The sequence below is a fragment of the Amblyomma mixtum genome, chromosome 1, assembly GCF_055824585.1.
Source record: "Amblyomma mixtum isolate Tamu chromosome 1, ASM5582458v1, whole genome shotgun sequence".
Classification (NCBI taxonomy): Eukaryota; Metazoa; Arthropoda; class Arachnida; order Ixodida; family Ixodidae; genus Amblyomma; species Amblyomma mixtum.
In genome coordinates this window covers 193,451,853-193,572,022 of record NC_143012.1, presented here as the reverse complement: position 1 = coordinate 193,572,022, position 120,170 = coordinate 193,451,853, and the positions used below count along the sequence as shown (strand labels likewise).

Below are 120,170 nucleotides of genomic sequence, written 5' to 3'. Positions count from 1 at the left end.
GGGTGCCGGGACAGACCGGCATTACGGGAAATCAGGAGGCGGATAGGATGGCTCGAGTGTACGCAATAAACCGAGCATCCAACATTCCCGACCCCGCTGAGGAACTGGAGCCGGTAGCCCAAAGCTACACAGGCATTCTCAACTATTACAGAGTGATCAGACGAAAATACCCGCCCCCACACAAACAACTCAATAGAGAAGACGCCGTAGCATGGCGACAGTTACAAACGGGAACATTTCCGTGCCTAAACATCCTAAGTAAAATCTACCCCACCCAGTATAAGAGCGAGTGTCCGTGGTGTGGAGACAAACCAACATTATACCATACCACATGGGCATGCGAGAAAATAGACAAGCTATCCAGAATTGAAAACCCGAGTGCGGAACAGTGGCAGAGGATGCTATCCGGCGACATCCTGAAAGTCCGACAAGGACTAGTAAGGCGTGCACGCAGGGCAGCTACCCTCAGCGGGGCCCTGGACTAGGGGAACCGACCATGATGATAAGATGGAAGAGCGCAACTCCTCGTAGTCGGAGACTTCAACGCACCCCAATGTGAATATGGTAAGTTAAATCCACCAAGAAAGGCACGAAGGTATGGGAAACTTCACGCGATCTCGGCCTCACTTTACTTAATGATCCCCACTCCTGTACGCGGCTAGGCAACAGCGTCAGCAGGGATAGCACACCCGACCTGACCTTCACCAAGAATATAACTGAAGCCAAATGGCATAACACCAGAAATACGGCATCATAACAATCTCGTTTCATACGTCCGCACTCAAGTCAATTCCAACAAGCACTACGCTCACGGATTGGGATAAGTTTAGAAAACTTAGAGATACTGCTCCCACCAACATCGAAAACAGAGATAATTGGGTAGAGCAGCTGGAAAATGGCGTGCGCAAGACGACCAAGGAGGTGGAAGCGGCGGAAGATCAGCCGTCGGCTGACTCCTAGCTTCTACATCTCTGGGAAGCGCACAAAAGCATCTTCAATAGATGGCAAAAACAAAAACACAACAGGGCACTTAAGCTAAAGGCACCCAAACTACAGAGGCAGATCGAAGCCCATACATCCGACTTATCTAGGCAACAATGCGGCCAGATATGCGACAGTCTAAATGGTCAGTTAGGTAACAAAATGGCCTGGCTCCTCTTAAGGCACCTCTTAGATCGCACTAAAACAAAATCTACTACCAGATCTCACATGAGCGAAATCATACACGGATTCCCCGGAACAGATGCGGAGCTCCTAGACGAACTTCGAAAGAGATACCTGAATACGTCTAAAAGCGACGCCTTTAACCGCTACACGGGTGCTCCCAACGAAGAGCTGGACAGAGACATAACGGACGCGGAGACAGGGGATGTAATCGGTCACCTTCGCACAACATCAGCCTCGGGACCAGACTGAGTCACGAATAAGATGCTACGAAATCGAGATCATAAATCTCTCTCGTCAGTTACCGATTTAATGAATAGATATTGGCGCAAAGCAGAACTTCCTCAGTCGTGAAAACACGCGATAGTAACGTTTATTCCTAAACCCAACAAAAAGCTCAGCATTGACATACTCACACCCATATCCCTTACCTTGTGCTTAGCCAAACTCATGGAGCATGTGATCTTGAGCCGATTGCAAGGCTATGCTGAGGATAATGACTTATTACCCAGTACTATGGTAGTTTTCAGGAGCCACCTATCAACCCAAGACGTCATGCTCCAGTTGTATAACGACGTCATAGATCCCCCGGATAAAACCGGCACCAAAGCCGTTCTTGGACTTGACTTAGAAAAGGCCTTCGACTACGTGTCGCAATGGAGCAATTCTAAGAGGCCTCTTGAGCATAAATGTAGGTGCCAGAACCTACAAGTATGTCAGTTCTTTGCTGTCGGGAAGAACGGCAGAACTCTTAATCGGGGGAATTAGGCCGGATAGGCTAGAACTGGGAGATTGAAGCACGCCGCAAGGCCCCGTTCTCTCGCCCTTTCTCTTCAACCTATCCCTCATATCGCTGCCTAGCAAGCTAAACGCCATAGAGGACTTACGTCATACACTCTATGCGGACGACGTTACCCTATGGGTGGCGAATGGCTCCGATGCTCACATAGAAGAAGCTGTTCAGAAAGGAGTAAAAGTAGTCCAGGAGCATACCAGTAGCATAGGACTAAAATGTTCTCAACCCAAGTCTGAACTTTTTCTAATCAGACATAAGAAACAGAGAGAAAACACCATAGAGGTGAACCTTCAAGGTTTCCCGATAAAGGAGGTCGAAACCATTCGAGTACTAGGTCTGTTGATTCAAAGTAATCGTAAGAGCAACATTACAATCACCCGTCTGGAAACAACGGTAAACCAGATAGTCAGGCTCATTCGAAGAATTACTGCTAAAAAGAGAGGTATGAAGTAGGCCGACATCTGTCGCCTTATACATGCATTCATCATTAGCAGATTCGCCTACTCTCTACCATACCTCAAACTTTAAGGTGGCCATCGACAGATTAAACAGGTTACTCAGACAGGAATATAAAGCTGGTCTAGGGCTTCCTAGAAACACACCCACGGACAGATTTTTATCCTTGGGTATACACAACACTGTACAAGAACTCATCACTGCACACAAGGCGATGCACATCCAAAGACTGGCCAACACTACAGCGGGAAAGGAGACTCTAGATCGAATAGGCGTAAACGCTGAACCCATGTCTAACCGACCGGGCCCTCTACTACGAGGAGTGTGCGACGAACTAGTCATCAAACCGCTCCCCAAAAATATGCTACCGGGCTTCCACGATGGAGACGACGAGCCGAGCGCGGGCTCTGCACAGAAAGTACCTGAATCATTTTGGAGCAGTATACACCGATGCAGCCGATTATACTTTCAGCCAAGGGGCCCTTCGCTATCTGCGCATCCAAATTCATAGCTGGAAGAAGCGAGTGCATCTCTGCGGCCTCGGTCACGGTCTACTACAACATCAAGCAGAAGAAGCGGCCAAAGCCTTGGCCATAGCAAATAGTGACGCTGACATCATTCTCAGCAATTCCAAGACTATTCTACCGCGCAACTTCTCGCGCGGTAGAATATCCCTAGCTGCTAGAAACATCCTCAGAAATATTACACTGTAACGAGAAATAGAACTGGTATGGGCTCCTGCCCATTCAGGGAAACCAGGGAACGAAGCAGCCCACCAACACGCTCGAGGTTTTGTCGGCCGAGCGGTGGGCTCTCGTCCAGGGGGATCCGAGATGGAGGCAGTGATTTCGTACCACGACATTACCCAATTCTACAAGCTCTCTAAAAGAATCCTCCCCCGCACAAATCACTCTCCAAACATCAAGAGGTGGCTTGGAGAAGACTTCCAACCCATTCTTACCCGAACCCGTACATTTACGCCCACATCTACCCCGATATTATAGACCCCACCTGCAAACATTGCGGTAGCACTGCCACCCTCGATCATATGCTCCGGAAGCTCGTATAGAAGCTCCCTCACCAGACGCCTGGGATGAAGTGCTGAGCAGTTCGGAACCCGCCGTTCACGCAGGAGCCATCGAGCGCGCCGAAGAGGTCGCCGCCAGCTATCAGCTAACGGCCACCTGGCCCTTCTGCTAAGCATCCAGGAACCCTTCTTTTACGACAATAAAGTTTTCTCTCTGTCACTCCATCTGAAGCCGCAAAAAAATATTGTAAAACAGAGCAAATAAAAGTTTTCCACCACCACCAACGCATCGCGCCGAACGGGTGGTGGCGTTCCGTGGACTCCCTGGCAGCGCTACAGCACGGTGTCGCATTCCACTCCTAAAGGCCAAGATTAATTAATGCACCAACAGAATGAAGTGACAATCGCGTTGCAGAATGCAGCACACAGGCTTTTTTAGGCTTTCACCACTTTATCTGCTAGAGCTCGTCGTAATTTTTTTGTTATGTCGACAGCGCTCTTCTCTTTCATAAGGGGGAATAATGCCACCTAGTATTGCCAGGTGGCGCATAGCTGACGACGAAGTAGGGCTCGCGCCGTCAGGCAAAAAGTCTTTCTAGGAGGTATTGCGTCCATCATCATCATCAGACCATCGCTCGTTGCGGATACTTAGAAGCAAACTTAGAAGTGCTATAGTGCCTAGAATATACTGGCACTATAGTATATTCTATATATACTATATTCAGTATATAGTATATTCTAGGCACTATAGAAGTGCCACGACAGTCCTGCAGCGGGGTTGCCCGTGCCTGGACTCGACAAGGACCAGAGCTCCCTGCGAAAGATAGAAAGGACCTGACCTAGCGGCACAACCAGGTATGTACCTTTGTCGTTTATGCGGCTGGCTTTGAACAGTAATTATTGCGATGTTTAGTCTTAGGTCAAGAAAGAGCCGCTGTACGTTTTATATGTTAAGCTTTGCACATACATGCTGAAGTGACCACCGCGGTACTCCAGAATGGGCAACTGCTCGGCCTCAGTCTGCTAGCCAATGTACTGACAAGAGGACTGTATTTTTCTAGGTAAAGCGTTCATCAGTGGGAGGGGATCATTTGTTTTTAAGCATGAAATGCTGTTAGCTCCCGTTGTCAGCAGTGTGGTGACGTCACGCTGAGACCCAGAGGCAACATCCGGGCACTGAATTCCATTCATCCGGGCATTGAAACGAGAGCATCCGGGCACCGTACGAGGTTTAATGAGATTTAACGAGACTCTCTAAGCCCTCCTATAGGACCGGCATAAAAGCGGCGATAGCTTCGCGCCGAACGGGTGGTAGCGTTCCTCCCTTCCTGTACGGTTCGGTTCGGGTGTCCACCGAGATAACAGAGAATTACTCTGTAATTTCCTTTCCTCGATAGGCGTCGCGTTCGAAGGGCAAGGAATCGCACCGAACGGCTGGTGGCGTTCCGTGGACCGCCTGGCAACGCTACAACACGCTGTCACGTTCACTCCTAAAGGCGAAGCTTAAGCGTTGTTAATTAGTAACAGTATTTAGTCATTAATCAGTATTTAGCCACTAATTAGTAATATGTCATAACATCGTCATCAATTATGTGTGACGTAAACCAGTGGAGACGCTTCTGCATCGTCCTGCATTTCATGCTTACTCTACTTTCATTTAATTTCATTTCATTTATTTACCTTAAAGGCCCCTTTCGGGGTATTACATAAGGGGTGGGTTAATCAAAAATTGGTACATTTTTTCACGATGACATATGAAGTTCAATGTTGGCGTTGAAGAGTGACGGGCAGGTGATAGCAGCAGCGGAGTGGGAGAGGCCGTTCCAGTCTGACGCGGCTCGTGCAAAGAAGGAGGTGGAAAAGGTTACGGTACGGGCACGTGGACGAGTAACTTGAAGGGGGTGACCAGTGCGATGTGATATGCGCGGCGGAGGTGCGCAGATGTATGGTTCATGGCCGAGTGAGCTGTAATAAAATTTATGAAAAAGAGATAGGGTTGCGACGCGACGACGGCAAGAAAGACTTCGTAAGTTGGACAGTGATTTCAGGGATGACACACTGACTTCGTATGAATATTGGGAGTGAATGAAACGGGCGGCGCGATTTTGCACGGCTTCAAGTGCATCGATTAGATATGCTTGATGGGGGCTCCAAATGGGGGATGCGTATTCTAGTTTTGGTCTTACCAATGATGTGTAAGCGACTAATTTTACCTCTTTTGTTGCGTGACGTAAATGGCGCTTCAGATATCCAAGGGTTCTGTTTGCAGATGAAATAACATTAGTAACATGTTCCCGCCAAGTTAGATCGTGACACACAGTGATACCTAAGTATTTATATGAATGAATGTGCTCTATTGGATTGTTAGAAATTCTATAGGAAAAGGACAACGGATTAAGCCTGCGGTGAAACGAAATAAGCTTGCATTTGTTAGGGTTAAGTGTTGCGGGTTGCGGGAGAGGAGATTTCAATGTGGTGCGGAAAACGCTTTCGCCTCTACGCACTTTAGACAGTTCGAATGCTCTGCATATACATTCTTGTCAGGCCTGCGTCTCGTCGTATCCGCGTTCGCTTCGTGTTATGCCTGTAAACATTTCATGCTTACTCTACTCTTGGCTGCGCTAGAGGCGGAGTTTTTTTCACTCTGAGGAGGAAGCCCCGGTGAAGTGGAGGGGGGTGTGAAGTGTGGTGGAATGGACAGCGTGAATTTGAATTTTTTTTTGTCTAGGCATGGTGTTTTCTAGAGAGGATTACACAGAATAATCTGCGCAGCTGTAATTAAACATCACCCTAGCCAGCAGAACGGTGTCCGCGTTCTTGATGATCAAGAGGCACGGACGGTGTTTTGCAGGATGCTAGGCACAAGTTTATTTATTTATTTATTTATTTATTATCAATACCTCAAATGCCCCAGGAATGGGGTATTACATGAGGGATGGGCTGAATGTGTCACTAATGGAAGATTGGATGGCATCCTTTAAGTGCAGTGGATCGGAGTGGTGCACGGAGTCGAATGGCAGGCCGTTCCAGTCTCGAGCAGTTTGCACGAAGAATGAGCGAAGATGAGCTGTAGTCTGTGCTGGGGGAGGCTAGACTGTTTTGGGATGGTTGGTACGGCTTGATAAGCGATGAGCTGGCAGGATAGCTGAAACATCAAGTTGGCTGTGATAAAATTTATGAAAGAGGCAGAGCCGAAAGATGCAACGTCTGGACTCGAGATTAGTAAGATTAGCCTCAGATTTAAGTGCAGTGACGCTGGTGTGATACGAGTAGTCCGAAAAAATAAATCTAGCTGCGCGATTCTGAACTGATTCGAGGGTGTTTGAAAGGTTAGATTGATGAGGGTCCCAGACTGAGCATGCGTACTCTAACTTCGGCCGGACAAATGTGAGGTATGTTAATGTTTTAATTGAAGCAGAAGCGAGTCGCAAGTTCCTACGGAGGAAGCCAAGAGTGCGATTGGCTTCGTTTGTTATGTTTGTTATGCGCGCTGACCAATTAAGTTTGTTAGAAAATGTGATGCCGAGATATTTATACGATTGAACAGATGCTATTTCAGATGCACTTATTTCATACTTGAACGGTTGATAGTTTTGGCGCCGATGGAAAGAAAGCAATGACGTTTCATTAGTGTTTAAGGACATTAACCAAGTGTTGCACCAGGCTTCAACACGTTTAAGGTCGTCTTGAAGTAAGCGAGAGTCAGAGGTGTTATGGATGGGGCGGTAGATTACACAGTCGTCTGCAAATAGGCGGATATGAGAAGTGATATTATTAGGCAGATCGTTAATATAGATTAGAAAAAGCAAAGGCCCAAGCACAGTGCCTTGGGGGACACCGGAAAGGACCGGGGAGCAAGTTGACGAAAGTTTATTAGCATACACAAATTGTTTCCGGTTAGTGAGAAAATTGCGTATCCAATCTAATACAAGAGGGTTAATGTGTAAGCTTGAAAGTTTAAGTAGAAGTCTTTGATGGGGAACCTTATCGAATGCCTTTTCAAAATCCAAAAAGAGAGCGTCCACCGGAATGTTTAAATCGAGATTAGAGCTTATGTCGTTAATGAATAAAGCTAGTTGAGTATCACATGATAGCCCTTTGCGAAACCCATGCTGATTAGGATGAAAAAAAGTGACAGATATCAGGAATTTTACTATGTGAGAGTAAAGCACATGCTCCATTAGTTTCGAACAAACGCTAGTTAGTGAAATGGGACAATAACTAGAACATAAAGATGGAGGACCTTTTTTCGGGACTGGAACAACCTTGCCTACTTTCCAGTCTTCCGGCACCACTCCTGATGACAATGATTGCTGGAAAATATGGCATAAAATCACACTGACAGTGTTTTTCGTATGTTTTAGTACCTTGGTGTTAATGCCATCGACACCTGCAGAAGATGAAAGCCTTAATGAGTCAATGATTTTCACAATACCGGGAGGATTAAAAGTGATCTCAGGCATAACAGTGTGATCGTAATGGGGAAAATCTGGTAAATTGTTAGCAGGTTCTTGCGTGAAAACAGAAGTGAATGCACGGTTTAGTTCTTCGGCTGTTTGACTTGCAGGAATCGGGCGATTGCAGTGATCGTGTAATTGTAATGGTTGCGAGCGTTTAGGGTTTATAGTACTCCAAAATTTTTTAGGGTCATTTTTTAACATGGTTGGCAAAACTGATGAATAGAAAATACGCTTTGTTTTGTTAGCAAGTGACTCAAACTCCTTTTCCGCAGTGTAATACTTTTTCCATGAGCATTCGTTGTTAATTCGTTTAGCAGAGCGAAAGAGTCTTTTCTTTTTGTTGTTGAGACGTTTCAGCGTGCGGTTGAACCATGGCGATGATTGTTTATCGGTTACAGTGATAGTGGGTATGTACGTCTTTATCAGCTCATGCATTTTATCCTTGAAAAGTAACCAGTTAGTCTCAGCGGAACGTTTAGAAAAGTCCTCAAGAAGCCAGACGGAAAATTCCTCAAGTGCAGTATTGATTGCGGAATAGTTTCCTTTGTCATATAATGTTATTGTTTTCATTATTGTTGGTGTACCCGGTAGATGGCAATGAAACGAACCGTGCACGATGGAATGGTCACTAAGACCTGGTAAATATGTGAGCGAAGAGAGCTTATCGGAGTCAGAGGTAAGGATCAGATCGAGTGTATTAGACGAATTGCTGCTATGACGTGTTGGTTGGGCGACTACTTGCGTTAGTCCAAAGGTTAGACACGTGTTTACGAAGTCACTTTCAATGTTATTCTTTGATAGTGTTTTGGCGAGATTAGACCAGGTAATAGCAGGAAAGTTAAAGTCTCCGAACAGCAGAATAGGTGACTGACGATGCATTGCAGTTACGCATTGAAGAACTGTGTGGAATTCGGCGACGAAAGAAGCGTTGGCGTCGGGGGGGCGATAACAGGCGCCGATTATTATAGGCGGGTAAGAGGCATTGGAAATAACAAATATAATTTCTAGGGGCGATGATATTTTTAATTCGATGCATTGGAGATTTCGGTGGGCTGCTATCAGTACGCCACCCCCACGCTTGTCGATTCGATCCCGCCGGAAAATATTTAAGTCGGAAGAAAGCGAGAGAATTTCAGAGTCGGTGATTGATGATGTGAGCCATGTCTCGGTAAGAACAACAAGGTTAGACTCTGTTGTGTGAATTATATTCCTGAGAGGATCAAGTTTAGGCAAAAGGCTTCTGATATTAGTATATATAAAGGATAAGTAAGAACGGCTAGGTTTCAGACAAGTGTTTCCTACGTGTGTAAAGGGTGGGGGACAACCATCTGATTACTGCGGTCAAAAGTGTAAGTTTTCTTTCCGATGGTTAGTTTGTCATGTCTGAGTTTGAATTTAGTTTCTTCCTGTGCCTTCGCGAATTCCACAAGGCGCTTTCTGGCGGCAAGAGTACTTGGGCAGTAGTCTTCAGAAATACTGTAACTTGTGCCTTTGAGTTTTTTGGCACATGAAATAACCTTTTCTTTAACCTTAAAATGCGCAAATTTAACAATTATTGGTCGGTTTCGGTCCGCCCCAAACTTTCCCAGCCTGTGAGCTCTTTCGATATCTAGGGGAGCAAGAGTGGTGTCTAACTGCTCGCTGCAGTGTTGGATAATAAGGGCCTCTGACTGCGCCCACGTTTCCCGTTCATCATCTTTATGGCCAAAAAAAACCAGGTTTGATCTGCGCGACCTGTCGTCCGAATCATCAAGTCTGCTTTTAATAGCAGCAATCTGCTCAGAGTTCTGTTCGGAGAGCGCCTGTACTTCGTTCACTTGTTTCTTTACAGCTGTTATTGATGAACAGTCGGCTTCAATTTTTGCCAGTCGGTTTTTAATTTCTTCAAATGCTTTGTCACTTTGGGAAAGTTTGACGCGGATAGCCTTCATTTCTGTGAGAAGTGAGGCTTGGCCGGCTCGGATTTCGTCCAGTGCTTCGAAAATGCCATTTTCACCGGAACGAAAGTTTGGGTAGAATAAAATTTCAGGGATAAAGCGTCTGACCAGCGGAGCTGGGCGAAGTCCGCATACAAACAGAAAGGGGGGAAGAGGTGTTAGGAGAGGGGGCCCTTCGTGTTTTGGGCCCCTATAAGCTATGGCGTCTATATAGCTTAGGATGAAATTAATATAAAATAGCAGCGGGGGGGGGGGGGGGCAGTATCAAAGAAACTGTAAACTCCCCAGCAGTATAGGTAATTGACCCAATATATGCCGAAGGTCGGTCGTACAAAGGGCCAGAGTAAAGAAATTCATTTGAAATATTGGGCTGATTACCTGTGCTTATCATTACAAGTTTGTGTGACTGTTGAAGAAATCCATGGAAGACTGGTCTTGGTGAAGTATCTTTAAGTCAGCTTTTGTGAGGATTATCGGAGCGTTTTTTTTTGCACGGGTATGCTCAGGTGGATGACAGAAAAAAACTACCATAAACACCCTCGCAGCAATGTGGATCGCTGCATAATCCCCAGTGCCACGTCGTGTGCCTACGTCAGCGTGGAAAGTAAAAAAGTTCAAAGTGGAACTTTGTTGACCTAAAGTGCGGTGAGGCGAAAACCTTAAGCGCGTTATTGCTGCTTGTGTCAGTGATGTGTTGTTAATATGTTAAGCTTCGCCTCTAACAGTGAAACGCGACAGCGTCTAGCAACGCTGCCAGGGAGCGCCATCGCCCGTTCGGTTCTGCGCCTTGCTCGTCGGTAGATTGGTTTTTGAGAAAAGGAAATGTATCTGTCTCGCATACCTCGGGGAACACCTGAACCTGGCCGTAACGGGAAGGGAGGAAGATGGCAGTGAACAGAGACACCGTATTCACTGGAGGCGCCTTTGTTCATTGTGGACCATCGAGCGGGCATTGCGGAGTGGTTAGCATTCTCGTCTCGCACTCCGGAGACCGGTGCTCGATTCCCGCACTCGACCAATTTCCTACTCGGTTTTATTTATTTATCCGGTATGACTAGAAAGTTTAATGAGATTAATTGGGTAGTTAAGCAATTAACTAAACTCATACCCAGTTGCAGAATCACTTTACGATCCCTTTAATTGGTTGCATGGTTCCAGCCAAAGTACAATTGGCCTCTTTGAAATGCACGCACTGTGACGGCACGACCGTTTCGACCAATTGATAAGCGTGACATTTCTTTCGACAACTCCTGTTTACAACGATGAAGCATTAAAGGCTTTCGCCTTAATATGTATGACAATTCTAGGGGAACAGCTTTCTTCTTTGAGGCCAGGACAGGAATTTTGATATTCAACATATTCACTCAGCTGCCACGAGGAGAACACGTTATGAGGAGCGTGTGGAGAGGAGGAGTAAACGTCTGAGCAGTGACTCTTCTATGCAAAGGGCTTCAACCTGCAGTTAAAAGCAGCGGGGCTGGTTTATTGACAGCATTGGAGTTTAAAGACCTGGAAAGCATGTCATGACAAAATGGCTTGACATCCTGCACACACCGGATCTGACAGTCGTTTCTTAATGTAGTGCTCTGCTGTCTTCTTCAAGGTATTCTGTTCGATGGAGTGGCCTACGCAAGACTTGCGCAGCTGCCCTCCACTTCGGCAGCTCAAGTGCGCTTTTCGCGACGAGCCAGAGTCCGCGAGTGCCCCCTCGCACGCCCAGGGCCTCATCAAGAGGGCGCTGCAAGGTGAGAGAGCGTTCGGCCGCGTTCACCCAGCCTGGAGTGAAGTTCACCTCCCGTGAGCCCACGTGAAGGGCACCGTTTTGAATATTTATATCTGGTCGCATAGCGTTAGAAAGTTGGTTTTAGGAGAGTGCAGCGAGTAGCAAACGCTACCGCCTAGTTTACTTAAGTCCAACGCACTATAATCCGATCTGAAAACAACTTATCTCATAGAGTTGGAGGCCGGTTTCCAGGGAACGGTGCAATATTAGGGAGCTCGGCAAAGGTAGGTGGGGATCAGAGACCACGATATTTGTTTGCATGGACTGCTATAACTTCCGTATTAGAAAACCAGAGGGAGATGCCTTTGTTGTGCTTAATGCATGCCATGTCTTAGCGACCGGGCCTAAAACGTGGCTGCTACAGCGCTTGTGATTTCGGTGCGAGAGCAGCTTATGTCAGCGACAACGAGTGGACCAACGAGTGTTGCAGGTTTATTTGCTTTGTTCCTTACACGTTTATTTGCACGCAGGTCTGAACGCCCTTACCACCCAGCAGCCGACGAAGCTGCTGGAGGTTCTATGCCAAAGAGCCACACAGGGCCCTCAGAATAACAAGCCAGCTTTTCAAAGGTGCACCTACCTAATCGCGGTAAGCCGGCTCTTCCCTCCTGTTGATTGTTCGTGCCGTGTGACCAATGCAGTCCGTATTCTGGTCGACTTTCTTGCGCTATCCTTACAGCAGCACATAACAAGGTATAATGCCGGTGAGAGTACGCCAGATTACGCGGTACCTATGTGATGGTCTCTACCCATTACGTTTGTACTTGGTGTCTTTGCCGTCCGTAGCAGAATTCATATTTTGACTAATGCTTTGCTCTGGTTATTTGTCTTGCTTATTATTCAGAGTGGGCTTAATCTATAATCAACTGCACCAAACAAAAGCACGCTTTATCGATCGCCAGTAAAGATGTTTGCTGGTTGCTGGCCGTAATAAACCTAGGACTGCTGAGTCAGATTTCTTCTATTGAATTCATGGCATGAGTTCATTTCAATATGAGCTGCTTGAAACTGGCTTTCGGGTGTCCGTGCCTCTATCATTGTTAGTTATGGGCAATTTCAGCCGGACCGCGTTGGCAGTGTAATACAAATGTGTTCTAATCGTACTCAAGCAATGAAGCTGATTGCTTTTTTACGCATCATTCTGGCACCCGCAGAAAGAAAGCGGCGAGAAGTTTCTGGACATGCTTCTGGGCACCTGCGCCGAGTGGTTCGACAAGCGGGACCAGCTGCTTCAGCCGCCGAACGGGCCCGAGCGGGTGCCGCGCAGCTGAACGGCTTTCGTGTCCTTCTTGGCTAAGCTCCTGCTGGGACTGCGGCGTCGCAGCGGAGAAGGAGACATGGCGAGCAGCAGGCTGTTTCCGGGCCCAGCTGCTGTGCGACTGCTGCCACGACATTCTGCAGTCCCCTTCGCTGAACAACGCACAAGAGGTAAAGCTCTATAAGTATGTATTTATACGGTTCCTCAGAGCCATTATTAACTACCTGTGTCCTCAATCATAAATTATCAATGCGCCGCGTAGGAATCAAACGAGTCCTAAAGGTGTCTAAAAATGTGACAAACTAGAATTGTGATCGGTTGGTTGGTTGGTTTTATGGGGTTTAACGTCCCAAAGCGACTAAGGCTATGAGAGACGCCGTACTGGAGGGCTCCGGAAATTTCGACCACCTGGGGTTCTTTAACGTGCACTGACATCGCACAGTGGACGGGCCTCTAGAACTTCTCCTCCAAAGAAACTCAACCGCCGCGGCTGGGCTCGAACCCGAACTTTCGGGTCAGCAGCCGAGCACCATAACCACTGAGCCACCGCGGCGGCTAGAATTGTGAGGAACCCAGTGCTCTGCTCTCAAAGAATTTGGAGGGATCGCATAAAGTTATTTGGTCCAATCACGCAAATAGGTGCACAGAAATTAACATGACGGTCAGCAGTGATTTTAGGCGGCACTGCGAGCGCTCAGAACGCGGTCCGGTCCGCACTCCTCAGAGAGTTCTTCAAAAGAAAGCGCACGAATGGCATACAGAGCAGAAGCAACACAGGGAAATCCATGGAACGCGCCTGCGTCCCATCTGCCACACGTGTGGCTTTGTTGAAGAAGTAATGCCCTAAATAGACCACCAGATAATACATTAATACGTTAGGGTTGGTAGCACATTCAAGTGCCTAATCTTGAAGAAGCCAGCGCCAGAAATGCACCTCTCGCCTTTGGATCTTTAATGTAAACCTCGGATGCTCTGCACAAGTAGGTAACCTTAATCATTACTGCGAAAGCTAATCAAGACGAATGTATCTATTTGATTCAAGATGGTGCCCTCAGCGCCATAATGAATGGTGCTTTGGTGAACGCAACGCGGCTCGCTCGCATCTTCTGATGGGAAAATCGTGCTCTCAGTAAGCTCTTATTCGTCAGTAAGCCCCACTTCGTCAGTATTGATGCCTATTGTTCCAATTACCTTCCGGTCACTTCTGGCGTGCCGCAAGGAAGTGTGCTTGGACCATTACTGTTTTTGGTCTACATCAATGACATTGTGGATATAAATAGTGAACCAGTGCAATTAGGCTTTTTGCCGATGATTGTGTTTTATTTCATGAAGTCAGATCCTACGAAGACCAAGTCATTCTTAATTCTAACCTTCACAACATTCACTCATGGTGCAGTCGATGGGAGATGGAGCTTAACAATGAAAAAAGTCTTTATGAAAGTGACCAATAAACAATGTAGCCTATCATTCCCGTATGCCCTTCCAAATAATTCGCTTGAAGAAGTTAACGAGTGCAAATACCTAGGTGTTACTGTGAGCAATAAACTTAGCTGGAACATATATATAACCAACATATGTGCGTCATCCTAGTGCAAAGCTTCTAGCCTACACATCCATCATCAGACCGAAACGTGAGTACGCATGCACCGTCTGGGACCCTTACACAATACATAACATTGAGGCACTGGAAATGATCCAGCGAAATAGTGTTGGATTCATCTTTAATAAATATCGTCCTAATGACTCTCCAACCACTCTTACAGCACAAAACAACATACCGGCTTTGCAAACACGAAGAAAAATTCAACGATTCAAATTTCTTTTTCTACTCAAACATAACAAACTCTCCATGAGACCAGATCTATTTTTTAAACCGATCACAACGTGACTAATACGACATCGTCACACGGAATCACTAACACTTTACAGCGCTAGAATCAATGCTTTTAAATACTAATTTTTTCCTCACAATAAATCGAATGAATGAACTCCCGTCTGATTTTGCAAACAGCATCGATGCCGTTAACAAAATTACTTATTGATCATTGCTGAGTTGTTTTTTCCTTGTTCTTTACTATGTTCTATTACTCTTATGTTAGTTTTGTGCTTGTAATCTGCCGCGCCTCTTTATTTTTTGTGCTTTTGCCCCTCCTGCTTGGACCCATTTCAGGGTCTGCAGTATTCTGTAAATAAATAAAATAAATAAATTAACGTACTCGAGAAATTGTATAATATAGTAAAGTATCAACGACAAGATAGACAGTACATTTAAGGGTCATTACTATTGTTCATCTATAAGGAACTCTGCGACGAGGTTCCCCTGTGGGTATAAATTCAAAACTTTGCTGTCCGCTTTCTGCAAAAAACCACAAGCCTCTGTTAGTCACTGTGCTATATTTGCTGGCTTTTGTTGTTACCCTAAGTGATTCCGCCCTGCTAAGCTGGTCTTAGCAGTGAGGGCGCTAAGCGTCATGCGATATCGTCCTCAATGTTGCCCTCCCGCGCTTACCACTAACCACAGCTGTTTTTTTTTCTCACAGATTGCGTGTTCGCGGTCGGTTCTGAGGAGCACCGGCAAGGTGATCGAGCATAACGCTCCCCACCTGATGCAGACCTTGGTGCAGCGGATGCGATAGGCATTCCTTCAGCCCGGCCTGTCGGCCACCACGCGCAGGGATTTGCTCGAACTCATGGAGCTGCGCGGCTCCGGATCGGTGTTCAACCTTGAAAAGAAGGAGTACTACGAGAAGACACCAATTTATGTTGAAGCTTATATGGCAAAATTATTGATTAGCTTGCAAGCCTGCTTAATTCGGCAGCATTCAGCAGTCAATGATGGCGCGTTATTTCTTGCTGCGCTATTATTTTTCATAGTAAAAAGCTCGTGACAGCTCTGGAAATCTTTTTCTTTTGTTGTGTTAGCAGTGTCTTGAGCCAATTGTGATTTCGTCGCCAATAAACGAAGGTACGTTTCGATAGGACATACGATGCTGTGTTGTCTCCATTTCTGTGGAAGCATCTGCGGCGCACAACTTCTATGCCTTAGCGTTGCACATCGTGTTGAATAGAGATATAGAAAGCCATGCAAACGCTAGTGGCCCTCTTTTCGTGCGAGATCTACCGCTGGTTCATTCAGTGACACATTTTGCTGTGATCACTGCGGTTTATAACCTCGATACCAGCGCCACATTGAAGTGAAGGTGATTGTATGCGGCGCTGAAACGAAATTGGTATGGCTGATTAATAGAAACATCCCCATAGAGCGAAAATGAACAAAAGCTGTGCGCGGGACTGTTCTCTTCTCGGGCTCGGTTTTGACATCCTGATTCGTTTAGAATTCAACTCTACCTTCTCCTGCCTTTTTGAGCTTTTTTTTTAAGTACAGATGGTTTTTTGGGACTTGATCACTGATGTTCATCAGTTCTGGGTCTAAGTGTTGTGTTTTATCGGAAGCGCTTGAATCAATAAAAATATTTCAGTAAAAAAATACGTAACAATTAGTGAAGAAACAAACATGCGGTGGTGGTGACAGATCTCAACTAAGGAAAGTTGAGCCAAAGGTCATGATGCACTGTAAAATTGAACTTTCCTCCCATACCGACGACCCGCTCCCCCCTGGAGACAAATTTAGCTGGCCAAGCCGTGTTTGCACACTGCTGCACTTATGCGGGGCTCCGGAGAGGAATTACGGGTCACGTTATCAAGTCGCAGTGAAGAAACAAATGCAGCCTGTGCATTTAACGAACAGCTCAGGTTTACGGCTCGACGGACGGCGAAGGTATTGAACAATAAAACGTTTTCCAAGGGAAACCTTTCCATGACAAACTGTCGGGCTGCGACCAAATAGGATGCATTATTGAGATCTTTCGAGCACTGAGCGGACGGAAATTTTCGTCCGGCTCCTCGGACATTGGGCAGAGTGTGTGTGCTGCTCCAAAGGACGAAACAGGACAGGGCTACTGAAGAGCGTCAGATGTCGAGGGACATAAGGCAATACCGCATCCGCCTCTCTGAATTACGGCCACGTGCTCCGATATGACAAATTAGCACGCAAGCTTTCTGAGTTGCTTGGAGCGCTGCGCACTTTCTATAGTTTCTAAATCTCTGCCTCCTTTTTCTGTTTACCCTTCGTTCTGCATGCTGCAGACAGGCATTTGAAATATCCCATCTTCGATACTATAGTTCAATTCATTTTCTCTATCTGTGTACGGTATCCCTGGCAAAAATGAAAGTATGAGAGTATCAGTATCGAAAAAAAATCGGCAGAGGTTTGGGTCCTGTTCAACCGGGTTAATTGCGTTAGCAATGGTGCGCGAGTTTTTCCGGCGATTCCTCGGCGCGTTGCCTTCGCCTGCTAGCATTGCGGCATTCTTGAGCCGTCAGGTGTTGAGGTTCACTGGTGACCGATGACGTGGAAGCACTCTGCGAGGTAGAGCATTGTCGCCGAGCTGCATCCTTAGTTAGCACGATGCTTTGCAAGATAAGGATCCATAGCGCACAATATTAAAGGGACATAACACAAGCGCTAAACATACACTGAACGATCTTTATTATGCGCGGACAACCTTATAAAGGTCACGTATTGACAGGTACAGATGACTAACAATGATTATCTAGTCAAGTTCATGACGTGCAAGGAATGAGAAAAAACACAATGGAAGCCACCAAGCAGTGAGCACGTTTCACACTATCGCCCGCTGCCTTGCATCCAAGAAAGCTAAGTATTTTTTTGATAATCACAACGAAGGATCCCTAACGCAATTTTCCAATTCCTCTTTTTCCATCGCCGCTGCTTCAATTATCTCCCTCGTTTTTTGATCACTATTTTTTCCAACTACTGAACACTCATCGAACTTAGGCGCGCAGTTGTGACCACGGCAGTGACGAGCCGAATTACCTGGCCTATCACCTCTAACGTTTCTGTAGTGCTCGCTGAGTCGCTTATTCAGGCACCGGCCTGTCTGTCCAATATAGAGCATGTCACATGAAAGTGGCAACCTGTAAACAACGTTATCGGTGCAATTTACAAAGCGGTTCAGGCGCCGTACAGAGCAGACGTTCCTCTCCTGCTCATCGGGACATGTGTCCTTACACAGGCGGGAAGGAAGGAAGGGAAAACTTTATTTACACTAATGGTTTTTCCTGCGGTTTGGGGGGCATCTTCAGAGACGTCTTGGTTCTACCCCCAGGAGCCTTCTCTGTCGAAGTCGTCCGCCTCTAATCAGTGGTCGGTTGCCCTCAGTCCAGGGCTCCGCTGGCCGCTGCCGCCCGTTGAGCTCGCTGTACCAGACCTTGTTGGTCTTCGCAGCGGTCCCTGGACAGCAGAGTCTCCCACTGCTCCGCACTCGGGTTTTGTATTTTGGGGACCACGTCTATGTTTTGGCAGGCCCATGTGATGTGGTATAGTGTAGGTTTTTCGTCGCACCAGGGACATTTGTTCGCCTATATCGTAGGGTGCATTTTGTTTAGTATATGTAGGTTTGGGAAAGAGCCTGTTTGTAATTGTCTCCAAGTGACAGCTTCCACAACTTTTCTTGGGCTGACATGCAAACTCTAACTCCAATTTTCTATCCAATCTTTTTGACGCCGTGGGATAGCCTATGAATATACGGCATTACTTCAATTTTGTTGGGACCTTCCTTTTTATCTGTCGACCTTGTGCTTTTTCTTTGTCTGTGCAGGCTTTCTGCTACTGCTACTACGAGGTACCTCGGGTAACGCGCTTCCCGAAGGCGATCAATCAGATTACTGAAACTTGTTGTCATGAGGCATGTGCGTGACTTATTTACTGCATTAGACATGCATGTTTTTACTACTACTCTTTTAACCAACTTCGTATGTGCCGAGGCTCTCTTACCGTTTGCCTCGGCACATACGAAGTTGGTTAAAAGAGGAGTTGTAAAAACATGCCTGTGGAGAAGTTGGAATGGAATGGAAAATGCGAATGGAGAAGTTGGAGAGGGGCTGCAGGGTCGCTAGTGTTCAATGGGCCACTGCGCAAGTAATGGGAACAATGGGCCGTTTCCTGCTCAGGCTATAATCGGGAGCATAAAGGGTGCAATCCCACAAAGAAGCGACTTTAATCCGGGAAAAAAGAGCGGCGGGTAGCCCTGGTCCCAAGCACGACCGGTCCAGAAGAGTAAGTCTACTGTTTTGCCCATCGGATGTGGAAATGGCAGTTTTCAACAAGTGCATCTCGAGTAAAACGCGACTGCGTTGTCAAAAAGGCAAATTAGCATCGTGAGAAAACACCGGGGACAAGCTATCGCTGTCTTAACGCAGCAGGACCTGACATTTCAGGTCCTGCTGCTCTGGCTGCCTGCTGCTTTTCGCCCCTTTCCTCAAGCTCCGTCATCCGCTCGTGGCGTGAATTGCGCGGTCGGTGACCGTGTGCTCTGCGCCGTAGTGGACGACATTCCAAATTTAGCCCGGATACCGCTACTCCCCTGGCAACCCAGCCCCTCATCGACGTCATGGATCACCGGACCCGCCTGCACAGTATATATACCGCCATCTGCCGCGCACCACCTGGGGCACGACACCGCACGTGGCACCATGCTCAACCCGCTACTGACATTTCAGGTCCTGCTGCTCTGGCTGCCTGCTGCTTTTCGCCCCTTTCCTCAAGCTCCGTCATGCGCTCGTGGCGTGAATTGCGCGGTCGGTGACCGTGTGCTCTGCGCCGTAGTGGACGACATTCCAAATTTAGCCCGGATACCGCTACTCCCCTGGCAACCCAGCCCCTCATCGACGTCATGGATCACCGGACCCGCCTGCACAGTATATATACCGCCATCTGCCGCGCACCACCTGGGGCACGACACCGCACGTGGCACCATGCTCAACCCGCTACTGACATTTCAGGTTGGTTATATGAACAACTGCAGTGAATGTAAGACTAGCAACCGCTGCCTTGTAGCGGTGTCTTGCCCCTATGTGATGAAGTGGCGTAGCGCTTTGCGAATGTGTTGCGACTGTATAGCATCCCACCTGTTATCCCAGCTAATGTTATATCTATCAGGTGATGTTGAGCTGAACCCAGGCCCTCCAACTGCACTCGACAACTCGTCTCTTTTAGACACCCTCAAACGCCTCGAGAACGCGCATATTGCCATGTCTACTGAACTAAAAGAACTTAAGGCTACTCAAGATAACCATGGAAAGCTTTTATCCGAGCTAAACAACCGCATTTCTCTGTTGGAATTCGCTCACAAAAAAGAATCAGACGTGGTGAAAATCGAAGAAACTAACGAAATAAAACGGGAGCTTGCAGCCCTTCATGCTGCCAATATTGATGCAAACAATCGTATGAGAAGAAACAACTTACTTTTCTTTGGCCTTAAAGACGTCGAAAAGGAACCTTGGGAAGAATCTGAGAAAAAAGTTCGAGACCTGTGCTCTACTGAGCTCGGTGTAGAACTAGAAGCAGATTCTATAGAACGTGCGCATCGACTAGGAGCATTCTGCACCGATAAACAACGGCCAATCATCATTAAGCTAACTCAGTTTAAGACAAAGGAAAGCATTCTGGCGTGTGGTCCCAAACTGAAAGACACGGTATACGCAATCAGAGAAGATTTCGCTTCGGAAACCCGTCTTGCTCGTTCTAAACTTCTGAAATTTATCCGGCCTCAAAAATGTGCATTCAAACTGCGACTTGATAAAATGTACGTTGGGAAAAAATGCTATGTTTACAACTCTGCCACTGACACGGTGATTGAATGTACCGCTCGTGTTCCCAACACCGATGGTAGCGAATGACGCGCAGCAAATCATGCTCCCAACAAGCGTCCTTCATCATACCTCGACATCCAAATCGCCTTCACCAACATAAGAAGCCTTATTCCAAAGCGTGACCAACTTCTTAGCTTCATTGATGACATTGATGCCCACATTATCATTCTAACTGAAACTTGGTTGACTGCAGAAGTCCTCGATAATGAATTGCTTCCCACTAATCTGAAATTCACCATCTATCGCCGAGATCGCGGCGGCCGTAGAGGGGGTGGCGTTCTAATAGCTGTAAGAAACACATTGTCATCATCCTTAGTGTGCCACGACGACGTACTCGAACTATCATGGATTTGCGTTCACACCTCAAATGGGAAAGCTGTATTTGGTATTTGTTATAGACCACCCGATTATGGTCCATCCTTCAGCAACTTACTCCGTCATAGTCTAACATATATTAGGGACAACTTCCCCCACTCACCTATTTTTCTATTTGGCGATTTCAACTTCCCCAATATTAACTGGCCACTACTTAGCACACCTGGTAATTCACAATCCAGTGAGCCCAAACTATTCCTTGATCTAACTCTTGATTTCAATCTGCATCAATCCATATCACTTCCGACGAGAGGGAATAACACTCTTGATCTATTGCTCACGAGCAGTCCTGATGACATTAAAAGCGTAACGATTCACCCCGGAATCAGCGACCACGCTCTTCTTCACATTTCCATATCACTACTGCTAAAAGTTAGGTCCGCAACTGAGAAGATAATCTTCGACTACAAAAGAGGCAACTTTGATGCAATCAACGTTGAACTTGCACGGTTTCACGAGTGCTTTCGTGAGTCATATGCGTCACGAACGATCAACCATAACTGGGAACTATACAAAACAACAATGATAAACCTAAGAAACAAATACATACCAAAAATAAATATTACATCCGATCATAGCAATGAGTGGTTTACTGTGACTTTGAAACGCCTCCTGAACAGAAAGAAACGCCTCTACCGGTCAGCAAAGTCGTCTAACTGCGCTGCAAGGTGGAACCAATACTATCAGTGCGCAAAAACCTATATCGAAAGCCTGTGTGCGGCAAAACACAAATTCTTTTCAGTTGACCTTCTCAAAATCCTACAGTCCAACCCCAACAAATTTTGGCGTATTCTCTCCCCTAGGTCTCGGCCGAACCAAATAGAACTCATGGGAACTGATGGTGACCCAGTGGACCTAGATCAGTGCGCTACCGTACTGAACCAATATTTCACATCGGTTTTCACTCCCACACACAACTCTACCACCTCACTTCCACCAGAAACTTCACCGGTTACGATGCGTAAGATACTGATTAATCCCGACGGTATCAGCAACCTCATTGATTCTCTTAAACTGTCTTCCTCGGCTGGGTGTGACCACATCAACAGTAAGTTATTAAAAAACACATCATCAACCTCGTCCCAGATATTAGAATTAATCTTCACCCAGTCTTTGCAATCGGAGGAAGTCCCGGATGATTGGAAAGTTGCCCAAATCATTCCAGTCTTTAAAGCAGGTGACCGCAAATCAGCCTCTAACTACCGTCCTATATCATTAACCAGTATCCCATCCAAACTTCTCGAGCACATTATATCCACGAACCTAATGGCACATCTAGAATCTAACGACTTCTTTTATCCTCACCAGCACGGTTTTAGGAAACACCTTTCATGCGAAACACAGCTTGCCGAGTTCATACATGACTTACTCGAATCTATGGACAATAACCTTCAAGTAGATGCCATATTCCTCGATTACTCTAAAGCATTCGATCGCGTCCCCCATAACCACTTACTTCAAAAGCTTTCATTGCTAGGAATTCCCGCCAACCTAATCCACTGGATCGAAAATTTTCTTTCAGGACGCAAGCAGTTCACTTCCGCAAACGATAGCCACTCACCCTTCACCAGCGTAACATCAGGGGTCCCTCAAGGCGCTGGACTGTCACCGCTTCTATTCCTCATTTACATTAATGATCTCCCTTGTAACATAAACTCTAATTTACGGCTTTTTGCAGATGATTGCGTCATATACAGAGTTATTGAGGCGGCCAATGATTCATCTTTACTTCAAACCGATCTTAACACACTCGCGTCATGGTGTAATACGTCCCTCCTGTCGTTAAACATTAGCAAGTGCAAATCTATGTCTTTCACGAGAAAACGCACTATGAATCCGCATCAGTACAGCATTGGTTCACTTCTTGTCGACCCCACATTATCATACAAATATCTTGGCCTCCACCTAACACCATCACTATCATGGGTAACCCACATTCAAAACATTTGCGCAGAAGCCTCACGCACACTCGGCTACTTACGACGTAACTTGAAGGACGCATCCCCTGAAATAAAGAAACTAGCATACATGACATTCATTCGCCCGAAATTAGAATATGCGTCATCCATTTGGCATCCATCGCAAGCTTATCTCGCCGCCGACCTCGAAGCCGTACAGAACCGCGCCATCCGCTTTATAACATCTTCCTATTCAAGAAAAACCAGCATCACTGCACTGAAACAGTCCGTCTCCATTCCATCGCTCGTGTCACGCCGCATCATATCTCGCCTCTGTCTTCTGCATCATTTCTATTATCATCCGCGCTCACGCCACGCAAAACTAGAACCCCCCCATAGGACGTCTAGCCGCTTGAACCACAATCATAGCATCGCTCGCATCAACTGTCGCACGTTAGCAGTCAGTTCTTCTTTTTTCCCGCACGCAATAGCTCTATGGAATGCCCTGCCAAACACCATTGTATCATGCACTAATCGCAAATCATACCGTGAAATACTAAACGACCATTTTTCGTGAGTGCAATCTTTTCAATTATATGTTGTGCTTGAGACAGACAAGTGTCCTTGATTTTTTTCATTCCTTAGCCTTTGTTTACTCATGTGTTAAATTTTTTTTTTACTTGTTACATATTGTATAACCTTTTCGACGCCCCTTACCTGTTGTACATCTCTATTCCTTTTCAATGTTATTTTTTTTTCTTTCTTTGTAGTGTTCTTGTCTTGTTCGTACAAATCTTGAGTTTGCTCCCCCCTTATGTAATGCCCTCGGGCCTTTAAGGGAAAAATAAATGAAATGAAAAAAATCCCACTTTCAGGGACATTGATACCAGCGTGCTGTTGTTAAATTTTGAAAGCCTGCGAGAATACTGCTGACAATGGCCTTCCGCGTTCAGGAATTGCGGGATGTTACGCAATTACCGCGCTGTAGAGAGAGTAGGAGAAGTTTCGTTGTTATAATGTCTCTAAAGTGTTTTTTTTTTGCGTCTAGGGGTTTCTTTTTTGCCGCTCTATTGAGACAGAAGGGAGGCATGAACCCTTTGTGCATAAAAGCTGCGAACAGTTTGCTCGTCAATGCGATGGAAGCCATAACGCAGGATTGGCCCAACGTAGCCTTCGCTATGATAGGCTTGAAGTTTTTATGAAGGATACAACTACATCAAAGATCGAAAGCCGTATTTTGCAACGACGACCTCATGTCCTGTACGATATGGTCTATAGAGTTACGTCATCACGCAGGAAATGTTAGGTCGGCCATATTAGCCAATGTATCTATATTCTCCTCATGAAGCCTGACTCTTGCCGCGGCTATATCAGGCCCTGGACACTTAGTGGCACATTGCAAATGTTGTGAACGAAATAACAAAGTCCATACCCATTGTTTGAGCAGACGTGTAATATTTGTAAATTTGGAGCGAGAGATACTGGAAGCATTTCTTAAGCACGTGGAAGGGCATTCGCGCGTAAGTAAACCAGATATTTATCTTCCGTCCAAGGCACTGAAGTTCTTGTATCCGGAGGCGCCATCGCTCTAGCACGTTGACCACTGACACTTTTTGGCACCCGATCGTTCCCTATAAATACGTGGATTTTCTAAGAACAAAATCAGTTGACAACTAGCGCTTGTGTTGTCTTGTGTCCAGAAATATCAAGCGTCCCTTAATCCCCCGTTTCACTTTCTTTTGTGGGACCCCAGGCAATGTCATTTTTGGTTTGCGCATTGGACATGTCCGGTAATTTTGTGGTATTAGGATGTCGAGCTAACCCCGAAGTTGAAAAAATCTTTCCTTGGATATCCTGCAATATAGTACAGAATCCTAAGCACATAGTATTTGATTAAAAAAAGCAGTTCTTCCTAGTGTTAAACTGTTGCGAAATAGCAGCGTGTGGGAGTAACTGCATACATTTAAGTTGAGGTGTATATTTCACGAACACGTACACTGTCAAAAGCATATAAGTGTGGCGCGTGCACGTCCTGATCAAGAGTGGGGGGATTTATTACGAAGTTCTGTTTTGATACTGGCATATGTGATTTCACCCCATTTTGTAGTGTGGAATATTATAAACAATTTCTAATTTGCACCGCGGCTCCATGGTACTTTTTGTTTTAGTGCACCTGGAGTAGCCAGTGGTTATTGAGAAGAATTCTGGTACATTTTATAAGACATTCTTAAAAAACATATGAATAAGTGCTAAATATAAATTAATTTAGCAAGAAATCAAAAGCTCGAACGTTTCAATGAATAAAAAATGTGCCTCTTCCGCACCACAAACAGAAATTAAATGAAAGAGTCGATCAATAAGATTACAGAAATGCACGAAAAACACGATTACATTTCTTGTTGAGGCATCCATTTGCTTGCTGGGGTGGTGCCTGAAAATATACGAGGAAAAAGACTTCAGACAGCTATGTTCGTGAATTTTGGTCCCAGAAGACTGTTCAAAGAAAAACTCTACGAAGAGAAAGGATAAAACGCGCAAAAAAAACCTCGAAGCGAAGCTAAAGCAGCTGAAAGCCATTTTTTTTCTTATGGGGAATTGGGGCGGGGTGGGGAGGGTATCCAACCGCCATCTGCATTTGATCTTGGTCCCTTTGGAACCCGATGGTGGCAGTTGGCATGCTTTGACAGAGATGAAGTGAAATATCTAGAGCCGACGAGATTAGAGGTCAGGGCTCCAGCCAGGAAGAGACAGGCAGCAGAAGCAGGAAATGAGGAAAGAGGTAGAGAGTGTGAAGGTGCTTATCCCTGGTGCTCTTCCCTCTAACCCTCTGTTGGTAAGCGTGACGTCACTGCTTATTCTCCAGGAAGCATCCTATCGTGACCTTCCGACATGACATCATATGTAAACCATTGGTATGAAATCTCACTGGATTACCAAGCCCCTTTGTGAAAAACCGTGACATCAGGAGAATCCGTGGATAACACTGGCTGGAGAGTCTCGACTCTAAGGATTTGGCATCTGTGATTCGTGGATGGCTGTGCTACTTCAGATCTAAACGCCTCAGTACGGGCTAGTGTTCTTTGTGATCGCACTGGCTGCAGGTCGGCGTTCCCTGGATAGAACGCACTAGCATCGTGTACCTGAACGCAGACCTAAATACTTGGCTCCTCCGTTCTGCTCGGCACAGCTTTGGTGGCTGCTTACTCGAGGCATCTGTGCCGCTCGCAGTCGCAGTCGCGTTTCACTCTTATAGAGGCGAAGCTCAACATCTTAACACACAAGTGACACGAGCAGCAACACAGCCTCACCGAACTTTAGGTCAACTAAGTGCCCCCCTTAATTTTTTGTATTAAAACTGTGACCTAACCGTTCGTCGAACGCCGTTGCGGGGGACGCCATGCGATTTCTAATTTCATCTAAGGCACTTAATCAGGTTAGAGGGTAGCTCAATACAAGTACTCGAAGCGAGTACCCGACTGTTTCACTCGGATCTTTGTGGATTGAGCATTTATGAAACCATCGTTCGAAGCCACGCCTGCCATTTCTGTGTGCAACGTGCGTTGAGGTCGAACGCTCATGATGACAAACCAAAGGCCCAACCACAAAGCAGTGTTGGCTGTGTTAGACGGGTCAGCGTCTCGTCTGCCAGCGTCTTCGCTCGGAGCGCATAGCAGAATACGATCAAAAAATGACGGCATATGATGTGGGGTTTCCACACAGGCCTGGCGAGAGATCGTGGATAAAGCCCCTCAATTATCTCCTGTCTATAGCTAATCGTCCTATTAAGCGGCGAAGGAACTTACTGCGGGGCAAGGACGACAATAGCAACGTTAGAGAAGGGGCAACTGCTACCTTCGCATAAACTGGCCGCCGCTTTTATGGCGAAATTCTTTAACGAGCAGATAGAAAGGAGGCTAGGCCGATCAGAGAACACAGTCTATACGGACGCCTCCATGTACGTACATGCAGGGAAGCGCTTAGCCGCTACGGTGGTAGTTAATAGCACAGGAGACATGGCCACATGCGCCTCAGTGGAGGTCATGGGCATAACGGAGGCCGAGGAAATTGCCGTCGCGCTGGCGGTAGCAGAAGGCTATAGGAAAGGCCGATCCCTAAACATCTTAACAGACTCGAAAGACACGTGTAAAAACTATACGAAGGGCAGAATTAGCGGCATGGCCCTCAGGATAATCAGTGGGGCAGCAGCCTCTGCTGAGAAGACACCCATACAACACATAATCTGGGTCCCAGGCCACGCAGGCGTAGCGGGGAACGAAAGAGCAGACAGCCTAGCTCGAGGGCTTACATACCGAGCAGGCATGTCAGATGTTCTGGAGCTTCAGCTACTAGCATGCGAGGGGGGATGCACAGAGACATTACAACTATACAGGGGGACTAGATTCAAGTACCCACCACCACACAAAGCCCTCACGAGGGAGGAAGCAGTCGGCTGACGTAGGCTACAAACAAACTCCTTCCCCAACTTGTACATCTATATCAAGATGTCACCAACACAATACAGAGCAAACTGCCCCTGGTGCGGCGACACACCCACACTATACCACATCACATGGGAGTGCGAACGAAATAAAGCATTCCACCAACACGAATTCCCGAGTCCGGAGCAATGGGAGAGCCGGCTCACCAGCAGCGAGCTCGCGGCCCAAAGGGCCTTAGTGCGGCACGCTACTGATGCAGCGCGACTCAGTGGAGCCCTGGACTAGGGGCCCAACCTTGTTGAAGAGAAGCCTCAAGTCGCCGGCGCCACGAAAGACGACGGAGGCTTCGAATCCGCGAATCTCTTAAAAGATCTCAATAAACGTTTTCCACTACTACTACTACTTGATGGCTCATACTGTCCTGAACAAGACGTGTTAGCAAATTTGTCCGCGTTTCAGACTGGTCGAAATGGTCGTGACGTCACTGCGCACGAATTTTTGACGGGTGTCCACCGAAATATGTCAGACAGTTACTGCGCAATTCTCTTTCCTCAAATACAATTTTCGACTGGTGTCCTCCGAGGTACGTGAGACAGTTACTGCGTATTTTCCTTTCCTCAAATACAATTTTCGTTTTCTTCATTACGCACCCTCTTTCTCTTTCTTTGTTCACTCCACTTCCTTCGAGTACAGTGCGGTTCAGGTGTCCACCGAGATGACAGAGAATTACAGCGCCATTTTCTTTCCTCGAAAATTCACGGGGGCACTTTGTTGGCCTAAAGTGCGGTGAGGCGAAAGCCTTAAGTGCGATGTCGCTGCTTGCGTGGCTAATTCGTTGTTAAGATGTTAGGCTTCGCCTCTAAAAGTGAAACGTGACAGCGTCTTGCAACGCTGCCAGAGTCCATAGAACGCTATCGCCCGTTCAGTTGTACGCCTTGCTCATTTGTAAATTGGTTTGTGAGGAAAGGAAATGTATCTGTCTCGCATACCTCGGGGGACACCTGAAACTCGCCGTAACGGGAAGGGAGGAAGATGGGAGAGAACTAGGACACCGGATTCACTAGGCGCGCCTTTGTTCATTCCAAACCATCGAATGAAGGCAGAAAAAAAGAGCTAGCATGGCGGAGTGGTTAGCATGCTCGTCTCGCACCCCGGAGACCGGGGTTCGACTCCCGAAATCGACCAATTTCCTACACGGTTTTATTTATTTATCTGGCCTGACTAGAAGGGTTAATTAGGCTAATTGGGTAATTAAGCAATTAACTAAACTCAATTCCACTTACTTGGAGCATCATTTTACGATCCCTTTAATTGGTTGCATGGTTACTAGCCAAAGTACAATTGGCCTCGTTTGAAATTCGCGCACTTTGACGTCACGACCGTTTCGACCAATTGAAAAGCGTTACATTTCTGTCGACAACAACTGCGCACAACGATAAGGCAATAAAGGCTTCCGCCTTAAAAAGCGTTGCGTTCAAAGGGCAACCAAACAAACGGTAGTTTGGGTGCCGGGACATACCGACATTACGGGAAATCAGGAGGCGGATAGGATAGCTCGAGTGTACGCAATAAACCGAGCATCCAACATTCCCGACCCCGCTGAGGAACTGGAGCCGGTAGCCCAAAGCTACACAGACATTCTGAACTATTACAGAGGGATCAGACGAAAATACCCGCCCCCACACAAACAACTCAATAGAGAAGACGCCGTAGCATGGCGACAGTTACAAACGGGAACATTCCCGTGCCTAAACATCCTAAGTAAAATCTACCCCACCCAGTATAAGAGCGAGTGTCCGTGGTGTGGAGACAAACCAACATTATACCATACCACATGGGCATGCGAGAAAATAGACAAGCTATCCATAATTGAAAACCCGAGTGCGGAACAGTGGCAGAGGATGCTATCCGGCGACATCCTGAAAGTCCGACAAGGACTAGTAAGGCGTGCACGCAGGGCAGCTACCCTCAGCGGGGCCTTGGACTAGGGGAACCGACCATGATGATAAGATGGAAGAGCGCAACTCCTCGTAGTCGGAGACTTCAACGCACCCCAATCTGAATATGGATACGTTAAATCCAGCAAGAAAGGCACGAAGCTATGGGAAACTTCACGCGATCTCGGCCTCACTTTACTTAATGATCCCCACTCCTGTACGCGGCTAGGCAACAGCGTCAGCAGGGATAGCACACCCGACCTGACCTTCACCAAGAATATAACTGAAGCCAAATGGCATAACACCAGAAATACGGCATCATAACAATCTCGTTTCATACGTCCGCACTCAAGTCAATTCCAACAAGCACTACGCTCACGGATTGGGATAAGTTTAGAAAACTTAGAGATACTGCTCCCACCAACATCGAAAACTGAGATAATTGGGTAGAGCAGCTGGAAAATGACGTGCGCAAGACGACCAAGGAGGTGGAAGCGGCGGAAGATCAGCCGTCGGCTGACTCCTAGCTTCTACATCTCTGGGAAGCGCACAAAATCATCTTCAATAGATGGCAAAAACAAAAACACAACAGGGCACTTAAGCTAAAGGCACCCAAACTACAGAGGCAGATCGAAGCCCATACATCCGACTTATCTAGGCAACAATGGGGCCAGATATGCGACAGTCTAAATGGTCAGTTAGGTAACAAAATGGCCTGGCTCCTCTTAAGGCACCTCTTTGATCGGACTAAAACAAAATCTACTACCAGATCTCACATGAGCGAAATCATACACGGATTCCCCGGAACAGATGCGGAGCTCCTAGACGAACTTCGAAAGAGATACCTGAATACGTCTAAAAGCGACGCCTTTAACCGCTACACGGGTGCTCCCAACGAAGAGCTGGACAGAGACATAACGGACGCGGAGACATGGGCTGTAATCGGTCACCTTCGCACAACATCAGCTTCGGGACCAGACTGAGTCACGAATAAGATGCTACGAAATCGAGATCGTAAATCTCTCTCGGCAGTTAGCGATTTAATGAATGGATATTGGCGCAAAGCAGAACTTCCTCAGTCGTGAAAAAACGCGATAGTAGCGTTTTTTCCTAAACCCAACAAAAAGCTCAGCATTGACAACCTAACACCCATATCCCTTACCTCGTGCTTAGCCAAACTCATGGAGCATGTGATCTTGAGGCGATTGGAAGGCTATGCTGAGGATAATGACTTATTACCCAGTACTATGGTAGTTTTCAGGAGCCACCTATCAACCCAAGACGTCATGCTCCAGTTGTAGCAAAATGGTGGTTTGAGCTAGTTGGTACATCCTTAAAATTTCACCAGCGCTGCGACTAGGAACAAGAAACAGAGAAGGAAGACAAGGACAGGCGCTACTAACAACTGAAAGTTTATTTGAAAAAACACAGAATATATGCACACATCTGACAACCCAAAGCGCCTGCGCTTCCCGCAAAAAGCACGCAAAAGAAAGTTAAAATCTAGATACAAAATTTCACATTCATGTAAGATTACAGATGGTGTGCTAACGCACGTGTCGCTGTTCTTGTGAATGTGATAGGCTTCACACAACTCCCTAGTCAGCTGATCTGGATGTCTGAATTTAATCTTTGCCCTGTTAAGCAGTGGAAAGCATGCTTTTTTATTAGACACACCGGGTTTGTTCAGATGACAATCTCTGTAATGAAGGGACAGATTTGATGAAGGAGCACCATTCAAAGAGGTTTTATGCTGACGTAAGCGTGTATTTATGCATTTCCCGGTTTGCCCAATGTAATTCTTGCCGCATTTAAAAGGTATGTCATATACCACTCCCTCTGCACATGGCACAAAGGGTGATTCATGATCCACCTGGCATGCATTATTTCTTTTGCCTCTTTATTTGCTTATGTTTCCTTGCTCTTTTGTCAACAATAGCACAAACCTTGCCTAGGTTATTAGGGACCGAAAAGAGCACTTTAACCCCATATCTAGTGCCAACCTGCTTAAGCCTATGGGATAACTGATGAATGTAGGGTATTACCGCATACTTCGTTCTATCATTACCGGAATTTTCCTGTGCTTCATGTCTACCAAACGACTTCATCTTCTTCAGGATCTTGTTGCTAGCAAGCGCTATCACATCTTTGGGGAAGCCCGCTGACCTTAGCCTTTGAACCTGCGTATCGAAACTGCTGCCTAAAGTATGAATACATGATTTAGTAAGTGCAGATCCTAAACAAGACACTGCTATGCCGCATTTAACTATTTTCGAATGCCCAGACTGATAATTTAGCAAAGGCTTTTCCGACCGCTGTAGGAAGGACCAACAAACATGATTCACCTTTTTCTCCAATCTAATATCCAAGAATTGCAGCTGATTTTCTTCCGGTAATTCAAAAGTAAATTTCAGACCAAACCCGTAGTTTTCAAAAGTCCTTAAAATGTCATCTACCTGTGCTTTGAAGTCATGGGATTCAACAAAAACAAGATAATCGTCTACATACCGGAAGATTTGTTTTACACGGTTGCCTAAGTTAACTTTAATGCTCCTATCCGCATAGGAAAGAAAGATATTACTAAGTACTGGAGCCACTTTTCAGCCGATGCACACCCCTGTTTTCTGAACATATAGCCTGCCTTCCCATTCAACAAATGTGGATTTAAGATAAAATGACACAAGCTCCAAAAACGAGCCCACAGAAACACCACACTTTGAAATGAATGCTTCTTCATCGTCATAGATCCCCCGGATAAAACCGGCACCAAAGCCGTTCTTGGACTTGACTTAGAAAAGGCCTTCGACTACGTGTCGCAATGGAGCAATTCTAAGAGGCCTCTTGAGCATAAATGTAGGTGCCAGAACCTACAAGTATGTCCGTTCTTTGCTGTCGGGAAGAACGGCAGAACTCTTAATCGGGGGAATTAGGCCGGATAGGCTAGAACTGGGAGATTGAGGCACGCCGCAAGGCCCCGTTCTCTCACCCTTTCTCTTCAACCTATCCCTCATATCGCTGCCTAGCAAGCTAAACGCCATAGAGGATTTACGTCATACACTCTATGCGGACGACGTTACCCTATGGGTGGCGAATGGCTCCGATGCTCACATAGAAGAAGCTGTTCAGAAAGGAGTACAAGTAGTCCAGGAGCATGCCAGTAGCATAGGACTAAAATGTTCTCAACCCAAGTCTGAACTCCTTCTAATCAGACATAAGAAACAGAGAGAAAACACCATAGAGGTGAACCTTCAAGGTTTCCCGATAAAGGAGGTCGAAACCATTCGAGTACTAGGTCTGTTGATTCAAAGTAATCGTAAGAGCAACATTACAATCACCCGTCTGGAAACAACGGTAAACCAGATAGTCAGGCTCATTCGAAGAATTACTACTAAAAAGAGAGGTATGAAGTAGGCCCACAGCTGTCGCCTTATACATGCATTCATCATTAGCAGATTCGCCTACTCTCTACCATACCTCAAACTTTAAGGTGGCCATCGACAGATTAAACAGGTTACTCAGAAAGGCATATAAAGCTGGTCTAGGGCTTCCTAGAAACACACCCACGGACAGATTTTTATCCTTGGGTATACACAACACTGTACAAGAACTCATCACTGCACACAAGGCGATGCACATCCAAAGACTGGCCAACACTACAGCGGGAAAGGAGACTCTAGATCGAATAGGCGTAAACGCTGAACCCATGTCTAACCGACCGGGCCCTCTACTACGAGGAGTGTGCGACGAACTAGTCATCAAATCGCTCCCCAAAAATATGCTACCGGGCTTCCACGATGGAGACGACGAGCCGAGCGCGGGCTCTGCACAGAAAGTACCTGAATCATTTTGGAGCAGTATACACCGATGCAGCCGATTATACTTTCAGCCAAGGGGCCCTTCGCTATCTGCGCATCCAAAGTCATAGCTGGAAGAAGCGAGTGCATCTCTGCGGCCTCGGTCACGGTCTAGTACGCGGATCAAGCAGAAGAAGCGGCCATAGCCTTGGCCATAGCAAATACTGACGCTGACATCATTCTCTGTAATTCCAAGACTGCCATACGCAACTTCTCGCGCGGTAGAATATCCCTAGCTGCTAGAAACATCCTCAGAAATATTACACTGTAACGAGAAATAGAACTGGTATGGGCTCCTGCCCATTCAGGGAACCCAGGGAACAAAGCAGCCCACCAACACGCTCGAGGTTTTGTCGACCGAGCGGTGGGCTCTCGTCCAGGGGGATCCGAGATGGAGGCACTGATTTCGTACCACGACATTACCCAATTCTACAAACTCTCTAGAAGAATCCTCCCCCGCACAAATCACTCTCCAAACATCAAGAGGTGGCTTGGAGAAGACTTCCAACCCATTCTTACCCGAACCCGTACATTTACGCCCACATCTACCCCGATATTATAGACCCCACCTGCAAACATTGCGGTAGCACTGCCACCCTCGATCATATGCTCCGGAAGCTCTTATAGAAGCTCCCTCACCAGACGCCTGGGATGAAGTGCTGCGCAGTTCGGACCCCGCCGTTCAGGCAGGAGCCATCGAGCGCGCCGAAGAGGTCGCCGCCAGCTATCAGCTAACGGCCACCTGGCCCTTCTGCTAAGCATCCAGGAACCCTTCTTTTACGACAATAAAGTTTTCTTTCTCTCACTCCATCTGAAGCCGCAAAAACATATTGTAAAACAGAGCAAATAAACGTTTTCCACCACCCCCATCGCATCGCGCCGAACGGGTGGGGGCGTTCCATGGACTCCCTGGCAGCGCTACAACACGTTTTCGCGTTCCACTCCTAAAGGCCAAGATTAATTAATGCACCAACAGAATGAAGTGACAATCGCGTTGCAGAATGCAGCACACAGGCTTTTTTCGGCTTTCACCACTTTATCTGCTCAAGTTCGTCGTAATTTTTTTGTTATGTCACAGCGCTCTTCTCTTTCATAAGGGGGAATAATGCCACCTAGTATTGCCAGGTGGCGCATAGCTGACGACGAAGTAGGGCTCGCGCCGTCAGGAAAGAAGTCTTTCTAGGAGGTATTGCGTCCATCATCATCATCAGACCGTCGCTCGTTGCGGATACTTAGAAGCAAACTTAGAAGTGCCACGACAGTCCTGCAGCGGGGTTGCCCGTGCCTGGACTCGACAAGGACCAGAGCTCTCTGCGAAAGATAGAAAGGACCTGACCTAGCGGCAGAACCAGGTATGTACCTTTGTCGTTTATGCGGCTGGCTTTCAACAGTAATTATTGCGATGTTTAGTCTTAGGTCAAGAAAGAGCCGCTGTACGTTTTATATGTTAAGCTTTGCACATACATGCTGAAGTGACCACCGCGGTACTCCACAATGGGCAACTGCTCGGCCTCAGTCTGCTGGCCAATGTACTGACAAGAGGACTGTATTTTTCTAGGTAAAGCGTTCATCAGTGGGAGGGGATCATTTGTTTTTAAGCATGAAATGCTGTTAGCTCCCATTGTCGGCAGTGTGGTGACGTCACGCTGAGACCCAGAGGCAACATCCGGGCACTGAATTCCATTCATCCGGGCATTGAAACGAGAGCATCGGGGCACCGTACGAGGTTTAATGAGATTTAACGAGACTCTCTAAGCACTCCTACAGGACCGGCATAAAAGCGGCGATAGCTTCGCGCCGAACGGGTGGTAGCGTTCCTCCCTTCCTGTACGGTTCGGTTCGGGTGTCCACCGAGATAACAGAGAATTACTGCGTAATTTCCTTTCCTCGATAGGCGTCGCGTTCGAAGGGCAAGGAATCGCACCGAACGGCTGGTGGCGTTCCGTGGACCGTCTGGCAACGCTACAACACGCTGTCACGTTCACTCCTAAAGGCGGAGCTTAAGCGTTGTTAATTAGTAACAATATTTAGTCATTAATCAGTATTTAGCCACTAATTAGTAATATATCATAACTTCGTCATCATTTATGTGTGACGTAAACCAGTGGAGACGCTTCTGCATCGTCCTGCATTTCATGCTTACTCTACTCTGGGTAGCGGGAGAGGAGATTTCAATGTGGTGCGGAAAACGCTTTCGCCTCTACGCACTTTAGACAGTTCGAATGCGCTGCATATACATTCTTGTCAGGCCTGCGTCTCGTCGTGTCCGCGTTCGCTTCGTGTTATGCCTGTAAACATTTCATGCTTACTCTACTCTTGGCTACGCGAGAGGAGGAGTTTTTTTCACTCTGAGGAGGAAGCCCCGGTGAAGTGGAGGGGGGTGTGAAGTGTGGTGGGATGGACAGCGTGAATTTGAATTTTTTTTGTCTAGGCATGGTGTTTTCTAGAGAGGATTACACAGAATAATCTGCGCAGCTGTAATTAAACATCACCCTAGCCAGCAGAACGGTGTCCGCGTTCTTGATGATCAAGAGGCACGGACGGTGTTTTGCAGGATGCTAGGCACAAGTTTGGGTAGAATAAAATTTCAGGGATAAAGCGTCTGACCAGCGGAGCTGGGCGAAGTCCGCATACAAACAGAAAGGGGTGAAGAGGTGTTAGGAGAGGGGGCCCTTCGTGTTTTGGGCCCCTATAAGCTATGACGTCTATATAGCTTAGGAGGAAATTAATATAAAATAGCAGCGGGGGGGGGGGGGGGGTGCAGTATCAAAGAAACGGTAAACTCCCCAGCAGAATAGGTAATTGACCCAATATATGCCGAAGGTCGGTCGTACAAAGGGCCAGAGTAAAGAAATTCATTTGAAATATTGGGCTGATTACCTGTGCTTATCATTACAAGTTTGTGTGACTGTTGAAGAAATCCATGGAAGACTGGTCTTGGTGAAGTATCTTTAAGTCAGCTTTAGTGAGGATTATCGGAGCGTTTTTTTTTGCACGGGTATGCTCAGGTGGATGACAGAAAAACACTACCATAAACACCGTCGCAGCAATGTGGATCGTTGCATAATCCCCAGTGCCACGTCGTGTGCCTACGTCAACGTGGAAAGTAAAAAAAGTTCAGAGGGGCACTTTGTTGACCTAAAGTGCGGTGAGGCGAAAGCGTTAAGCGCGTTATTGCTGCTTGTGTCAGTGATGTGTTGTTAATATGTTAAGCTGCACCTCTAACAGTGAAACGCGACAGCGTCTTGCAACGCTGCCAGGGAGCGCCATCGCCCGTTCGGTTCTGCGCATTGCTCGTCGGTAAATTGGTTTTTGAGAAAAGGAAATGTATCTGTCTTGCATACCTCGGGGAACACCTGAACCTGGCCGTAACGGGAAGGGAGGAAGATGGCAGTGAACAGAGACACCGTATTCACTGTTCGATTCCCGCACTCGACCAATTTCCTACTCGGTTTTATTTATTTATTTGGTATGACTAGAAAGTTTAATGAGATTAATTGGGTAATTAAGCAATTAACTAAACTCATACCCAGTTGCAGAATCACTTTAAGATCCCTTTAATTGGTTGCATGGTTCTAGCCAAAACACAATTGGCCTCTGAAATGCACGCACTGTGACGGCACGACCGTTTCGACCAATTGATAAGCGTGACATTTCTTTCGACAACTCCTGTTTACAACGATGAAGCTTTAAAGGCTTTCGCCTTAATATGTATGACAATTGTAGGGGAACAACATTCTTCTTCGAGGCCAGTACAGGAATTTTCATATTCAACATATTCACTCAGCTGCCACGAGGAGGACACGTTATGAGGAGCGTGTGGAGAGGAGGAGTAAACGTCTGAGCAGTAACTCTTCTATGCAAAGGGCATCAACCTACAGTTAAAAGCAGCGGGGCTGGTTTATTGACAGCATTAGAGTTTAAAGACCTGGAAGGCATGACATGACAAAATGGCTTGACATCCTGCACACACCGGATCTGACAGTCGTTTCTTAATGTAGTGCTCTGCTGTCTTCTTCAAGGTAGTCTGTTCGATGGCGTGGCCTACGAAAGACTTGCGCAGCTGCCCTCCACTTCGGCAGCTCAAGTGCGCCTTTCGCGACGAGCCAGAGTCCGCGAGTGCCCCCTCGCACGCCCAGGGCCTCATCAAGAGGGCGCTGCAAGGTGAGAGAGCGTTCGGCCGCGTTCACCCAGCCTGGAGTGGAGTTCACCTCCCGTGAGCCCACATGAATGGCACCGTTTTGAATATTTATATCTGGTCGCATAGCGTTAAAAAGTTGGTTTTAGGAGAGTGCAGCGAGTAGCAAACGCTACCGCCTATTTTACTTAAGTCCAAGGCACTATAATCCTATCTGTGCGATGTCAGTGCACGTTAAAGAACCCCAGGTGGTCGAAATTTCCGGAGCCCTCCACTACGGCGTCTCTCATAGCCTTAGTCGCTTTGGGACGTTAAACCCCATAAACCAAACCAAACCAACCTTTCTGAAAACAACTTATCTCATAGAGTTGGAGGCCGGTTTCCAGGGAACGGTGCAATATTAGGGAGCTCGGCAAAGGTAGGTGGGGATCAGAGACCACGATATTTGTTTGCATGGACTGCTATAACTTCCGTATTAGAAAACCAGAGGGAGATGCCTTTGTTGTGCTTAATGCATGCCATGTCTTAGAGACCGGGCCTAAAACGTGGCTGCTACAGCGCTTGTGATTTCGGTGCGAGAGCAGCTTATGTCGGCGAGAGCGAGTGGGCAAACGAGTGTATCGGCTTTATTCCGCTTGGTTCCTTACACGTTTATTTGCACGCAGGTCTGAACGCCCTTACCACCCAGAAGTTGACGGAGCTGGTTGAGGCACTATGCCAAAGAGCCACACAGGGCCCTCAGAATGACAAGCCAGCTTTTCAACTCTGCACCTTCCTAATCGCGGTAAGCCGGCTTTTCCCTCCGGTTCATTGTTCGTGCTGCGTGACCAATGCAGTCCGCATTCTGGTCTACTATCGTGCGCTATCCTTACAGCAGCACATAGCAAGGTATAATGATGTTGAGAATACGTCAGATTACGCGGTGCCTATGTGATGGTCTCTACCCATTACGTTTGTACTTGGTGTCTTTGCCGTCCGTAGCAGAATTCATATTTTGACTAATGCTTTGCTCTCGTTATTTGTCTTGCTTATTATTTAGGGTGGGCTTAATCTATAAACAACTGCACCAAACAAAAGCACGCTTTATCGATCGCCAGTAAAGATGTTTGCTGGTTGCTGGCCGTAATAAACCTAGGACTCCTGAGTCAGATTTCTTCAATTGAATTCATGGCATGAGTTCATTTCAATATGAGCTGCTTGAAACTGGCTTTCGGGTGTCCGTGCCTCTATCATTGTTAGTTATGGGCAATTTCAGCCGGACCGGGTTGGCAGTGTAATACAAATGTGTTCTAATCGTACTCAAGCAATGAAGCTGATTGCTTTTTTACGCATCATTCTGGCACCCGCAGAAAGAAAGCGGCGAGAAGTTTCTGGAGATGCTTCTGGGCACCTGCGCCGATTGATTCGACAAGCGGCACCAGCTGCTTCGGCCGCTGAACGGGCCCGAGCGGGTGCCGCGCAGCTGGACGGCTTTCGTGTCCTGCTTGGCGAAGCTCCTGCTGGGACTGCGGCGTCGCAGCGGAGAAGGAGACATGGCGAGCAGCAGGCTGTTTCCGGGCCCAGCTGCTGTGCGACTGCTGCCACGACATTCTGCAGTCCCCTTCGCTGAATAACGCACAAGAGGTAAAGCTCTATAAGTATATATTTATACGGTTCCTCAGAGCCATTATTAACTACCTGTGTCCTCAATCATAAATTATCAATGCGCCGCGTAGGAATCAAACGAGTCCAAAAGGTGTCTAAAAATATGACAAACTAGAATTGTGATCGGTTGGTTGGTTGGTTTTATGGGGTTTAACGTCTCAAAGCGACTAAGGCTATGAGAGACGCCGTACTGGAGGGCTCCGGAAATTTCGACCACCTGGGGTTCTTTAACGTGCACTGACATCGCACAGTGGACGGGCCTCTAGAACGTCTCCTCCAAAGAAACTCAACCGCCGTGGCTGGGCTCAAACCCGAGACTTTCGGGTCAGCAGCTGAGCACCATACCCACTGAGCCACCTCGGCGGCTAGAATTGTGAGGAACCCAATGCTCTGCTCTCAAAGAATTTGGAGGGATCGCATAAAGTTATTTGGTCCAATCACGGAAATAGGTGCACAGAAATTAACATGACGGTCAGCAGTGATTTTAGGCGGCACTGCGAGCGCTCAGAACGCGGCCCGGTCCGCACTCCTCAGAGAGTTCTTCAAAAGAAAGCGCACGAATGGCATACAGAGCAGAAGCAACACAGGGAAATCCATGGAACGCGCCTGCCTCCTATGTGCCACACGTGTGGCTTCGTTGAAGAAGTAATGCCCTAAATAGACCACCAGAGAATACCTTAATACGTTACGGTTCGTAACACATTCAAGTGCCTACTCTTGAAGAAGCCAGCGCCAGAAATGAACCTTTCGCCTTTGGATCTTTAATGTAAACCTCGGATGCTCTGCACAAGTAGGTAACCTTAATCATTACTGCGAAAGCTAATCAAGACGAATGTATCTATTTGATTCAAGATGGTGCCCTCAGCGCCATAATGAATGGTGCATTGGTGAACGCAACGCGGCTCGCTCGCATCTTCTGATGGGAAAATCGTGCTCTCAGTAAGCTCTTATTCGTCAGTAAGCCCCAGTTCGTCAGTATTGATGCCCATTGTTCCAATTACCTTCCGGTCACTTCTGGCGTGCCGCAAGGAAGTGTGCTTAGACCATTACGGTTTTTGGTCTACATCAATGACATTGTGGATGTAAATAGTGAACCAGTGCAAATCAGGCTTTTTGCCGATGATTGTGTTTTATTTCATGAAGTCAGATCCTACGAAGACCAAGTCATTCTTAATTCTAACCTTCACAACATTCACTCATGGTGCAGTCGATGGGAGATGGAGCTTAACAATGAAAAAAGTCTTTATGAAAGTGACCAATAAACAATGTAGCCTATCATTCCCGTATGCCCTTCCAAATAATTCGCTTGAAGAAGTTAACGAATGCAAATACCTAGGTGTTACTGTGACCAATAAACTTAGCTGGAACAAACATATAACCAACATATGTGCGTCATCCTAGTGCAAAGCTTCTAGCCTACACATCCATCATCAGACCGAAACGTGAGTACGCATGCACCGTATGGGACCCTTACACAATCCATAACATTGAGGCACTGGAAATGATCCAGCGAAATAGTGTTGGATTCATCTGTAATAAATATCGTTCTAATGACTCTCCAACCACTCTTACAGCACAAAACAACATACCGGCTTTGCAAACACGGAAGAAAAAATTAGGAGTCACTTTGGCGACTAAAGTGGTGCAAGGCGAAAGCCTTAGTACAGCATTCTGTCACGAATGTGGTTGTGAATGATGATTCAAGTGCTGCCAGCGAATGACGCGTCCATTGGCTGTCTGCGTGTGTTACTGATGTCTGGTTAACATGTTAAGCTTCGCCTGTAAGAGTGGAACGCGACAGCGTCTTGCAACGCTGCCAGGGAGTCCACAGAACGCCATCGCCAATTCGGCTGTACGCCTTGCTGGACGGTAAATTTATTTTTTGAGGAAAGGAAATGTATATCTCTCGCATATCTGGGTGGACACCTGCACCTCGCCGTAAGGGAAAGGGGGAAGATGGGAGTGAACGAAGACGCCGTATTAGCTAGACGCGCCTTTGTTCATTCCAAACCATTCATCTGGCATTACGGAGTGGCTAGCGTGCTCGTATCGCACTCCGGAGACCCTGGTTCGATTCCCCATCTCGACCAATTTCGTTCTCGGTTTTATTGATTTATGCGGTCTAACTAGAAAGGTTAATTAGGCTATTTCATATTTATATTATTGAATTTCTATCCATCGTGTTCTGTCATTCACCTGTCAATTGTTGGAACTGTCTAGGATGTTCGACACAACGTATATGAAACGAGCAACGTCGAACTGAGTGGGGAAGTGCGTGGTGGTGGAGCGAACGCGGTTTCGTACTTATCTGTTTTTTTTTCAGCAGCGTCTTCTTCCGCGGACGCTGTTGTCGCTGCGGCGCGCGTCTTTCTTTTCTTTTGCTCTTTCTTCTGACCTATTCATTCTCCTATATCTTAATTAGGCTAATTGATTAATTAAGCAATTAACTAAACTCAGTCCAACTTATTTGGAGCATCACTATACGATCCCTTTGATTGGTTGCATGGTTACTAGCCAAAGTACAATTGTCCCCATTTGAAATTCGCGCACTGTGACGTCACGAGCATTTCGACCAATTGAAAAGCGTGACATTTTCTGTCGACAACTCCTGCTTACAACGATGAGGCATTAAAGGCTTCCGCCTTAAAATTCAACGATTCAAATTTCTTTTTCTACTCAAACATAACAAACTCTCCATGAGACCAGATTTATTTTTTAAACCAATCACAACGTGACTAATACGACATCGTCACACGGAATCACTGACACTTTACAGCGCTAGAATCAGTGCTTTTAAATACTAATTTTTTCCTCACAATAAATCGAATGAATGAACTCCCGTCTGAGGTTGTAAACAGCATCGATGCCATTAACAAAATTACTTATTGATCATTGCTGAGTTGTTTTTTCCTTGTTCTTTACTATGTTCTATTACTCTTATGTTAGTTTTGTGCTTGTAATCTGCCGCGCCTCTTTATTTTTTGTGCTTTTGCCCCTCCTGCTTGGACCCATTTCAGGGTCTGCAGTATTCTGTAAATAAATAAAATAAATAAATTAACGTACTCGAGAAATTGTATAATATAGTAAAGTATCAACGACAAGATAGACAGTACATTTAAGGGTCATTACTATTGTTCATCTATAAGGAACTCAGCGACGAGGTTCCCCTGTGGGTACAAATTGAAAACTTTGCTGGCCGCTTTCTGCAAAAAACCACAAGCCCCTGTCACTGTGCTCTATTTGCTGGCTTTTGTTGTTACCCTAAGTGATTCCGCCCTGCTAAGCTGGTCTTAGCAGTGAGGGCGCTTAGCGTCATGCGATATCGTCCTAAATGTTGCCCTCCCGCGCTTACCACTAACCACCGCTGTTTTTTTTTCTCACAGATTGCGTGTTCGCGGTCGGTTCTGAGGAGCACCGGCAAGGTGATCGAGCATAACGCTCCCCACCTGATGCAGACCTTGGTGCGGCGGATGCGATAGGCATTCCTTCAGCCCGGCCTGTCGGCCACCACGCGCAGGGATTTGCTCGAACTCATGGAGCTGCGCGGCTCCGGATCGGTGTTCAACCTTGAAAAGAAGGAGTACTACGAGAAGACACCAATTTATGTTGAAGCTTATATGGCAAAATTGTTGATTTGCTTGCAAGCCTGTTTAATTCGGCAGCAATCAGCAGTCAAGGATGGCGCTTTATTTCTTGCTGCGCTATTATTTTTAATAGTAAAAAGCTCGCGACAGCTCTGGAAATCTTTTTCTCTTGTTGTGTTAGCAGTGTCTTGAGCCAATTGTGATTTTATCGTCAATAAACGAATGTACGTTTCGATAGGACATACGCTGCTGTGTTGTCTTCATTTTTGTAGAAGCATCTGCGGTGCACAACTTCTATGCCTTAGCGTTGCACTTCGAGATGAATAGAGCTATACAAAGCCATGCAAACGCTTGTGGCCCTCTTTTCGTGCGAGATCTACCGCTGGTTCATTCAGTGACACATTTTGCTGTGATCACTGGGGTTTAAATCCTCGATACCAGCGCCATCATGAAGTGAAGGTGATTGTATGCGACGCTGAAACGAAATTGGTATGGCTGATTAATAGAAACATCCCCATAGAGCGAAAATGAAGAAAAGCTGTGCGCGGGACTGTTCTTTTCTCGGGCTCGGTTTTCACATCCTGATTTGTTAGGATTCAACTCTACCTTCTCCTGCCTTTTTGAGCTTTTTTTAAGTACACATGGTTTTTTGGGACTTGATCACTGATGTTCATCAGTTCTGGGTCTAAGTGTTGTGTTTTATCGGAAGCGCTTGAATCAAAAATATTTCAGTAAAAAAAACGTAACAATTAGTGAAGAAACAAACATGCGGCGGTCGTGACAGATCTCAACTAAGGAAAGTTGAGCCTAAGGTCATGACGCACTGTAAAGTTGAACTTTCCTCCCATACTGACGACCCGCTCCCCCCTGGAGACAAATTTAGCGGGCCGTGCAGTGTTTACACACAGCTGCACTTATACGCGGCTCCGCAGAGGAATTATGGGTCACGTTATCAAGTCGCAGTGAAGAAACGAATGCAGCCGGTGCATTTAACGAACAGCTCAGGTTTACGACTCGACGGACGGCGAAGGTATTGAACAATAAAACGTTTTCCAAGGGAAACCTTTCCATGACAAACTGTCGGGCTGCGACCAAATAGGATGCATTATTGAGATCTTTTGAGCACTGAGCGGGCAGAAATTTTAGACCGGCTCCTCGGACATTGGGCAGAGTGTGTCTGGTGCTCGAAAGGACGAAACAGGACTGGGCTACTGAAGAATTTAAGATATCGAGGGACATAAAGCAATACCGCATCCCCCTCTCTGAATTACGACCGCGTGCTGCGATATGACAAATTAGTACGCAAGCTTTATGAGTAGCTTGAAGCGCTGCGCACTTTCTATAGTTTCTAAATCTTTGCCTCCTTTTTCTGTTTACCCTTGTTGTGCATGCTGCAGACAGGCTTTTGAAGTATCCCATCTTCAATACTATAGTTCAATACATTTTCTCTATCTGTATATGGTATCCCTTGGCAAAAATGGAAGTATGAGAGTATCAGTATCGAAAAACCAATCGGCAGTGGTTTGGGTCTGATTCAAGCGGGTTAATTGCGTTAGCAGTGGTGTGCGCGTATTTGCGGCGATTCCTCGGCGCGTTGCCTTCGCCTGCTAGCATTGCGGCATTCCTGAGCCGTCAGGTGTTAAGGTTCACCGGTGACCGATATTGTGGAACCACTCTGGGAGGTAGACCATTGTCGCCTAGCTGCATCCTTAGCACGATGATTAGCAAGATCAGGATCTATAGCGCACAAAATTGAAGGGACACAACACAAGCGCTAAACTTACACTGAACGATCTTTATTTTTCGCGGACAACCTTATAAAGGTCACGTAAGGAACAGGTACAGATGACTAACAATGAATATGTTGTCAAGTTCAGGACGTGCAAGGAATGAGAAAAAACAGAATGCAAGCCACCAAGCAGTGAGCACGTTTCACACTATCGCCCGCTGCCTTGCGTCCAAGAAAGCTAAGTACTTTTTTGATAATGACAACGAAGGATCCTTAACGCAATTTTCCAATCCCTCTTTTTCCATTGCGTTATCGGTGCATTGCGTTATCGGTGCAAACAGCGTTATCGGTGCAATTTACAAAGCGGTTCTGGAGCCGTACAGAGCAGACGTTCCTCTCCTGCTCATCGGGACATGTGTCCTTACACATGCGGGACAACTTTTCTGGGGCTGACATGCAAACTCTAACTCCAATTTTCTCTCCAATCTTTCTGAGGCCGTGGGAGAGCCAGTCAATATACGGTATTACTTCAATTTTGTTGAGACCTTCCTTTTTATCTGTCAACCTTGTGCTTTTTCTTTGTCTGTGCATGCTTTCGGTTACTGCTACTAGGAGGTACCTCGGGTAACGCGCTTCCTGAAGGCGATCAATCTGATTACTGAAACTTGTTGTCATGAGGCATGTGATTAGACAGACATGTTTTTACTACCACTCTTTTAACGAGCTACGTATGTGCCGAGGCTCTCTTGCCGTTTACCTCGGCACATACGAAGTTGGTCAAAAGAGGAGTAGTAAAAACATGCCTGTGGAGAAGATGGAATGGAATAGAGAATGCGAGTGGAGAAGATGGAATGGAATAGAGAATGCGAGTGGAGAAGTTGGAGAGGGGCTGCAGGGTCGCTAGTGTTCAATCAGGCCACTACCCAAGGAATGGGAACAAAGGGCCGTCTCCTGCTCAGGCTATAATCGGGAGCATAAAGGGTGCAATCCCATAAAGAATGGACTTTAATCCGGGGATGAAAAGCGGCGGGTAGCCCTGGTCCCAAGCGCGACCGCTACGGAAGAGTAAGCGTACGGGTTTGCCCATCGCATGTGGAAATGGCAGTTTTCAACAAGTGCATCTCGAGTAAAACGCAGAATGCCTTGTCAAAAAGGCAAATTAGCATCGTGAGAAAACACCGGCGACGAGCTATCGCTGTCCTAACGTGTATCCCACTTTCAGAGACATTGATACCAGCGTGCTGTTTTTAAATTTTGAAAACCTGCGACAATACTGCTGACAATGGCCTTCCGCGTTCAGGAATCGCGGGATGTTACGCAATTACTGCGCTGTAGAGATAGTAGGAGAAGTTTCGTTGTTATAATGTCTCTAAAGTGGTTTTTTTTGCGTTTAGGGGTTTCTTTTTTGCCACTCTATTGAGACAAAAGGGAGGCATGAACCCTTTGTGCATAAAAGCAGGGAACAGTTTGTTCTTCAATGCGAAGGAGGCCAAAACGCAGGATTTGCCGCAACGTAGCCTTCGCTATGATAGGCTTAAAGTTTTTATGAAGGATACAACTATATCAAAGATGGAAAGACGTATTTTGTAACCACGACCTCATGTCCTGCAGGATATAGTCTATAGAATTACGTTATCACGCAGGAAATGTTAGGTCGGCCAAATTAGCCGATGTATCAATATTCGCCTCATGAAGCCTGACTCTTGCCGCGGCTATATCAGGCCCTGGACACTTGGTGGCACATTGCAAATGATGTGAACGAAATAGCAAAGTCTGTACCCATTGCTTGAGCAGACGTGTAATATTTGTAAATTTGGAGCGAGAGATACTGGATGCATTTCTTAAGCACGTGGAAGGGCATTCGTGCGTAAGTAAACCAGATATTTATATTCCGTCCAAGGAACTGAAGTTCTTGTATCCGGAGGCGCCATCGCTCTAGCACGTTGACCACTGACACTTTTAGGCACCCGATCGTTCCCTATATATACGTTGTTTTTCTAAGAACAAAATCAGTTGACGACTAGCGCTTGTGTTGCCTTCTCTCTTTTAGTACCTGGTGTTTAGCGCTGCTATTATGTGCTCTCTATCTGAAGACCAACCAGCCCCGCTTTCTGCCTGAAAATACACAACTAATATGCATCGATGAAACCCCATTCAAGCACTGAACGTGAATGAGACACAAACGCGCCCATTTCTACAGCATTTTGAGACTCTCACGCGAAAAATAGCGATCGATGTGCCGGAATGTGGTTATTATCATGGCTGTGGCAACCACGTCTGCGGAATGCATTTCCACTCGATTGCGCCGCCCGTTTCCTTTCATGAACACGGCAAAGATATGCGAGCGCAAAGTAACGTGTTCATTTCGCAAATGCCATCACATATCGCAGCGCGCAATCTAGTCCATACGAAAACCTCTGCTTCTTCACCGAGAGATCTTGATTGGCTGAATGGCTGTTTTTGCCTCACACCAGTTATGAACGCTTTAAATCATCTTGTGCAAACGTTGGGTCCTAAAATATCAAGCGTCCCATAATCCCCGTTTTGCTTTCTTTTGTATGACCCCAGGCAACGTCATTTTTGGTTCGCGCATTGGACATGGCCGCTAATTTTGTGTTATTAGGATTTCGTGCTAACCCCGAAGTTGAAAAAATCTTCCATTGGATTTCCTGCAATATAGTACAGAAGACTAAGCACATAGTATTTCATTAAAAAAATGAGTTCTTCCAAGTAACCTGTTGCGTAATAGAAGCGTGTGGGAGTAACTGCATACATTTTAATGCTCTGGCGTATATTTCACCAACACGTACCTTGTCAAGAGCATACAAGTGTGGCGCGTGTGAGAAAGAGTAGGGGGATTTATTAGGAAGTTCTGTTTTGATACTGACATATGTGATGTCACTCCATTTTGTAGTGCGGAATATTATAAAGAATTTATAATTTGCACCGCGGCTCCATGGTACATTTTGTTCTAGCGAACCTGAAGTAGCCAGTGGTTATTTAGAAGAATTCTGGTACATTAACTTTATGTGATATTCTTAGAAAACATAATTCAATTTAACAAGAAATCAAAAGTTGGAACGTTTCAATGAATAAAAAATGTGCCTTTTCCGCACCACAAAAAGAAATTAAATCAAAGAGTCAATCGAAAAGATTACAGAAATGCACGAAAAACGCGTTTACATTTCTTGTTGAGGCATCCATTTGCTTGCTGTGGTGGTGCCTTAAAATATACGAGGAAAAAGAATTTAGATAGCTATGTTCGTGAATTTTGGTCCCAGAAGACTTAGCTCAAAGAAATAGTCTACGAAGAGAACGAAAAAAACGCGCAAAAAAAACCCAGACGCGAAGCTCAAGCAGCTGAAAGCCATGTTTTTTTTCTGTTGGGGAATGGGGGCGGGGTGAGGAGGGTATCCTTCCGCCATCTGCATTTGATCTTCGTCCCTTCGGATTCGTGTGGTAGGAGTTGGCATGCTTTGCCAGAGATGAAGTGAAATATCAAAAGCCGACGAGATTAGAGGTCAGGGCTCCAGCCAGGAAGAGACTGGCAGCAGAAGCAGGAAAACAGGAAAGAGATGGAGAGTGTGAAGGTGCTTATCAAAGGTGTTTTTCCCTCTAACCCCTGTTGGTGAACGTGACGTCACTGCTACTTCTCTAGGAAGCATCCTACCGAGCACTTCCGACATGACATCATATGTAAACCATTGGTATGAAATTTCAGTGGATTACCAAGCGCCTTTGTGAAAAAGCGTGACGTCAGGAGAATCCGTGGATGCCACTGGCTGGAGAGTCTCGACTGTAAAGATTTGGCATTGAAGATTCGTGGATGGCTGGGCTAATAAGATCTAAACGACTCAGTACGCGCTAGTTTTCTTCCTGATCGCACTGGCTGCTGGTCGGCGTTCCCTGGATAGAACGCACTAGCTTCGTGTACCTGAACGCAGAACTGAAGACTTGACTCCTCCGTTCTGCTCGGCACAGCTTCGGTGGCTGCTTATTCGAGGCATCTGTGCCGCTCGCAGTCTACTAACGCTTTGTGGTGGCCGGCCTGCGGTCCTGGTCACTAATTTTTGTAATGAGTACCGGCACCTTTTTGCAGGAACTGCTATCGCTTCTGCCGAACCTGTTATCGATATTCCTGTTTGTATTGCGTCCGTGGGAGCCGGCACTGGCGAATCCTCCCGTGAAAACGTCGACATAAACTGCGATCGGTCTCGGGAGCATCGACTGGCCTTGGAGCAACTGCTGCTGGAATACAAGCGGTGCTGCGCTTCCTCCTCGAAGGTTCGTAAACACCCATTACGCTGCACCACATCATCACCCATGACGACGTTCGCCCTGTACGGCAGCAGCCTTACCGTGTTTCTGCTAAGCAGGGGCAGTTATTGAAACTCAGGTTCAGGAAATGCTTGACGATGGCGTTGTTCACCTTCCCAAAGCCTATGGTCTTCGCCTGTAGTCCTCGTTAGGAAAAAGGATGGCACTCTCCGGTTTTGTGTCGACTATCGCAGACTGAACAGTGTGAACAAAAAGGACGTCTACCTGTTGCCGCGTATTGGCGACTCACTGGAGAGATTACGGCGCTCTAAGTACTTCTCATCCATTGACTTGAATAGCGGCTATTGGCAAACTGAAGTAGACGAACGGGTCCTCGAAAAAACCGCTTTTGTGACTCCAGATGGCTTCTATGAATTCAAAGTGCTTCCTTTCGGTTCGAGCTCCGCCGCGGCTACGTTTAAAAGGATGATGGACAACGTCCTCACAGGCCTGAAGTGGCAAACATGGCTTGTTTACTTGGACGACGTCGTCGTTTTTTCCGAAGCGTTTGATCAACATCTCCAGCGCCTGCGGGCTGTCCTCGAAGCCCTCCTCTCCGGAGACCTTACCCTGAAGCCCCCGAAGTGTCATTTCGGTTACGAAGAGCTAAGATTTCTGGGTCACGTTGTGAGCTCTGAGGGAGTGCGGCCGGACCCCGAAAAGAGTGCCGCCGTCGCACGTTTTCCCGTTAACACCGACAAGAAAGCTTTAGAGCGCAACACCGCCCTGCAGGAAACTACGCGCTTTGCTTCGTACCGCCTTGTGAACGGACGTGAAGTCCAGAGCATGCTTGATGCCATGCTCGCATGTCCTGAGGATGACCAACTCGACCCAGACGCTCAACGATTTGCCCAACGTGCTGAAGAAGCCCGTCAGCTGGCCCGCGAGCACATCGGGCTACAGCAAAGCACCGATGCGCGCCGTTACAACCTTCGCCACCGACAGGTTGACTACAAACCCTGTGACCAAGTCTGGGTGTAGACTCCTCTCCGTCGCCTAGGCTTGTGTGAGAAACTGCTCTACCACTATTTTGGCTCTCACAGAGTGGTACGGCGTGTGAGTGAGTGGTTAGCATGCTCGTCTCGCACCCCGCAGACCGGGGTTCGACTCCCGAAATCGACCAATTTCCTACACGGTTTTATTTATTTATCTGGCCTGACTAGAAGGGTTAATTAGGCTAATTGGGTAATTAGGCAATTAACTAAACTCAATCCCACTTACTTGGAGCATCATTTTACGATCCCTTTAATTGGTTGCATGGTTACTAGCCAAAGTACAATTGGCCCCGTTTGAAATTCGCGCACTTTGACGTCACGACCGTTTCGACCAATTGAAAAGCTTGACATTTCTGTCGACAACAACTGCGCACAACGATGAGGCAATAAAGGCTTCCGCCTTAAAAAGCGTTGCGTTCAAAGGGCAACCAAACAAACGGTAGTTTGGGTGCCGGGACATACCGGCATTACGGGAAATCAGGAGGCGGATAGGATAGCTCGAGTGTACGCAATAAACCGAGCATCCAACATTTCCGACCCCGCTGAGGAACTGGAATCGGTAGCCCAAAGCTACACAGACATTCTGAACTATTACAGAGGGATCAGACGAAAATACCCGCCCCTACACAAACAACTCAGTAGAGAAGACGCCGTAGCATGGCGACAGTTACAAACGGGAACATTCCCGTGCCTAAACATTCTAAGTAAAATCTACGCCACCCAGTATAAGAGCGAGTGCCCGTGGTGTGGAGACAAACCAACATTATACCATACCACATGGGCATGCGAGAAAATAGACAAGCTATCCATAATTGAAAACCCGAGTGCGGAACAGTGGAAGAGGATGCTATCCGGCGACATCCTGACAGTCCGACAAGGACTAGTAAGGCGTGCACGCAGGGCAGCTACCCTCAGCGGGGCCCTGGACTAGGGGAACCGACCATGATGATAAGATGGAAGAGCGCAACTCCTCGTAGTCGGAGACTTCAACGCACCCCAATCTGAATATGGATACGTTAAATCCACCACGAAAGGCAGGAAGCTATGGGAAACTTCACGCGATCTCGGCCTCACTTTACTTAATGATCCCCACTCCTGCACGCGGCTGGGCAACAGCGTCAGCAGGGATAGCACACCCGACCTGACCTTCACCAAGAATATAACTGAAGCCAAATGTCATATACAGCATCATAACAATCTCGTTTCATACGTCCGCACTCAAGTCAATTCCAACAAGCACTACGCTCACGGATTGGGATAAGTATAGAAAACTTGGAGATACCGCTCCCACCAACATCGAAAACTGAGATAATTGGGTAGAGCAGCTGAAAAATGACGTGCGCAAGACGACCAAGGAGGTGGTGGTGGTGGTGGTGAAAAACTTTAATCAAAGAGAGCTTGAGGGTTAAAAAAAAAAACCCTGCTGCATGGTCGGTATCCTTAGTCCGGGACACCGCATGACGAGGCCCCGTCTCGCGCCCGCTTGACCTGAGCCCTTTGGGACTCCAGTGTGGAGCAGTTGAGGAGGGCAGTCTCCCATGCCTCTCGGGTGGGGGTGGGGGAGGGGGGAAGGTGAGGATTCTGAGTACATGCCCACACCATGTGAAAGATATCGCAGATCTCTCCACAGTGCGGGCAGCGCCCATCTGTGTTCGGATCGAAGTGTTTTACTATTGCAGGGCAGAGAAGCGTTCCTGTCTGCAGGCGCCACAGAGGTCGCTCCTCCGCCTTACTCAACCCCTTGGCAGGTGCCGGGTAGAGACGGTGGCTGTCGCAATAATAAATTAGGATTTCGCGGAACCGCAGAAGCGGTTTATGAGCTTCTGAGCCATGAGAGCTAGGATGAGGAGCCCGGTGTGTGAGCGCTCGGGCGGCCGCATCAGCGGCCTCATTGCCTCGTAGACCCTGGTGGCCAGGAGCCCAGATCACTTTTGTGCGAGTTGGATCGGCGAGAGCGCGTCTTAGAATTTGCGAGGCAAGAGGTGATATTTCGCCTGCAAGATAATATTCACAGGCCCGGCGAGAGTCTGTGATAACCGTTTTCGATCTTGGATCGGCGGCAGCGAGAGCTATTGCGACTTCCTCCGAGGTGCAAGCGACGGAAGATCAGCCGTCGGCTGACTCCAAGCTTCTACATCTCTGGGAAGCGCACAAAAGCATCTTCAATAGATGGAAAAAACAAAAACACAACAGGGCACTTAAGCTAAATGCAGCCAAACTACAGAGGCAGATCGAAGCCCATACATCCGACTTATCTAGGCAACAATGGGGCCAGATATGCGACAGTCTAAATGGTCAGTTAGGTAACAAAATGGCCTGGCTCCTCTTAAGGCACCTCTTAGATCCCACTAAAACAAAATCTACTATCAGATCTCACATGAGCGAAATCATACACGGATTCCCCGGAAGAGATGCGGAGCTCCTAGACGAACTTCGAAAGAGATACCTGAATACGTCTAAAAGCGACGCCCTTAACCGCTACACGGGTGCTTCCAACGAGGAGCTGGACAGAGACATAACGGACGCGGAGAGATGGGCTGTAAGCGGTCACCTTCGCACAACATCAGCTTCGGGACCAGACTGAGTCACGAATAAGATGCTGCGAAATCGAGATCGTAAATCTCTCTCGGCAGTTACCGATTTAATGAATGGATATTGCCTCAAAGCAGAACTTCCTCAGTCATGAAAAAACGCGATAGTAACGTTTATTCCTAAACCCAACAAAAAGCTCAGCATTGACAGCCTCACACCCACATCCCTTACCTCGTGCTTAGCCAAACTCATGGAGCATGTGATCTTGAGCCGATTGCAAGGCTATGCTGAGGATAATGACTTATTACCCAGTGCTATGGTAGTTTTCAGGAGCCACCTATCAACCCAAGACGTCATGCTCCAGTTGTATAACGACGTCATAGATCCCCCGGATAAAACCGGCACCAAAGCCGTTCTTGGACTTGACTTAGAAAAGGCCTTCGACTACGTGTCGCATGGAGCAATTCTAAGAGGCCTCTTGAGCATAAATGTAGGTGCCAGAACCTACAAGTATGTCAGTTTTTTGCTGTCGGGAAGAACGGCAGAACTCTTAATCGGGGGAATTAGGCCGGATAGGCTAGAACTGGGAGATTGAGGCACGTCGCAAGGCCCCGTTCTCTCACTCTTTCTCTTCAAGCTATCCCTCATATCGCTGCCTAGCAAGCTAAACGCCATAGAGGACTTACGTCAAACACTCTATGCGGACGACGTTACCCCATGGGTGGGAAATGGCTCCGATGCTCACATAGAAGAAGCTCTTCAGAAAGGAGTGCAAGTAGTCCAGGAGAATGCCAGTAGCATAGGACTAAAATGTTCTCAACCCAAGTCTGAACTCCTTCTAATAAGACATAAGAAACAGAGAGAAAACACCATAGAGGTGAACCTTCAAGGTGTCCCGATAAAGGAGGTCGAAACCATTCGAGTACTAGGTCTGTTGATTCAATATAATCATAAGAGCAACATTACAATCACCCGTCTGGAAAAAACGGTCAACCAGATAGTCAGGCTCATTCGAAGAATTACTGCTAAAAAGAGAGGTATGAAGTAGGCCGACATCTGTCGCCTTATACATGCATTCATCATTAGCAGATTCGCCTACTCTCTACCATACCTTGATCTTTAAGGTGGCCATCGAAAGATTAAACAGGTTACTCAGACAGGCATATAAAGCTGGTCTAGGGCTTCCTAGAAACACACCCACGGACTGATTTTTATCCTTGGGTATACACAACACTGTAGAAGAACTCATCACTGCACACAAGGCGATGCACATCCAAAGACTGGCCAACACTACAGCGGGAAAGGAGACTCTAGATCGAATAGGCGTAAACGCTGAACCCATGTCTAACCGACCGGGCCCTCTACTACGAGGAGTGTGCGACAAACTAGGCATCAAACCGCTCCCCAAAAATATGCTACCGGGCTTCCACGATGGAGACGACGAGCCGAGCGCGGGCTCTGCATAGAAAGTACCTGAATCATTTTGGAGCAGTATACAACGATGCAGCCGATTATACTTTCAGCCAAGGGGCCCTTCGCTTTCTGCGCATCCAAATTCATAGCAGGAAGAAGCGAGTGCATCTCTGCGGCCTCGGTCACGGTCTAGTACGCGGATCAAGCAGAAGAAGCGGCCATAGCCTTGGCCATAGCAAATACTGACGCTGAGATCATTCTCAGTAATTCCAAGACTGCCATACGCAACTTCTCGCGCGGTAGAATATCCCTAGCTGCTAGAAACATCCTCAGAAATATTACACTGTAACGAGAAATAGAACTGGTATGGGCTCCTGCCCATTCAGGGAACCCAGGGAACGAAGCAGCCCACCAACACGCTCGAGGTTTTGTCGGCCGAGCGGTGGGCTCTCGTCCAGGGGGATCCGAGATGGAGGCAGTGATTTCGTACCACGACATTACCCAATTCTACAAACTCTCTAGAAGAATCCTCCCCCGCACAAATCACTCTCCAAACATCAAGAGGTGGCTTGGAGAAGACTTCCAACCCATTCTTACCCGAACCCGTACATTTACGCCCACATCTACACCGATCTCATAGACCCCACCTGCAGACACTGCGGTAGCACTGCCACCCTCGATCATGTGCTATGGGACTGCCCGGAGGATCCTCCTCCGGAAGCTCTTATAGAAGCTCCCTCACCAGACGCTTGGGAAGAAGTGCTGCGCAGCTCGGACCCCGCCGTCCAGGCAGGAGCCATCAAGCACGCCGAAGAGGTCGCCGCCAGCTATCAGCTAACGGCCACCTGGCCCTTCTGCGAAGCATCCAGGAACCCTTCTTTTCCGACAATAAAGTTTTCTCTCTCTCACTCCATATGAAGCCGCAAAAAAATATTGTAAAATAGAGCAAATAAAAGTTTTCCACCACCACGAACTCATCGTGCCGAAAGGGTGGTGGCGTTACGTGGACTCCCTGGCAGCGCTACAACACGGTGTCACGTTCCACTACTAAAGGCAAAAATTAATTAATGCACCAACAGAATGAAGTGAGCAATCGCGTTGCAAAATACAGCACTCAGGCTTTTTTCGGCTTTCACCACTTTATTCGTTAAAGTTCCTCGTAATTTTTTTTTGTTATGTCGACAGCGCTCATCCTTTTCATAAGGGGGAATAATGCCACCTAGTATTGCCAGGTGGCGCACAGCTGACGACGAAGTAGTGCTCGCGCTGTCAGGGGATTGGTCGGAAACCGTCGCTCGGTGCGGAAACCGAGAAGTGCCACGGCACTCCTGCAACAGTGGTGCCCGTGCCTGGACTCAACAAGGACCAGAGCGCCCTGCGAAAGATAGAAAGAACCAGACCTAGCGGCATAACCAGGTATGTACCTTTGTCCTTTATGCGGCTGGCTTTGCACAGTAATTATTGCGGTGTTTCGGTTTAGGTCAAAAAACAGCCGCTGTACGTTTGAAAGTGTTAAGCTTTGCACATACATGTTGAAGTGGCCACCGCGGTACTCCGGAATGAGCAACTGCTCGGCCTCAGTCTGCTAGCCAATGTACTGACAAGAGGACCTGTATTTCTCTATGCAAAGCGTTCATCATTGGGAGGGGATCATTTGTTTTTAAGCATGAAATGCTTTTAGCTCCTGTTGTCGGCAGTGTGGTGACGCCACGCCGAGACCAAGAGCCAACGTCCGGACACTGAATTCCACTCATCCAGGTATTGAAACGAGAGTATCCGGGCATCGTACGAGATTTAATGAGATTTAACGAGACTCTCTAAGCCTCCCTACAGGACCGGCTTAAAAGCGGCGATAGCTTCGCGGGCTGCGGTCGTGTATGTTTTTTCAGCCAGCGTCCGTTCCGGCGGACGCGGTTGTTGCGACGCGCGTCTTTGCACTCTTTTGCTATGTCCCCTTATCTTTCAACTCTTTTCTATCTGCACTTGGGAGTGGTGGTGGCTCGGCTTGAGCCAGTTGGCAGGCTCGTGCACTTCTCCTTTTCATCCTTCTCTTAGTCCCAACCGCCGAACAGCTGGTAGCGTTCCTCCCTTCCTGTACGGTCAGGTTTGGGTGTTCACCGAGATGACAGAGTAATTCTGCGTAATTTTTTTTCCTCGATAGGGGTCGCGTTCGAAGGGCAAGGAATCGCACCGAACGGCTGGTGGCGTTCCGTGGACCGCCTGGCAGCGCTACAACACGCTGTCGCGTTCCACTCCTAAAGGCGAAGCTTAAGCGTTGTTAATTAGCAGTTAATTAGTATTTATTCATTAATCAGTATTTAGCGACGAATTAGTAATTTGTCATTACTTCGTCATCAATTTTTGTGACGTAATCCAGTGGTGGCGCTTCTGCATCGTCCTGCGTTTCATGCTTACTCTACTCCCTGCCTTTCCTGTTCTATATCCTCCTCCTGCTCCTACTCTCGGTTACGGGAGAGGCAGAGATTTCAAAGTGGTGCGGAAAACGCTTTCGCCACTACGCACTTTAGACAGTTCGAACGCGCTGCATATACATTCTTGTCAGGCCTGCGTCTTGTCGTGTCCGCGTACGCTTCGTGTTATGCCTGTAAACATTTCATGCTTACTCTACTCTTGGTTGCGGGAGAGGCAGAGTTTTTTTCACTCTGAGGAGGAAGGCCCGGTGAGGTGGAGGGGGCTGTGATGTGTGGTGGGATGCACAGCGTCAATTTGATTTTTTTGTGTCTAGGCATGGTGTTTTCTAGAGAGGATTACACGGAATAATCTGCGCAGCTTTAATTAAGCATCACCGTAGCTAGCAGAACGGTATCGGCGTTCTTGATGATGATCAAGAGGCACGGACGGTGTGCTGCGGGATGCTAGGCACAAGTTTGGGTAGAATAAAATTTCAGGGATAATGCTTCTGACCAGCGGAGCAGGACCAAGTCCGCATAGAAACAGAAACGGGGGAAGACAGTTTGGAGAGGGGGCCCCTTCGTGTTTTGGGCCCCTATAAGCTATGACGTCAATATAGCTTAGGATGAAATTAATATAAGAAAGCAGCGGGGGGGGGGGGGGGGGGGCACTATGAAAGAAGCGGTAAAGCCCCCAGCAGAACAGGTAATTGACCCAGTATATGCCGAAGGTCGGTCGTACAAAGGGCCAGAGTAAAGAAATTCATTTGCAATATCGGGCCGCGATTACCTGTGCTTAGCATTACAAGTTTGTGTGATTGTTGAAGAAATCCATGGCAGACTGGTCTTGGTGACGTATCTTTAAGTCAGGTTTTGTGAGGATTATCGGGGCGTTTTTTTTTCACGGGTATGCTCAGGTGGATGCCAGAAAAACTCGCAACCTTAAACACCCTCGCAGCAATGTGGATTGCTGCACAATCCCCAGTACCACGTCGTGTGCGTACGTCAGCGCGGAAAGTAAAAAAATTCAGAGGGCACTTTGCTGACCTAAAGTGCGGCGATGCGAAAGCCTTAAGCGCGTTCTTGCTGCTTGTGTCACTGATGTGTTAAGATGTTAAGCTTCGGCTCTAAGAGCTAAACGCGACAGCGCCTTGCAACGCTGCCAGGGAGTCCATAGAACGACATCGCCCGTTTGGTTCTACGCCTTGCTCGTCGGTTAATTGGTTTTTGAGGAAAGGAAATGTGTCTGTCTCGCATACCTCGGGGCACACCTGAACCTCGCCTTAAAGGGACGGGAGGAAGAAGGGAGTGAACAAAGACACCGTATTCACTAGACGCGCCTTTGTTCATTGTGGACCATTGAGCTGGCATGGCGGAGTACTTAGCATGCTCGTCTTGCACTCGGGAGACTGGGGTTCGATTCCCGCACTCGACCAATTTCCTACTCGGTTTTATTTATTTATCTGGCCTGACTAGAAAGGTTAATTAGGTTAATCGGGTAATTAAGCAATGAACTTAACTCATTCCTACTTACTTGGAGCATCACTATACGATCCCTTTAATCGGTTGCGTGGTTACTAGCCAAAGTACAATTGGCCTGCCTGAAATTCACGCACTGTCACGTCATGACCGCTTTGACCTATTCAAAAGCGCGATATTTCTGTCGACAACTCCCGCTTACAACGATGAGGCATTAAAGGCTTCCGCCTTAATATGTATGACAACTGTAGGGGAGGACCTTTCTTCTTCGTGGCCAGGACAAGAGTTTTGCGGACTAAAACATATTCAGTCAGCTGCCACGACAAGGACACGTTATGCGGAGCATGTGGAGAGGAGGTGGAAACCTCTGAACAGTGACACTTCTCTGCAAAGGGCTTCGGCCTGCAGTTAGAAGCAGCGGGGCTGTTTATTGACAGCACTGGGGTTTAAAGAGTTTGAACGCATGACATGACAAAGTGGCATGACATCCCGCACACACCGGATCTGCCAGTCGTTTCTTAATGTAGTGCTCTGCTGTCTTCTTCAAGGTATTCTATTCGATGGCGTGGTCTACGAAAGATTTGCGCAGCTGCCCTCCACTTCGGCAGCTGAAATGTGCCTTACGCGACGAGCCGGATTCCGGGAGTGCCCCCTCGCACGCCCAGGGCCTCATCAAGAGGGCGCTGCAAGGTGAGAAAGCGTTCGGCCGCGTTCATCCAGCCTGGAGTGGAGCTCACCTCCCGTGAGCCCACATCAAGGGCACCATTTTGAACATTTAAATCTGTTCGCATAGCCTTAGAAGTTTGGTTTGAGGAGAGCGCAGCGAGTAGCAAACGCTAGGGCCTAGTTTACGTAGGTCCAACGTACTATAATCCTATCTGGAAACAACTTATCTCATAGAGTTGGAGGCCGGTTTCCTGGGAAGGGTGGAATTCCAGGGAGGTTGGCAAAGGCAGGTGGGGATCGTAGATCACGATACTTGCTTCCATGGGCTGCTATAACTGCCGCATTAGAAAACCAGAGGGAGATGCCTTTGTTGTGCTTAATGCATGCCATGTCTTAGCGACCGTGCTTAAAGCGTGGCTGCTACAGTGCTTATGATTTCGATGCGACAGCAGCTTATGTCGGCGAGAGCGAGTGGGCAAACGAGTGTTCCGGGTTTATTCCGCTCGGTTCCTTACACGTTTATTTGCACGCAGATCTGAACGCCCTTTCCACCCAGCAGCTGACGGAGCTGGTTGAGGCTCTATGTCAAAGAGCCACACAGGGCACTCGGAATGACAAGCCAGCTTTTCAACTGTGCACCTTCCTAATCGCGGTAAGCCGGCTTTTCCTTCCTGTTGATTGTTCGTGCCGTGTGACCGATGCAGTCCGTATTCTGGTCGACTTTCTTGCGCTATCCTTACAACTGAACTGCAGATTACGAGGTACCTGTATGATTGTCTTTACCCATGACGTTTGTACTTGGTGTCCTTGCCGTCCGTAGCAGAATTCATATTTTGACTACTGCTCTGCTCTCGTTACTTCTAAACTGAGAAAAAACCAGTCACACAAGACGACGGACAAGAGTTCCTTCAGAAAAATGGAATATGTATTGGTTCTAGCTTTGCCCCAGTGCTTTCCCAGATATTTTTAGCAAAATTTGACAGAACACTTCAAAACTTACTTCATGACAAGCGTGTGTGCAAAGTTTTTAGGTACGAGGACGATTTTTTAGTATTTTTAGACCTTTCACCTAATGACACTCTGCCCGCAGCAGTAGACGATGTTTTGACTGCTTTTAAAGCTTCTTCACGCACTCTTAATTTTACTCATGAACTCCCTATCAGGTTCCTAGAACTGCAACTAACATTCCTTGACGATGGCCATTTATGCTGGATGTTTTCGCCTAGAAGCAAGAAAGCTTTGTTACCTTTCGGTTCTGCGCACTCTAAGATTGTAAAGAGAGGGATTGCGATGAACTGTTTCCGCAATGCACTGGGAAAAAGCTGTCACCATACCATCAAAACCAGCCTTGACAATCAATGCAAAGGTTTGGAAGCCGCGGGGTTCCCTAAACCCCTCTTGAAAGCAGTGGCTGAATCGCTGCTTCAGAACCTCAAGAAAGGACGCACGAAGAGGACTGACGTTGGGCCAACTGAACGAAAGAAGTTCGAGGTCATGCCGTACGTGCACAAAGTGAGCCACAACTTGAAAAAAGTGGCGGCCAAGCAGGGAGTGAGCATGGTGTTCTCTGCTCCTTGCAAGCTGTCGGGACTGTGTTCGCGCATTTCTCGAGGCAGGGAAAGGAACCACGTTTGCACAACGCAGCATGAGAATCGCTTCACGACATGTGTCGCACAGGTGGTGTACAAGTTCCCCCTCACATGCGAGAGAGTTTACATCGGCCAAACTGGCCGGTGTATTAATGACCGGCTTCGTGAGCATCACTCCTCCCTGGGGTCCGGTGGCGGTGCAAACTTGCCTTGCCATTGCAATGAATGTGGCTGTTATCCTTTGTTTAGCAATGCCACCATTCTTGGTAGAGGCAAGGGAAAACAGGAGCGGGAAATACTGGAGGCATATCATATCGGTTTGTTAGGCTCTGATTGTATAAGCACAACTTCGGTGCGCTTACTTCAAAAAGAATTTGCTTTTTTAGATCGTCCACGATAGTTTAGATTTCTTGTCTTTGTCTCTTTTGCGCAGTGATTAGTGATGATGCTGTTGCGCATGCTCTGCTGGCCTTGCTCGGCCCATGTATTTTCCAATAAACTTCAGTTGTTAGTCCAGTCGTTGTGGTGTGTACACTCTTCTTGTCCGTCGTCTTGTGTGACTGGTTTTTTCTCAGTTTACAATGTACCAACTGGCCCGCATTTCAACCTTTCTCTCGTTACTTCTGTCTTTCTTATTATTTAGTGTGCGCTTATTCTATTAACAACTGCCCCCTACAAAAGCACGCTTTATCGTTCACCGGTAAAGATGATGAGGAGTCCACTCGGGCTCCATAGTTGTGGCGTTTCGTCTGCTCGTTGCTCGCCGTAATAAACCTAGGACTCCTGAGCCAGATTTCCTAAATTCAATTCATGGTATCACTTTATTTCAACATGCGCAGCTTGAAACTGGATTTCGGGCGTCCGTGCCTTTATCATTGTTAGTTATGTGCAATTTCAAGCATACTAAATGCACTATCAAGAAAGCCGGACCGGGTTGGCAGTGTAATACAAATGTATACTCATCGTACTCAAGCAATGAATGTAATTTCCTTTTTGCGCATTGTCCTGGCACCCGCAGAAAGGAAGCGGCGAGAAGTTTCTGGAGATGCTTCTGGGCACCTGCGCCGAGTGGTTCGACAAGCGGGACCAGCTGCTTCAGCCGCGGAACGGGCCCGAGCGGGTGCCGCGCAGCTGGACGGCTTTCGTGTCCTGCTCGGCGGTGCTCCTGCTGGGACTGCGGCGTCGCGGCGGAGAAGGAGACAAGGGGAGCAGCACGCTGTTCCTGGCCCAGCTGCTGTGACTGCTGCCACAACATTCTGCAGTCGCCTTCGCTGGACAACGGAGAAGAGGTAAAGCTCTATGAGTATATATTTGTACGGCTTCTCACACCCATTATTAACCACCTGTGTCCTCAAGCAGGATACGTGAAACCTAGCAGTTCCAAATTATTACTGCGCTGCGGAGGAATCAAACGAGTCTTAAGGGTGTCTAAAAATGTGACAAGCTAGAATTGTGAGGAACCCATTGCTCTCAAGAAATTTGCAGGGATCGGATAAAATAATTTGGTCCAATCACGAAAATAGGTGCACAGAAATTAATGTGACGGTCAGCACCGATTTTCGGCGGCACTGCGAGCGCTCAGAACGCGATCCGGTCCGTACTCCACAGAGAGTTCTTCAAAACAAAGCGGACAAATGGCATACAGAGCAGAAGCAACAGTGAAAACCATGGAACGCGCCTGCGTCTTGTGTGCCGCACGTGTGGCTTCGGTAAAGAAGTTACGCCCTAAATAGCACACCAGAGATTACCTTAGTACGTTAGGGCTCGTATCACATTCAAGTGCCTACTCTTGAAGAAGCCGGCCACAGAAATGCACCTTTCGCTTCTGGATCCTTACAGTAAACCTCGGATGCTCTGCAGATGTAGGCAACCTTAATCATTACTGCGAAAGCTAATCAAGACGAATGTATCTGTTTGATTCAAGATGGTGCCCTCAGCGCCATAATGAATGGTGCATTGGTGAAAGCAACGCGGCTCGCTCGCATCTTCTGATGGGAAAATCGTGCTCTCAGTAAGCTCTTATTCGTCAGTAAGTCCCAGCTCGTCAGTATTTTTGCCCATTGTTCCAATTACCTTCTGGTCACTTCTGGCGTGCCGCAAGTAAGTGTGTTTGGACCATTACTGTTTTTGTCTGCATGAATGACATTGTGGATGTAGTTAGTGAACCAGTGCAAATCAGGCTTTTTGCCGATGATTATGTTTTATTTCATGAAGTCAGATCATACGAGTACGAATGCCAGGCTGCAATGCCAGGCTGTGCCTCTACGTAGAGGGAACTGTAAGGTATCGATAGTGCATGCGAGGTCATTGGGGCCGGTCATTGTTTCTCAGCACCCCTGCGCTGCCGTCTTCAATGGACCCCCCCCCCCCCCCGTCCTCGACGGGACGGGACGGTGGGGTGCGCTCGAAGCGAAGAATGACATTTCTTGGAAAGATGCAAGCGCACGAGGGCGCCGGGCCGCTCTGGTGTCCATCGCCCCGCGGTGCCAATTCGCACTGGCTGGGCAAAAGAGCGGTGACAACTATGGGACTGAAGAGTCGCCACACGACGACACCCCCGCTTGTCTTAATCCCCTCGTCTTAACGGGCACCAGCCGAGGCGCAAACTCGCGACGAACGTATCGTTCGAAAAGTCTGCAGAATTCCTCAGGATTAAGCACTGCCGGACGGAACGGCGTCAGGGCGCCGTTGACGAGGGGGGCAATAGAGATGAGGAATAGCCGGCGACAGCGCGGGAAGCCGGGAGCAGCGAAGGCCCGAGTTGGGGGACGCTGGTGAGGCGCCGAATAAACAGCCTTGGGAAGGCTAAGTCGCCTTGGAACGCAGGTGCAAGCGCGCAGTGGCAGTTAAAGCGGTAACTGCCCGCTTAAGCCCGATAATCCCCAATTCCGAGACGACGCCAACGTCGGGGGTCATCGGGGAAACCGACGGCACGTGCTCGCACGAGTGTGTTTTATGTTTATTTTTACCTTTATTTTGCGAGGGAGAGAATGTTCTACCCCGCACGTGCTAGCATGACTGAGCGTTTGTGTTTGTTGTTACTTTTATTTGGATATGGAGAGGGTGGTTTACCTTATAGAAGCCGGAGGGCTGGCCATGCCCTTGAAGAGCCAATCATGTTAAGAGTGCAACATGATTGGAAGCAGCCAAATGTGGGCGGGGCCTTTAGGGGATTAAAACCGATCCCCGGAGCCGGGAAAAGGGTTCTGGGCTAAGGTCAGGTGCTATGCATCTTCGGCTACGCCTAGTAGGGGCCTCCCCTAGTGTTAGCCAGTTCCACCTTTTTGTTGTTTGTCTTTGTGCTGCTTAATTTGTCTCCAGTGCCTAAATTTGTATGTGATGTAAATATCTGTACATAAACTTCAGTTATTCCCTTTATCCCTGCATCGTAACTCATCTTGAGACCGTCTCTGACGGCGCACCCCTGGTGCCCCGGCACTAGAACCGTGGCATGTGACGAGCATTGGACACCGACGCACTCGCCTTACAATGATATACGGAGAAAGCAACCAGCTACAAGCATTTCAGGAGACCATGCTATGCTGTGAAAGAAAAGTGGCCGTCAAATTCCGATTCAGCGCCAGGAAAGTCTCCATGGAGACAAATCCGCCAGCTATTTTTGGCAGAAGCTGGCGCTGCCCTTGTAAACTGCATCGTTATCTTCGTTGTCTCACTCTTGTTCTGGAGGTAGCGATAAGGTAATCGAACGTTTTTCACTAGGAAAAAAAGAAACTGACTGCTGCTGCAAAAAAAAAGAAAAAGCGGCTCATTGCTCGTTGGCGTTGACGACGGTCCGTTCGCCCGCGGCCTGCTCACTACGTGTTCATGCGTCAGCACATTGAGAGGCGCGCTGACCAGGCCGCGGGCCGACAGCCCGCCTCTCAATGTGGTGACGCATGAACACGTACTGCGCGGTCCGCGGGCGAACGGACCGTCGTCTGAATCGCCCTTTAAGTAAGTGCGCAAGCCTTCCTGGCGCGACGAACGCGCCGGCCACACAAATGGCTCAAAGGGCAACGCGAAAATGGCGAGCCGGCCGCCATATAGGCTCGTCTGGAGCAGAACAGCTGTGAAAGAAAATACGAGCAGAATCGCTTTATTAAGGCGAAAGCCTTTAATGCCTCATACTGTCGTGAGCAAGGAATATTAGCAAGTGTGTTCGAGTTTCGGCGAAGAAAAAAAAATTCAGGGGCACTTTGACTGTCTAAAGTGCGTAGAGGCGAACGCGCTTTCCGCAGCACTTTGCCTATGTGACACTGGTGTCGTCACCACCGGATGACGTCACACATAATTGATGACGAAGTAATATCAAATTACGAATTAGTGCCTAATTACCGATTAATCACCGAATACTAATTGACTGCTAATTAATGACGCTTAAGCTTCACCTTTAGGAGTGGAACGCGACAGCGTGTTATAGCGCTGCCAGGCAGCGGTTGACACCCGTCAAAAGGCGGACACATCTGCCGACAAAACTGTCGCTACATCTGCCGACAAGGCTGCCGACACGGCTGCTAACGACAGTTTGAGACAGTAAAGGCTTCCGCCTTAAAAAAAAACCTTATTGAGACTGGGAATCCAACCAGGGCCTTTGGCACTTCCAGGGTAGTCGCCGCCATTGCGTCACGAAGGCTCACGGTTTGAGCATGAATAAAGGCACATCTAGTGAACGCACGAGTTTCATGAGTGAAGTAAAACAAATAAAAAGATGCAGATATGAAAAGAAACAAAAATATAAAGAAATGGAATCGTAAAATAGTAAAAATATAAAAGAAAAGGCACATATAGTGAACGTACGGGTTTCATAAGTAAAACAAAACAAATGGAAATATGAAAAGAAACAAAAATATAAAGAAATTAAATCATAAAACACAAATAACATAAAAGAAAAGGCACATCTAGTGAACGCACGGGTTTCATGAGTGAAATAAAACAAATAAAAAAATGCAAATACGAAAAGAAACCAAAATATAAATAAACTAACTCACACAACTTGAAAATATAAAAGAACAGGGACCGCGTGGTGCAGAAGACGCGCAGAATCGCGGTTTTGCGCGACAGAACCGCAAAAACCCGCGGCGGCGGGGCGCGGAGGCAGGCCACGTGCGGAAAATGCCGTAAAGGGCACAAAAAATGGCGCCGAATGAGACACACGCTTTTGAAAATGGCCAGCCGGCCCTCTCGAGTCCTCGCCAGAGGAATAGACCGAAGAGCGGAACAGCCGTAAAAGAAGAAAAGAGAAAGGAGGGGAGAAAAGTAAGAAAGAGAAAAAGAGAAGAGAAAAAAGGGGAGGAGGAGGGGTTCGGAGTAGAAAGGGCGGCGCTGCGAGGAGGGTTCTGCAACGACAACGAGGAATGAGCCAAAGATTCGAGGTAGCTTAAAGACCGTAGAGTAAACTAAGCATGGGTAAAACCAGGTGTACGCGTTAACAGACGCGGCCAATGTCATAATCAATATGAACAAAAAAGGTAGTTGAAGAGTTCTTGACTGGTCTACAGTAGTCAGTGCAATGAGAACGTAATGAGATGGGCAGTAGCGAACAGTAATGGGACATCTTGCCAGTAGAGGAGGAGGAATTATAGAAGGTCTTATAAGAAATTCAAAAAAGGAAATCACCTGGCGAGGATCAGGTAACAGCTGATCGGTTGAAGGCCGCAGAGGAGATCGTGCTAAAGATGTTAGCCACCCTGGGCATGGAGGGCTTTAGCGTACCTGAACCGTTGAAGACCGCGAACATCTTAATTCATATGAATGGAGACGTCCAAAACCTGCAAAATTAAACCAATCAGTTACAAGGTCGCGAATACTAACGCATTCTTCATTAACTCTACCCAGCTATTACCAAGCCAGGGATCGGAGTACCTCCTGTATTAAGACGGTGAGCAGCAATGGCGAGATCTTGTCTCCACGCCTAGCACACTTCCTTATCGGAACTTCTCTGGTGACTATAGAGAGGACTATGGTAGCTGTGCAGTCGTTAGATGTCTAGTCGTTTCACATATTTGTACACCCTGATTAAGCAATCAATGCCTGCATGACTGTTCATATTTACACCGAGTCCAATGCTTTCACGTAATCAGCGAAGGCTGTATAAAGAGTGAGTGATGCAGCACATCGGAATGCAAGTCATGCTAACTAGCAGGCTGGTTGAAACAACTGAGAGGCGTGTAGCCCACCGTATTTAACATCGATACCAGTTTTCTTAGACTTTCAGAAACGCGGTTGCCCTCGGCGCTGTGGCTCACGAAAGTCTGCCTACATCGCGACAGGCGCTTTTGAGACACTCTCTTCCGAGTCCGTAACTCGTTGAAGTGGCCAAAATTTGCTGAGCCACAGCGCCGACGATAACGGAGTTTTCAAAATTACAAAAACTTATGCGCATATTACTCAATGTCGGCTGCGCCGCCCGCAATGCTGTGTCGAAAAAACCACCTGCCCTGCTACGGCAGGCAGCCACTGGTGGAGCCTGTGCGAGCCAGATTGGCCTCGCTGAGCCACCTTTAGCGACCGATCATTAATATAACCATTCATTAAGGAAGTTTAACTGAAAGCCTACTTTAAAAAATGTGATGCCTTAGATGAAACACCCTCTGTTATATTCTGCAAATTTCTCGATCACCTGATGGATAGTGTGAATATTGTCTATGGTCGAGCATGCTTTACAAAAGGCTTCTTGTAGTTTTAATCTAGGTGCAATAGATTTTAATGTACTAAACAAACACTAATTAATGATGTCCTACTGGAAATCAAGCAGAAGTGCTCTTGGACAGGGCGTGTAGTGCGAAAGCCAGATAACTGCCGGTCCTTATGGGTAATGGAGTGTGTTACACCAGAAAAGTATGAGGCCGGCACGATGAAGGAAGTGATTGATTTACTGGCCGGAGTGTTAGAATGTAAGATGGCGGGCCGAAGAGAGGCGCATGCCGCCGGCACGGGAGTCGAGCTCCATTCGCCGGAACTTCGGCGTCATCTTCATCGGCGGCCGGTACTGCTTCTGCCGCGTGAGGCAGCTGCTACTGCTACAGTAGCCCCCCCGCGCTAGTGAAGGAGTCCGGTGAAGCTGGGAGCCGGAACGATACCTTCCGCTGCTGAGAGGTAGCAAGGAAAGTTGCCGGAGGAGGGCAGGTGGACGGGGCGTCTTTTGTGAAGGCTGGCTCCAAGCGGTCGATGGAAATGGTGTCAGTGCGCCCATGAAGGTGCACGACGAAGAACTTCGGTGTTCTTTCGAGTACACGGAAAGGGCCGTCGTAGGGGCGCTGAAGCGGCTTGCGGACAGAGTCTCGGCGAACAAAGACGTGGGTGAAAGTTGCTAGTTTGGATGGAACGTATGAAGGTGGCCGAGACTGGCGTCGGAGGTGTAGCGCTCGGAGATGACGGCAAAAACGGCGGAGCTGCGTCACGTTATCAGTAGGGTCGGGACTTGTGGACGAATCGGTGGATTCGAAAAATTCACCAGGATGACGCAGGGGCGAGCCGAAGACAAGTTCGGTCGGAGTGCAACGAAGATCTGGTTTAGTGTAGCTCGGAGGCTGAGCAGAACCAGTGGTAGGGATGCAGTCCAGTGGGTAGTGTCGAGTTGGGCTTTCAGGGATGTTTTGAGCGAACGATGGAAACGTTCGATCATGCCGTTGGCAATGGGATGGTAAGCAGTAGTTCTGCTTCGGGAAGTGCCAAGTAAATTCATAAGGTTATTAAAAAGGGAAGATTCAAACTGGGTGCCACGTTCGGTGGTTGTGGTCGAGGGGACCCCGGGAGACCCAACCGGCGACGAATGTCCTGGCAGTGGTGTCACTGGTGGTGTCAGGCAGAGGGAACGCTTCGGGCCAGCGGCTAAACCGATCGATGCAAGTAAGGAGGTATTTGTGTTCAGCGGAAGGTGGCTAGGGACCCAAGATATCGATGTGGACGTTGTCGACACGGGCGGACGGCCGAGGGAACGAGCCGAAAGGAGAGGTCGTGTGTCGCTGAGTTTTAGACTGCCGGCAAGCCAGGCAGGCACAGACCCAGGTGCGCACGTCCTTGTTGATGCCGGGCCAGACGTAACGTTTTGTGAGAAGATGCTGGGTGGTGCGGATCCGGGATGGGAGAGGCCGTGGAGGGCGTCGAAGACAAGACGACGAAAGGCAGAGGGGACCAAAGGGCGCGGAGTCCCGGCCGAAGTGTCGCAGATGATGTGGACGGGGCACGAAGGGAGTAGAATTTCACGGAGAACCAGTGGGTCAAATTTCATGCGAACCAGGCCAAATGTCATGCGGAGGTATTCGAGGAGGCCGAATGGTGTAATGATTGCAGTTTTGGGTACATCGGATGGTTCGACAAGGACTTGGTGGTAGGCCTTGACGAGATCGATTTATGAGAAAATTGTGACGCCATGCAGTGCGGAGGTGAAATCGGCGATGTGAGGTAGGGAATACCGGTCCCGAGCGATGGCGCTGTTGAGGGAGCGGTAATCGTCACAGGGCTGCCAGTCCCCTGGGGATTTCTTTGGTACCATGTGAAGAGGGGGCGCCCAAGGTCTAGATGAAGGTCGGATAATGCCGAGCTCCAGCATGGTTCAAACTCATTGCGAGCGATCTGTAAACGGTCTGGAGCAAGGCGACAGGCTCGAGCGTGTGTTGGCGGTCCAGTGGTCACAATGTGATGCGTGACCGGGTGTTTGACGGGCAGTCAAAAAGTTGGAGGGACGGTGTAGAGAATGGTATTCATCCAGGAGGATCACGTAGGCGGACTAGCGTGGGCTGGGTATACTGGCAAGCGGTTCTCGAAGACGGTGGCCGTGAACCGAGAGGTTCGTCACGGCATCTACGAGACACTTGCTGTGCATGTTGACGAGCAGATTGTAGTGATGCAGGAAATCAGCTCCTAGGATTGGGTAGCGTACTTCTGCGACAAGGAAAATCCATGGGAACACACGTCGGCGGCCCAAATTGAATGTAAGAGCATGTTCGCCGTACGTAGCGATGGGGGTGAGGTTTGCGGCTTGGAGTGATGGGCCAGTACGAAGAGAAGGTGATGATGTAAAGCTGCAAAGCAGGACGCTCACCTCGGCACCAGTGTCGACGAGAAAACGGAGGCCCGAGTTGTGGTCGCGAATGAAGAATAAGCGGCTGGTCTCTGGGGTGGCACCACTTGCTGCTTCTAATGGTGTCGTGGGATGTTTCCCTGGAAGCGAAAGGGATGGGTACACCGACGCGTTGTTTCACCAAAGGTGCGGTGATACCAGCACTCGCTGCCTTGAAGAGGTAGGGTAGCATTGCGTCGGCGAGGTGAAGTCTGGCGACAGGAAGGCTAGCGAGAACGGGAAGTCGACAGTGCGGCGATTTGGTCGGAGAGTCGCGTGATCTGGGCTCGGAAGTCGTCACGGAGGGTCTGAAGGGCCACGCAGGAGGGAAGAGATGATGGTGGTGTGGGAGGCTGCGAGACTGCGCAGAGAGATTTTGCGGAGTAGGAAACTTCTATGACGGAGTCCGCCAGCTCAGCAAGCTTCTCCAAGGAGAACCCCTGGGCGGGCACAGCACCATGCGAACCCACGGCGGCAAGCGCTGAAGGAAAAACTCACGCAGGAAAGCTTGGTCGAAAGTAGTAGCCTTGTCGCCCAGGAGCTGCTGGAGCCGCCGCAGCAACTGTATTGGCTTACGGTCTCCCATTTCTTCGGAGGATATGAGCTGCTGGAGGCGGCGATGATCCGAGACGGCTGTTCGCTTGATGAGCTCAGCAGCCAACGTGTCAAACGGGGCCCAGGCGGGCGGAGTTATGAGGAGGTCGCGGACGTAGGCGACAATCTCAGGTGGTAACGACGCAGCGACATGATGAGACTTGTGTGCCTGGCTGGTGATGCGGCCAATAGTGAACTGGCTGTTAACCTAAGCGATCTAGAGCTGAGGATCGGCTGCCGAGAACGGGGGAAGGCGAAGGGACAGCGCACAGGCGGCGCTGGAGGGTCCGTCACCGGGCAAGGCGGAGGCGTTGTCGTCGGCGTTCGTTGGCCATGGTGAGAGAGGGTGCTCCAGTGGACGTCCGGGTCACCAGTTTGTTGCACACGAAAAGTATGAGGCCGGCACGATGAACGAAGTGATTGAGTTACTGGCCGGAGCGTTAGAATGTAAGTTGGCGTGCCGAAGAGAGGCGCGTGCCGCTGGCACGAGAGTCGATCTCCATACGGCGGAACTTCGGCGTCATCTTCATCGGCGGCTGGCACTGCTCCTACCGTGTGAGGCCGCGGCTACTGCTACAAGTGGATTCTAAGGGAAAGCAAGCGCAGCAGGGGGCCGTGTACAGCTGAACCACGGAGTGAGGGAAGGGTGCAAGGTGGGAGTGAAAGACCTACCTTTAGATCTTAAGCGTGCACTCATATCTCACAGTACACTGGCGCGTTTTGTTTCACCTCCATCGATCCGTGGCACATTGAACTTTGCCCCACTCGTGAGCATCAAAATGCTGCAAACGCAGCCGAGCGGGTAATTTAGTCTCCGTTATGAATGGTTGCTACTAGCACCTTTCGCCCTTTAGAGTTTTGGCAGCTGGACAGTCTTTGAATGAATAGTGCAGATCATGCCGCAGCACTTGTCCTCAGGCTCGTCGCCATGACCTGGCTGCTCTCCTTACACTCCCCGCAGGTTTCTAAAGGACGGCATGCCCCCCTGAAATGTGTACATAAATCAGAAATGTAAACATTTGTCGTAATGCATCAGCGAAAGGGCGCTAGCTCAGCCGGTACCTGTCGACGCACTTTGCAGTCGTGCTGTGTAGGATACTAGGAAGTTGAACTGGGGTCTACTTGCGCCAAGGCCCGCACTCCCTGCCGCGCACCACGCTCTTGGCCGTTTGTGCTCACGCAACCACATAGGGCATAAACAGCCATCATTTCCTCGCTGTTATTTTAGGCTTTTGGCTCTTCTGCTCTCGCTCGAATAGAGCTGAGTAGATTGGAGGGATGGCAGCTGAGCAAGAAACGTTGTTACGCTTATAGACCTTGCGTTCTGTTTTAACAAATTTAAATACGTTTTTTTTCGCTCAGGATAACTGGCAGTTCAAATCGGAGGCCTTTTATTTCAGTGCTCTTAAATATGTGCTCTTAATTTGTCCCACAAATTAGCTGTTTGAAAAAAGCAGCTTATTTCCTTACAGTATGTTTCTTAGTCTTCCTTACAATATATCATTTATTTTCAGGCTTTCGTGAGTGCCTTGAACGCAGATGATGCCCTGAAAATTATTGTTGCAATCGATGTGAAGACAAGCAGCAAAATCTTGTTCAACAGCCACCTCTCAGAAAAGCTAAAAGGGTAAGCAGCATCTCCTGTTAGTGCTCTATTATCAGTACCAAATGGTTGTTGTTATCTCATTTTCTATATTTTTGCAACCCAGGCTTATCATTTCGCAGCCTATCATTTCCGTATGCCCTTCCAAATCATCCGCTTGAGGAAATTAACGAATACAAATACTAAGGTGTTAGTAAAACCAACAAACTTTCAGAAACTTTCCTTTCAGAAAGTTCCTTTCAGAAACATTGCTTTCTTAGGCATAGATTAAAAGGTGCTCCTTCTAGTGCAAAGCTTCTAGCCTACACATCCATCATCAGACCGAAACTTGAGTACGCATGCACCGTCTTGGACCCTTACACAAAACATAACATTGAGGCACTGGAAATGATCCAGCGAAAGTGTGTTAGATTCATCTTTAATAAATATCGTTCTACTGACACTCCAACCATTGTTATGGCAGAAAACAAAATACCGACATTGCGAACGCGAAGAAAAATTCAACGATTGAAATTTCTTTTTATACTCAAAAATAACAAACTCTCCATGAGCCCAGATTTATTTCTTAAACCGATCACAACGCGACTAACACGACATCGTCACACGGAATCACTAACATCTTACAGCGCTAGAATCAACGCTTTTAAATGCTCATTTTTTCCTGACACAATAACAATGAAATGAAATCCCGCCTGAGGTTGTGAACAGCATCGATGCCATTAACAAAACTACTTATTGATAATTGCTGATTTGTTTTTTTTCCTTGTTTTTTACTATGTTCTATTACTGTTATGTTAGTTTTGTGGTATGTAATCTGCCGCGCCTCTTTTTTATTTTTTCTGTGGATTTGCCCCTCCTGCTTGGACCCATCTTAGGGTCTGCAGTATTCTGTGTAAATAAATAAGATAAATAAATTAATGTACTCGGGAAATTGTATAATCTAGCAAAGTATCAACGACAAGATAACAGTGCCTTTATGCGACCTTACTGTTGTTCATCTATAAGGAACTCAGCTATGAGGTTCTCCTGTGGGTATAAATTCAAAACTTTTCTGGCCGCTTTCTGCAAAAAACCACAAGCCCCTGTTAGTCACTGTGCTATATTTGCTGGCTTTTGTTTTTACCCTAAGTGATTCCGCCCTGCTAAGCTGGTCTTAGCAGTGAGGGCGCTGAGCGTCATGCGATATCGTCCTCTATGTTGCCCTCCCGCGCTTACCACTAACCACCGCTGTTTTTTTTTCTCACAGATTGCGTGTTCGCGGTCGGTTCTGAGGAGCACCAGCAAGGTGATCGAGCATAACGCTCCCCACCTGATGCAGACCTTGGTGCGGCGGATGCGCGAGGCATTCCTTCAGCCCGGCCTGTCGGCCACCACGCGCAGGGATTTGCTGGAACTCATCGAGCTGCGCGGCTCCGGATGGCTGTTCAACCTTGAAAAGAAGGAGTACTACGAGAAGACACCATTTTATGTTGAAGCTTATATGGCAAAATTGTTGATTTGCTTGCAAGCCTGTTTAATTCGGCAGCATTCAGCAGTCAATGATGGCGCGTTATTTCTTGCTGCGCTATTATTTTTCATAGTAAAAAGCTCGTGACAGCTCTGGAAATCTTTTTCTCTTGTTGTGTTAGCAGTGTCTTGAGCCAATTGTGATTTCGTCGTGAATAAACGAATGTACGTTTCGATACGACATACGATGCTGTGTTGTCTCCATTTCTGTGGAAGCATCTGCGGCGCACAACTTCTATGCCTTAGCGTTGCACTTCGTGTTGAATAGAGATATAGAAAGCCATGCAAACGCTTGTGGCCCTCTTTTCGTGCGAGATCTACCGCTGGTTCATTCAGTGACACAATTTGCGTTGATCACTGCGGTTTAAAACCTCGATACCAGCGCCATCATGAAGTGAAGGTGATTGTATGCGGCGCTGAAACGAAATTGGTATGGCTGATTAATAGAAACATCCCCATAGAGCGAAAATGAAGAAAAGCTGTGCGCGGGACCGTTCCCTTCTCGGGCTCGGTTTTGACATCCTGATTTGTTTAGAATTCTACTATACCTTCTCCTGCCTTTTTGAGCTTTTTTTTTTAAGTACACATGGTTTTTTGGGACTTGATCACTGATGTTCATCAGTTCTGGGTCTAAGTGTTGTGTTTTATCGGAAGCGCTTGAATCAATAAAAATATTTCAGTAAAAAAAGCTACGTAACAATTAGTGAAGAAACAAATATGCGGCGGTGGTGACAGATCTCAACTAAGGAAAGTTGAGCCTAAGGTCATGACGCACTGTAAAGTTGAACTTTCCTCCCATACCGACGACCCGCTCCCCCCTGGAGACAAATTTAGCGGGCCGAGCCGTGTTTGCACACAGCTGCACTTATACGCGGGTCCGCAGAGGAATTACGGGTCACGTTATCAAGCCGCAGTGAAGAAACAAATGCAGCTGGTGCATTTAACGAACAGCTCAGGTTTACGACTCGACGGACGGCGAATGCATTGAACAAGAAAACGTTTTCCAAGGGAGACCTTTCCATGAGAAACTGTTGGGCTGCGACCAAATAGGATGCATTATTGAGATCTTTCGAGCACACAGTGGGCGGAAATTTTCGACCGGCTCCTCGGTCATTGGGAAGAGTGTGTGTGCTGCTCGAAAGGACGAAACAGGACTGGGCTACTGAAGAACGTAAGATATCGAGGGACATAAAGCATATTGAGACAGAAGGGAGGCATGAACCCTTTGTGCATAAAAGCTGCGAACAGTTTGCTCGTCAATGCGAAGGAGGCCATAACGCAGGATTGGCCCAACGTAGCCTTCGCTATGATAGGCTTGAAGTTTTTATGAAGGATACAGTTACATCAAAGATGGAAAGCCGTATATTGCAACGACGACCTCATGTCCTGCACGATATGGTCTATAGAATTACGTCATCACGCCGGAAATGTTAGGTCGGCGATATTAGCCAATGTATCTATATTCTCCTCATGAAGCCTGACTCTTGCCGCGGCTATATCAGGCCCTGGATACTTAGTGGCACATTGGAAATGTTGTGAACGAAATAACAAAGTCCATACCCATTGTTTGAGCAGACGTGTAATATTTGTAAATTTGGAGCGAGAGATACTGGAAGCATTTCTTAAGCACGTGGAAGGGCATTCGTGCGTAAGTAAACCAGATATTTATCTTCCGTCCAAGGCACTGAAGTTCTTGTATCCGGAGGCGCCATCGCTCTAGCACGTTGACCACTGACACGTTTTGGCACCCGATCGTTCTCTATAAATACGTGGATTTTCTAAGAACAAAATCAGTTGACAACTAGCGCTTGTGTTGTCTTGTGTCCAGAAATATCAAGCTTCCCTTAATCCCCCGTTTCGCTTTATTTTGTGGGACCCCAGGCAATGTCATTTTTGGTTTGCGCATTGGACATGTCCGGTAATTTTGTGTTATTAGGATTTCGAGCTAACCCCGAAGTTGAAAAAAATCTTTCCTTGGATTTCCTGCAATATAGTACAGAATGCTAAGCACATAGTATTTGATTAAAAAAGCAGTTCTTCCTAGTGTTAAACTGCTGCGAAATAGCAGCGTGTGCGAGTAACTGCATACATTTATGTTGAGGCGTATATTTCACGAACACGTACACTGTCAAAAGCATATAAGTGTGGCGCGTGCACGTCCTGATCAAGAGTGGGGGCATTTATTACGAAGTTCTGTTTTGATACTGGCATATGTGATTTCACCCCATTTTATAGTGTGGAATATTATAAACAATTTCTAATTTGCACCGCGGCTCCATGGTACTTTTTGTTTTAGTGCACCTGGAGTAGGCAGTGGTTATTGAGACGAATTCTGATACATTTTATATGACATTCTTAAAAAACATATGAATAAGTGCTAAATATAAATTAATTTAACAAGAAATCAAAAGCTCGAACGTTTCAATGAATAAAAATTGTGCCTCTTCCGCACCACAAACAGAAATTAAATGAAAGAGTCGATCAATAAGATTACAGAAATGCACGAAAAACACGCTTACATTTCTTCTTGAGGCATCCATTTGCTTGCTGGGGTGGTGCCTGAAAATATACGAGGAAAAAGAATTTAGACAGCTATGTTCGTGAATTTTGGTCCCAGAAGACTTTGTTCAAAGAAATACTCTACGAAGAGAAAGGATAAAACGCGCAAAAAAACCTCGAAGCGAAGCTAAAGCAGCTGAAAGCCAATTTTTTTTTTCTTTTGGGGAATTGGGGCGGGGTGGGGAGGGTATCGAACCGCCATCTGCATTTGATCTTGGTCCCTTTGGAACCCGATGGCGGCAGTTGGCATGCTTTGCCAGAGATGAAGTGAAATATCTAGAGCCGACGAGATTAGAGGTCAGGGCTCCAGCCAGGAAGAGACAGGCAGCAGAAGCAGGAAATGAGGAAAGAGGTAGAGTGTGTGAAGGTGCTTATCACTGGTGCTCTTCCCTCTAACCCTCTGTTGGAAAGCGTGACGTCACTGCTTATTCTCCAGGAAGCATCCTATCGTGACCTTCCGACATGACATCATATGTAAACCATTGGTATGAAATCTCACTGGATTACCAAGCCGCTTTGTGAAAAACCGTGACGTCAGGAGAATCCGTGGAGAACACTGGCCGGAGAGTCTCGACTCTAAGGATTTGGCATCTGTGATTCGTGAATGGCTGTGCTACTTCAGATCTAAACGTCTCAGTACGGGCTAGTGTTCTTCGTGATCGCACTGGCTGCAGGTCGGCGTTCCCTGGATAGAACGCACTAGCATCGTGTACCTGAACGCAGACCTGAATACTTGGCTCCTCCGTTCTTCTCGGCACAGCTTCGATGGCTGCTTACTCGAGGCATCTGTGCCGCTCGCAGTCTACTAACGCTTTGTGGTGGCCGGCCTGTATTGCGTCCCTGGGAGCCGGCACTGCCGAATCCTCCGGTGAAAACGTCGACATAAACTGATATCGGTCTCGGGAGCATCGACTGGCCTTGGAGCAACCGCTGCTGGAATACAAGCGGTGCTGCGCTTCCACCTCGAAGGTTCGTAAACACCCATTACGCTGCACCGCATCATCACCTATGACGACGTTCGCCCTGTACGGCAACAGCCTTAACGTGTTTCTGCTAAAGCAGGGGCAGTTATTGAAAGTCAGGTTCAGGAAATGCTTGACGATGGCGTTGTTAACCTTCCGAAAGCATATGGTCTTCGCCTGTAGTCCTCGTTAGGAAAAAGGATGGCACTCTCCGGTTCTCTGTCGACTATCGCAGACTGAACAGTGTGACCAAAAAGGAAGTCTACCTGTTGCCGCGTATTGACAACTCACTGGAGAGATTACGGCGCTCTAAGTACTTCTCATCCATTGACTTGAATAGCGGCTATTGGCAAACTGAAGTAGATGAACGGGACCGCGAAAAAACCGCTTTTGTGACTCCAGATGGCTTCTATGAATTCAAAGTGCTTCCTTTCGGTTTGAGCTCCGCCACGGCTACGTTTAAAAGGATGATGGACAACGTCCTCACAGGCCTCAAGTGGCAAACATGTCTTGTTTGCTTGGACGACGTCGTCGTTTTTTCCGAAGCGTTTGATCAACATCTCCAGCGCCTGCGGGCTGTCCTCGAAGCCCTCCTCTCCGCATACCTTACCCGGAAGCCCCAGAAGTGTCATTTCGGTTACGAAGAGCTCAGATTTCTGGGTCACGTTGTGAGCTCTGAGGGAGTGCGGCCGGACCCCGAAAAGACTGCCGCCGTCGCACGTTTTCCCGTTAACACCGACTAGAAAGCTTTAGAGCGCAACACCGCCCTGCAGGAAACTACACGCTTTGCTTCATACCGCCTTGTGAACGGACGTGAAGTCTAGAGCATGCTTGATGCCATGCTCGCATGTCCTGAGGATGACCAACTCGACCTAGACGCTCAAAAATTTGCCCAACGTGCTGAAGAAGCCCGTCAGCTGGCCCGCGAGCACATCGGGCTACAGCAGAGCACCGATGCGTGCCGTTACAACCTTCGCCACCGACAGGTTGACTACATACCCTGTGACCAAGTCTGGGTGTAGACTCCTCTCCGTCGCCTAGGCTTGTGTGAGAAACTGCTCTACCACTATTTTGGCTCTTAGAGAGTGGTACGGCGTGTGAGTGAGGTTAACTATGAAGGGGTTCCGGACGGTGTTGCGCAACCCCGACGCCGACAGCCCAGCTCTAACATTGTGCACGTTGTGCAGCTTAAGCCGTACTATAACCCGGTGACGCAGACGTGTTGATGTCTTGGCTCGCTTCAGTTACGGAACTTTGCTCGTTTTTCGTTTATTAAGGCGGAAGCCTTTAATGCCTCATCGCTGTAAGCAGGAGTTGTCGACAGAAATGTCACGCTTTTCAATTTTTAGAAATGGTCGTGACGTCAGAGTGCGCGAATTTCAAACGGGGAACATTGTACTTTGGACATCTTGCATAGGAAAACTTATAGAGCACGTCATACTAGACAGACTGCAGTCTCACATGCACAAAGACAATTTATATCCACACACTATGATTGGCTTTAGACCACATTTATCAACACAGGACACGATGCTCAGACTAGCAAACGAAGTCCTATCTCAGAAGCAAGAAAGGAGCACCAGGGCAATCCTAGCTCTAGATTTAACAAAAGCTGTTGATAACGTCAAACACAAAGCAATCCTAGAATCTCTTTCACCGTTGAATGTGGGCGAAAGAGCGTTTAACTACATCAAGGACTTTCTCTCCGATAGAACGGCTAAAATTCAAATTGGCGCAATTAAATCCGACACCTTCAGCTTAGGAGACAGAAGAACGCCGCAAGCATCGGTCCTCTCCCCCTTCTTATTCAATATAACCCTCATCAAAATGGCACACGCACTCGCAAAAATCCCAGACCTAGAACACTCTTTGTACGCGGACGATATCGCCCTTTGGACCACCAAGGGGAGTACCGCCACAATACAAGATACACTACAACAAGCGGCAGATGTAGTAGTAGAGGAGGCACAAGCCGCGGGACTCGCGTGTTCCCCCCAAAAATCTGAAGTCCTCATCCTACACCCAAAGCGTCAAAGGAAAAATAAAGCGCCTGAGATCAAAATCGACGCGGAAGGGGCAGCCATCCCAGAAGTGAAAACACTAAGAATCTTAGGAATGCTGATACAGTCAAACCAAAAAACGACACGTTAATTAAGAAACTGAGAAACACTGTCAACCAAATTTCCTTCCTCATCAGACGCATCGCGAATAGGCGAGGAGGAGTTAAAGAAGCCGAGACCAGGAGACTAATACAAGCCTTCGTTCTTAGCAGAGTCAACTACACTACACCATACGTCACCCTCACAGTAAGAGAAAGAGACGACCTGAATTCTCTAATTAGACAGTCCTACAAAATTGCGCTCTCCCACGTCATACTCCAAATGAAAAACTATTACAGTTAGGAGTTCATAACACCTTAGCGGAAATGATAGAAGCACACCTCATTGCACAATATGAAAGACTATCAGGCAGTGAAACGGGACGTTTCATCCTAAAGAAAGCAGGAATACAATATGAAGGAATCCGTACACACACCTTGCCAATTCCAAGACACGTGCACGAACACCTAACAGTCCTTCTTCTGCCCAAAAACATGCATCTACACTACGATACGGACAGAAGAAAGGCTAGGGCACAAAAACTTCACGAAAGATTTTCAGTTCAGAAAGACACGGCGCACGTGGACGTGGCAGAACATGCGGACAGAGACGCCTTTTCTCTGGCAGTTGTCGATCTTCGAGGTTCTCCCCTTGCATCGGCGACAATAGATAAAACAAAATTTTCGGAGGAGGCCGAAGAAGCTGCCACAGCTTTAGCCATTACCTCCACCACTGCCAAATACATCATAAGTGACTCCAAAACAGCAATTCGAAATTTTGCAAAAGTAAGGGCCCACTCAGCAGCCATCAAAATCTTACAAAAAATCTCCGATACCCGCCAGATAACATTGATCTGAGTCCCCGCCCATTCGGACCATCCTGGAAACGACGCAGCGCACCAATTTGCCCAAGGATTCGTGGTTAACCGGGAGGTGCGCTACCCCGAGCTCAGGTCGGCCAAGGAGCGAATGACAACCTACAAAGAAATTACTACCCACTTCAAGAAAGAAAGACAGATCTTCCCAGAACCACATAAGTCCCTCAGTAAAACACAACAAGTCAGTCGGCGGTAGCTCCAAACAGACACTTTCTTTAATCCATACATGTGCTCCATATGGTTCCCGGAGCAGTACAGCCCCGTCTGTTCTCTCTGTGGGCACCAAAAGGCAGACACACCGCACATCCTATACTCATGTACTCAAGACAAGCCATCGCACAGTCTGCAGCTCTCTACCCAATCTCAGTGGCAGGCCGCGCCGCTCAGCTAGGACCCGGAGGTTCAACTTCGAGCCACAGAGTGAGCCGAAGAGGTCGCCGAACGACATCATCGGTCGGCCACCTGGCGTCCGGCCTAGAAGAGGAGCCCACCGCGGGGAGGGGAACATGACCCCAATCCGCGCCTAAGACCTCTTCTTTAATAAAGTTTACCTCCTCCTCCTAGTAACCATGCAACAATTAAAGAGATCCTATAGTGATGCTCCAAGTAAGCGGCACTGAGGTTAGTTAATTGCTTAATCACCCAATTAGCATAATGAACCTTTCTAATCAGGCCAAATAAATAAATAAATCCGAGTAGGAAATTGGCCGAGTTCTGGAATGAATCCCGGACTCCGGAGTGCGAGACGAGCATGCTATCCACTCCGCCATGCAAGCTTGATGGTTTGCAATTAACAAAGGCGCGTCTAGTGAATACGGTCCCATCTTCCTCCCTTCCCGTTACGCCGAGGTTCAGGTGTCGAGCGAGGTACGCGAGGCAGATAGATTTCCTTTCCTCAAAAACCAATTTACCGACGAGCAAGGCGTCGAACCGAACGTGCGATGGCGTTCTGTGGACTCCCTGGATGCGTTGCAAGACGCTGTCGCGTTTCACTCTTATAGAGGCGAAGCTTAACATCTTAACACACAAGTGACACGAGCAGCAACACAGCCTCACCGAAATTTAGGTCAACTAAGTGCCCCCCTGAATTTTTTGTATTAAAACTGTGACCTAACCGTTCGTCGTACGCCGTTGCGGGGGACGCCATGCGATTTCTAATTTCATATAAGCCTTTTAACCAGGTTAGAGGTTAGCTCAATACAAGTACTCGAAGCGAGTACCCGACTGTTTCACTCGGAGCTTTGTGGATTGAGCATTTGTGAAACCATCGTTCGAAGCCACACCTGCCATTTCTGTGTGCAACGTGCGTTGAGGTAGAACGCTCATGATGACAAACCAAAGGCCCAAACACAAGGCTGTGTTGGCTGTGTTAGACGTGGGTCAGCGTCTCGTCTGCCAACGTCTTCGCTCGGAGCGCATAGCAGAATACGATCAAAAAATGACGGCATATGATGTGGGGTTTCCACACAGGCCTGGCGAGAGATCGTGGATAAAGCCCCTCAATTATCTCCTGTCTATAGCTAATCGTCCTATTAAGCGGCGAAAGAACTTACTGCGGGGGCAAGGACGACAATGGCAACGTTAGAGAAGGGGCAACTGCTACCTTCCCATAAACTGGCCGCCGCTTTTATGGCGAAATTCTTTAATGGCTCATACTGTCCTGAACAAGACGTGTTAGCAAATTTGTCCGCGTTTCAGACTGGTCGAAATGGTCGTGACGTCATTGCGCACGAATTTTTGACGGGTGTCCACCGAAATATGTCAGACAGTTACTGCGCAATTCTCTTTCCTCAAATACAATTTTCGACTGGTGTCCTCCGAGGTACGTGAGACAGTTACTGCGTATTGTCCTTTCCTCAAATACAATTTTCGTTTTTTTCATTACGCACCCTCTTTCTCTTTCTGAGAAAGACCTCTTTCTGAGAAGACCTGACGTGTGTGTTCGACGTGGCTCGAACGCTGCTGCTTCTGGACTGTGCTGCTGGACTCTGCTTCTCCTGGTGGTTCCGGATTGCTCTTCACTGGTGAGGCCGTTCTACGGTGGGGGGTTTTTGGCCAAGGCTTAGGTTAAGGTTAGGTTAATGTGAACCTGAGGGGGCGTTTCGCAGTGAGATGTCTTTGACCTCCCCAGGTGGAGGGTCGGCAGCTTGGTTTGCCAGCTTGCCAGCCCAAAGCCTGCCGCTTGAGTACTTCCAGAAAAATGGCATTGAGGCAATTCCTGTGGCTCTCGTCCCAATCGGTGAGGGGGCGATCAAAATGAAAACACCCAAAGTTATTCAACAGGAACTACGATCATTGACAGCCAACTATCTTCAGATCTCTGAAGTGCGTCCATTTGGCCGTAGAGGCATTGTCTGCAAATCGTCTGATATCGCTTGCGTGGCTGACTTGCTGCAGTGCAAAATTTTCAGTTCTCTACCGGTAAAAGCATTCATTCCAGAGCAACTTGCATGCGTCAAGGGCATTGTACGCGGTGTGGACCCAGCATCTTCCCCGCAAGAAATTCTCGAAGAATTTCAGGATGCAGGTGTTGGAGTCCTTTCGGTATATCGGTGCAGTAGAGAAATAAACGGCTCGCGTGTTGCTACTGAATCGGTAATAACAACTTTTGCTGGCACTTCCTGCCCTACTGAACTAAAAATCTGGCCTATTGTATACCGTGTAGACACTCTGCAACCGCGCCCACTTCAATGCACCAACTGTTGGCGGTTCGGGCATAGCGGCAAAGCATGCAAGTCAGAGACCCGCTGCCGTTTGTGTGGCGAAGGTCACGCTGCGGATAACTGCACCTCAGAACAGCCTCATTGTTGCCTCTGCAGTAATAACCACCCAGCAGATGATGCCGACTGCGCAAAACGCAGTGAGGAGCGCAGCTTGTTAGACATAATCAAAGAGAAGCGGTGCTCAAGAGCCGATGCTTACGCTCTTCTTAACAGGAAGAAGGATTCATACGCTAGTCGTGTGCGCGCTTCTGTTGGGGATATTGAGTCCAACTTGACTGCCTCCATTGTCTCCACTGTAGAAAAAGCCCTTAACAATGTTGTTGAGCGTATGCTAAACACATTTTCTGAGGCGTTGGCTCAGTTTATTGCAGTTCAATCTGTGTCACCATCTCCATCCGTTCTGGCAGCGAAGCCGGTGTCTGTTTCAGCTTCTGCCGCTACTGCTAGCAGCTCAGCATCACCTCCTGATGCTTCCCAGGTCCCACCTAACATCTCTCTTCCTAGCAATGCATGTTGTACCGATGCATGCACAACAGATGTTGAAATGTCGTGTTCCACGCAGAAGCGTCGTGCTTCCTCGTCTCCATCTAAATCTAGTTCTCATCAGATGAAAGCTAGAAAAGGACCACCAAAACTTCTTCCCAATGTTGATATCCTCAAAGAGGCGGTGTCTGCCTCTTCAATTGGTCAGTAATCATGGCAGGTATCAAAGTGTTACAATGGAATTGCCGCTCTGTATTCTCTTCTCTTCCAGATCTAGAACTACTTATTCGGAAACACAACCCTGATATCGTGCTTTTACAAGAAACGTGGTTATCGCCTTATAAATCATTTTCAATGAAAAACTTTCGAGTTTTCAGATTAGATCGAAATGCTGGTAGGGGAGGCGGATTGGTAATCATGCTTTCTAAACACATATGTCATCAGGCATCTATCTCTAACAAAATTCTTCTCCCTGACTGTGAGCTTTTAGCGCTCAAAATTTCATTTCCGCAGTGTGCTGATATTACAATTGCTAATACCTACTTTCCTTTAGGTGTACAGAGGACAGACTGCTTAGACAGCTTGGTGGCTGGCGCAAGTAGTGTAGTTATTGCGGGAGATTTTAATTCCCACCACAGTGAATGGGGAAGTCGCACTGATTCCTGCGGCCAGCTTCTCTGGTCGTGGCTGTCTGCAAATGCTGTACGCTGCTGTAATTCAAGAGATATAACATTTATGCGAGGCGGTGCTCGCTCAGTCATTGACTTAACATTATCGGCAGGTAGGCTTGAGGTGACTGACTGGTTGACAGAAGATTCGGGTACTTCTAGTGACCACTTTCCTATAACTTTCACTATCCGGTTATCTCCGCACAAAAATAGTTGTGTAAACCATAAATTTGTCAACCACAATATTTATAAAAGTTTGATGTCCGCCTCACTTGCCTCTATAGTCAGTACTAGCCGGGATGACAGAGCTCAGCAGGCGGTTTCATTTTTGCAAAGTGCAGTAGACCATGCAATATTCACTGTGCCCGCAGCAGTCTCTAATAAACAGCCGTCTCCCTGGTGGACACAAGAATGTGAGAAGGCCTATCGTTGCAGAAAAGCGGCCTGGAAGAGGCTATCCTGCAACCAGAGTCCAGCAAATTGGTTAAATTACAAATTTTTCTCTGCATCTTTCAAAAAAACAATTGCAAAAGCCAAGGAGGACTATAACCAAAATTTGAACACTTATCTTTCAAATCCTCGTAATCGGAAGGCCCTGTATAGATTTAAGGAACGTAACAAGAGTTCTCCAGTCCCTCACCTTACTTCTTCAACAGTGTTATCACCCCAACAGGCTCAGGAAACCCTGGATAGTATTGCTCAGGGACTCGCAGTACGTTTCCAGACTCAAAGAAATGTCCCTCTGCGCTCAATCACACCCTCTTCAGATTATACCGAGGTTGATGCGGCAGAGCTCCTCTCAGTCCTGGCAATGATGCACCCTGCAGCTCCCGGGCAAGATGGTGTCACTGTTGGTATGATTAAAATTTTAGGCCAGGATTTCACAAGCAACCTCTTAGATATTGTCAATACTTCATTGAACAATGCATGGATTCCAAGCATTTGGAAGATGGCGAAAATTATTTTATTGAGGAAAGATGCTGGTAAAGGGTACGTTTTAGACAATATTCGGCCAATTGCACTAACTTCAAATTTAGTCAAATTAATTGAAAGGGTAGTGCACAGCCGTCTCACAAAACATGTTCAGGATGTTAATGGCCTCAGCCCAGCACAGATTGGTTTTCGTCGCGGATGCTCTATATGGACCGCGCATGTGGATCTTGAGAGTAGAATCCGGCTCTCGATACGCAGAAGAGAAGTTTCAGCTTTGGTGACTCTTGATGTAGCAAAGGCCTATGATAGTGTAGAACATACTATTTTACTTGACAGACTTGCGCAGTTACATCCTCCAACCTACATTTATGCATGGATATCTGAATTTCTAAAGGACAGATACTTTTACTGCGCAGAGGGTACCCTACGTTCTAATACTTACCATCAATCAAGAGGAGTGCCGCAAGGCTCTGTACTATCACCGCTGCTTTTTAATATTTTGTTCAGTGACATCCCCATCCGTCCTGATATAACAGTTTTTGTGTATGCAGATGACATAGCTTTTTTCGCCTCGGCCACGGATATCCATTCGCTTTACCAGATTATGCAGGGATATTTGGATGCTCTTGGACTTTGGTTGCACCGTATTAATTTATCCCTGAATGTTAACAAATGTGGCACACTGGTATTTCCTCCAGACACGCCTTTGTACATTTCATTAGCCCATCACTCTAATCTGATTCCACAAGTGGAATCTGTTACATATCTAGGTGTTACTTACCATCCAACCTTAGATTAGAGCCTTCATATCAAGAACAACATGCGTAAAGGAGAACGCGCTCTAGGCCGGCTGACACGAATCGCCAATAAAAGGTTTGGGATGCGCCGCGACACATTATTGTTACTTTACAAAGCTTATGTAAGACCTATACTTGAATTTGGTTGCGTTTTGTTCTCTGGTAGCGCAAACTACAAGGTCCAACCCTTAATCTTACTTAAAGGCGTGCTCTACGTCTCTGCCTTGGTCTGCCAAAATCAGTTTCAAACGCCCTGCTTTATCTCGAAGCCAGTATGCCCGATTTAATTTCCCGCTTTCAAATACTCACGGTGCGAACTTTCCTCAGGTCGTTGGACCCGATGACTAATGTCAGTACTCCTATTTTTGTGTCTCAGCAGGCCTTATTTTTTTATCAACATTGGCCACGATATAAAATGCCACAAATTACCTTAACGCAGAAACTTTTAACCCCGATTGGTGTTGATCTCAGTTCCTTGCAGTGGGTTGACGACACGCCGGCAGCAGTGGAATTCCATTTTGACCACATCTTCCCATCTCATGCGAAACACATGCCCACAAACATTTTAAACGGCATTCTTTCTGGTCATATAGCGGAATTCCCCCATCATGTGGTGCTTTCTACTGATGCCTCCGTCAGCGGCCAAAAAGCTGCAGTTGGCATCTTTTCGCAGGATTTGGCATGGAGCTATTCTGTCCGCATCCCAGATTATAACCCCATATTCTTTGCGGAATTTTTGGCTCTTGGAATGGCCCTGCACAAAATTCCGTGTCATGTATCTCACGTGATCATCCTGGCTGATTGTTTGTCAGTTTTAGTCTCCCTTGAAACTTCCCAAAAAGATTTTTTGTGCCGCTTCCTGCGATTTTTTGTCCCGTCCACTTTAAAGGAGGTCCGTTTTGTCTGGATTCCTGGTCATGCTGGCATTCATTCCAACGAGGTGGCTGATTATTTAGCAAGGTCAGCTCTTGACGGGCCAGTAACGCATCCCGTCCCGAATTTCAGTCTGCTGGCGATCTCCAGGTTTCAGCGGTTCCAACACATATCAGCCAGGTTACGCGATCCCCTACTAAATACTGCTGATTATCAGCACTTAGCGTATAAATGGAACGTCCGTTCGTGTAACACCAGGCAGTGTGAGGTATCAATGACGCGACTGCGGTGCAGGATTCCCAGTTTAAATTTATACCTATGCAGATGTGGCTGGTCTCCAACAAACCTATGTGACTCATGCGGGGTCGTTGAATCTGTGGACCATTTCATGCTCTACTGTCCAAAGTTCGCACTTCAGAGAAAGATTTACCTGGAGGTCCCTCTCTCCAGGTTAGGGCTCCCGTTATCTATGCAAGTGTTGTTATCGTTCGGAGCGAGCGCCAAAGGATTTGCTTTGAGTTCAATTTGTGGGAATCTACATGATTACATAATTGCAACTGGTAGGTTGATTTGCTAACTCCTTTAAAAATCTCGGAGTTTTTTTTTGTTTTTTTTTAATTATTATTATTCTCGCCAAAATGTTCTTTGTTATTTCACTTCAATTATTCTTCTGTCGTTTTTCATGAATACATTTTTCAAATTTCACGTTTAATCCTATGGAAATTTTCTTATGTATACCACTACACCTTGGCCAATCCCCCCACGTGGGTATGTGCCATTAAAATGAGGTGAAGAAGAAGAAGAAGAAGATTGGTCGGAAACCGTCGCTCGGTGCGGAAACAGAGAAGTGCCACGACACTCCTGCAGCAGTGGTGCCCGTGCCTGGACTCGACAAGGACCAGAGCGCCCTGCGAAAGATAGAAAGGACCAGACCTAGCGGCACAACCAGGTATGTACCTTTGTTCTTTATGTGGCTGGCTTTGCACAGTAATTATTGCGGTGTTTAGGTTTAGGTCAAAAAACAGCCGCTGTACGTTTGAAAGTGTTAAGCTTTGCACATACATGTTGAAGTGGCCACCGCGGTACTCCAGAATGAGCAACTGCTCGGTCTCAGTCTGCTAGCCAATGTAGTGACAAGAGGACCTGTATTTCTCTATGCAAAGCGTTCGTCATTGGGAGGGTATCATTTGTTTTTAAGCATGAAATGCTTTTAGCTCCTGTTGTCGGCAGTGTGGTGACGTCACGCCGAGACCAAGAGCCAACGTCCGGACACTGAATTCCACTCATCCAGGTATTGAAGCGAGAGCATCCGGGCATCGTACGAAATTTAATGAGACTTAACAAGACTCTCTAAGCCCCCCTACAGGACCGGCTCAAAAGCGGCGATAGCTTCGCGCCGAGAGGGAGGCATTTGGTTTGCAGCCTTCGGGCTGCGGTCGTGTATGTTTTTTCAGCCAGCGTCCGTTCCGGCGGACGCGGTTGTTGCGACGAGCGTCTTTGCACTCTTTTGCTCTGTCCTCTTATCTTTCAACTCTTTTCTATCTGCACATGGGAGTGGTGGTGGCTCGGCTTGAGCCAGTTGGCAGGCCCGTGCACTTCTCCTTTTCATCCTTCTCTCAGTCCCAACCGCCGAACGGGTGGTAGCGTTCCTCCCTTCCTGTACGGTCCAGTTCGGGTGTTCACCGACATGACAGATTATTTCTGCCCAATTTTTTTTCCTCAATAGGGGTCGCTTTCGAAGGGCAAGGAATCGCACCGAACGGCTGGTGGCGTTCCGTGGACCGCCTGGCAGCGCTACAACACGCTGTCGCGTTCCACTCCTAAAGGCGAAGCTTAAGCGTTGTTAATTAGCAGTTAATTAGTATTTATTCATTAATCAGTATTTAGCCACTAATAAGTAATTTGTCATTACTTCGTCATCAATTTTTGTGACGTAATCCAGTGGTGGCGCTTGTGCATCGTCCTGCATTTCATGCTTACTCTACTCCCTGCCTTTCCTGTTCTATATCCTCCTCCTCCTCCTACTCTCGGTTACGGGAGAGGCAGAGATTTCAAAGTGGTGCTTAAAACGCTTTCGCCACTACGCACTTTAGACAGTTCGAACTCGCTGCATATACATTCTTGTCAGGCCTGCGTCTCGTCGTGTCCGCGTACGCTTCGTGTTATGCCTGTGAACATTTCATGCTTACTCTACTCTTGGTTGCGGGAGAGTCATAGTTTTTTTTCACTCTGAGGAGGAAGACCCGGTGAGGTGGAGGGGGGTGTGATGTGTGGTGGGATGCACAGCGTCAATTTGATTTTTTTGTGTCTAGGCATGGTGTTTTCTAGAGAGGATTACACGGAATAATCTGCGCAGCTTTAATTAAGCATCACCGTAGCTAGCAGAACGGTATCGGCGTTCTTGATGATGATCAAGAGGCACGGACGGTGTGCTGCGGGATGCTAGGCACAAGTTTGGGTAGAATAAAATTTCAGGGATAAAGCTTCTGACCAGCGGAGCAGGACGAAGTCCGCATACAAACAGAAACGGGGGAATACAGTTTAGAGAGGGGGCCCCTTCGTGTCTTGGGCCCCTATAAGCTATGACGTCAATATAGCTTAGGATGAAATTAATATAAAAAAGCAGCGGGGGGGGGGGGGCAGTATGAAAGAAACGGTAAAGCCCTCAGCAGAACAGGTAATTGACCCAGTATATCCCGAAGGTCCGTCGTACAAAGGGCCAGAGTAAAGAAATTCATTTGCAATATCGGGCCGCGATTACCTGTGCTTAGCATTACAAGTTTGTGTGATTGTTGAAGGAATCCATGGAAGACTGGTCTTGGTGACGTATCTTAATTCAGGTTTTGTGAGGATTATGGGGGCGTTCTTTTTTCACGGGTATGCTCAGGTGGATGCCAGAAAAACTCACTACCTTAAACACCGTCGCAGCAATGTGGATTGCTGCACAATCCCCAGTACCACGTCGTGTGGGTACGTAAGCGCGGAAAGTAAAAAAATTCAGAGGGCACTTTGCTGACCTAAAGTGCGGTGAGGCGAAACCCTTAAGCGCGTTGTTGCTGCTTGTGTCACTGATGTGTTAAGATGTTAAGCTTCGGCTCTAAGAGCTAAACGCGACAGCGTCTTGCAACGCTTCCAAGGAGTCCATAGAACGACCTCGCCCGTTTGGTTCTATGCCTTGCTCGTCGGTAAATTGGTTTTTGAGGAAGGGAAATGTGTCTGTCTCGCATACCTCGGGGGACACCTGAACCTCGCCTTAAAGGGGCTGCGAAACACTGCCTGCGGGAGTACCGGCTATACTTCAGGTGGGTTCTTTATGTCACACAGATGCTGACTTAAAAAGAATTACAGGAATCGATGCACAGGAACGGGAGTTATTCAGTGAAGAAATTTCAAAATACAAGGAAACAAAACGCTGCCCTCAACTCGATTTTGGCGGGGCTTCCCGCTCCTATTTCGCTCTCCCAATGACGGCACCTGGCGCTACCAATCAAAACAGCCAGCCAGAGCACGTCGCGGAAGTTTGTACTCCATGATTGCCTGCTCTCTGTAACTCGTTCTTGCTGAGACTGGCAGCGTTGTTTCCATGCCAGAGCGTCCCTGGTGGTGTATTTTTATTTTACTTGCTTTGCAGGACTTTTATCTAAGACAAACAAATTGTTTTTGTTGATCTAATATAAAACGCAGACAGGTGACAAAATGTGTCTATTTATTCACACAATTTGCAGTATATTTACTGTTTGTCCGGTCATGAAGCTCGCGCCAGGTGATGTCATATCCTCTGCTAAAAACCCGCCACTGTGTGGCGACACCATCAGAGCCATGAAGTTGTTTTTGGGAGGACATTAAAGTATTAAAAAACGGAATATACGTGGTATTACCGACGCTAATAGCACCATTATAACTCAATGTATGCAATCAACAGGCAAAACAGTTAACTAAGATTCTGTTTCTGGGCCCCTTTAAAGGGACGGGAGGAAGAAGGGAGTGAACAAAGACACCGTATTCACTAGACGCGCCTTTGTTCAATGTGGACCATTGAGCTTGCATGGCGGAGTGGTTAGCATGCTCGTCTTGCACTCAGGAGACCGGGGTTCGATTCCCGCACTCGACCAATTTCCTACTCGGCTTTATTTATTTATCTAGATTGACTAGAAAGGTTAATTAGGTTAATCGGGTAATTAAGCAATGAACTTCACTCATTCCTACATACTTGGAGCATCACTATACGATCCCTTTAATTGGTTGCATGGTTACTAGCCAAAAAACAATAGGCCTGTCTGAAATTCACGCACTGTCACGTCATGACCATTTTGACCTATTGAAAAGCGCGACATTTCTGTCGACAACTCCCGCTTACAACTATGAGGCATTAAAGGCTTCCGCCTTAATATGTATGACAACTGTAGGGGGGACCTTTCTTCTTCGTGGCCAGGACAAGAGTTTTGCGGACTAAAACATATTTAGTCAGCTGCCACGACAAGGACACGTTATGCGGAGCATGTGGAGAGGAGGTGGAAACCTCTGAACAGTGACACTTCTCTGCAAAGGGCTTCGGCCTGCAGTTAGAAGCAGCGGGGCTGTTTATTGACAGCACTGGGGTTTAATGAGATTGAACGCATGACATGACAAAGTGGCATGACATCCCGCACACACCGGATCTGCCAGTCGTTTCTTAATGTAGGGCTCTGCTGTCTTCTTCAAGGTATTCTATTCGATGGCGTGGTCTACGAAAGATTTGCGCAGCTGTCCTCCACTTCGGCAGCTCAAATGTGCCTTACGCGATGAGCCGGAGTCCGGGAGTGCCCCCTCGCACGCCCAGGGCCTCATCAAGAAGGCGCTGCAAGGTGAGAAAGCGTTCGGCCGCGTTCATCCAGCCTGGAGTGGAGCTCACCTCCCGTGAGCCCACATCAAGGGCACCATTTTGAACATTTAAATCTGTTCGCATAGCCTTAGAAGTTTGGTTTTAGGAGAGCGCAGCGAGTAGCAAACGCTAAGGCCTAGTTTACTTAGGTCCAACGTACTATAATCCTATCTGGAAACAACTTATCTCATAGAGTTGGAGGCCGGTTTCCTGGGAAGGGTGGAATTCCAGGGAGCTTGGCAAAGGCAGGTGGGGATCGTAGATCACGATACTTGCTTCCATGGACTGCTATAACTGCCGCATTAGAAAAGTAGAGGGAGATGCCTTTGTTGTGCTTAATGCATGCCATGTCTTAGCGACCGTGCTTAAAGCGTGGCTGCTACAGCGCTTATGATTTCGATGCGACAGCAGCTTATGTCGGCGAGAGCGAGTGCGCAAACGAGTGTTGCGGCTTTATTCCGCTTGGTTCCTTACACGTTTATTTGCACGCAGATCTGAACGCCCTTTCCACCCAGCAGCTCACGGAGCTGGTTAAGGCTCTATGTCTAAGAGCCACACAGGGCACTCAGAATGACAAGCCAGCTTTTCAACTGTGCACCTTCCTAATCGCAGTAAGCCGGCTTTTCTTTCCTGTTGATTGTTCGTGCCGTGTGACCGATGCAGTCCGTATTCTAGTCGACTTTCTTGCGCTATCCTTACAACTGCACATAGCAAGGCATAATGCTGTTGAGAATACGTCAGATTACGAGGTACCTGTATGATTGTCTTTACCCATGACGTTTGTACTTGGTGTCCTTGCCGTCCGTAGCAGAATTGATATTTTGACTACTGCTCTGCTCTCGTTACTTCTGTCTTATTATTTAGACTGCGCTTAATCTATTAACAACTGCACCAAACAAAAGCACGCTTTATCGATCACCGGTAAAGATGATGAGGAGTCCACTCGGGCTCCATAGTTGTGGCGTTTCGTCTGCTCGTTGCTGGCCGTAATAAACCTAGGACTCCTGAGCCAGATTTCCTGAATTCAATTCATGGTATCACTCGATTTCAACATGCGCAGCTTGAAACTGGCTTTCGGGCGTCCGTGCCTTTATCATTGTTAGTTATGTGCAATTTCAAGCATACTAAATGCACTATAAAGAAAGCCGGACCGGGTTGGCAGTGTAATACAAATGTATACTCATCGTACTCAAGCAATGAATGTAATTTCCTTTTTGCGCATTATCCTGGCACCCGCAGAAAGAAAGCGGCGAGAAGTTTCTGGAGATGCTTCTGGGCACCTGCGCCGAGTGGTTCGACAAGCGGGACCAGCTGCTTCAGCCGCGGAACGGGCCCGAGCGGGTGCCGCGCAGCTGGACGGCTTTCGTGTCCTGCTTGGCGGTGCTCCTGCTGGGACTGCGGCGTCGCAGCGGAGAAGGAGACATGGGGAGCAGCACGCTGTTCCTGGCCCAGCTGCTGTGCGACTGCTGCCACAACATTCTGCAGTCGCCTTCGCTGGACAACGCACAAGAGGTAAAGCTCTATGAGCATATATTTGTACGGCTTCTCACAGCCATTATTAACCACCTGTGTCCTCAAGCAGATTCGTGAAACCTAGCAGTTCCAAGTTATTACTGCGCTGCGTAGGAATCAAACGAGTCTTAAGGGTGTCTGAAAATGTGACAAGCTAGAATTGTGAGGAACCCATTGCTCTCAAGGAAGTTGCAGGGATCAGATAAAATAATTTGGTCAAGTCACGGAAATAGGTGCACAGAAATTAATGTGACGGTCAGCACCGATTTTCGGCGGCACTGCGAGCGCGCAGAACGTGATCCGGTCCGTACTCCTCAGAGAGTTCTTCAAAACAAAGCGGACAAATGGCATACAGAGCAGAAGCAACAGTGAAAACCATGGAAGGCGCCTGCGTCCTATGTGCCGCACGTGTGGCTTCGGTGAAGAAGTTACGCCCTAAATAGCACACCAGAGATTACCTTAGTGCGTTAGGGCTCGTATCACATTCAAGTGCCTACTCTTGAAGAAGCCGGCCACAGAAATGCACCTTTCGCTTCTGGATCCTTACAGTAGTAGTAGTAGTAGTAAAAGACTTTTATTCGACCAAAATTTATAGGCCGAGCATTTCGCACGCCTGGGCGACCAGAAGCCGCTGTTCTTCTTCCCCTTCAGCGCCAAGCCAGTCGAGCCAGGTGGTGATGGATAGAGAGGGTTGGGGGAAGGAACCCGACTGCTGAGCAGCCGGGCAATAGAAGAGGCAATGGGCCAGGTCCGCATAGATACAGGGGCAGTTGGGACAGGAAGGGTCCGTACAGTAAACCTCGGATCCTCTGCAGAAGTACGCAACCTTAATCATTACTTCGAAAGCTAATCAAGACGAATGTATCTGTTTGATTCAAGATGGTGCCCTCAGCGCCATAATGAATGGTGCATTGTTGAACGCAACGCGGCTCGCTCGCATCTTCTGATGGGAAAATCGTGCTCTCAGTAAGCTCTTATTCGTCAGTAAGCCCCAGTTCGTCAGTATTTTTGCCCATTGTTCCAATTACCTTCCGGTCACTTCTGGCGTGCCGCAACTAAGTGTGTTTGGACCATTACTGTTTTTGGTCTGCATGAATGACATTGTGGATGTAATTATTGATCCAGTGCAAATCAGGCTTTTTGCCGATGATTATGTTTTATTTCATGAAGTCAGATCCTACGAATACGAATGCCAGGCTGCAATGCCAGGCTGTGCCTCTACGTAGAGGGAATTGTAAGGTATCGGTAGTGCATGCGAGGTCATTGGGGCCGGTCATTGTTTCTCAGCACCCCTGCGCTGCCGTCTTCAATGGACCCGCCCCCCCCCCCCCCCCCTCCGCGACGGGACGGGACGGTGGGGTGCGCTCGAAGCGAAGAATGACATTTCTTGGAAAGATGCAAGCGCACGAGGGCGCCGGGCCGCTCTGGTGTCCATCGCCCCGCGGTGCCAATTCGCGATGGCTGGGCAAAAGAGCGGTGACAACTATGGGACTGAAGAGTCGCCACACGACGACACCCCCCCCCCCCCCCCCTTGTCTTAATCCCCTCGTCTTAACGGGCACCAGCCGAGGCGCAAACTCGCGACGAACGTATCGTTCGAAAAGTCTGCAGAATTCCTGAGGATTAAGCACTGCCGGACGGAACGGCGTCAGGGCGCCGTTGACGAGGGGGACAATAGAGATGAGGAATAGCCGGCGACAGCGCGGGAAGCCGGGAGCAGCGAAGGCCCGAGTTGGGTGACGCTACTGACCGGGTATCGGTGAGGCGCCGAATAAAACAGCCTTGGGAAGGCTAAGTCGCCTTGGAACGCAGGTGCAAGCTCGCAGTGGCAGTTACAGCGGTAACTGCCCGCTTAAGCTCGATAATCCCCAATTCCGAGACGACGCCAACGTCGGGGGTCATCGGGGAAACCGACGGCACGTGCTCGCACGAGTGTGTTTTATGTTTTTTACTTTTATTTTGCGAGGGAGAGAATGTTTTACCCCGCACGTCCTGGCATGACTGAGCGTTTGTGTTTGTTTTTTCTTTTATTTGGATATGGAGAGGGTGGTTTACCTTATAGAAGCCGGAGGGCTGGCCATGCCCTTGAAGGGACAATCATGTTAAGAGTGCAACATGATTGGAAGCAGCCAGATGTGGGCCGGGCCTTTAGGGGTTTAAAACCGATCCCCGGAGCCGGGAAAAGGTTGGTTGGTTTATGAGGTTTAACGTCCCAAAGCGACTAAGGCTATGAGAGACGCCGTAGTGGAGGGCTCCGGAAATTTCGACCACCTGGGGTTCTTTAACGTGCACTGACATCGCACAGTACACGGGCCTCTAGAATTTCTCCTCCAAAGAAATTCCAGCCGCCGCGGCCGGGATCGAACCCACGTCTTTTGGGTCAGCAGCCGAGCACCATAGCCACTGAGCCACCGCGGCGGCCGGGGAAAAGGGTTCTGGGCTAAGGTCAGGTGCTATGCATCTTCGGCTACGCCTAGTAGGGAACTCCCCTAGTGTTAGCCAGTTCCACCTTTTTGTTGTTTGTCTTTGTGCTGCTTAATTTGTCTCCAGTGCCTAAATTTTTTTTTATGTGATGTAAATATCTGTACATAAACTTCAGTTATTCCCTTTATCCCTGCATCGTAACTCATCTTGAGACCGTCTCTGACGGGGCACCCCTCGTGCCCCGGCACTAGAACCGTGGCATGTGACGAGCATTGGCCACCGACGCACTCACCTTACAATGATTTGCGGAGAAAGCAACCAGCTACAAGCATTTCAGGAGACCATGCTATGCTGTGAAAGAAAAGTGGCCGTCAAATTCCGATTCAGCGCCAGGAAAGTCTCCATGCAGACAAATCCGCCAGCTATTTTTGGCAGAAGCTGCGCTGCCCTTGTAAACTGCATCGTTATCTTCGTTGTCTCACTCTTGTTCTGGAGGTAGCGATAAGGTAATCGAACGTTTTTCACTAGGAAAAAATTCAGGGGGCACTTTGACTGTCTAAAGTGGGTAGAGGCGGAAGCGTTTTCCGCACCACCTTCGCTGTTTCTGTGGCACTGGTGGCGTCACATATATTTGAGTACTAATTACTAAGTGATGGCAAATCACTAATTAATTCTTAATTACTGATTAATGCCTGGATACTAATTAACTGCTAATTAATGACGCTTAAGCTTCGCCTTTAGGAGTGGAACGCGAGAGCACGTTGTAGCGCTGCCAGGGAGTCCACGGAACGCCACCACCCGTTCGGCGCGATGCCTTGCCCTTTGAACGCAACGCTTTTTGAGGAAAGGAAATGGCGCAGTAGTTCTCTCTCATCTCGGTGGACACGTGAACTGAACCGTAGAGGAAGGGAGGTTGGAGTGAAAGAAGATAGATAAAGAGGAGCCGTAATGAAGAAAATGAAAATTTATTTGAGGAAAGGAAATTACACAGTAACTGTCTCACATATCTCGGCGGACACCCGTCAAAATTCAGGGGGGCACTTTTTTGACCTAAAGTGTGGTCATTGATGTGTGGTTAAGATGTTAAGCTTCGCCCCTAAGAGTGGAACGCGACAGCGTCTTGCAACGCTGCCAAGGAGTCCACAGAACGCCATCGACAATTCGGTTCTACGCCTCGCTCGTCGGTAAATTGGTTTTTGAGGAAAGGAAATGTATCTGTCTCTCATTTGTCGCCGGAGGGGAATGGAGCAGGATGAGAGTGAGTGAAGACACCGTATTCACTAGACTCGCCTTTGTTCATTCCAAACCATCGTGCTGGCATGGCGGAGTGGATAGCGTGCTCGTCTCTCACGCCGAAGACCGGGGTTCGATTCCTGAGCTGGACCAAATTCTTAATCGCTTTTATTTATTTACATGGCCTGACTAGTAAAGCTAATTAGGCTAATTGGGTAATTAAGCATTTAAATAAGCTGAGTCCCACTTACTTGGAGCATCACTATACGATCCCTTCAATTGGTTGTATGGTTACTAGCCAAAGTGCAATTGGCCCCGTTTGAAATTCGCGCGCTGTGACGTCACGACCGTTTCCACCAATTGAAAAGCGTGACATTTTCTGTCGACAATTGCTGCTTACAACGATGAGACATTAAAGGCTTCCGCCTTAAAAAAGAAAGTGACTGCTGCTGCTGCAAAAAAGAAAAAGCGGCTCATTGCTCGTTGGCGTTGACGACGGTCCGTTCGCCCGCGGCCTGCGCACTACGTGTTCATGCGTCAGCACATTGAGAGGCGCGCTGACCAGGCCGCGGGCCGACAGCTCACCTCTCAATGTGGTGACGCATGAACACGTACTGCGCGGTCCGCGGGCGAACGGACCGTCGTCTGAATCGCCCTTTAAGTAAGTGCGCAAGCCTTCCTAGCGCGACTAACGCGCCGGCCACACAGATGGCTCAAAGGGCAACGCGAAAATGGCGAGCCGGCCGCCCTAGAAGCTCGTCTGGAGCATAACAGCTGTGAAAAAAAATACGAGCAGAATCGCTTTATTAAGGCGAAAGCCTTTAATGCCTCATACTGTCGTGAGCAAGGAATGTTAGCAAGTGTGTTCGAGTTTCGGCGAAGAAAAAAAAAATTCACGGGCACTTTGACTGTCTAAAGTGCGTAGAGGCGAACGCGCTTTCCGCAGCACTTTGCGTATGTGACACTGGTGTCGTCTCCACCGGATGACGTCACACATAATTGATGACGAAGTAATATCAAATTACGAATTAGTGCCTAATTACCGATTAATCACCGAATACTAATTGACTGCTAATTAATGACGCTTAAGCTTCACCTTTAGGAGTGGAACGCGACAGCGTGTTATAGCGCTGCCAGGCAGCGGTGGACACCCGTCAAAACGCGGACACATCTGCCGACAAAGCTGCCGACACGGCTGCTAACGACAGTTTGAGACAGTAAAGGCTTCCGCCTTAAAACCTTATTGAGACTGGGAATCCAACCAGGGCCTTTGACACTTCCAGGGTAGTCGCCGCCATTGCGCCACGAAGGCTCACGGTTTGGGCATAAACAAAGGCACATCTAGTGAACGCACGAGTTTCATGAGTGAAGTAAAACAAATAAAAAAATGCAAATATGAAAAGAAACAAAAATATAAAGAAATGAAATCGTAAAATACGAAAAATATAAAAGAAAAGGCAGATCGAGTGAACGTACGGGTTTCATAAGTAAAACAAAACAAATGGAAATATGAAAAGAAACAAAAATATAAAGAAATTAAATAATAAAACACAAAAAATATAAAAGAAAAGGCACATCTAGTGAACGCACGGGTTTCATGAGTGAAATAAAACAAATAAAAAAATGCAAATACGAAAAGAAACCAAAATATAAGTAAATTAACTCATACAACTTGAAAATATAAAAGAACAGGGACCGCGTGGTGCAGAAGACGCGCTGAATCGCGGTTTTGCACAACAGAACCGCAAGAACCCGCGGCGGCGGGGCGCGGAGGCAGGCCACGTGCGGAAAATGCCGTAAAGGGCACAAAAAATGGCGCCGAATGAGACACGCTTGTGAAAATGGCCAGCCGGCCCTCTCGACTCCTCGCCAGAGGAATAGACCGAAGAGTGGAGCAGCCGTAAAAGAAGAAAAGAGAAAGGAGGGGAGAAAAGTAAGAAAGAGAAAAAGAGAAGAGAAAAAAGGGGAGGAGGAGGGGTTCGGAGTAGAAAGGGCGGCGCTGCGAGGAGGGTTCTGCAACGACAACGAGGAATGAGCCAAAGATTCGAGGTAGCTTAAAGACCGTAGAGTAAACTAAGCATGGGTAAAACCAGGCGTACGCGTTAACAGACGCGGCCAATGTCATCATCAGTATGAACAAAAAAGGTAGCCGAAGAGTTCTTGACTGGTCTACAGTAGTCGGTGCAATGAGAACGTAATGAGATGGGCAGTAGCGAACAGTAATGGGACATCTTGCCAGTAGAGGAGGAGGAATTAGAGAAGGTCTTAAAAGAAATTCAAAAACGGAAATCACCTGGCGAGGATCAGGTAACAGCTGATCGGTTGAAGGCCGCAGAGGAGATCGTGCTAAAGATGTTAGCCACCCTGGGCATGGCGTGCTTTAGCGTACCTGAACCGTTGAATACCGCGAACATCTTAATTCATATGAAGGGAGACGTCCAAAACTTGCAAAATTAAACCAATCAGTTACAAGGTCGCGAATAGTAACGCATTCTTCATTAACTCTACCCAGCTTTTACCAAGCCAGGGATCGGAGTACCTCCTGTATTAAGACGGTGAGCAGCAATGGCGAGATTTTGTCTCCACGCCTAGCACACTTCCTTATCGGAACTTCTCTGGTGACTACAGAGAGGACTATGGTAGCTGTGCAGTCGTTAGATGTCTAGTCGTTTCACATATTTGTACACCCTGATGAAGCAATCAATGCTTGCATGACTGCTCATATTTCCACCGAGTCCAATGCTTTCTCGCAATCAGCGAAGGCTATATAAAGGGTGAGTGATGCAGCACATCGGAATGCAAGTCATGCTAACTAGTAGGCTGGTTGAAACAACTGAGAGGCGTGTAGCCCACCGTATTTAACATCCATACCAGTTTTCTTAGACTTTCGGAAACGCGGTTGCCCTCGGCGCTGTGGCTCACGAAAGTCTGCCTACATCGCGACAGGCGCTTTCGAGACACTCTCTTCCGAGTCCGTAACTCGTTGAAGTGGCCAAAATTTGCTGAGCCACAGCGCCGACGATAACGGAGTTTTCAAAATTCTAAAAACTTATACGCGTGTACTGTGCGATGTCGGTGCACGTTAAAGAACCCCAGGTGGTCAAAATTTCCGGAGCCCTCCACTACGGCGTCTCTCATTGCCTTAGTTGCTTTGGGACGTTAAACCCCATAAACAAACAAACAAACAAACAAACAAACAAACAAACAAACAAGCATATTAATGTCGGCTGCGCCGCCCACAATGCTGTGCCGAAAAAACCACCTGCCCTGTTACGGCAGGCAGCCACTGGTGGAGCCTGTGCGAGCCAGATTGGCCTCGCTGAGCCACCTTCAGCGACCGATCATTAATATAACCATTCATTAAGGAAGTTTAACTGAAAGCCTACTTTAAAAAATGTGATGCCTTAGATGAAACACCCTCTGTTATATTCTGCACATTTCTCGATCACCTGATGGATAGTGTGAATATTGTCTATGGTCGAGCTTGCTTTACAAAAGGCTTCTTGTAGTTTTAATCTAGGTGCATTAGATTTTAATGTACTAAACAAACACTAATTAATGATGTCCTACTGGAAATCAAGCAGAAGTGCTCTTGGACAGGGCGTGTAGTGCGAAAGCCAGATAACTGCCGGTCCTTATGGGTAATGGTGTGTGTTACACCCGAAAAGTATGAGGCCGGCACGATGAAGGAAGTGATTGATTTACTGGCCGGAGTGTTAGAATGTAAGATGGCGGGCCGAAGAGAGGCGCGTGCCGCCGGCACGGGATTCGAGCTCCATTCGCCGGAACTTCGGCATCTTCATCGGCGGCCGGTACTGCTTCTGCCGCGTGAGGCAGCTGCTACTGCTACAGTAGCCCCCCCGCGCTAGTGAAAGAGTCCGGTGAAGCTGGGAGCCGGAACGATACCTTCCGCTGCTGAGAGGTAGCAAGGAAAGTTGCCAGGGGAGGACAGGTGGACGGGGCGTCTTTTGTGAAGCCTGGCTCCAAGCGGTCGATGGAAATGGTGTCAGTGCGCCCATGAAGGTGCACGACGAAGAACTTCGGTGTTCTTTGGAGTACACGGAAAGGGCCGTCGTAGGGGCGCTGAAGCGGCTTGCGGACAGAGTCTCGGCGAACAAAGACGTGGGTGCAAGTCGCTAGTTTGGATGGAACGTATGAAGGTGGCCGAGACTGGCGTCGGAGGTGTAGCGCTCGGAGATGACGGCAAAAACGACGGAGCTGCGTCAAGTTATCAGTAGGGTCGGGACTTGTGGACGAATCGGTGGATTCGAAAAATTCACCAGGAAGACGCAGGGGCGAGCCGAAGACAAGTTCTGTCGGAATGCAATGAAGATCTGGTTTAGTGTAGCTCGGAGGCTGAGCAGAACCAGTGGTAGGGATGCAGTCCAGTGGGTAGTGTCGAGTTGGGCTTTGAGGAATGTTTTGAGCGAACGATGGAAACGTTCGATCATGCCGTTGGCAATGGGATGGTAAGCAGTAGTTCTGATTCGGGAAGTGCCAAGTAAATTCATAAGGTTATTAAAAAGGGAAGATTCAAACTGGGTGCCACGTTCGGTGGTTGTGTTCGAGGGAACCCCGGGAGACCCAACCGGCGACGAATGTCCTGGCGGTGGTGTCACTGGTGGTGTCAGGCAGAGGGAACGCTTCGGGCCAGCGACTAAACCGATTGATGCAAGTAAGGAGGTATGTGTGTCCAGCGGAAGGTGGCCAGGGACCCAAGATATCGATGTGGACGTTGTCGAAACGGACGGACGGCGGAGGGAACGAGCCGAAAGGAGAGGTCGTGTGTCGCTGAGTTTTAGACTGCCGGCAAGCCAGGCAGGCACAGACCCAGGTGCGCACGTCCTTGTTGATGCCGGGCCAGACGTAGCGTTTTGTGAAAAGATGCTGGGTTGCGCGGTTCCGGGATGGGACAGGCCATGGAGGGCGTCGAAGACAAGACGACGAAAGGCAGAGGGGACCAAAGGGCGCGGAGTCCCCGCCGAAGTGTCGCAGATGATGTGGACGGGGCACGAAGGGAGTAGAATTTCACGGAGAACCAGTGGGTCAAATTTCATGCGAACCAGGCCAAATGTCATGCGGAGGTATTCGAAGAGGCCGAATGGTGTAAGGATTGCAGTTTTGGGTACATCGGATGGTTCGACAAGGATTTCGTGGTATGCCTTGACGAGATCGATTTATGAGAAAATTGTGGCGCCATGCAGTGCGGTGGTGAAATCGGCGATGTGAGGTAGGGAATACCGGTCCGGAACGGTGGCGCTGTTGAGGGAGCGGTAATCGCCACAGGGCTGCCAGTCCCCTGGGGATTTCTTTGGTACCATGTGAAGAGGGGGCGCCCATTTTCTAGATCAGGGGTTCTCAAACTGGGTTCCGCGGAACACAGGGGTTCCGCGGGCTGTCTTCTTGTGTTCCGCGAGAACCCTCACCGTCCCTGACCCGGCAGCTGATATGAGACTGACTCTGAGTGCTACTGAGCCACGATTTGACTTGCTCTTAAAAGGGAAGCAGTACCACCCATCACATTAGTATTTGTATTAATCTGTGCAATAAACATTTAACTATTGTAACTCTCTCTTTGCAAAAATTCACTCGACAACATTGCTGGCAAGTGAAAGCGCGGGGGGGGGGGGGTTCCCTGGAACTTATTGAGGGCTTTTGGGGTTCCTCCAAGAAAAAAGTTTGAGAAACCCTGGTCAAGATGAAGGTCGGATAATGCCGAGCTCCAGCATGGTTCAAACTCATTGCGGGCGATCTGTAAACGGTCTGGAGCAAGGCGACAGGCTCGAGCGTGTGTTGGCGGGCCAGTGGTCACAATGTGATGCGTGACCGGGTGTTTGACGGGCAGTAAAAACTTGGAGGGACGGAGTAGAGAATGGTATTCATCCAGGAGGATCACGTAGGCGGACTAGCGTGGGCTGGGTATACTGGCAAGCGGTTCTCGAAGACGGTGGCCGTGAACCGAGAGGTTCGTCACGGCATCTACGAGACACTTGCTGTGCATGTTGACGAGCAGATTGTAGTGATGCAGGAAATCAGCTCCTATGATTGGGTAGCGTACTTCTGCGACAAGGAAAACCCATGGGAACACACGTCGGAGGCCCAAATTGAATGTAAGAGCATGTTCGCCGTACGTATCGATGGGGGTGAGGTTTGCGGCTTGGAGTGATGGGCCAGTACGAAGAGAAGGTGATGATGTAAAGCTGCAAGGCAGGACGCTCACATCGGCACCAGTGTCGGCGAGGAAACGGAGGCCCGAGTTGTGGTCGCGAATGAATAAGCGGCTGGTCTCTGGGGTGGCACCACTTGCTGCTTCTAATGGTGTCGTGGGATGTTTCCCTGGAAGCGAAAGGGATGGGTACACCGACGCGTTGCTTCACCAAAGGTGCGGTGATACCAGTACTCGCTGCCTTGAAGAGGTAGGGTAGCACTGCGTCGGCGAGGTGAAGTCTGGCGACAGGAAGGCGAGCGAGAAGGGGAAGTCGACAGTGCGGCGATTTGGTCGGAGAGTCGCGTGATCTGGGCTTGGAAGTCGTCACGGAGGGTCTGAAGGGCCACGCAGGAGGGAAGAGATGATGGTGGTGTGGGAGGCTGCGAGACTGCGCAGAGAGATTTTGCCGGGTAGGAAACTTCTATGACGGAGTCCGCCAGCTCAGCAAGCTTCTCCAAGGAGAACCCCTGGGCGGGCACAGCACCATGCGAACCGACGGCGGCAAGCGCTGAAGGAAAAACTCACGCAGGAAAGCTTGGTCGAAAGTAGTAGCCTTGTCGCCCAGGAGCTGCTGGAGCCGCCGCAGCAACTGTATTGGCTTGCGGTCTCCCATTTCTTCGGAGGAGGTGAGCTGCTGGAGGCGGCGATGTTCCGAGACGGCTGTTCGCTTGATGTGCTCAGCAGCCAACGTGTCAAACGGGGCCCAGGCGGGCGGAGTTATGAGGAGGTCGCGGACCTCGGCGGCAATCTCAGGTGGTAACGACGCAGCGGCGTGATGAAACTTGTGTGCCTGGATGGTGATGCGGCCAATATTGAACTGGCTGTTAACCTAAGCGATCTAGAACTGAGGATCGGCTGCCGAGAACGGGGGAAGGCGAAGGGACAGCGCAGAGACGGCGCTGGAGGGTCCGTCACCGGGCAAGGCGGAGGCGTTGTCGTCGGCGTTGGTTGGCCATGGTGAGAGAGGGTGTTCCAGTGGACGTCCGGGTCACCAGTTTGTTGCACACGAAAAGTGTGAGGCTGGCACGATGAACGAAGTGATTGAATTACTGGCCGGAGTGTTAGAATGTAAGTTGGCGTGCCGAAGAGAGGCGCGTGCCGCTGGCACGAGAGTCGATCTCCATTCGGCGGAACTTCGGCGTCATCTTCATCGGCGGCTGGTACTGCTCCTACCGCGTGAGGCCGCGGCTACTGCTACAAGTGGATTCTAAGGGAAGGCAAGCGCAGCAGGGGGCCGTGTACAGCTGAACCACGGAGTGAGGGAAGGGTGCAAGGTGGGAGTGAAAGACCTACCTTTAGATCTCAAGCGTGCACTGATATCTCGCAGCGCACTGGCGCGTTTTGTTTCACCTCCATCGAATCGTGGCACATTGAACTTTGCCCATCTCGTGAGCATCAAAATGCTGCAAACGCAGCCGAGCGGGTAATTTAGTCGCCGTAATGAATTGTTTCTACTAGCACCGGTCGCCCTTTCAAGTTTTGGCAGTGGACAGTCTTTGAATGAATAGTGCAAATCATGCCGCAGCACTTGTGCTCAGGTACGTCGCCATGACCTGGCTGCTCTCCTTACACTCCCCGCAGGTTTCTGAAGGACGGCATGCCCCCCTGAAATGTGTACATAAATCAGAAATGTAAAAATTTGTCGTAATGCATCAGCGAAAGGGCGCTAGCTCAGCCGGTACCTGTCGACGCCCTTTGCAGTCGTGCTGTGTAGGATACTAGGAAGTTGAACTGGGGTCTACTTGCGCCAAGGCCCGCACTCCCTGCCGCGCACCACGCTCTTGGCCGTTTCTGCTCACGCAACCACATAGGGCATAAACAGCCATCATTTCCTCGCTGCTATTTTAGGCTTTTGGCTCTTCTGCTCTCGCTCGAATAGAGCTGAGTAGATTGGAGGGATGGTAGCTGAGCAAGAAACGTTGTTACGCTTATAGACCTTGCGTTGTTTTAACAAATTTAAATACGTTTTTTTTTTTCTCTCAGGATAACTGGCAGTTCAAATCGGAGGCCTTTTATTTCAGTGCTCTTAAATATGTGCTCTTAATTTGTCCCACAAATTAGCTATTTGAAAAAAGCAGCTTATTTCCTTACAGTATGTTTCTTAGTCTTCCTTAAAATATATCATTTATTTTCAGGCTTTCGTGAGTGCCTTGAACGCAGATGATGCCTGAAAATTATTGTTGCAATCGATGTGAAGACAAGCAGCAAAATCTTGTTCAACAGCCACCTCTCAGAAAAGCTAAAAGGGTAAGCAGCATCTCCTGTTAATGCTCTATTATCAGTACCAAATGGTTGTTGTTATCCCATTTTCTATATTTTTGCAACCCAGGCTTATCATTTCGTAGCCTATCATTTCCGTATGCCCTTCCAAATCATCCGCTTGAGGAAAGTAACGAATACAAATACTAAGGTGTTAGTAAAACCAATAAACTTTCAGAAACTTTCCTTTCAGAAAGTTCCTTTCAGAAACTTTGCTTTCTTAGGCATAGATTAAAAGGTGCTCCTTCTAGTGCAAAGCTTCTAGCCTACACATCCATCATCAGACCGAAACTTGAGTACGCATGCACCGTCTTGGACCCTTACATAAAACATAACATTGAGGCACTGGAAATGATCCAGCGAAAGTGTGTTAGATTCATCTTTAATAAATATCGTTCTACTGACACTCCAACCATTGTTATGGCAGAAAACAACATACAGACATTGCGAACGCGAAGAAAAATTCAACGATTGAAATTTCTTTTTCTACTCAATAATAACAAACTCTCCATGAGCCAAGATTTATTTCTTAAACCGATCACAACGCGACTAACACGACATCGTCACACGGAACAACTAATATCTTACAGCGCTAGAATCAACGCTTTTAAATGCTCATTTTTTCCTGACACAATAACTCAATGAAATGAAATCCCGCCTGAGGTTGTGAACAGCATCGATGCCATTAACAAAACTACTTATTAATAATTGCTGATTTGTTTTTTTTCCTTGTTTTTTACTATGTTCTATTACTGTTATGTTAGTTTTGTGGTATGTAATCTGCCGCGCCTCTTTTTTATTTTTTGTGGATTTGCCCCTCCTGCTTGGACCCATCTTAGGGTCTGCAGTATTCTGTGTAAATAAATAAGATAAATAATTTAATGTACTCGGGAAATTGTATAATCTAGCAAAGTATCAACGACAAGATAACAGTGCCTTTATGCGTCCTTACTGTTGTTCATCTATAAGGAACTCAGCTATGAGGTTCTCCTGTGTGTATAAATTCAAAACTTTGCTGGCCGCTTTCTGCAAAGCAGCACAAGCCTCTGTTAGTCACTGCGCTATATTTGGTGGCTTTTGTTGTTATCCGAAGTGATTCCGCTCTGCTAAGCTGGTCTTAGCAGTGAGGGCGCTAAGCGTCATGCGATATCGTCCTCAATATTGCCCTCCCGTGCTTACCACTAACCACTGCTGTTTACTTTCTCACAGATTGCGTGTTTGCGGTCGGTTCTGACAAGCACCGAGAAGGCCATCAAGCGTGACGCTCCCCACCTGATGCAGACCTTGGTGCGGCGGATGCGGGAGGCGTTCCTTGAGCCCGTCCTGTCGGCTACCACGCGCAGGGATTTGCTGGAACTGATCGAGCTGCGCGCCTCCGGGTGGGAGTTTAACCCGGGACAGAGGCAGTACTACGAGAACACACCAATTTAAGTTGAAGCTGATATGAAAAAATTCTTGATTTGCTTGCAAGCCTGTTTAATTCGGCAGCATTCAGCAGTCAAGGATGGCGCTTTATTTCTTGCTGCGCTATTATTTTTCATAGTAAAAAGCTCGTGACAGCTCTGGAAATCTTTTTCTCTTGTTGTGTTAGCAGTGTCTTGAGCCAATTGTGATTTTATCGTCAATAAACGAATGTACGTTTCGATAGGACATAGGATGCTGTGTTGTCTTCATTTTTGTAGAAGCATCTGCGGTGCACAACTTCTATGCCTTAGCGTTGCACTTCGAGATGAATAGAGCTATACAAAGCCATGCAAACGCTTGTGGCCCTCTTTTCGTGCGAGATCTACCGCTGGTTCATTCAGTGACACATTTTGCTGTGATCACTGGGGTTTAAAACCTCGATACCAGCGCCATCATGAAGTGAAGGTGATTGTATGCGGCGCTGAAACGAAATTGGTATGGCTGATTAATAAAAACATCCCCATAGAGCGAAAATGAAGAAAAGCTGTGCGCGGGACTGTTCTTTTCTCGGGCTCGGTTTTCACATCCTGATTTGTAGGATTCAACTCTACCTTCTCCTGCCTTTTTGAGCTTTTTTTAAGTACACATCGTTTTTTGGGCTTGATCACTGATGTTCATCAGTTCTGGGTCTAAGTGTTGTGTTTTATCGGAAGCGCTTGAATCAACAAAAATATTTCACTAAAAAAAAATACGTAACAATCAGTGAAGAAACAAACATGCGGCGGTGGTGACAGATTTCAACTAAGGAAAGTTGAGCCTGAGGTCATGACGCACTGTAAAATTGAACTTTCCTCCCATACCGACGACCCGCTGCCCCCTGGAGACAAATTTAGCTGGCCAAGCCGTGTTTGCACACTGCTGGACTTATGCGGGGCTCCGGAGAGGAATTACGGGTCACGTTATCAAGTCGCAGTGAAGAAACAAATGCAGCCTGTGCATTTAACGAACAGCTCAGGTTTACGAGTCGACGGACGGCGAAGGTATTGAACAATAAAACGTTTTCCAAGGGAAACCTTTCCATGACAAACTGTCGGGCTTCGACCAAATAGGATGCATTATTGAGATCTTTCGAGCACTGAGCGGGCGGAAATTTTCGTCCGGCTCCTCGGACATTGGGCAGAGTGTGTGTGCTGCTCCAAAGGACGAAACAGGACAGGGCTACTGAAGAACGTCAGATATCGAGGGACATAAAGCAATACCGCATCCGCCTCTCTGAATTACGGCCACGTGCTCCGATATGACAAATTAGCACGCAAGCTTTCTGAGTAGCTTGGAGCGCTGCGCACTTTCTATAGTTTCTAAATCTTTGCCTCCTTTTTCTGTTTACCCTTCGTTCTGCATGCTGCAGACAGGCATTTGAAATATCCCATCTTCGATACTATAGTTCAATTCATTTTCTCTATCTGTGTACGGTATCCCTGGCAAAAATGAAAGTATGAGAGTATCAGTATCGAAAAAAAATCGGGAGAGGTTTGCGACCTGTTCAACCGGGTTAATTGCGTTAGCAATGGTGCGCGAGTTTTTCTGGCGATTCCTCGGCGCGTTGCTTTCGCCTGGTAGCATTGCGGCATTCCTGAGCCGTCAGGTGTTGAGGTTCACCGGTGACCGATGACGTGGGACCATTCTGCGAGGTAGAGCATTGTCGCCGAGCTGCATCCTTAGTTAGCACGATGCTTTGCAAGATAAGGATCCATAGCGCTCAATATTAAAGGGACACAACACAAGCGCTAAACATACACTGAACGATCTTTATTATTCGCGGACAACCTTATAAAGGTCACGTATTGACAGGTACAGATGACTAACAATGATTATCTTGTCAAGTTCATGACGTGCAAGGAATGAGAAAAAACACAATGGAAGCCACCAAGCAGTGAGCACGTTTCACACTATCGCCCGCTGCCTTGCATCCAAGAAAGCTAAGTATTTTTTTGATAATGACAACGAAGGATCCCTAACGCAATTTTCCAATTCCTCTTTTTCCATCGCCGCTGCTTCAATTATCTCCCTCGTTTTTTGATCACTATTTTTTCCAACTACTGAACACTCATCGAACTTAGGCGCGCAGTTGTGACCACGGCAGTGACGAGCCTAATTACCTGGCCTATCACCTCTAACGTTTCTGTAGTGCTCGCTGAGTCGCTTATTCAGGAACCGGCCTGTCTGTCCAATATAGAGCATGCCACATGAAAGTGGCAGCCTGTAAACAACGTTATCGGTGCAATTTACAAAGCGGTTCAGGTGCCGTACAGAGCAGACGTTCCTCTCCTGCTCATCGGGACATGTGTCCTTACACAGGCGGGAAGGAAGGAAGGGAAAACTTTATTTACACTAATGGTTTTTCCTGCGGTTTGGGGGCATCTTCAGAGACGTCTTGGTTCTACCCCCAGGAGCCTTCTCTGTCGAAGTCGTCCTCCTCTAATCGGTGGTCGGTTGCCCTCAGTCCAGGGCTCCGCTGGCCGCTGCCGCCCGTTGAGCTCGCTGTACCAGACCTTGTTGGTCTTCGCAGCGGTCGCTGGACAGCAGAGTCTCCCACTGCTCCGCACTCGGGTTTTGTATTTTGGGGACCACGTCTATGTTTTGGCAGGCCCATGTGATGTGGTATAGTGTAGGTTTTTCGTCGCACCAGGGACATTTTTTTGTGTATATCGTAGGGTGCATTTTGTTTAGTATATGTAGGTTTGGGAAAGAGCCTGTTTGTAATTGTCTCCAAGTGACAGCTTCCACAACTTTTCTGGGGCTGACATGCAAACTCTAACTCCAATTTTCTATCCAATCTTTTTGACGCCGTGGGATAGCCTATGAATTATACGGCATTACTTCAATTTTGTTGGGACCTTCCTTTTTATCTGTCAACCTTGTGCTTTTTCTTTGTCTGTGCAGGCTTTCTGTTACTGCTACTACGAGGTACCTCGGGTAACGCGCTTCCCGAAGGCGATCAATCAGATTACTGAAACTTGTTGTCATTAGGCATGTGCGTGACTTATTTACTGCATTAGACATGCATGTTTTTACTACTACTCTTTTAACCAACTTCGTATGTGCCGAGGCTCTCTTACCGTTTACCTCGGCACATACGAAGTTGGTTAAAAGAGGGGTTGTAAAAACATGCCTGTGGAGAAGTTGGAATGGAATGGAAAATGCGAATGGAGAAGTTGGAGAGGGGCTGCAGGGTCGCTAGTGTTCAATGGGCCACTGCCCAAGTAATGGGAACAAAGGGCCGTTTCCTGCTCAGGCTAAAGTTGGGAGCATAAAGGGTGCAATCCCACAAAGAAGCGACTTTAATCCGGGGAAAAAGAGCGGCGGGTAGCCCTGGTCCCAAGCACGACCGGTCCAGAAGAGTAAGTCTACTGTTTTGCCCATCGCATGTGGAAATGGCAGTTTTCAACAAGTGCATCTCGAGTAAAACGCGAATGCCTTGTCAAAAAGGCAAATTAGCATCGTGAGAAAACACCGGGGACGATCTATCGCTGTCTTAACGTGTATCCCACTTTCAGGGACATTGATACCAGCGTGCTGTTTTTAAATTTTGAAAGCCTGCGAGAATACTGCTGACAATGGCCTTCCGCGTTCAGGAATTGCTGGATGTTACGCAATTACCGAGCTGTAGAGAGAGTAGGAGAAGTTTCGTTGTTATAATGTCTCTAAAGTGTTTTTTTTTTGCGTCTAGGGGTTTCTTTTTTGCCGCTCTATTGAGACAGAAGGGAGGCATGAACCCTTTATGCATAAAAGCTGCGAACAGTTTGCTCGTCAATGCGATGGAAGCCATAACGCAGGATTGGCCCAACGTAGCCTTCGCTATGATAGGCTTGAAGTTTTTATGAAGGATACAGCTACATCAAAGATGGAAAGCCGTATTTTGCAACGACGACCTCATGTCCTGCACGATATGGTCTATAGAGTTACGTCATCACGCAGGAAATGTTAGGTCGGCCATATATATTAGCCAATGTATCTATATTCCCCTCATGAAGCCTGACTCTTGCCGCGGCTATATCAGACCCTGGACACTTAGTGGCACATTGCAAATGTTGTGAACGAAATAACAAAGTCCATACCCATTGTTTGAGCAGACGTGTAATATTTGTAAATTTGGAGCGAGATATACTGGAAGCATTTCTTAAGCACGTGGAAGGGCATTCGTGCGTAAGTAAACCAGATATTTATCTTCCGTCCAAGGCACTGAAGTTCTTGTATCCGGAGGCGCCATCGCTCTAGCACGTTGACCACTGACACTTTTTGGCACCCGATCGTTCCCTATAAATACGTGGATTTTCTAAGAACAAAATCAGTTGACAACTAGCGCTTGTGCTGTCTTGTGTCCAGAAATATCAAGCGTCCCTTAATCCCCCGTTTCACTTTCTGTTGTGGGACCCCAAGCAATGTCATTTTTGATTTGCGCATTGGACATGTCCGGTAATTTTGTGGTATTAGGATGTCGAGCTAACCCCGAAGTTGAAAAAATCTTTCCTTGGATATCCTGCAATATAGTACAGAATCCTAAGCACATAGTATTTGATTAAAAAAAGCAGTTCTTCCTAGTGTTAAACTGTTGCGAAATAGCAGCGTGTGGGAGTAACTGCACACATTTATGTTGAGGCGTATATTTCACGAACACGTACACTGTCAAAAGCATATAAGTGTGGCGCGTGCACGTCCTGATCAAGAGTGGGGGGATTTATTACCAAGTTCTGCTCTGATACAGGCATATGTGATTTCACCCCATTTTGTAGTGTGGAATATTATAAACAATTTCTAATTTGCACCGCGGCTCCATGGTACTTTTTGTTTTAGTGCACCTGGAGTAGCCAGTGGTTATTGAGAAGAATTCTGGTACATTTTATATGACATTCTTAAAAAACATATGAATAAGTGCTAAATATAAATTAATTTAACAAGAAATCAAAAGCTCGAACGTTTCAATGAATAAAAAATGTGCCTCTTCCGCACCACAAACAGAAATTAAATGAAAGAGTCGATCAATAAGATTACAGAAATGCACGCAAAACACGATTACATTTCTTGTTGAGGCATCCATTTGCTTGCTGGGGTGGTGCCTGAAAATATACGAGGAAAAGGACTTTAGACAGCTATGTTCGTGAATTTTGGTCCCAGAAGACTTTGTTCAAAGAAAAACTCTACGAAGAGAAAGGATAAAACGCGCAAAAAAAACCTCGAAGCGAAGCTAAAGCAGCTGAAATCCATTTTTTTTCTTATGGGGAATTGGGGCGGGGTGGGGAGGGTATCCAACCGCCATCTGCATTTGATCTTGGTCCCTTTGGAACCCGATGGTGGCAGTTGGCATGCTTTGACAGAGATGAAGTGAAATATCTAGAGCCGACGAGATTAGAGGTCAGGGCTCCAGCCAGGAAGAGACAGGCAGCAGAAGCAGGAAATGAGGAAAGAGGTAGAGAGTGTGAAGGTGCTTATCCCTGGTGCTCTTCCCTCTAACCCTCTGTTGGTAAGCGTGACGTCACTGCTTATTCTCCAGGAAGCATCCCATCGTGACCTTCCGACATGACATCATATGTAAACCATTGGTATGAAATCTCACTGGATTACCAAGCCCCTTTGTGAAAAACCGTGACGTCAGGAGAATCCGTGGATAACACTGGCTGGAGAGTCTCGACTCTATGGATTTGGCATCTGTGATTCGTGGATGGCTGTGCTACTTCAGATCTAAACGTCTCAGTACGGGCTAGTGTTCTTTGTGATCGCACTGGCTGCAGGTCGGCGTTCCCTGGATAGAACGCACTAGCATCGTGTACCTGAACGCAGACCTGAATATACTTGGCTCCTCCGTTCTGCTCGGCACAGCTTCGGTGGCTGCTTACTCGAGGCATCTGTGCCGCTCGCAGTCGCAGTCGCGTTTCACTCTTATAGAGGTGAAGCTTAACATCTTAACACACAAGTGACACGAGCAGCAACACAGCCTCACCGAACTTTAGGTCAACTAAGTGCCCCCCTGAATTTTTTTGTATTAAAACTGTGACCTAACCGTTCGTCGTACGCCGTTGCGGGGGACGCCATGCGATTTATAATTTCATATAAGGCACTTAATCAGGTTAGAGGGTAGCTCAATACAAGTACTCGCCGCCGCGGTGGCTCAGTGGTTATGGTGCTCGGCTGCTGACCCGAAAGACGCGGGTTCGATCCCGGCCGCGGCGGTGGAATTTCTTTGGAGGAGAAATTCTAGAGGCCCGTGTACTGTGCGATGTCAGTGCACGTAAAAGAACCCCAGGTGGTCGAAATTCCCGGAGCCCTCCACTACGGCGTCTCTCATAGCCTTAGTCGCTTTGGGACGTTAAACCCCATAAACAAACAAACAAATACAAGTACTCGAAGCGAGTACCCGACTGTTTGACTCGGATCTTTGTGGATTGAGCATTTGTGAAACCATCGTTCGAAGCCACGCCTGCCATTTCTGTGTGCAACGTGCGTTGAGGTCGAACGCTCATGATGACAAACCAAAGGCCCAACCACAAGGCAGTGTTGGCTGTGTTAGACGGGTCAGCGTCTCGTCTGCCAGCGTCTTCGCTCGGAGCGCATAGCAGAATACGATCAAAAAATGACGGCATATGATGTGGGGTTTCCACACAGGCCTGGCGAGAGATCGTGGATAAAGCCCCTCAATTATCTCCTGTCTATAGCTAATCGTCCTATTAAGCGGCGAAGGAACTTACTGCGGGGGCAAGGACGACAATAGCAACGTTAGAGAAGGGGCAACTGCTACCTTCGCATAAACTGGCCGCCGCTTTTATGGCGAAATTCTTTAATGGCTCATACTGTCCTGAACAAGACGTGTTAGCAAATTTGTCCGCGTTTCAGACTGGTCGAAATGGTCGTGACGTCACTGCGCACGAATTTTTGACGGGTGTCCACCGAAATATGTCAGACAGTTACTGCGCAATTCTCTTTCCTCAAATACAATTTTCGACTGGTGTCCTCCGAGGTACGTGAGACTGTTACTGCGTATTTTCCTTTCATCAAATACAATTTTCGTTTTCTTCATTACGCACCCTCTTTCTCTTTCTTTGTTCACTCCACTTCCTTCGAGTACAGTGCGGTTCAGGTGTCCACCGAGATGACAGAGAATTACAGCGCCATTTTCTTTCCTCGAAAATCACGTGGGCACTTTGTTGGCCTAAAGTGCGGTGAGGCGAAAGCCTTAAGTGCGATGTTGCTGCTTGCGTGGCTAATTCGTTGTTAAGATGTTAGGCTTCGCCTCTAAAAGTGAAACGTGACAGCGTCTTGCAACGCTGCCAGAGTTCATAGAACGCTATCGCCCGTTCAGTTGTACGCCTTGCTCATTTGTAAATTGGTTTGTGAGGAAAGGAAACATATCTGTCTCGCATACCTCGGGGGACACCTGAAACTCGCCGTAACGGGAAGGGAGGAAGATGGGAGAGAACTAGGACACCGGATTCACTAGGCGCGCCTTTGTTCATTCCAAACCATCGAATGAAGACAGAAAAAAAGAGCTAGCATGGCGGAGTGGTTAGCATGCTCGTCTCGCACCCCGGAGACCGGGGTTCGACTCCCGAAATCGACCAATTTCCTACACGGTTTTATTTATTTATCTGGCCTGACTAGAAGGGTTAATTAGGCTAATTGGGTAATTAAGCAATTAACTAAACTCAATCCCACTTACTTGGAGCATCATTTTACGATCCCTTTAATTGGTTGCATGGTTACTACCCAAAGTACAATTGGCCCCGTTTGAAATTCGCGCACTTTGACGTCACGACCGTTTCGACCAATTGAAAAGCGTGACATTTCTGTCGACAACAACTGCGCACAACGATGAGGCAATAAAGGCTTCCGCCTTAAAACGCGTTGCGTTCAAAGGGCAACCAAACAAACGGTAGTTTGGGTGCCGGGACATACCGACATTACGGGAAAACAGGAGGCGGATAGGATAGCTCGAATGTACGCAATAAACCGAGCATCCAACATTCCCGACCCCGCTGAGGAACTGGAGCCGGTAGCCCAAAGCTACACAGACATTCTGAACTATTACAGAGGGATCAGACGAAAATACCCGCCCCCACACAAACAACTCAATAGAGAAGACGCCGTAGCATGGCGACAGTTACAAACGGGAACATTCCCGTGCCTAAACATCCTAAGTAAAATCTACTCCACCCAGTATAAGAGCGAGTGTCCGTGGTGTGGAGACAAACCAACATTATACCATACCACATGGGCATGCGAGAAAATAGACAAGCTATCCATAATTGAAGACCCGAGTGCGGAACAGTGGCAGAGGATGCTATCCGGCGACATCATGAAAGTCCGACAAGGACTAGTAAGGCGTGCACGCAGGGCAGCTACCCTCAGCGGGGCCCTGGACTAGGGGAACCGACCATGATGATAAGATGGAAGAGCGCAACTCCTCGTAGTCGGAGACTTCAACGCACCCCAATCTGAATATGGATACGTTAAATCCACCAATAAAGGCACGATGCTATGGGAAACTTCACGCGATCTCGGCCTCACTTTACTTAATGATCCCCACTCCTGTACGCGGCTAGGCAACAGCGTCAGCAGGGATAGCACACCCGACCTGACTTTCACCAAGAATATAACTGAAGCCAAATGTCATAACACCAGAAATACGGCATCATAACAATCTCGTTTCATACGTCCGCACTCAAGTCAATTCCAACAAGCACTACGCTCACGGATTGGGATAAGTTTAGAAAACTTAGAGATACTGCTCCCACCAACATCGAAAACTGAGATAATTGGGTAGAGCAGCTGAAAAATGACGTGCGCAAGACGACCAAGGAGGTGGAAGCGGCGGAAGATCAGCCATCTCTGACTCCTAGCTTCTACATCTCTGGGAAGCGCACAAAAGCATCTTCAATAGATGGCAAAAACAAAAACACAACAGGGCACTTAAGCTAAAGGCACCCAAACTACAGAGGCAGATCGAAGCCCATACATCCGACTTATCTAGGCAACAATGGGGCCAGATATGCGACAGTCTAAATGGTCAGTTAGGTAACAAAATGGCCTGGCTCCTCTTAAGGCACCTCTTAGATCGCACTAAAACAAAATCTACTACCAGATCTCACATGAGCGAAATCATACACGGATTCTCCGGAACAGATGCGGAGCTCCTAGACGAACTTCGAAAGAGATACCTGAATACGTCTAAAAGCGACGCCCTTAACCGCTACACGGGTGCTCCCAACGAGGAGCTGGACAGAGACATAACGGACGCGGAGACATGGGCTGTAATCGGTCACCTTCGCACAACATCAGCTTCGGTACCAGACTGAGTCACGAATAAGATGCTGCGAAATCGAGATCGTAAATCTCTCTCGGCAGTTACCGATTTAATGAATGGATATTGGCGCAAAGCAGAACTTCCTCAGTCGTGAAAAAACGCGATAGTAGCGTTTGTTCCTAAACCCAACAAAAAGCTCAGCATTGACAACCTAACACCCATATCCCTTACCTCGTGCTTAGCCAAACTCATGGAGCATGTGATATTGAGCCGATTGCAAGGCTATGCTGAGGATAATGACTTATTACTCAGTACTATGGTAGTTTTCAGGAGCCACCTATCAACCCAAGACGTCATGCTCCAGTTGTATAACGACGTCATAGATCCCCTGGATAAAACCGGCACCAAAGCCGTTCTTGGACTTGACTTAGAAAAGGCCTTCGACTACGTGTCGCAATGGAGCAATTCTAAGAGGCCTCTTGAGCATAAATGTAGGTGCCAGAACCTACAAGTATGTCAGTTCTTTGCTGTCAGGAAGAACGGCAGAACTCTTAATCGGGAAAATTAGGCCGGATAGGCTAGAACTGGGAGATTGAGGCACGCCGCAAGGCCCCGTTCTCTCACCCTTTCTCTTCAACTTATCCCTCATATCGCTGCCTAGCAAGCTAAACGCCATAGAGGACTTACGTCATACACTCTATGCGGACGACGTTACCCTATGGGTGGCGAATGGCTCCGATGCTCACATAGAAGAAGCTGTTCAGAAAGGAGTACAAGTAGTCCAGGAGCATGCCAGTAGCATAGGACTAAAATGTTCTCAACCCAAGTCTGAACTCCTTCTAATCAGACATAAGAAACAGAGAGAAAACACCATAGAGGTGAACCTTCAAGGTTTCCCGATAAAGGAGGTCGAAACCATTCGAGTACTAGGTCTGTTGATTCAAAGTAATCGTAAGAGCAACATTACAATCACCCGTCTGGAAACAACGGTAAACCAGATAGTCAGGCTCATTCGAAGAATTACTGCTAAAAAGAGAGGTATGAAGTAGGCCGACATCTGTCGCCTTATACATGCATTCATCATTAGCAGATTCGCCTACTCTCTACCATACCTCAAACTTTAAGGTGGCCATCGACAGATTAAACAGGTTACTCAGACAGGCATATAAAGCTGGTCTAGGGCTTCCTAGAAACACACCCACGGACAGATTTTTATCCTTGGGTATACACAACACTGTACAAGAACTCATCACTGCACACAACGCGATGCACATCCAAAGACTGGCCAACACGACAGCGGGAAAGGAGACTCTAGATCGAATAGGCGTAAACGCTGAACCCATGTCTAACCGACCGGGCCCTCTACTACGAGGAGTGTGCGACGAACTAGTCATCAAACCGCTCCCCAAAAATATGCTACCAGGCTTCCACGATGGAGACGACGAGCCGAGCGCGGGCTCTGCACAAAAAGTACCTGAATCATTTTGGAGCAGTATACACCGATGCAGCCGATTATACTTTCAGTCAAGGGGCCCTTCGCTATCTGCGCATCCAAATTCATAGCTGGAAGAAGCGAGTGCATCTCTGCGGCCTCGGTCACGGTCTAGTACGCGGACCAAACAGAAGAAGCGGCCATAGCCTTGGCCATAGCAAATACTGACGCTGACATCATTCTCAGTAATTCCAAGACTGCCATACGCAACTTCTCGCGCGGTAGAATATCCCTAGCTGCTAGAAACATCCTCAGCAATATTACACTGTAACGAGAAATAGAACTGGTATGGGCTCCTGCCCATTCAGGGAACCCAGGGAACGAAGCAGCCCACCAACACTCTCGAGGTTTTGTCGGCCGAGCGGTGGGCTCGTCCAGGGGGATCCGAGATGGAGGCAGTGATTTCGTACCACGACATTACCCAATTCTAAAAACTCTCTAGAAGAATCCTCCCCCGCACATATCACTCTCCAAACATCAAGAGGTGGCTTGGAGAAGACTTCCAACCCATTCTTACCCGAACCCGTACATTTACGCCCACATCTACCCCGATATTATAGACCCCACCTGCAAACATTGCGGTAGCACTGCCACCCTCGATCATATGCTCCGGAAGCTCTTATAGAAGCTCCCTCACCAGACGCCTGGGATGAAGTGCTGCGCAGTTCGGACCCCGCCGTTCAGGCAGGAGCCATCGAGCGCGCCGAAGAGGTCGCCGCCAGCTATCAGCTAACGGCCACCTGGCCCTTCTGCTAAGCATCCAGGAACCCTTCTTTTACGACAATAAAGTTTTCTCTCTCTCACTCCATCTGAAGCCGCAAAAACATATTGTAAAACAGAGCAAATAAACGTTTTCCACCACCCCCAACGCATCGCGCCGAACGGGTGGTGGCGTTCCGTGGACTCCCTAGCAGCGCTACAACACGTTTTCGCGTTCCACTCCTAAAGGCCAAGATTAATTAATGCACCAACAGAATGAAGTGACAATCGCGTTGCAGAATGCAGCACACAGGCTTTTTTCGGCTTTCACCACTTTATCTGCTCAAGTTCGTCGTAATTTTTTTGTTATGTCACAGCGCTCTTCTCTTTCATAAGGGGGAATAATGCCACCCAGTATTGCCAGGTGGCGCATAGCTGACGACGAAGTAGGGCTCGCGCCGTCAGGAAAGAAATCTTTCTAGGAGGTATTGCGTCGATCATCATCATCAGACCGTCGCTCGTTGCGGATACTTAGAAGCAAACTTAGAAGTGCCACGACAGTCCTGCAGCGGGGTTGCCCGTGCCTGGACTCGACAAGGACCAGAGCTCTCTGCGAAAGATAGAAAGGACCTGACCTAGCGGCAGAACCAGGTATGTACTACCTTTGTCGTTTATGCGGCTGGCTTTCAACAGTAATTATTGCGATGTTTATTCTTAGGTCAAGAAAGAGCCGCTGTACGTTTTATAAGTTAAGCTTTGCACATACATGCTGAAGTGACCACCGCGGTACTCCAGAATGGGCAACTGCTCGGCCTCAGTCTGCTAGGCAATGTACTGACAAGAGGACTGTATTTTTCTAGGTAAAGCGTTCATCAGTGGGAGGGGATCATTTGTTTTTAAGCATGAAATGCTTTTAACTCCCGTTGTCGGCAGTGTGGTGACGTCACGCTGAGACCGAGAGGCAACATCGGGGCACTGAATTCCATTCATCCGGGCATTGAAACGAGAGCATCCGGGCACCGTACGAGGTTTAATGAGATTTAACGAGACTCTCTAAGCCCTCCTACAGGACCGGCATAAAGGCGGCGATAGCTTCGCGCCGAACGGGTGGTAGCGTTCCTCCCTTCCTGTACGGTTCGGTTCGGGTGTCCACCGAGATAACAGAATTACTGCGTAATTTCCTTTCCTCGATAGGCGTCGCGTTCGAAGGGCAAGGAATCGCACCAAATGGCTGGTGGCGTTCCGTGGACCGCCTGGCAACGCTACAACACGCTGTCGCGTTCACTCCTGAAGGCGATTCTTAAGCGTTGTTAATTAGTAACAGTATTTAGTCATTAATCAGTATTTAGCAACTAATTAGTAATTTGTCATAACTTCGTCATCAATTATGTGTGACGTAAACCAGTGGTGACGCTTCTGCACCGTCCTGCATTTCATGCTTACTCTACTCTGGGTTACTGGAGAGGAGATTTCAAAGTGGTGCGGAAAACGCTTTCGCCTCTACGCACTTTACAAGTTCGAACGCGCTGGATAGACATTCTTGTCAGGCCTGCGTCTCGTCGTCTCCGCGTTCGCTTCGTGTTATGCCTGTAAACATTTCATGCTTACTCTACTCTTGGCTACGCGAGAGGCGGAGTTTTTTTCACTCTGAGGAGGAAGCCCCGGTGAAGTGGAGGGGGGTGTGACGTGTGGTGGGATGGACAGCGTGAATTTGAATTTTTTTTGTGTCTAGGCATGGTGTTTTCTAGAGAGGATTACACAGAATAATCTGCGCAGCTGTAATTAAACATCACCCTAGCCAGCAGAATGGTATCCGCGTTCTTGATGATCAAGAGGCACGGACGGTGTTTTGCGGGATGCTAGGCACAAGTTTGGGTAGAATAAAATTTCAGGGATAAAGCGTCTGACCAGCGGAGCTGGGCGAAGTCCGCATAGAAACAGAAAGGGGGGAAGAGCTGTTAGGAGAGGGGCCCTTCGTGTTTTGGGCCCCTATAAGCTATGACGTCTGTATAGCTTAGGATGAAATTAATATAAAATAGCAGCGGGGGGGGACAGTATGAAAGAAACGGTAAAGTCCCCAGCAGAACAGGTAATTGACCCAATATATGCCGAAAGTCGGTCGTACAAAGGGCCAGAGTAAAGAAATTCCTTTGCAATATTGGGCTGATTACCTGTGCTTATCATTACAAGTTTGTGTGACAGTTGAAGAAATCCATGGAAGACTGGTCTTGGTGAAGTATCTTTAAGTCAGCTTTTGTGAGGATTATCGGAGCGTTTTTTTTTTGCACGGGTATGCTGAGGTGGATGACAGAAAAACTCACTGCCATAAACACCCTCGCAGCAATGTGGATCGTTGCATAATCCCCAGTGCCACGTCGTGTGCCTACGTCAGCGTGGAAAGTAAAAAAAATCAGAGGGGCACTTTGTTGACCTAAAGTGCGGTGAGACGAAAGCCTTAAGCGCGTTATTGCTGCTTGTGTCAGTGATGTGTTGTTAATATGTTAAGCTTCGCCTCTAACAGTGAAACGCGACAGCGTCTTGCAACGCTGGCAGGGACCGCCATTGCCCGTTCGGTTCTTCGCCTTGCTCGTCGGTAAATTGGTTTTTGAGGAAAGGAAATGTATCTGTCTCGCATACCTCGGGGGACACCTGAACCTGGCCGTAACGGGAAGGGAGGAAGATGGCAGTGAACAGAGACACCGTATTCACTGGAGGCGCCTTTGTTCATTGTGGACTATGGAGCGGGAATGAAGAGTGGTTAGCATTCTCGTCTCGCACTCCGGAGACCGCGGTTCGATTCCCGCACTCGAACAATTTCCTACTCCGTCTTATTTATCTGGTATGACTAGAAAGTTTAATGAGGTTAATTGGGTAATTAAGCAATTAACTAAACTCATACCCAGTTGCAGAATCACTTTACGATCCCTTTAATTGGTTGCATGGTTCCAGCCAAAGTACAATTGGCCTCTTTGAAATGCACGCACTGTGACGGCACGACCGTTTCGACCAATTGATAAGCGTGACATTTCTGTCGACAACTCCTGTTTACAACGATGAAGCATTAAAGGCTTTCGCCTTAATATGTATGACAATTGTAGGGGAACAGCTTTCTTCTTTGAGGCCAGGACAGAAATTTTCATATTCAACATATTCACTCAGCTGCCACGAGGAGGACATGTTATGAGGAGCGTGTGGAGAGGAGGAGTAAACTCCTCCTGTGTTCTTCAAGGTATTCTGTTCGATGGAGTGGCCTACGAAAGACTTGCGCAGCTGCCCTCCACTTCGGCAGCTCAAGTGCGCCTTTCGCGACGAGCCAGAGTCCGCGAGTGCCCCCTCGCACGCCCAGGGCCTCATCAAGAGGGCGCTGCAAGGTGAGAGAGCGTTCGGCCGCGTTCACCCAGGCTGGAGTGGAGTTCACCTCCCGTGAGCC

At 47.8% G+C, this 120,170-nt stretch overlaps 1 protein-coding gene and 2 pseudogenes across 2 annotated transcripts in view; 2 read left to right on the top strand and 1 right to left on the bottom strand.

Moving 5' to 3' along the window:
- The first annotated feature begins 12,894 nt into the window (after window positions 1-12,894).
- On the top strand, window positions 12,895-105,483 carry LOC149370383 (MIF4G domain-containing protein-like). Its single transcript, XM_089561393.1, has 5 exons — window positions 12,895-13,051; window positions 90,056-90,197; window positions 90,707-90,825; window positions 91,454-91,726; window positions 105,060-105,483. Exons 2-5 carry the CDS (start codon window positions 90,068-90,070, stop codon window positions 105,279-105,281), a joined length of 744 nt encoding a protein of 247 aa, XP_089417519.1. The 5' UTR covers window positions 12,895-13,051; window positions 90,056-90,067; the 3' UTR covers window positions 105,282-105,483.
- Window positions 68,904-69,794, bottom strand: LOC149370384 (uncharacterized; annotated as a pseudogene).
- Window positions 105,484-117,270: 11,787 nt separating the features above from the next.
- Window positions 117,271-120,170, top strand: part of LOC149370382 (polyadenylate-binding protein-interacting protein 1-like) — a 7,226-nt pseudogene continuing 4,326 nt past the window's right edge. Inside the window, exons 1-2 of the transcript XR_016291265.1 lie at window positions 117,271-117,391; window positions 119,970-120,111. The product of XR_016291265.1 is annotated as a polyadenylate-binding protein-interacting protein 1-like (transcript). The remainder of the gene's footprint in view (window positions 117,392-119,969; window positions 120,112-120,170) is intronic.

Coding starts and splice junctions, on each gene's coding strand:
- LOC149370383 (XM_089561393.1), top strand. CDS start 90,068: ATGGCGTGGTCTACGAAAGATTTGCGCAGCTGTCCTCCACTTCGGCAG. Junction 90,198..90,706: donor CATCAAGAAGGCGCTGCAAG/GTGAGAAAGCGT, acceptor ATTTGCACGCAG/ATCTGAACGCCCTTTCCACC. Junction 90,826..91,453: donor TGTGCACCTTCCTAATCGCA/GTAAGCCGGCTT, acceptor TGGCACCCGCAG/AAAGAAAGCGGCGAGAAGTT.